Here is a 139,415-nt window from a genome sequence, read left to right on the forward strand (position 1 = left end):
CATCTTCTTCGCTAGCAGCCGCTCCCGGATGTTCAATGGCTTTGAGCAGGAAGACATGGATTTCGATGACGATGATGATCCTTTCAGTGCCTTCGGCCGGTTTGGCTTCAACGGCATTAACGGGGTTCACCGGCGGCACCAAGAGTCCCTGCATACACGGAGGAAGGTCCAAGACCCACCCGTCATCCATGAGCTCAAGGTGTCCCTGGAAGAGATCTACCACGGCTCCACCAAGAGGATGAAGATCACCCGCAGAAGGCTCAACGCTGATGGCCGGACCATGCGGACTGAGGACAAGATCCTAAACATTGTCATCAAACGGGGTTGGAAGGAGGGAACCAAAATCACGTTCCCCAAAGAAGGGGACGCCACGCCAGACAACATCCCTGCCGACATCGTCTTCATCCTCAAGGACAAGCCTCACTCGCACTTCAAGAGGGATGGGACGAACGTGGTCTACACGGCAAACATCAGTCTTAAAGAGGTGGGTATGGGTGGGAAATTCCATGGGGTGGGAGGTGGCACTGGGTCGTGGCACGTGGGGCCAAGACAGGAGCCAGTCCTTGTCCTGTGCCGATGAGGAAGGACCAGGTAGGTTACGAGAGACACGAGCAAAGACCTCTGCTGAGAGGAGCACAGAGGCCAGCTCGTGCTTGGTTTTGGAGATGCTCAACCTCCGTGCTGCGTGTAGGACGTGGGTGCTGTGGTCCCTGCTGAACGCGCCTTGCTTCTTGAGCCAATACAGGTGGTATTTACCCATTTTCTCCCTTCCCCATATGTCTTGTCCTTCTATTTTAGCATAGGGTGTTCACATCTGGAAGAGAGCCCAGATCCTCCGCAGGAACAAGGGAAAACCCCAGTTTTCTGGCATGAGTCTGGTCCCTGCTTGTTCTCGTAGCCGAGCCTGCTGTGGCTTAGTTACTGTCCAGGATAGCGCCGGGTGCCTCTCCCCACAGACAGAGCGCAGGGTCACATGGAGAAAGGTGGTACCTCGCCCTCAATGAGCAATGCTTTAGCTGTTTTCCTTGGTTCTGGCTTTCCTAGATAAAGAACCAAATAAACCAAGTATTCAGGCAGTGAGCAAAGCCCAGCGCATCCAGGCTGCCAGTCCTGGAGGTCACGGCAGGGCTGGATGCATCAGAGCCAGCAAGCTGCACGAAGGTGGGAGAGGAAGGGGAAATTGCCCCAGTACAAGATGTGCCGTTCGCCACCACTGCTATATAACTACCTTTTAATAAATCCCAGCTGGCAGCTGCATTTAACATTGACGTTTTTGGCAGCTGCCATTTGCTGTTCCTTTCAGACTGTAGACGCTGTCTGTCTTCTTAATGAGCTGATTTTTTTTTTTTTTTTTTTCCCCCTGAAGACAGATTTATGTTCTCAAATGCGTTTAATAGGAATAAGCTCAATGGGCCAGACCTGAGGTAGGGAAACGTGAGCTCGTTAGTGTGCCGGTGAGTCGGGAGAGCTTTGTGATGGCTCTGCGTCCCAGCTGGGGCCGTGACCGGCTCTACTGGGGGCGAGGAGCAGCCACGTGGGTCAGGCAGAGCTGGGTGCTCGTGGAGCGAACTCGGCTCAAGTTAACCTGCAGACTCAGGCGCTGGATTCCCTCCGCAGTGCAAAGTGAAGAGGTTTATTCCTGTGGTGGTTGGCTACCCTGGCCGCTCCAGAAATACTGGGGAGAGGCTGCCTTATTTATGGAGCCATGCATGCCATATCTCAGATGTTTCCTTCTGTGCATTCCCCTATCTGTAAAATTAACCCCAAGCTGGCTGTGCTGACGTCCAGACCGCATTAGCCCGAGTTCGTGTGCTGCTCAGGCTGGAGGGACTCTCTCCTGGAGTTGCCCTTTGAGCAGCGAGCGGAGAAACCTGCTCCGGCCCCACGTGCTATTGCACCAGAAGTGCTGGGTGCCTGTGGTCTCTGTGAGCGAGGCGCGTGTGCTGGCATTTGGTTTGCACGATGCGGTCACAAAGTGGAAAATTGCTGGTTCGGGCAAATTCCTCATCTCTTTGAGCTGGAATTTCTGGTCTCTGTCCTCTCCCACCGCAAACCCAGCATGCTGGGCATCCTCGGCGAGCTGCTGGCCTGGCTGCCATCCCCAGCCTGCTGCTTGTCAGGGCAGGGTGGTACTTTGCTGCTTTTATCTTCCATGAGAAGAAGCGCCTTGAGTGCTCTGGAGCACGAGCAGATGCCAAGAGCTCCCTGACTCCATATGCCACCACCTCGGTATGTGAGGGAGCACAACCTCTTCATCACCTGAGCCTCCAGCGCTAGCGTTGGGCGCTCTCTGTGCACCCTTCCTCCTTGCGAGGCTGCCTTTTATAGCCTGGGCTTTGCTCTTTTCTGCTGCCACGAGAGCAGCACAGCGCAGTGCCAGCAGGCAAAGCTGGCAGGCGGTGGGTGCCGTGCCGGAGACCCCTTGCCAGCACCCTGCTGCCACGGGGAGCAAGGCACATGGTGCTCGGGCTGGGGGCACTCAGGAGAGCGTGCTCCTCCTCTTCCTCCTCCTCTTCCTCCTCCTCCTCCTTCATCCTGTGGATCCCTCCACAGAGCAACCCAGGGAGGTGATGCCCTCCCAGCCCTCATGTCCCAGCCCCGCTGGGTGCCACGTCCCCCAAATTGGGGCAGCATGAGGCGTTTGCCACCCGGCTGCTGCAGAAGCCGGAGGTGTATGAGGGCTTCCCCAGGGACTCGTGGGCTGCGGGGAAGTGTCCCTTCCTAAAATTACAGGTGCGCGTCGCAGTGGGAGGCCAAGGGAGGGAGGAGTGATGCTGCTCCGCCGGCGGCTGCCTCTCCTTGGATGCAGATCTTCAGGCAGCGCTGCAGGCAGGGGCTCGCACCCGCCCGGCTGCCTGCTCACGCCTGCCCTCGGCAGCCGCCCGCTTTGCATCCTTTACCTGGCGTCACCTTCCTCGAAGCATCCACGCGTCAGCGCCCAGCTGAGACGCGACCGGTGCCGATGTTCCCCCGGCGGCTCCGCTGCGAGCGGTGGAGGACCCGACGCTGACCTAGATAAAGCTCTGCTCTCACAGCACAGCACTCAGCTATCAAACCCAGGGTGATTTCATCCCTGGGGGTAAACTGAGCCTCTTTCTAGGATGCAGGGCAGCTCCCACGGTTACTGGTGTTACTTCAGCAACCGGTTTCCCAAATGCTACTGAAGTTGTGCGAGAATGAAAAACAGGGACATACGGCGGAGGAGCCATCGCCTCGGATTCTTGCATCTTGGTTCTAGGAAGGAAACATTAAGATCCCATCTGCCTTCACTGTTACCGCCCGCCCCTGCCCACATCCCTCTGCTTGCCCCATCCGTGCGCCCCCGTACTCCTTCCCATTTTGTGGCTGGAGATGTCCTTTCGCAGGCACATGTGGACCTGTGCAGCCCTCCACGGTGCATGATGGTGGGCACCGGTGAGCAGGAGAGCTCCGGCATCCTTGGACGAGCATGGGGCAGAAGCGATTGATGGGGCAGATCTTCCTTTGCTTCCCCCCAATCTGCTGGAGATCCAGCCAAGCACCCGCCGCTCGCAGAGCGATGGGCATTCATTCTCCTGCAGCCAGAAAAGCTCATCCCTGGAGGAGACCCTGTGCAAGTGAGCTGTGCAAGGAGACGGACCCAGGTCTCTCTTCACCGGAGCCCCCCAGCCAGCTCCGGCATGGGTCCCTCCGTGGTGACGCTGGTGCAAAGCGCTGGCTCAGCCGCAGAAGCTGCAGCCATCGGCGCCGAGCCAGCGGCCAGCGTGAGAAGTGTTTTCTTCTGGTGTCTGTTGCTGCTCTGCCACCGGAGGCTTTTCCTGGGGAGGGGGATGCAGGACATCCCCCCATCGACCCCAGAAACAGCAAATTGCATCCTCCTCCCCTCCTTTTACAGGGTGTTTTGGGAGGGCTGGGACCCCCAGGACCCAGCTCGGAGGGGCAAACCCTCACCAGCCCCCCACCTGTAAGCTTGAGGCTGTACCCCCAGCAAACCCCCGCCCCTTCCAGAAGCATCGCTCCGCAGTCCTCTCCCTCAGCCCTTGCTGAAAGCCTGGAGACGATCCTGCCCACGTGTACGCCAGAGATGTCTGAGTTATTTAAGGACACAAGGATTTTCTTGCTGCATTCCCGCGTCACGTGGCTCGCTAATGCAGGCCGGCTTGCGGCTGCCGCGACACCCACCGCCCCAGCTGCTGCCGGGGGCTGGGGTGCAACAGGACGGCACCCACCAAACCGGCTCTTGGCTTTGCAACGGGGACTGGCGACGGGGACCAGCCCCTCCGGGACACCGGCTTCTAGGAAAGCTCGGTGCTGTCCCACACCGGTGTAACCTTTTGGGGGCTGTTGGTGGCGGGGGACAGGAGGTGGGCTGTGCTATAGATAACGCCCAGCGCTGGGCAGAGTTGCCGGGCTGCAGGGGGTGACAGCTGATGAACCGCGGCGGCATCCGATGATCTCAGCTGGATTTTTGGCTGCCGGAGGCCAGGCAGTGAGGCTGGGAAGGGGCTAAATTTAGCCTCTCCTGTTGCTGTGAGTGGCCGGGCGCTTGCTGGTGGTGCCTTCTGGGGAGCCCAGGAGGTGGAGAGGGGGGTCCTTCCCCCCATGAGGCTGGGGCACCCCTCTCCTGGGGCACCCCTCTCCTGCACGGCTCCTGCAGCCCAGTTCATGGTGGTTGGACGGGGCTGGCACCAGCAGAGACCCAGGCTTGCGCTGGTGAGCATCAGCCGGTGTTCTTGGGCATCATCCGAATGGAGCTGGGCGGTTTAACCTGGGGAGCAGCCGGTGGGGGTCGGGATGTGGCGGTTGGGATTCTTTTGGGTGTCTGCCCCGCTCTGACGGCGCGTCTCCTCTTCTCCCCCCAGGCCTTGTGTGGCTGCACCGTGAACATTCCCACCATCGACGGGCGGGTGATCCCGCTGCCCTGCAACGATATCATCAAGCCGGGGACCGTGAAGAGACTGCGCGGGGAGGGGCTGCCCTTCCCCAAGGCCCCCAGCCAGCGAGGAGACTTGATCGTGGAATTCAAAATCCGCTTCCCGGACAGAATAGCTCCGCAGACGAGACAGATCCTCAAGCAGCACCTCCCGTGCTCCTAGAGCCCGGGGACTCTCCTCCAAGCAGCAATACTCCAAACGCACGTGCCGCAGCACTCGGCCCCCATGGAGCAGAGGTGCCACAGCACTTTCAAATGCAAAAAAAAAAAAAAAAAAAAAAACAAAACCTCACACCACTCTCCTTCCCCAAAAATCCCACCTGGTCTATCCCCCATCCATCCCTCTCCCCTTCCATCCCTCTTGGCCCGTTTTCTACCCTGGCAGCAGGGAGGCTCCTGCCCATCACGGCTTTCCCAGCTGCCAAAATTTTTATTTTTCCCCAGAGGTCCAGCTTTTCCACCTCGCACAAGTGACCGGCATGGGCCCCTTGCCTGGGGAGGTGCATCACTTCGTGGGTTTTTTTTTTTTATGTCACCTGCTTTTGAGGCCGCTTTTCCCACAAGAGGCTGGACTTGTTGGGGTCCGGCGCAGTGTAAATAGGACTCCGCAGGATCTCACGTCCCCACTGTTAGTTTTTCTCTCCCCCTCTTTGATACTTGCTGCTGTTTGGGGTCCCGGCTGTACCACGGTGCCGATCGCTCCCGCCCGTGGTGCCCCCTGCCCCGTAGCCGGACTGTTTCTTACCTGGGACCACGGTACCAAGTCTGACCGCGGTCCGCTCTCCTGTGCCAAGCCTACAACCAAGCCTCGGCTGTGCCAAACGACGGAGCGCCTGGGGATGGCCCCGTCCAGCCTCCTGCCCCTGCCCGGGGCTGTCCTGGTGCCCGTGGGCAGCTCCTGCCTGCACCCGCTGCCCGCAGAGCCCCAGCCAGCAGGAGAAGAGGGGAAAGCCCAGGCCGGAGCTTTCTTTTTCAGATGTGTTGAGTTTGCATTGCTGCTTTTTTTTTTTTTTTTAAAAAATACATATATATAGAGAGCTCGTTAGAAAAACTCCATAAGGGTTTTTTCTCTGCCCATTTTGGGGTTCCTGGCGTGGTGCACCCTGACTTTTTTTTTGGGGGGGTGGGAGAGGGTGGTTCAGCCACACGAATATCAAGCCCATCATGCTGGGGGGGGTGTGTGTGTAGCACAAGTCTGGGTGCAAAAGCAGAGCCAAGCGTGAGCAGAGCTGTGGGTTTCACTAGCATTTGAGTTCAAACTTAGGGGATTTAATAAGAAGAGAAAGGCGCGTGTATATATTTTTCTACAGGGACAATTCATTCAGGAGGTATTTCTGGGCGTTAGGGTAGAGCTGAGAGGCGCATGAGGCAGTCTGCTTGGTGGCTTCATTTTCAAATGCTGTATTTTTTTAAAACCTTTGGATTTCCATCAGGAGACTTTTTATATTTCTTACCTTTCTCGGACCAGTCTGCCTCGTGCCAGGTTTTTTGTTTTTTTTTTTTCCCGGGAAAGGGGCTCCTATGGAGTGGGAGACCTTTGTAAGGCTCCTCTTCCACTGCAGCACCGCAGAGAAAACCCCTGCCAAAATACTTCCCCCGCCCTGGAAGTCTTTTTTTTAAAAGAGAAGTCACTGACTTGAAATGGGGATCTTCTGGGGCAGGGGGGGGCGAGCGTGGGGTGTCTGTCGGGGCTGGGTGTACAGCTGTACAGTGTATCATATGGCGTGAGGAGAACCATTAGGCACTGCTTAATTAATCGCCCGGTTTAGCCGGCAAGGGGATGCTGCCGGTTCCCTCCGCTGATCCCTGTGGAGTTTGATGTAGAGAAACCTGATGGACACCGCAAGCGAGAAGACAGGCCAGCGTGCAGATGCAAGCTGCTTTGTTTTTCTCGGTTTCAATGAGACCTGAATGTTTTCTAGTGGGTTTTTTTTGTAATTTTTCTTTTTCTTTTTCTTTTTTTTTTTTTTTTTTTGTAATGTCAGTATTGAGAGAAAAATAAATAAATAAAGTATTTTAAAAACTATACTTCCTGGGGGTGCGTTGTGGTGTGAGAAGCTGGGCCGTGCTCGCGCAGGCAGCGGGGATGGGGCTCTGCCAGGGTCATCTCCACCGCCGGGTGTCTGGGGCCTTCAAGGCTGCTAAGGAAGGGGGAACTGGCCTGGTGCCCGGGAGCCTTGAGGCTGGTAGGGAGGGGAACAAGAAATCTGTTTGGTTTGCCTACTTGTTGCACGGGACCTTCAAGGCCTGATACCTTCAAGGCCTGATAACTAGAGGAAGGGAACAAGTAAGTGACCCGTTGGGTCACAGAGAACGGCTGCTCCCCTCATAAAGTGGCGTTCGTTACGCTGACCACATTGCCAGGGGTCGGGGGCAGGGGCTCTGTGCCCCCCCTGGGCTCCCAGGACGTGGCTGACACGGCCGAGGAGGGGCTGCGGGCGGTGGGGTGCTGCAGCTGGGGATGGGGTGGCGAAGGGGGGGGGTCCTTGGTGGGTGGCTGGAGAGGTGCTGGTGCCCAGCTCTTCCCAGAGGGGCCCCGGGGCGGGGGGAGAGGCAGCGGCACCCAGGGAAAATCCCGCTGATAACCCAGAAAGTTTGCCCAAAAGCTCGCAGCTGGAGCAGCCCACAAAGGCAGGCGATGCGAGCAAAAGCCACGGCCATCGTTCCTCGGGAGGGGACCGGGCAGAGGCTGCCAAGCCCCAAATGGGGGCCGTGGCTCACTGCCCCCTCCCAAGCTGACCCTGAGGCGCCCACAGCAGCCAGGGCCGGGGGCGGCCACCGGGCCGAGCGGGGCTGGGGGGGGGGGGCAGAGCCAGCACCGCCCCCCGGCCGCGGGGGCTGACAGCGCTGCCGGGGGTGCCCGTGGGGCAGGGGATGCCCCGGGGAGGGGACGCCCTTGGAGCAGGAACACCCGCGGGGAAGGGACGCGGTGGGGCAGGGGATGCCAGCCGGGAGGGCACGTCCGTGGGACAGGGGGTACCCGCGGAGGACGGGTGCCTGCGGCGGGGGGGATGCCCCGGGGGCGGGGGTAGCCACGGGGAGGGGACGCTCATGGGGCGGGGGGTGGCCAAGGTGGGCTCCCGTGGGGCGGGGGTGGCCACTGGGCCCCCGTGCCCGGCCCGGGGTGGGACGGGGCCCCGCGGAGCGCGGCCGCCGCCTGCCCTCTGCTGGCAGCAGCGCCTGCGGGGCCCGCAGCGTTTTGGGGTGCTGCAGGAGGGCCCCCATCCCCCGGGTCCGGGACCAGCCTCGCACCCCAGCGCCTTGGCCGGGGAGGGGTCCCCCGTCCCGCACCCAGCGTGGCTGGGCTGCGGTCCCTATCAGTGCCCCGTGGGACCCGGCTGTCGGGCTGGGGGGGGATGTGGGTCTGGGGCGACGCGGGGCACCCCGGGGGCTCAGAAGGAGATGCCGACCGCGGTGGCGATGAGAGGGCTGCCCTCAGCCGCCCCCCTCGCCAATCCCGCATCATGCAGGGTGAGCCCCAGTCGCCAGCACCTCCCTCCCCCCAGCAACTTTGGGGGTCCCCAGTCCCTGCAGCGAGGTGCTGGGCGGGGGCCTCCCTGGGTCTCTGCCCCTGGGAAGGGGCACAGCCCGGGGCCAAACCCAGACCCCGGTGCCAACTGCTCTCCTGGGGCTGCTGGGGGGTTCATGGGGGTGGGGGGCCCACCCAAGCTCCCCAGCTGCTGCAAGTGCTGATTCAGGGGACAGCCTCGGCCCCCCCAGCAGGCTTACACTGCCCGGGGCAGGGGCAGGTGCTCTCGGAGCTCCCGTGGGTGCTGTCCCCACCAGGAGCCATGTCCTAGAGGTAGCAAGGAAGAAAGATGATGTTTTGCAGCCCTTCTGCTGGATTTAATTAGCATTTGCAATTAGGAGAGGCAGCAGGGAAGACAGGCTGCCGGGAGCCGGGACATGCACCCCACCACCCCATGCCCCGCTTGCCCCGGCCTCCACAGCAGAGATGCCAAAAGGGATCTTCCCCCAGCGCTGGCTGGGTGGTGGCAGTCCCAAACCGGCGGGGAGGGAGAAACCCACCCGCTGCCAGAGCTGGGGAAGGCTTTTGGGAGAGTCCTGGAGGGCTCCTGGGGCAGGTGCAGGGCAGCCCTTTCCCCAATCCAGGGTGGCCAAAAGCGGCTGGTTCCCGGTTCCCCCCCTGGCTGGAGCTGCCTCTCTGGGCTTGTGCAGGTGAAGCAGCGGGACACGGAAGCAAAGCCAGCTTGTCTCCCTGCAGCGCGGCGGGGAGAAGCGCAGGCAGGGAAGCAGCCCAGGAGTAGAAGTTTCCAGGTGCCAGTTAACCCAAAAAAAAAGGCAGGCGAGGGGCAGGGGAAGCACCAGCCCTCCCATCCTCAACCCTGCTGCCATAGGACGGCCAAGCGTCCCCACCGGAGCGAGTTCTCGGAGAGGGGTGGCACGAGGACAGGGCGCGAGCGCGCAGAAGTAGGACAGAGCACCTGAGCTGCCCACCCTCCCCGGGGGCCTGCGCGGCCTCCTACCCCAGCAGGAGGTTGTGCTATTTAAACACAGCGTTCCCAATTTCTGCGCGTTTCTCCCCACTGCTACGCATGGTCCCGTCCTTCCACCATTTTGAGACTCCCCTCTCCCCTTCAGTCTAGCTGGATGGATGGAGACCTCCAAGACCCACCTGAAACTCGGCTCCGCCCAAGGCCTGGGGCACCCTTCTGCCACACAATCCGCATTTAACCCTCAGTTGCTGCACCCCCCCCAAAAGCTGACAGCACGTGGCCACTCTGTGTGTCCTACAGCTATCCCCTCAAACGGGCTCCCCCCTTGGGCTCAGGGCTGGGCCGTATCGAGCCCCCTGCCCGGCTCCCGTGTGCATGACAGGACCAGACCCAGGGCTTCTCTCACGTAAAACACAAAGAAGTACAGCAGTAACACATTTTTCAGTGTGGAGAAGGGAAAATAAACCCAGGAGCAAGGCAGCGAGCTAGAAGAAGTGGAAAGGAAGAACGGTGACCAGAACCTGGCTACGAAGCACGGGGCACAACACGGGGCAGGCTGGCACCAGGGAGCCACGACTGTCGGCAGAAACACAAGGGGACGCATGAAATGTTGTGCTGAAGCTTCCCTCCTCCCAAACCACAGCGGTGTCACACCGCACCACAAAGCCCAGACAGCCCAAGAGCCCCCTCACGCCTGCCTTCCGGCGGGGCTGACCAGAGCGGGGTGGCCAGAGAAGCCCCTTGCTGCTGAGGAGCCAAAGCAGTGGGAGAGCCGACAGCTCACGGCCAGCACAGGAGAAGCAACACCAGCGACCTGCTGCCAGGCGCTCCAGCTTGGTGCTGCCAGCCAAGCCAGGGCAGTGGAGAGATGCTGCCAAACCAATTTATTCTGTTAACGTGAGCTAAGAGGTGCTAAGAACGAAGGGCAACCCCATGTGCAGCACGGAAACGGACATCCGGAGGGACTGCACCAGAGCGAGGAATGCTCGGACAGCACCTGAGACGCAGCTTTACAGAGCGTGCCAGCACCACACAAAGGAACTGCCAGGGCCTGGCTAGAGTTTTGTGGGATTTTTATTATTTTTTTTTTATTATTTTTTGTGTTTTTTTTTTTTTTTAATACAGGCTAGCGTTGTACCCTTTACTAAAGCTGCTGATTCTGCCACATAAACTAGAACAGAAATTTCTCAGAAATTAAGTTGGTTCCCCTCCTTGTTAACTCACTGTCTGCCTCCCAGCTGAACAACAGTCTGGATTTGTGTTTGCAGAAAACATTCCCTGTACAAAGTCTGACGTGCAGCTACACCGTCCTAACTGAGGAATGAAGAAGCCGAGAGTCCACTGAACATTGGATTTTTCCCGGTACAACGTGGCCTGATTCGGAGTTTGGTCCACCGAGGACAGCGAGTTAACCATAGAGATCATCGTCGTTGTCTTCACTGTACACGTTGCCCCCGCTGCCACCTCCTGTGCCTTGGCTCGGACCAGCGCCACCCTGGTTGCCCGACGGGAACCTGCGTGCAGCGGCGCAGAAGGGGAGAGAAGGAAGAAAATGCTGTTCAAAAGCCTCCTCGCAGCTCAGTGCCATCCCCTCCCTCCATGCCAACACCATGGTGCCAAGGGGGACAGGCAGGAGGAATGGGATGAAGCCTTACGGCAGGTCACGCAAAAGGCTCACGTGGCTGCCGCCTGTCGCTTGTGTTAAATGTAAAAGGGTTGATGGACTTCAGGAGCACTAACAGAGCAGCTACAACCAACCTGCAGCACAGCCTACACCCACCACATTGTGTACTGGCTGCTGTACACGCTGGGGAGAATGGGAAAGCGCGGTGGAAGAGGGGTTTGTTACCCGGAATCCAGCAGGAAGCTGCCTCAGTGCCCTGCTCTGGGGCCGGCTGAGCCACGCTGCCCTCCCCCCACTCCCCCAGGGTTACCTGAAGCTGCCAAAGCCACGGCTCTGCTGTAGGGTCTGTGCAAACATCTCGTATTTCCTGATGTCGTTGTCGCTGACAGAGCGGCGAGCAAAGCGCATGGCCTCCTCAAAGTGATCCCTGCGTATCTCGGGAACCGGGTCATCCTCCTCCACTTCCTGCAGCAGGACAGAGGGCCCAGGTGAGCTGCGTGCCTGAGCTCCGCAGCCCGACAGCTGCCCACAGCCCCCCTCCAGGCCAGGGTGCCCCAACACCCGCCAATGCAGGAGAGGGATGCTGCGTGAGCCCGGGCTGCAGCAGGGGCCTTCCGAGCAGCGCTGACAGTGAGGCACCCCAGGAGGGCCTGACCCTCCCGCAAGACGAGAACGAAGTGCTCCAGCTCCGCGCTCTGCGCCGAGAGCCCACTCGTCCCCGTCCGAGGATTACAGAGAGGAAGACGTCGCGCCTCACCCAGGGGCAGAGGCGGGCTGCCCGTCGCGTGGGCGGGGGAAGCTCAGAGTGCCCCACTCACCATGGCGGAAGGGTTGGTCTGCCTCTCGCGTTCTCGCCTGATCTCACTCTCGATGGACTCACGGATGGCCAGTTTGCAGGCACGCTGGCAAATTTCTGTCAGGTCGGCCCCCGAAAAGCCATTGGTCATCTTAGCTAGGAAATCCAGGTCGACATCCTAGTGGAAAAAAAAAAAAAAAAAAAAAAAAGAGGCAGGCCTCTCCTTAATGCCTTACGGTCTCAGGTGACAGAGAGGTGTCTTCAGATCCCATGGTACCAAGGTGCTGCCTTAACTTTGTCCAATTTTGAAAAGATCAGCTGTTAAGGTTCTTGTTTCTGGGAAAAGTTAACCACACATGAAGGCAGGCCACGCTCCCCACACACCCACCATGAATCCACAAAGCAGTGCTCTGCACTTGTGGATTTAGGATTGTGTGATTTGCTCAGGTCTCAGCATTAGGAGTCAAACAAAACACTGTCAGGCTGCAAATGGAGATGGGGCACAGGCAGACCAAGACAACCGACCTCCTCCTCCTTCCCCTCAACTGAGGAGGCAGTCCTGCAACCTCCTTTGAAGCTTTCCTTCCCAACAGAGCCTAACAAGGTCAGCTTGACATAAAAAAGCTTGAGCTCTCACTTGACATCTGCTTTTCTCTGATTAACTATCAGTTGCATTATTGCCTGCTCCCCAGGCAAGGGATGTAGCTCTTGCCTGTGATAGAGTTCAGCAACAATTAACTGCAAAGCTTCCTCTTCAATTTCCACTTCCCACCCCCGTGTTCTACATTTACTTTTCTTTCAGGGTACAAGAATCTCTTCCATCTTGCCATAACAGGCTTTCCTGTTCCCGCACCGTGGGCAGAACTCCTCTATGTGACAAAGACCTGCTGTGCTTACACACCGACACCTAGTTTCGTTGACACCTAGCCTCAGAGCTCAAGCCCCCCACCTCTTCATTTCCATCCTTCAGGGACTGAAGGTTTCCCAGCTCTGCACTGCGTGGAGCAGTCACCAGCCCTCTGCTCTGTCCCCAGCTCATAAGGAGCATGTGCAGCACACAGCAAACCCAAGTCGGACGCAAGTCAGGGCACAGACCCTACCTTGGCAACTGGTGATTTCCTCAGGTTGGCCTTAAGAATAGCGACCCGGGACTTCTCGTCAGGCAGGGGGATGTAGATGAGCTGATCCAGGCGGCCGGGGCGCAAGATGGCTGGGTCAATGATGTCTGGCCTGTTGGTGGCACCGATGATGAAGACGTTCTTCTTGGTGGACATGCCGTCCATCTCTGTCAGGATCTGGTTGATGACGCGGTCTGCAGCACCACCACCATCGCCGATATTCCCACCTCGAGCCTTTGCGATGGAGTCCAGCTCATCAAAGAAGAGCACACAAGGGGCTGCTTGGCGGGCCTACGAAAACACGAACAGGAACAATTAGTCCATGTTAATAGCATCCGGTGAGGAGCACACTGATTTCACACTAAGCCTACGCTACCATTAAAGCAGCTCAGAGGAGCACCAGAGTACTGCTGCTGCAGGAGACCTTGGAGGAGCTGCTCCAGAACAACTTCCTGCCACACAAATCCTCACTTAAATTCTCCTGAACAAGCAGCTGAATTTCCTCAAAGCTGTGAGCATTGTGAACCAGGCAGGAGGCTGGTAACTCCAATGGCTAGAGGGAAAGCTGGAGCCAATTTGCCTGGACTAGAACTCTCCCTGCAAGACCGGGGGACATCAACTGGTCATTTAGGCACTCAAGTATCAGTAGGGGAGATACACCCAATGGAAGGGGGAAATCCAATCGTTCTCTTCAGCTACCTAATGGTTAGTTATATGGAAAAGGGAGCCAGATCTTTCTTCAGGGTGTGGAGTGAAAGGATGAAAGACCACAGGCACAAATGGCTGTGAAGAAAATTCCAGTTAGAAATAAAGGAAAAAATAATTTATTCACAATGAGAGAGCTCAAATACCAGCACACAGGCACAGAGAGGTCAGGGATTCTCCACCCTTAGCATGTATTCAGGACACAAGGCCCCAAGCAACCTGATCACATTTCCAAGTTATCTCCCTGCTCTGGACAAACAGCCGGACTAGATGGCCTCTGAGGTTCCCTCCCAACCTCAATTTTTCTCTCTCACTCTCCTTCCAACTTCGTGCTGTCCACCTTCCCTGACCACAAGAGCGAGGATTCCCAGGATAATCCATGCAGATACCTTCTGGGACAGGAGGTGACACTATCTACGGGGCAAGTGAGCAGTAGGCATGAGCTCCTTTCTAAGCCATGTATACTGCAGGACAAGAACCCACAGGATATTTTGAAAATCTGTAGATGGTGAGGGCTAATGAGGTGTCAAGGTAAATTTTCAGGGATGTGGAGGTTATCTGTGCCATCCTAATGCCAGCCTCACTGCTAAGGCACTGGGGCATTTATCATCCTGTAACAACAGATGCAAACCGCAGCCAGAGAGAACAGTTTAAATCACTATGTTGCTGAAGAGGATTAATTCCCTAACATCAGGAAAGCAGCCCCAGCTCTCAGTGCAAGTGGGGAAAACACAAAAGACACAAACAAGAATCAAGCCAGTAAGACAGACGCAGTGGAGACAAAGTTCTGGGGGTACCTCAGCACAAATACTGCCCAGGGAGCAGAAGAAACACTTACCTTGTCAAAGATCTCACGCACGTTGGCTTCAGACTCACCAAACCACATGGTGAGCAATTCTGGCCCCTTGATGGAAATGAAGTTTGCCTGGCATTCGTTGGCAATGGCTTTGGCCAGCAGTGTCTTACCACAACCAGGTGGTCCGTAGAACAGAACCCCTTTCGATGGGGTCATACCAAATTTGAGGAACTTGTCTGGGTGCTCCACAGGATACTGAAGGAGAAGAAAACAAACAAAAACCTCTCATGATGAGCCAGAACAGGCCTGTACCTCAGAACCACGGAATGGCTTGGGTAGGAAGGCACCTTCAAAGATCATCTAAGCCAACCCCTCTGCCATTGGAAGGGACATCTTTTTCTAGGTCAGTTTTGGTTTTCCTCCTACCAGAAACACTACCTGAGCTTTCTGATGGGTTAAACACAAGATCCTGCCTGTTCAGGGCCACTGGAGTTTTTAATTGACACTGGTTTGAAAAGCACCGCAGCTGGATTGGAAAGCTGCCTTAAACAACCAATTTACCTCTAAGAACTAAGTACAACTTCAGGTAGTTTTCCAGCACACTTAACCCCAACTTCACTCTGCCCTGCAGAAGCAAAAGGGAACAGCTCATTATCTCATCTATTCACTCTGCTCTCCAGAGAGAGGCAAGGTGTCCAATGCGAGCATTTATCCTCAGCAACGAGGTCAGAGATAGGTGATGATTTTAACATCAGAAAATGAGATTGAAAATTACATTCTTTTATTGACAGACAGGATGTTTCTACAGTGACAACTGAAAGCAGGAACGTATCAAGCCCAAATCATCCCAAGGCAGCAACCAGGAGTTTCCACAGACCATTCATGACTTTTTGTCGCAGTCTTTCCCTTCGTAGAAGGTTTCCCAATTACTTGGGGGACGCCCTTTGGAGGCTCTCTGTATGAGAATCTTCACTCACTTTCTGGCATATAAAGCCACCACGTACGAGGATTCTCAGCAGTGGTTCCACTGCTGGTCTCCACTTAAGAGAAGCAGAACTGCTGCTGTTTCTGCGTGTAGCACAGCGCCCACCCAAGACTACACTGTAGATTCAACTAAGGAAAGCCTGATGCTGCTTCCCAGCACCTCCCTCTCCAAGCTTCACTAAGATGGAACAGCATGGTATTTTTAGTCCATTACAAGCAAATACCATAAAAACCTTTGTGCTTACCCTGTTCACAGCCCAAACAGCAATCTGAAGTAGTTCTGGATTTTATTATTAGAACTATTTTTCAAGCTGACTAGGCAAAAATCTGTTGGAAACCCTTACCTGCACAAGCTCCTGGAGTTCTCTCTTTACATCTTCTAGACCACCAATATCTTCCCAAGTAACTTGTGGCACCTCCACTACAGTCTCCCGAAGAGCAGAAGGGTTGCTCTGGCTCAGAGCCCACTATCATTAGAAGAAAGCATTAAATGAGTTCTAACACATCATATTCACTTGCTTCAGATAAGCTATCAGACTTTGCACCCAAAAGAAAGAGGGGCACTCCTGCATTACCCTGAAGTCATCCATGGTCACAGCCAGCGAGTTCATCACTTCAGCATCAATGGTTTCATCTTCTAGGTCTATGAGATCCATCTTCTTTCTGATAGCCTGAAGAGCAGCTTCTGAGCAAAGAGCAGCCAAGTCAGCACCAACATGGCCATGGGTCTCGTTTGCCACCTGAAAGCAGAGCACTGACTATGACTCACAGGGATACAAGCAAACGCTCTGCGAGGGCAATGCATGCTCTGGTCACTCACTGGGAAATGCAACAAAGCTCTCAAGGACAGGAACATGAGTGTTTTGCTGTGAATTCAAGACAAGTGCCACCACGTATTTAAAGGCAAAGACACTGCTGTTCCACCTCCTACTTGAAGTCAAAGCTGCAATCTGGAATTCAGGTGGTGTGCACAAAGATAACCCTGATGAATGCAGGACAGAGATTACAGGAACCATCCCGTTTACACATGGTGTCCAGTGTCACCACAATGCTCACCCAGCTCTGCGTGAGCTGTTTCAGGTTTGCTTTCCTTTTCAAGAGAACGCCACAGCAAACAAACCCAGGGGGACAGTGGCAAGGCACTTCCAGACTGGACTGATACACATTTGCTTCACTTAGCCATGCCATTATTAACTAGTGAGTATTTTTGGTCACTGATAAACTAGTTAGAAGGAAGCCCAGAGATCACACATTCACCCAGTTTCATGCTGTCCTAAATGAGCAACTACATTTATGCAATCAAGCCTTAACAACTCTTGCACTACAAAACAGAGCATTGGGAACATCTGCCTGCAGAGATAAGCTCTCCTAATAGCACGCTACTCACCTGTTCCAGATCCACATCATCAGCCAGTTTCATATTTTTTGTGTGGATCTGCAGGATCTCCAGGCGCCCGGTAGCATCTGGGATACCGATATCTACCTCTCTGTCAAAACGACCTAGGGAGTACAAAACATATGTTGAGCTGCTGATTCTGTGAACTAGAGGAGCTGCAGTTGCTGCCTTCCTCTGACTGAACAACATGATGACAAACCACAAAAACATACAAACTCAGAAAATGCCAGAGCGTTGGGTTTCTCTGCAGCATCTATCAGCACAGTAGCAGAGTCAGATCAGAAAAGAAGGAAAGGCTTTAGCCTTTTAGGGGAGGTGAGAATACTGTATTAACGAGAGTTCAAGATTATAGGACAGAGAGGATTGCTGGTTTAGTACTTTTTCTGAGCCTCATTTTTAGGAAAATGTGCTTCCCTGAATCAACATACCATGACACTTTTTTGTTTATTTCTACCTTTGTGTCCTCATCCCAAGAGTCGCAAATACTGAGAGATTTCGTTTTTCAGAACTTTCACAGCAGTACCCAAGTGGTGAAAAACATGAACTGCCCCAATATCTGGAGAGGCAGGAAACCTAGGTATTACTGCAATATCAACTAAGGTACATACACCTGTCATTTTCCTCTAGCCATAGCTGTGCATTCAAGTGGCTCGCTACACATTTAAGAGGCCATTTTCCCCTGCACACTTGACTGGTTTGCTATTACAGACTTTTCCAACTGGTCATACACCAGACGTTCATTCACAATGCAAAGTTTTGAAAACCTGAGTCTCAGGAACTACCGCACCTCTCATCAATAAAAGAAAGAAATCAGACAATTGAGAGCCTTCTGAAACCTAAAGCACGAACATCGCCTTAAGCATTTACTCCTTCAGTGTGTCCTGAAATAGCTTCACCTAATAGAGGCTAGCACACTTTTCCACTTCAAAGTATTTTTTCACTTCTACAAGTTCCAACCTAGTATGGCACAGAAAATGATACCAAAGGCTGGAAGCCTAGAAATGCATTTCAAATAAGAAACTATTGACTTGTCTCCAGCTGATGTCACACACAGAAGACGTTTAGTATTAATTTCTGCTCAACCATTCCAAGGCCACTGAAGCACAGCCTGTAACAAAGTATGTGATACACAAGAAAGTGACTGCAATTGTGGTTACCAAATCGCCTGAGTGCTGGGTCGATGCTGTTAGGTCTGTTGGTAGCTGCCATAACGATCACGTGCGCTCTCTGTTTCAGTCCGTCCATAAGAGTCAACAGCTGAGACACTATGCGACGTTCCACCTCTCCATGTGTCTATGGAGAGAGAAACCAGTGGTTAGACCAAAAGCTCTACAACAAAGCACAGGAGCTAGTACTGCACCAGAGCGGACAGATATGACAGCCACAAGCTGTTAAGAAACATCATGAACTACATCTGATTCTTTCCACATCCAGCTGAAGTCAGGTGTTAAGTTAAATACTGCTTTACCCTGTAGTCAAATGCAGAGATTCACGCCAGCTCCTACCAAAAAGGATGTACTACTTTACCTTCTCTCTCTTAGGAGCAATGGCATCCAGTTCGTCAATGAAGATGATGGCAGGAGCGTTCTTCTCTGCTTCTTCAAAGGCTTTCCTCAGGTTGCTCTCAGACTCACCAGCCAGCTTGCTCATGATCTCAGGACCTGAAAAATAGTGGCACTGTGGCACCCAGAAGAGAGGCAGCTAGCCCCAAGACAGGCAGCTGAATTTTTTTTAGTACACCGTTCACATGGAATAATCTATACGTCAAGCCAAAGCAAATACTATCAACTGAATTCAATACATTTGCAGCTGAACAGGCAAGAACAGCATGCAGAATGACTTTCTATTCTATTTCATTATTCTGGTGTTCTCAGTTTACTCTAACAGAATGCGGTGCTAGTCAATGAGCTACCTTTAGGTGCCTCTTTCCTTACCCTATTTCACACTTGGTGAGCTTCTCTGTAATGTGCCACCACACACTGTTAATGCCAGTCTAGCTTGCAAGAGAACCAATCAAATTATACGGTGATGAATTATCAGGGTAGGGAAGGAAAAAGCTCTAAGATACTGAAGCTGCCTTTAGCTTACGTTACACAGGTATACATTTACCTCTATAAGATCCTATAAATGAGTATTAAAAAAACCCCAACAAAACAAAACCAAAAAACCAAAACCCCAAGCCCCATCTCCTCTCAAAGACTAAAACGGAAAAAAAAAAAAACAATGTAAGCACATCAATCCCAGGAGGGACAGCATTCCCCTGAGATCTCCCTCAACTGCCGAACACTCGTGCAGGCTTACAGATTTATTCTGTTTTTCCAGATTTTTCTATCATGCTGATGGGAGTGGTGATGAAGAGAAAGTATGCTTCTAAAAGATCCAATAAAAAGAAACCTGACCCTCAGGAGTGCAAAGCCGCTAGCTGACTGAAGCCTGCCAGCTGCAGAGCCACTGGTGAGGCCAGGTACTAAGAGTGTTTCATTACAGGTAACTCTCCAGTTCACACCAGCTCTGTCTACAACACTGCCTGCAGATCCAGGCTTGGGACCAGCAGACAGAATGCATCACTAACTCTGACAGTGTTATTTTTATTATGCAATAGAAGTACAAGTGTCTAAAGAAACGGATGGCTCATTAGCATTCAGTGACAGCTTCCACACACTTTAGGAAGTATATGACAAGGGTGACATATGGTTAAAAACCAGCCTATTTACATCTGATATCTTAAGACACAAAGCAAGTCACTTCCCTACTGCTGCTCTCTGCTATGCCTTTGCTATCACCTTCATGGGTCTATGTGATTGCTATCAGAAAAGAAAAGCAGCACTCCTTAAGTAAAAATGTTCAGTTATTCCAGCACTGACTGTAAAATGGGACAGCAAAGCAGTGAGAAAAATTCAGAATTTGGTTCTTACTGGATATAAACCAGTAACCATCTCAACTGCTACAGGTGAGAGTTACCAATAGGAGGTTCTGTCACTTGTAGCTAAGTCCCAAGGTACTCATTATAGCTTTCAGGAAAGTTCCTCACAATTAATGCTATGTGAAACAAAACAGGTCTTTGTGCTTTACTTGAGGGGAAAGAGAAATCCACAGCAGATCAGCTTCTTTTCTGAATGGAACATGGTGGCAGCAATGGAAGCAAGCGTCCTGCACCCATACACTTAGAATAATCTCAGCACTTCACTCCCAGCTGTGCCCTCAGCAACACAAATGAACACCCAGACGGACAGACTCCAAGTGCCCATGCTGCAAAGCTGCCTTCCAACCACCCTGCTACAACACAATCAAGCGTAAGGGAAGTGCCGCTACATATGCTTCCACACAAATGGCCTCCAAGTGTCCCCAGAGGCTCACTTGAAAGAGGTAAGGAGGGATGTTGGGGAGACAATGCCACTCTACAAGCCCTGTTAATGCCATTCATTACCATAAGACAGATGAATGAGCACACAGCAGGTCCGGGGACAAAGCAGCCACAAAACTTACCGTTGATCAGGAAGAAGAAAGCCCCCGTTTCGTTGGCCACTGCTCGGGCAATCAGCGTTTTACCAGTGCCAGGAGGACCGTACAGCAGGATCCCACGTGGAGGCTGAGGACAAAGGCAAAGGACTTAAGTGGTGAGCTACCACCTGAATGCCTAAGTAGCTTCACAGTGAAATTGTAAGCCTTTGATAAAGCCAGTCCGAAATTGTGATGCAAACTCATGCAACAGCTGTCATCCCAGCATTGCTATCAACACCCTTACTACTTTGCATGACACACAAATAAAAATCTTGCCAGTAACTGACAGCGCTGATTCAAAGCATCACTCTGCTTTACAAGTTGCTAGTACTTTCATCTGTGTCCAGAACATGTAAGGAAATACTTTCCTAACATCAGCATTAAACAAAAGCCCACAAATTACTTATTCCAAATGCTTCGTAAACCTCTGACATCAAGAGTCATCTGCAAGGACACACCCATTCATCCACCTGGTGCACACAGGGACTTACCTTCACCCCTATGGCCTTGAAGAGCGCAGGGTGTCGGAGGGGAAGTTCCACCATCTCTTTGATTTGAGCCAGCTGCTTCCGGCAGCCACCAATGTCATCATAGCCCACTTCATTCAGTGACTCCTCTTCATCCTATCCAGGAGATACATTCAATGTCTGAGTGAAAACAATAGTTCAACAATCCCTCCCAGTCTACAGAAGCCAGGTGTTGTGGTTTAGCCCCAGCCAGCAGCTCAGCACCACGCAGCCGCTCGCTCACTCCCCCTGCCCTGATGGGATGGGGAAGAGAATCAGAAGAGTAAGAGTGAGAAACACTCCTGGGTTGAGATAAGAAGTTTAATAATTGAAATAAAATAAAGTAAAATAGTAATAATAACAATATAATAATAACATAATTATAATAATATACAAAGCAAGTGATGCACAATGCAATTGCTCACCACCCACCAACCGATACCCAGCCAGTTCCCGAGCAGCGACTGTTAACCCCAGCCAATCCCCCCCAGTTTCTATACTGAGCATGACACCATATGGTATGGAATGGCCCTTTGGTCAGTTTGGATCAACTATTCTGGCTGTGCCCCCTCCCAGTTTCTTGTGCACCTGGCAGAGCATGGGAAGCTGAAAAGTCCTTGACTAGCATAAGCAGTACTTAGCCACAACTAAAATATCAGTGTGTTATCAGCATTCTTCTCACACTAAATCCAAAACACAAGCCTGCCACTAGGAGGAAACTTAACTCTATCCCAGCCGAAACCAGGACACCAGGAAACCAGGTTTCTGCTTGTAGCCATTTCTTTGCTGTCTTGAGATTCTCACTTTCAGTCTTCCTTGTTTCTTCTCTGATTGTTTCTTAGTTCTGTTTTTCCAAACATACAAAAGGAACGGCCTGCACATACCTGGACCTCACTGAAGCCCACCCTCTTGAATGACAGCCTCTGCTGCCAGGTTCCCTACAGACTCCAGTGCAAAACAAGCTCTGCGACCCTCTGACGTGGCTAACAAAGACAGCAATAGACAATGAAGCTCAGTATAAAATATACTTATTCCTTAAATTGTAAGTGATATCTCTAACTACTTGATATATTCTAGCTATAATACAGTTCTCAGATGGTAGTGTTGTCTTTCGGGATTGACTCAAATTAACAGAGAATATTAAGATCCAGACACACAGATAAGATCAACTGTAACCAGCTCTTCCAGCATAGCTCTAGAGCACCCATTCATTTGGCTGTCCAAATCTCTGCTGGCCTTCATTATCTGTACCATTAGGCCACATTAAAATAATAAAATAACACAGCCTGGAATCTTAGAGAGGCTCAGCCCAAGCACCACTAACAGAAACTACTACCTCACTCGGGGTCTGGCCCTATCAAGTGCTGAAGGTCTCCAGGTCTGGAGATTCCTGCCCTCTCTGGACCGTGCTCCAGGGTTGGGGAAACCTTTTTCCTAGTATCCACTGGGAATTTCCCTTGATCCAGCTTATGCCGCTGCCTCTAGTCCCGTCCCTGGGCACAGCTCTCAGAAGAGGCTGATCATCTGCCCCTTCCCATCAGGCAGTTGCCATTAAGCCTGGCCCTTTGCTTTCCGCTCTCCAGGCTGCACCATCCCACTCTCCCAGCCCCTCCTCACTCATTCTGACCTCCAGCTCCTCATCATTTTGGTGGCCTTGGCTGGACTTGCTCCTATCTGTCTCTGCTGTGTCCTGAAGAGCCCAAACTGGGCCCATGGGGGGCCCAGATGCAGTCTCACAAGTGTCACATAGAGGTGAATTTTTCAGAAGGCAGCTAACTACAAACCAGCACTCACCCCGATTTGCAGGTAGAAAAAAGGCACTTATTTTATGAAGTACACAACCACCTTAGCTCATTTCTCTGAGATTTCCTACTCAGTAAGGTGGCCAAGACCTGATGATGAGACACTCAGGGTGCCTCAAGCTTGGGATGCTCAAGGCTAGACACCTTAAGGGACAGGGGAAATTTTTTTCGAGTCAACCATTTTGGGATTTCAAATTTCTCACTAAAAAAGCACTAATTGTTTTCTTTTGACATAGCATGAAATTTAGCAACATTGTAAGCTCTCCCTGCTATGGATCAAGGGAACTTTGGACTTAAAAGATGCATCTAGGTCCAGCATGAGATATCTGGAAGCAGATGCAAAACCAGCTGCTGCCAAAGTACAGCATCTCGTCAGGAAACCTACACACTAGTGCTATCTCAGCATATGAGGAAGGACACTGGAAGTACCTTTCTCTGACCACCTTCAGCAGCAGCTCATCTCCTGAAGCCAGAGTTTCTAACCATTACATCCAATACACAAAATGCCAAAACAGGAACTGCAAACACAGCTGCTCCCAAGCACTGACACAGAAACAGATTTTGGACAGAGGGGATTCGGTAGGAGAACCATGTGGCAGGATTCTGCTCACCTCTCGTTTGATGGGCTCTCCTTCACAATGGATCACCGTGTCCGGAGCCACTATGCAGTATGGACTCGGATCTGTCTCCACCACTTTGAACTCCACTGCACGCATCCCTCCACGCACCAAGAAGATGTCACCTGTAAAACCCCACACTTTAGTAGCCTGCTGCAACAGAGGACTGCAAAATGTCGACCCTTGTACTACCAGCAGCCTGAGAGGACAAGGAAGTGGGTTACACAGGCAAACACTGCTGGCATTTGTAATGCTGCTCTGCATTTTAAACTCAGCTGCATGTACTGTGACTACCCGAGCACCGTTTAGATCCGCAGCAGTTAAAAGTTCTCAAATTTCATCCAGTAACAAACAGCAAACAAAACCAGCAAACAAAAGAAAAGAATACTCTCCCTAAATACAAAACACAAAGGCAAGGAATCACATTTCTTTTCCATTCAGTTTCAATTTAACATTTCTAAAACAGGCAGAGAGCCCTAACTTAATAAAAATTCATTTTCAAGTTATAACCAGTTGTTACTTGTTACAACTGGTCATTTCCAGAAGCAGAATAATATATAATACTGCACTACGAACTCCTGGCTAAACTGGGCTACAGAAGCTGGATAACTTCAGCTGGTGTTTATAGTGTATTAGGACCTATTTGTTCCAGCAGAAGTGCTACTAGCACAACTCCAGAAGTGCATTTGGTTTTTCAATGCACTCTCCCAGTTACTCAATTACTTTGAAGAAGTGAATTTAGTCAGGGTGCCAGCTGGTATACCCAACCAGTTGATCAATATGCGGGCAATTCCCCAATTCCATCAAGTGGTAGCAATTTAGTTTAACAAGATTTTCTCCTGAGTTCCACCTGAGCCTTTTCAGATGCTCTCCCATCTCATGTAGCAAAAAACCACAGAAGAACTATCAAGCTGCTCTGCCAGCCAGCAGCAGCAATCACCCTTTCTTCTGAAGATTGGGAAAAAGTGAAATCAGCACCAGCAAAATCTCACGCTACAGATGCCAGTCTAACGCTTCACAGAGATCTGTGCAAGCTTCTAGAAATTCTCTTTACTCAGTCTCAGGACTAGCTTACACTTGCTGCCATCAGGACCTCAGTAACAGGCACTGTTACCTTTCCTGATGGGTCTGTATGCTTCCAGGAAATACGGCTTGAGATAGACCTCAAATAGGTTCCCTGTGATCCCTTCTACCGTGTCATCAATGGGCAGCACGTGGATACGTTTGCCGTATTTCACATCTGGGCAAGGTTGGATGCTGCAACAGAAGAAAACTCCAGTTAGCCACATCATGCTGGACTTGCACCCGAGCCTGGAGAAGGCAGTGGTGCCCCTTCCCAGGCCAGTACAAGTGCCGGAAAGGACCCTCCAAAGCCCTGGTGAGACTTCTCACCTGCATAAGAACATTTCAATGCTGAGAAGGCAAAAATCATGCCCATCGAGAGCTAGTCTTCACAACACACACTGTCCTTCACTCCTCTCAGCCCTGTCCAAGGCCGCTGGGGAGTTTCATACTTCCTTCCTACCACCCTGCTCTTCTGTAGCCCCCCCTTGCCATCCCCAAGGAACATTCACAGGTAACTAATGCAACCTAAAGACCTATGAGAGTAACGAGCTAACTTTTGTTTCAACAACAAGCTACTGCTGAACCAGCTGCAAGGGAGAGGGAGCTGGGCGAAGCTCTTTCTTCCTTCCTCTCTCTAACTTACTACAGAGACCAGAGCTCCTATTGCTGACAACCCTGATTCTGAGCAGAGGCTCTCTCAGTACCAACCAGGAGTAACTAGCTTGCAGTCTGCCAGTCCTGCTTTGTGGAGGCTGACATTCAGGTTAAAGTCTGAAGGCCCCTTCCCCTTTTTTAAATAAACACTACAGTTACTATTTTGCAGTATAGGACAACAGCCTACTGTAGCAATAGCTCAGAGTATCAAGGTATGGCAGAAAGCTCAAACTGGCTTTGCCACCTAAGAAAAGCCTACATGGAACTGCAGCTGAGCATGCAACTTTTCATATGTGACTTTTGTTAGAGACTCTTAATAGATTCTTTTATCATGTGCTTTACAAGAGGAATCAGCAGAAAGGGTAAAGGAAAAGACAAACTGCCCCAGAAGGAAAACCGTTGCCAGACCGCAAGCAGGAAGCAATTAGTGCATGAATCTGGGTTTTGGCAGAAAACAGGCCACAGAAAGTAACACGATAAGCAGTTAAGGATCAGCAAGAAAACTTTGAATGCAAGAGGTTTGAAAATTCTCTGACCCTTGCAACAAAGCATTTGGAAGGCTGACAACCACTACAGACACAGTCCTAGCAGAGAAGAGGAGAGCACAAGCTGAACTGTCACACTAGGAACAACTCCAACAGTAACCTTGCATCAGGTTAAAGTAAGGATCATCTTTATTTTGAATCCACAGACTGGCACAAAGTACTGTTCAGTTCCAACTACAGCGGTGTGTATAACTTGCATTTTCTAGTGGTAGAGAAATGGGTGGAACAGCCTCATTCCTCTCCTCTACAAAGTTTGTATGAAACACATTTTGCATTTAAGATTATTCCAGGTATCACCCCAGGAAGTCTAGTGTCAGAAACCAGGCTCCAATTTTCCCACAACATGCAGGATATTCCAGATTATGAAGATGCTCAGGAGGAAGAGCTGTCAGCCCTCCCATATTTAAGCCTGCAAAGTAGCACTTTTACGCTTAAGAAATGCTCACGCATTCCCCCCCCCCACTCCCATCACAGAATGGAACCTGTCTCCCATAAGCCGAGATGTGTACTTCAGTGCCTTCCCAATACTTTCTGCAAGTGCTGCACAACAAAACCCCTGCAGTACTTTTTAAGCATTCCTAATTTTAAAGTTGTTTTTATAACAAAAATCGGAATATAAACACCCTTTGGTGATTTTTAATCTTGCTATTTGACTGCTTCATGTTTTTGTCACTCATGTCTAGCAAATTTTAACTTCTGTTTGCCATAGGTCAGCTCAGCTTAATGCCTTCCACAGTTAACACTGTAGACATTAAAAATTTAGACAAGAAAAATTTGCGAGTTCACCTGACAATGTAAATTTGGGAAGATGACTGTGACAACAGTGGGATGACTGAACCACTCAATTTAATGACAGGACCTGGGCTCTTAAAGGTCCTCAAGAGACTTCAAGAATCTTTAGCATCATTTTCTAGTGTTAATCTGAATATGCACAAAGGCAGAAACACATGCAGAAGTAAACGGAGATCCCTGATGTGAGCCATGCACTTGAAAACATTTCTGTGATCTCCTCTGGAAGACCTAAGAATACCTCTCCTGCAGATCCTGTCTCTGCTCTGACTCGATCAATTCAGAGCCATTACACAAATTATTTAGGCAACCCAGGGATACGCAACAGTTAGCAAACAAGTCCTCACCTGATCACGTCACCCAGACGCACTCTCAGGTTGTTACGAACAACCCTATTCATGCGAATCTTCTCATCTGAGCAGGTATCATCTGACAGAACAATGCAAACTGCTTCTCTCCTCTTCTTTCCTTTTAGCAGAACAGTGTCTCCTCTGAACAGCTGCAACTCATCCATTTTTGCCTGTGAACAGTATCAGCATTAGAACAAGCTCTTGACAAAACATGAATTCAAGCATTTGAAGGAGAGTTACTTGACTTTGGAGAATTACATCTTGGAAGCAATATACTAAATCCTCAAGGACAGAGGCTCCCACTACACTGGTCAAGAGCTAATCCTGAAGCCAGACTAAGGACACAAACTCAACTGGATCCTACAAACTGAGAATCCAAACACATTTTATCATGGAAGAGTGTTAGGAAACAAGACAAGATGACCTTCCCTCACTCATAACAGCTGCAGCTTCTGACACAAATATTTGGATTCATATTGCAAAGTTACATTTCAAGTTAACACACAGCAACAGCTTGCAAATTACCAGATTAAATGCTTTGTTTTTATAGATTACGCACCTGGGACAGTGACACAACACTGTTATCTTCATTGATGGCTTCATCAACAATTAACCGATTGGGCCTGTTTTTCTGCTTCAGAATAGCAGTTGATAGGTCATCCGCTTTAGAACTGGCCAAGAAAACAGAAATTATGAGGCTGAGTGATACTGCTCCTCCCTGTCCAGCCACCCCCCTGTTTTCATCTCCGTTTTCTACAGGTTTCTTTGTTGTCTTGTCTTTTAGAAGCGATACTTGTTTGTAAGACAAAGGAGAACATTTTTCCCAGGCACCAGTTCCAGGAGCTCAAAGCACAGTATTTTCTGTCAATAAATATAGCTACTTCACTGGCCTCAAATGGAAATAGCTGTGAAGCTACCTATGAAAAGAAGTGGTCTGTGAGATGTTGCTGACTGTAAGATGTTTTGCCTAACAGAATTAGTCAGACTCATCAGAAATCACATGTAACCACTGCCACGGAAACAAAAGTTCAAGTCTATTTGGTGTCAAATCCCAGATAAATAGGGGAATTAAAGGACAATGCTGCAGCTCCCCTGACAGGAAGAGTTTTAAGAGTTTAGGCTGTTGAGGCCTATTAGTTAAACCTATCAAGCCAGTAGAAATAGTCAACTGCTCATGAAAAATGGAGTTTTCTTTTTAGGATATAAGCACTTTTTTAGGATATAAGCACCTTTCCACAACACCTTCACAGGAGTCACTGCAGCTCTAGCCCACTACACCACAAGAAATATGACATAATTCATTAGCCTTGACAAAATGAGGCAAATCAAACAGCAAAGAAATGGAAGGAAGGCAGATTAAGTAATTTCCTTCAGAATCTAACACAGCAAATAATTCACTCTATGAAAGAAATATGAATTTGAACCAACTGATTCCTGAGGAGCTCTTGGAAGCTGTACCTCAGCCTGCCACAATCCCAGCTGACTGCTGTAACTTCCTTGGTGAGCACATGACTACTTTCTCAAAGTATTCCAGATGTGCCAGTGTCTAAGGTAAGAACAGAAAACTTTGCACAGTTTGGTTTGATTCTGACAAACGAAAGAAAATAAAGTCTTCTTTTGTCCTAAACAAGCAGCAAGCACCGGCACAGAGTAGGAAGCTTTGTGGACAACGGTGTTGGCCGTACACTTTGGCTCCATTCTGCTCTTTTAGGGACAGAATAACCAGAAGAAATCAAACCTCGAGTGGAAGTGGCAGAGCAAGCAGCTATACAGCATGAACGCAGACCGTGGCAGCGGTGCGTCACTTGGCACGCTCACTGCATTTTTAAAAGTACATCAGAGAGGGATGACATACCTACAGCATGATGTGACCCAAGGTGCCCCCGCCCCTCAAGACAGAGGTTTTTCCAAGACAGACTATGCTGTATTGGCTCCTTTCTCGGACACTTAAAAGAATACCAAGCAAGCCTATGAGGGCAGATGACTTGTTTCCAAGAGGTTTTCAAGCTTTGCATAAGCCCTGGTAGAGACAACATTATTTTAAGTCAACAAAAGGAGGAGTTATAAAACATGTCTTTCCAGGACTGCCAGCACTGGGAAAGTCGTGTTTTCCTCTCTTCATTGAAGAGTGCAAGAGGTAAGACATTGAAAGGGGTGGATATCAATGACCATATTACAGATCCATTCTCTGAACCCAAAAAGACACAAGAAAGGCTGCTGGATACACGCTGGAAGGAGCTCATGAATTCCATCTTCAACCTAAAATGCGGTCTCGGTAGAGTCCTAAAAGATCTGGGATTTCCAGGAAAACTGAGAGAGCAGTAAGAAAACTGAACCAATACATTGCCAGGTCAGACAGGATCTTGTGGTTAAAAGAGTGGATAAAACCAACAACCTACTTGTAAGGACCTTGCATTAGCTCAGCATTAGCTCCCGGACACTGGAAATTAATTTAGGAGGCAGATTTTAAAACTTGAGCCAAGGGACACCAGAAAGAAACAATACTCCTATTTAGCCTGTTCAAAGTGTGAACATAAATTGTACCCCTCTGCACACGAGATGTGGATCCAAAGGCCTTTGATAAGAAACCGCTGCCAGACTTTGGCTACATGACCTGTCACTGAAACTGAGTGGCTGTTCCTCAGGATGCAGAGACTGCCATGCAGCCTAAAAGCCAATCTGGGACACAAGATTAAAAAAAAATGGAAGAGGAACTGGGCAGCAAGTGGAAGCTTTTGGACCAAAATTGTCAATAAACCGACAGCCGTATAAATCTGGAAGGGAAGTTCAGATCCCTCCTGACACATAGCAGTGCTGCAGGGCACAGCAAGAGGTCCGCTTGGTTCTGCTGAATGCAAGAAAAAAGTTTTAGTACTGAAGAACCAAATCTACAGTTTCCTAAGTAAGAAGGGAGGGCTGGATCAATGTTGTCAGTACATTACTGCACTTAAAGCAATCTGAAAGCTTGGAGGCATTAAAAATGGAATAAAGGTCTCCAAGAAACAGCATGCAGGCATCTACGTGCATGTGGTCAGCTTCAGTTATCTGACCTGGCAGTTCTGCAGACAAAGAAACAAAGGTGCTACGAAATTACATGTCGGCTGCACAGGAGAGTGATGTTAATTCTCCTACAGACATGGGTAAGGACTTTGAGAGATAAGCACTACCCATCTTCCAGTAGCAGTTTAGATTATTATTATCATCACCACTTGCCCTCATTGCATCTCTCCTGGGGGTTCCTCACGCTGTAACCGAGATGATGGAGCAAAATATGCCTCAACCACGCTCAGACAATCCCTGTCATCTGTGCATCAGAGAGCCTGAACTGAAAATACCAAGCAGGAAAGTCCAAGGCATGGGCTGGGACTTCTCCTGCCAACTTTCCTAAGCATGCTGGTGAACTTCAGCGAAGGGCAGGACAGACAGCTAGGCCAGGTAATTTTTAAAGCTCCTCAATGAGTTTCCTGACAGAGAGAGCCTGGTGCAAATCCTCCAGATCATCTCCCCTACTCATCCCTTTTGTCAGCTCCCTCACACACCTTCCCTCTCACTCCTTTCTTTCACTGACTCAACAAAGAGATAAACTGAACACAAAACGCAGCTTTAGAGCTGTTTTGGAATTAAAAGGAAATTCAAAGCCTGCATCAAGCCTGCCCCTAGACAGAGGCCTGAAGTGAGGACACAAACCCCAGCACAGCTAATGGCCAAACTTGCATACAAAGCGCAAGACATCAATAAAATTGAAGCAAGTATGTACTAGCCCTAAAGACCAAAATAACAGGTTCCCGGTTCCCATCCTCAGCCCCTTTTCTCTCTCAGTAAAGCAGTCCAACAGCCCCATTTGACACAGGGAAGGGGCTGGGGGGAGACTTTTTAGAACTTACATCACTGCACTGTTTTTCTGCATCAGAGCTCCCCTCGTTCAGCATGTGATAATGCCCAGAGGCTACACATTATGGTGGATGGTATGAAGAGCAACAGCAAAAAAGTAATTACCAATTAGTGATTCTTCTGGAAATAAGTACCAACCTCCAAAGTTCCTGCAAGTCTGTGCTAAAAATATAGTGGAAAGGCACTGACTCAAACTGATTCCAGCTGCAGTAATGAAAGTGAAAACAGTCATGCCTTCTGTATGCTGTAAGGTGTGCCTTTTTATCAACATCCTCATGAACTCGCTTCTGAGATAAAACCTGTCAGTGGTTTCTTACCATCCTGAACATCCATGTTACAGACTGAACCGGTAGGTCTTTTGAAAAAAAAAAAAAAATCCATAAAACATTTTATGCCTTGAAGCAAACAAGTGAGGTATCTGATGACTGCAGCCTAGAACAGCCCATTACAACCAAGCGGTGAGTTCATACCCATGCTCAAGATGCCAAGGTCCCAAACACTATTTCAAACAGGCAGGCACATGAAAATAAGAATGCCTTCAGAAACCACACTCTCTTAGCTCTTGCAATGCTCTTTAGCACTGAACTAAAGCTAAATTTGGCAAGATGGCGGCCAGCAGCATTGATCCAAAAATGGCAACTAAAAAGCAACTGTTTTCCAGTTGCAGAGTAACTTTTGTTGATTCCTATGTGGTGAGAAGAACTTTGTCAAAGTAGCAATTTCTTCTTAAAGACACTGTTCACCTCGCTCAGCTGCAAAATACGCCTCTGAGACCATCACTTCCACCACAAGCTCTACCACGGACACTGAAATCTTGGCACGCCTTGCTGGAACTGACTCAGTGAGACCGAGCAGGTCTGAATTCCAGGAGTTGCAAAAGGAAAGGAGAACATAAACAAGAAGACAGCAAAGGGATCGAAAGTGCCTCCGGCAACACCAGAAAGTCACTTCAAGTATTCTTGGATTTGGGAAATTTATCTTCAGGTTCTGTTTTTACTCCTCCCAAGGGGCAACGAAGTGGCTTGTGCACGTGGGCGGGGAGCCGAGAGACCACTATTACCCAACTCATTTTTGAGAAGCATGAAAGATGATCCCCAGCTTGGAACTGAACACAGAGTGAGGCAAGACACCAGAGACGAAAATATAGCCGATTGCCTCAGCTGCCACAGAGGCCAGCCCGGCACAACATGTCTGCCTCTGCTAATGCCAAGTCACTTGCTAGCCCCGGCCCGAGGGCTGCTGCGGGGAGGAGGCCGGGGCATGCCTCTCTCCCCGCTCGGTGCCCCGCCAGCCGCTCCGGGGCCTGGAAGACAAAGCCCTCCCTGGCTGAGGCCTAGCCTAGGCGGGACAGCCCGGGCCACACCGGGGCACGGCAGGAAGGCGGCCCAGGGCCCCGGGCGGGGGCACGGGCAGGGCCCAGCGGGAGGCCCGGGCCGGCCAGGCCTCACCCCCCCCCCCATGACTCGACACTTCCCGGGGAGGCCCGGCCGGGGCGGGAGGGGGGGGGGGGGGGGGGAAGGCGGCGCGCCGGGAGCGGCCCATCCCCCTCCCAGCACCGCCTCCGCCGCCTCCGGGCCTACATGACACAGCGGGATCGGGTGACGGATCGGGCCCGCCGCCGGGCCCGGCCCAGGCCGCGCCGCAACCGCGCTGAGGCGAGGTACGGCGGGCTAGGCCGGGCCGGGCCCAGCGCCGCCGCGGCAGGGCCTAGGCCGCGGCCTGCCGGCGGGCGGCCCGCACTTACTCGGATCCCGAGGCCATGGCGCTGCGGGGGGAAGGGGCGAGGGGAGGCGGGCGGCGGCGGCTCCTCAGGGCGGGCAGCGGCGGCGGGCGGCGGGCCTCGGGCGGGCGGCGGCAGCGGGTCGCGGCGCTTCGCGCTGACTGAACCTCAGAGCCGACTCATCGGAAGGGGGAGCTCCGCCCCGCTCCGCCTCGCCTGCCTAGCAACAGCGTGCGCTAACCAATCGGAAAATTCGCCCGGCCAGCGCCTCAGCCAATGGGAGGGGCGGAAGCGGGGAGGGCGAGGAAAGAAAAAGAACGGGCGCTCTCGCTGCTCCGCCCCGCCCCGCTCCTCTTCCCGTCCCAATCGTCACGAGCCAGGCGCAGCACCCGCCAGCCAATCGCAGCGCAGCCCCTGCCGCGGCTGTTCTACCGGGCAACACGGGCCGAGCGGCCAATGGCAAAAATTCACCAATGGGAAAATCCGAGAGGGAAGTCCCGGGCGGACGGCCATCCGGGTGAGCCTCGCCTCGCGATTGGCTAGTGCCCGAGGGAAGGGAAACGGACGGCAGGGTTGCAGCCAATCAGAAGGGGCGGGAGGCGGGTGCTCGGGGAGCGGCGCCGTGCGCCGGGGCTCAGCCGGCGGGGAGGCGCCGAGGGGGCTTCACGCCCCCGGCTGCCGGGGTGTGCGGGGGCCCGGCCCTTCCCTACGCCCGGAGCCACCCGCATCCCTTTTTTCCCCCTAGTTTATGTTTTTGGCCTTTTTTTCTTTTCCCTGCTTCATTTTTTTGGCAGGACCGGGGCTCGGGGGGGGAGGGGGGGGGGGGGGGTCGTCCGGTCGGGTCCCCGACCGGACGACCCCCCCCCCCCTCCCCCCCCGAGCCCCGGTCCCGGTGGGCACTCGCATCCCCACGTCCCCACCCGGGCGGCGGTTCCTCGGTGCCAGAGCCGCGCCCGCCGCCCTGGCCCCGCTCACGCCGGGAGAACGGGATAATTTTCCCGAGGGAAGGGGAAGCCCCCCCGCCCCGAGGGCCTCGGGGCGGGGGGGGGGGGGGGGGCACAGCAGCTCCCGCCTCACGCTGCTCCCCATGTTTGTTGTCCTCTTTCCTCTCTCCCACCTCGGCCTTTGCCTGGCCGCTCCCAACCGCTTCTTCCCCCGCATGAGACCATCCAAGCCCAAAATCAGCGGCACCAAACGCCGGGCAGGAGCAGGCGCCCCTTCACCCCCGCTCACCGTCGTAGAGGGGCCCAGAGCCCCGCCACGCATTTGGCACCGACCCCACTGCTAGCCCAGTGCGGTGGAAGTCAGCCCCCACAGCTGCGTGCTTCAGCCAAAACCGCTTCTCTGGGCTCCAAACTACATCAACCGAGTAAAAATGCAGGATACAAAGCATGGGTAAGAGGGACCATCTGACAGCCCTTTGCTTTATGAGACCCTCTGGCTCCGCCGCAGAGCTGTCCCCGCTGCGTACAGCGGCACAGACAGTGAGGACGCCTCTGCCCTTGATGTCCCACACACCCAGGGCACGGCCCACGGGCTCACAGCAGCTCCAAGACCATGACTGCAAAGGATTGCTCTGGAAAAAGGGTGTAGTAAAACTTAAAACTAAATAGAGCCAAGGCTTTTATTAGAAAAGGAGATCTATTCTGTTTCAGTCCCTCAGGAACCCAGCTTTATCCAAGAGTAATTCTGAGTCTTGGAGGAATCCTTAAAGGCCTCGTGCTAGCCTGGTGTGGGGAGACGTCGGTGAGTGGGGATGGGGAGACTGACCGGGTTAGCTTGAGGGGTCCCGGCTTGTGGTCCTGAGGTAATCCTGTATGCTTCTGGCAAGAGGTTCGCTGTGTGGGAACATCGCCTGCTTCAGACACGAAACCAGGTACAAAGGGAAGGGCCTGGAAGAGAAGGGAGGGTTGCAGCAGCAAGGACTGTGGCATTCTATGATTCTATGATATTACAGCCATTCCCAGCGTCATGTTTAGCACCCCTGCCTTTTGCAGGATCATTCAGCTGCACGCTCATGAATGAGGTGAATATTAGTTTCTACCCCCCGAGTGGTAATCATAAATACAAATCCTACTTGTACCTCTCCCTGTAGGGAAGTCAGGTTTGAAAGATGAGCACATCAGTGGCCGAAAATATATTCAGAGTCACACAATAGTTCTGCCGAGGTCAACCACTGATGAGATTTTATTTTCTGTCACCAATGAGAAGATACAGTCAGTTGTTCTAAAGAATCATTTAATGAACTGATCAAATACCTCATGGCCAAAGATGTTGTGCTCTTGTTTTCACTGAAAATAGGATCGGTGAAATTAACTGTAGTATATAACTTCAATTTAGGAGTTTTTGGGTTTGTTTTTAAATTTTCCCTCTAATGATAGTTTTAAAGTGATACTAAGAGAAATGAAAGATGCATGTACACACATATGTAGGTAGGTACGTCTGTATGAGTATATAGATAAATATGTCGGCCTGCAATAAAAAAAAAGTTTTCCACAGGTTCCTAGAAATAATTTTAATCACTATTTGTTAGCTATGGATCTGGGGGTGTTGGTTGACAGCCGGCTGAACATGAGCCAGCAGTGTGGTCAGGTGTCTAAGAAGGCCAATTATTACTCTACCCTTAATTGATTTAGTGGACTTGGTAGTGTAGGTTAATGGTTGGACTTGATGATCTTAAAGGTCTTTTCCAACCTAAACGATTCTATGATTCCCTTGCCATGGTCTGACTGGGAAGTTCACTCCCCATGTGCTGCGTGGAGCCCCCGGCTCTGCCCCCAGCCTCTGCCCTCCCATTTGGCTCCGTGTCAGCTCTTTTGTGCCCTGGGGGGTCCCTGCAGAGCCACAGCCCGTGGTCTCTCAGAGCGGCCGTGCAGGGAAGCTCCTCAGACACACCTGAGGTGCGGGCACAGGCTAGCGGGAGCTGAACTAAACTGTCCATGCAGCTTGAAACACGGACCATGCTGCTGGAGCTCTCGTGCGGCCAGCCGAGATCCCACCCATCCCTCTACGCACCTTTGCTGCCCTTCCTCTTGCCCATCCTCCCCAGGGGCACTCTGGGAGAACTTCTGCCAGTGAGCTGCCGCCTCCTGCTTTCGGTTCAGTTTCCACAAGGCCTGCGCCAAGTAGGAGGCAGCAGCTGGATCACCTGCAAGACACAAAGGGGGATTCAGCCCTTAGCAGGGGAGGAGCAGGTCCCCAGTGCTGCTGTGGGTTGCAGGGTGTTGCAAAAGAAGGGTAGAAACCAGATATGGGAGGTGAGTGTGAGGAGAGGTGGTGTAATGGGGAGGAGACCGTCCCGGATGTGTCACGGGCTCTCATTAACCCCGGGGCTGGCAGCCAAGGCAGATGGCATCAGCCCCGCGGCACAGCCGGCCACACCTGTTTGGACACACATTGGGGTTTTCCTTGCAGACAGAGCTGCACCCCCGAAGAGAGGGAGCCTTGGTCAGGACTGGGACCGGCAGGTTTGACCGATCCTGCAGCTCGCACCCCTGCAGCGTGTCAGCGCAGCTGGAGCACTGAACAGGGTCATCCCTGGGAGCAGCACTAGCCAAGCCTCGGCTCTGCTCGGCACACGTACGGCTCACGGCTCCGCCACCCTCTCCCCTGACCAGCCTCTGTACTCGGCTTCTGGGCTGCCAGGCATGGACGTGCGCCTTCCAGGGATGAAGCGAGAGTCCAGCTGCTGTTCTGGGAAAGCAGAGCCTCTCTGGAAGAAAGCCAGCTGTACCAGGCTGGGGTTTGGGCAGGAAGAAGAGAAATTTCCAAGCAGTCTCAAGGCACAGGTTGTGGGCAGGTTGTGATACACTCTGATTATAGTTTTGGTCTGCTTCTCCAGGGCAGTGAGCTGACCAGGCCCCAGAGAAGCACCTCAAGTACGTAACATTGCTAGTCCTTGATACCTGAATAAGCGTGGTCTAAAGCATAAGACCTTTCTGCTGAAGACAGCAAAGCAGCCCAGGACAAATTTGTGGAAATACCGTCTGCTCCTCACCAAAATGAGCCTCTTACCTGGCGAGATCTGCAAACCGTGCTGGAAATCCAACAAGGCTTCCTTGTGCTTCCCCAGCTCCAGGAACTGTGCACCTCTCCCGATGAGAGAGAGCAACCTGATCTTCTGGAGCACCTCCACTTCTGGCAGGAGACTCTCTGGCATGGAAAGACACACAGACCTGAAGACAGCATCCTCCAGACCTTCCCTCCCTCGTCCCAGCAGGCTGAACCAGGTTAGCAGTCAGGACAGGCTAAACATTTACTCGGGTTGCTCATCTTCCAGCTCCCAAATGCCCTGTGGCAGAGCTCAGCCTCTCTGCCGGGCTGGGAGAGGCCAGGAGGCAGCAAAGGGGGAAAGCGAAGAACGCCCAGAGCTTGGTACATTACGTGGCTCTGGTGAACAGTGACCTCGCCAGCAGCCTGGCCTGTGGCTGCCCATCTGCACAAATGGTACAGATCTCTTCCCTGAAATCTGGATTTGAGAAGCCTCCCGGTTCACAACCCATTTAACTGCCACATAGACAGCAGGGAAGGAGGCAGAGATGAGGCCAAACCCAGCTCCAACCAAACCAGCCGGTCCTTTCCGTGGCTCCAGTGTGGCACAGAGCTCAGCGTGCAGGGACAAGTGCCTCCTGCCAGAGGTGACGCTGGGCCCGGCACCTTGCTTCTGTACCCACCGCTGCCAAGCATGCAGATCCCAACCCAGCCAGGCCCCGCACAGGTCCCAGCTGTGCAGCGTCCTACCCGCCGGTTCAGCGCTGGACCCATAAAGCTGGACTCGCAAGAGATCGCCGAGGCACCTGCAGGTAGGAGGACAGAGGAGCTTCAGTACCAGTACCTGAGGCTGGGAAATCAGCTGCATGTTGTCAGGCCAGCCCCCGCCGCCACGCTGCGCCCTGCTCCGGCCCCTGCCAGCCACCGCTGGCTGCTAGGGAGGCCCCTTCTCCCAGCGAGGCTCCGTCACCTGCTGAATTGCGTCACGGCCTCCTTGCTCTCGCCCAGCTTGGCCCATGCCCAGCCCTGGTGCAGGTATCCAGCTGCTCTCCAGGCGAGGCAGCACAGGCTCTCCTTCTTCTGGGACAGGAGTCTATCTGCCAGCCCTGCCCCTGGCGACGGGCACTCCAGCTGCTCCAGCCTCTCCTCCACTCGTAACGTCCGTGGGATCAGGTCAGTCGTCCGGCTGATGACCTCCTCGCACACGGTTATGGCATCCTGGTGCCTCCCGGCCTGCTCCAAGGCGGATGCTGCTTCCAGGAACACCTCGGGGATCCTGGGCAGAGCTGAGCCACTGTCTAGGGGCACCTGGGGAGCAAGAGCAGTGGCAGTGCTCAGATGCAGAACAGCAAGGCACCCAGCCAAGCAGAATGACCCTGTGCTTACTGGGAACCCAGGGCCGCTGCCCAGCAAAGCTCAGACCCACTCCCACAGACACTGGAGCCTGTCAGGAGGCAGAAGCTGTGAAGCACTAACAGCTCAGCAGAGGCAAGGTGGCAAATCCCTGCTCTTAAAGTGAAGGACATCCAAAACCAGGCCGACAGCTGGGGAAGGGGAAGCTGTTTCTCGAAATAGCAGTGGCAAGTGGTCTCTGGTGTGAATCCAAAGGCAGACATGCCACAGGTCAGAGGTGCCAGCCCCCACCTCGTTTCCTTCATATCTCAAACTCGACACTGAAATCTGGAGTCCAGGGGTGACCCCTAGACCCAAGCCTTGGGATGGGGATGCAAACCTCATCTACCAAGTCACCAAGGGAGCTTTTCACCAAGATACCCACCTGCTGCTGCAGCCCCTCCTGAAGCAGAGCCAGAAAATCCAGGTAGTGTTCCACTGCATCAGCCACCCTGCAAGAGGGACAGGACATGTGGTAGAAGGAGCAGGGGAACCCCACAAAGTGCCAGCAGCCAGGTGGAACCTGGGTTGCCAGCCCACAGGCTCTCCCTGCACCGCACTTGCTCTGTTCGTGATGCCCGTGACTTGAGCAGACATACAACAGCAGTACAGAACTGGGCTATTTCCAGGAGCACAGAGAAAACCACAGGGCCCAGACAAGCAGCGTGTTGCAAGCAGACCAAAGGCGCTGTTACCTCCCATCCTGGAGACACCGCTGTGCCAGCAGGTACTTCACTTCAGAGGGATGGCGGTGGCGGAGGAGAGAAGCCAGTATTGGCGTGTGGACAAGGAGCTCTGTTTGGATTAGGAAGTATGGACTAGAGGAAACAGCTGCTGGAGGGTTTTTTTCCAGAGCCTGTGAAACAGGAACAGAAAATATGGTCAACACAACGCTGGTCAAGTCCCGAGCTGCTGCAATCACTTCCCACTTCTGGCATCTGGGGATGCACCCCGACAAGCAGAAGCACTGCACTTCATAAGCACAGCTCTGCTGTTCTCACTCGGTACAGCACAGCCACTTCCTGGAAGAGCAACCAGGATCACACAGGGACAGGCAGACTTCTGCTCTCCAGGAAGCATCAGAAGTTGTGCAAGATCACCCAGATCACTTCAGGTTTTCAGTTCAAGCTGCCTAAAACACCACCTCCCATTGCAGCTGCAAACCTAGTTAGACCCAATCTTAGGCCATTTGTAATGAGAGATCTCTGTCCACAGCTGTGTTTGTATCTTACAGATTTCAAACAGCTGAAGAGCTAGCTCTGTGTCTACTGCTATGACCTGCTCCTCCCAGGGAGACCAGGGTTGCTACAGCTAATGCACACACACCCCAGCCACAATCTGCCTTTTAAAGGCCTCTTTACTATCAGAGACTTTATTAAGAGACTCAGACTTTCTGACACAAGAGTGTAACCTCTTCTCCCAAGCCACCAAGAACATGAACTGGGACCCAAAGGTCCTGACACATCTAACAGCCAGGTGCCGAGCAGGAATTTCAGACCTCAACGGGCTCCTCCCTGCCCACTGCCAAAGGCAGTACCATGGCTGGATTGCTGTAGTCTACTTTGGAGACCCCTGGTCGTGGTTTCATCCCACCCAGCAGCTAAGCACCACGCAGCTGCTCACTCACTCCCCCTGCCCCGGTGTGATGGCAGGGAGAACTGGAAGAGTAAAAGTGAGAAAACTCCTGGATTGAGATAAGAACAGTTTAATAATTGAAATAAAGTAAAATAGTAGCAGTAATAATAACAACAACATAATAACAGTAATACTAATATATAAAGCAAGTGATGCACAATGCAATTGCTCACCACCCGCTGACCGATACCCAGACAGTTCCCAAGCAGCGATCGCTGCTCCCCAGCCAACCCCCCCCAGTTTCTATACTGAGCATGACACTGTATGGTATGGAATAGCCCTTCGGCCAGTTTGGATCAACTATTCTGGCTGTGCCCCCTCCCAGCTTCTTGTGCACCTGGCAGAGCATGGGAAGCTGAAAAGTCCTTGACTAGCATAAGCAGTACTTAGCCACAACTAAAATATCAGTGTGTTATCAGCATTATTCTCACGCTAAATCCAAAACACAGCACTATGCCAGCTACAAGGACGAAAAATAACTCTATCCCAGCTGAAACCAGAACACCCCTCCAGGGTCAAACAGCCCCCCAGAAGTCAGAGGCCCACTTGAAGCTCTGTGCAGGGCTCTGCCAGGCAAAAATCAACCCAGAACTACAGGAAGCAGACAAACCTCATAGAGCAGAGCCAGGGCCTGCAGCTCCGCCTCGGTCTCCCCCAGCTCGTGGTACACTGCTGCCGTGTGGGACAGGGCAGGAAGGCACTGGAAGTCTACCTGGAGGGCCCGTTTCAGGTGCTGAAGGGCTGTCTGAGGCTTGCCCTAGTTAGGTGGGAAGAGGTGCATGTTGCAAGGACATCTTGCTGACATCTTTACTGTTTGGTGGGATCCAGATCCCTGCCCTGCTTCCCCAGTGATCCCCACTAAGCAAAGGCAGCACTTTAGCCAAAGGCAGCCCTCCTCAGGCTGGTTTTTGAGTTTCTCTCTCTGTGGCAAGCCTTTGCGCTCAGACAAAATCCCTGCCTGGATTTTGCAGCTCTACAAGGAGGCTGGGGCCACAAGGACAACTTCTGCTCAAGACCTTGCCCTCCTGCAGCAGCCTAGGACCGCGCAGCAGCAGCGTAGATATCAGCCTGCGCCATCCCACCCTGCTTTTGGCTGTGTTTTGCCTCTCCCCACCGACAGGGAAGAGGCCCAGCTATTACCATTCGCTGAGCACAGCAGCCGAGGCAGGTGTAGATCTGGGCCAGGACCCTCTTGGAGCAGAATCCTCCCGCAGCCTCCTGAAGGAGGGAGAGGGCAGTGGGGAAGTTCCCAGCTTCCAGCTCCTGCAGCCCTAGGACAGACCCAACATCTCAGCTCTGCGGCTCCCGTTCCCACCCCACCTGGTCCCCAAATAAGCATACATGCCCTTTTCTTCCCAGCACCATAGGGACCTCCCTGATCCCCTCCGCAGCCAGCAATGCACAGCAGGATGGTGCCAAGCTGCCATCTTTGGTTTGATGGCGTTGCAAGAGAACAAGCCGCTCGATAGAAACGTCTAGCAGAAATAATAGCAGCTTCCAAGCCCAGACACCAAGATGCCTGCCTTAGCCCAGAACAAGGACAGAGGTAGGTGCAGGGCAGGCCCACCCGCGTATTCATCCACAGCAACGGCAGTGTGGATGGGGAAGCACACGCAGAATCTCAGAAAGACTTTTTCCAGAACATCTGGGCCATTTCCCAGCAGGACGCTTTGGGATATTAATTTGTGAACGTTTGTTGCACATGGTATTTGCTTTTCTTTCAGTCCTCATTTCAAGTTTCCCTGAGGCTGCTGTCACATGCCTACATTACATTAACTTCTGCCACCTCCCTGCTGGAATTGCTATCGCCACCCTAAAGGCTTTTGAGACGTCTGTGGGCAGGAGCTCCTGCCCCCCCCTCACAGGGAGGCCCCATGCCAGCCTGAGCACAGTGAGGCAGCGCTGGCTGCCCCCGGAGCTGCTGGGGTTGTCAAGACCGTGAGTGAGTGAAAAGTGCGAGTGGGACAGAATGCAGCAATCAATCACCTGCTGTGACACCGGGCTACAAAGCTGCACAACAGCTTTGCATGGCTCCTGCAGCACTGTAGTAGGACAGGAACAATGTGCTTGCAATAAGGCAAGTGCCAGAAGACAGACAGAAGAAAGGAAAATCCTCATAAGGCCCCTGCCAGCCTTCCACTTTATACAAGATCACTGTGGGGTCCAGACACCTACCTAAAGCCACAGACAGGCAGAGGAACCCTGTGACAGTGCAGAGAAAGGCTTAGCTGGGCAAAAAGCAGAGAAGCTCTTTGGACACTGAATGGCAAAGTTGAGACCCAGAAGCTCAGCCCAGGCCCTATTCCAAAGGAACAGCCCAGAAAACCACAAGGGCCGGTTTGCTTGGGAAGAGAAACCAGGATAAGGGCAGGGAGAGGGGCCCCTGGGACAGGAGAGCAGTGGGAGGCTGTGCTGGCATGAGTACCTCCTGCACACAAACCTTGCAGGAAGGCTGCTGCGGTGCAGAGGATCTCTTTCAAGTCCTCAGTGCTCTGTACGAGGGGCAGGGAGGCCTCCTCAGCAGGTACTCGCCATGCCTTGAGCAGGGAGAGGAGTTCGTTCTCCCCCTTGCTGCAGAGAGCTCTTCCCGGGTCCTGTGAATACACAGAGGAGAGAGAGCAGGAAACGCTGAAGGGAAGCAGGAAACACCGATCCCAGGGTATGGGGGAACAGAGATCCCACCAAACCCTTTGACAGTGCTCTCTGTGCTGGGGAGCAATGCCCTACCACCCCCTCACTTCAACCACAACCCACTCGCTGCAGTGATTCCCACCTGGCCCAGGGCAGCACCTCCCCACCTCAGAGCGGGCTCCCGGCAAGGCAGATCCAAGTGCTGTTGGAGGGCGTTCAAAAAGGTGGGACCCCTCAGTGGCCTCACAATCAGCAGGGAAGGTTCCTCTGCATCCCACTGCTCGCAGCTTGCTCCCTACAGACGCTGCAAGTCCACCTCCAGCCCCTTTCCAACCTGCCCAAGTCTCCTGTCTCGCACCTTGAGGTCCAGGGCCCGGACAGGCAGGAGATGTTCTGGGACCCATTAACGCACTTGGGGCCATTAGGCTATGCTGGGACACCAGGGAGAGAACTACTCATGCTGACTGAGCGGCGCTGATGGGTTCAGGTCTCCAGATGCCACAGCAACATTTTGCAGAGTGGGGTTTATGACAAACACAGTATTTATACCAGCTCTGCCTCCTTTAGCAAACCCGCGGGTATTTATATCTGCGCAGATACTCCAGCGCAGGTAACCGGGAGCTGTGCAGCATCCGCCCGTGGCCGGTTACCTCAGCGTTGCTCAGGAGCCGTAAGAGGCCGGCAGTGCTTCCCAGGCGGCTGGCTGCCAGCCACCACGCTGCTTGCAGGGCCCCCAGTCGGTGCAGAGGTGCCTGCAGCTCCTCCACAGTTACCTCCTGCAGCACCTTCTGCCACAGCTCTTCGGTGCTAAGATCCTGCCCGCAGGCCCCACAAGCCTCCAGAACTGAAAAAACAAACAAAAAAGTCCCAGCCGTGAGACAACAGGTTGGTGCCCTGTAACAGACACCCTCCCAAGAGGGAGAGAAAGCATCAAGCAAGCATGGGCTCCTCATAGCAAGGGAAGGAATGGGGTTAACAGGGCTGGCCTGGCCTCAGCAGCATGGAAACCAAGCTCCTGGACAGCGGAGTTAACACACTCAGGAGACAGCACACGGTTCGGAGCTATGACTCCAGCTCTGCTGAGTCCTCCTGAGGTTGCTTGCCCCTGGGCAAGCATGTGCCAACACTGCAGATCCCCCTCTGACCTGCAGCCTATTTCAGTGAGTTTTCTTTGAAGCCAGCACACCATAATTAAAGAAAACTCATTTTCTACCATCATCGAAACTTTGCTAGAGACTTGGCACCTTATGCCTTGAAAACTCTTGTTTCTCTGAAAACCTCTGGCCCATCCCTGCAGACAGGCAGCTGCACACCGTCCCTGGCTGCAAGCCGCCCCACCTCCTGCCCTTCCCGGCACAGCCAGGCATCCCTGCTCACAGAACCCCTGCCTCTGGCCAGCCACCGCACATCTCCAAAGCACAGAGAGCAATCTCCTCGTCCCAAGGAGCCCCCGTACAGAGAACAGTCTCCTTACCCCTGAGGAGCCCCTGGCGTATTCCTTCTGCTTCTCCTTCCATGGCAGAGTCAGATGCTCCCACAGTAAAAAGCAGGGAGTTGTAAAGGACGGTAAGCTCCAGAGGCAGAGCGGGTAGGGCAGCTGGCAGCCCTGTGATCACAGCCAATCCAACAAGAAATTGAGCTGGTTAGGAAAAACCCAACAGCCATCCACACTAAGGTCTCATCACCTGGCTTTGTGACAACTTGTCCCAGCAAGTATTTTTTTTGTTGCTGTGATGAGATTTAACAGCTTGGGAACTGCAATACTAGAGAGACAGCAGGTGTCACCTCCCCAGGTGCCGACACTACTTTAGACATCCATTTCCCAGCTACCCAGCTGCTGCAGTCCTCCAGGACTGAGATCTTCCAGCAATCCCAAAAGAGCATCAATAGCCCACCCTCTTCCAATACACATCCACCCTTTTGCACTGGTTTCCCACGCTGTGTCTCTCCTCCCTTGCATCAGGCTTCCTCTATGCCAGAGTTGCGGCAGGGAGCCCCTTCCCAAGCTTCCCAGGACAAAGGTTGCCTCATTTCTTTCAGAAACCCCAAAGCTCTGCTCACATCCCCCAGTAACGTTAGGCAGAGGTTGGGGCTGGGCCTTAATCTTTTTGCAGGCCCAGCTCAGCTTAGGGCAGTGGGGCACATTTCACCCCGCTCCCTTCAGAAGTTTATTTCCAGCACTAGGACACCGGAGCTGCAGCCCGGTAAACACCAGTGCCTGGGAACCGGTGCTTGCACGCCCGCACGTCCGGGACCGGGACAGCAGCGGGAGGGAGGGTGAAGGCAAGGCACGGGGCCCCAGCCGACCGGGCCGCCACTCACCCCGCATCCTCAGGAGCAGCTCCCCGAAACCGCCTCGCTGCTGTCGCACCTCCCGCGCCGCCGCTCCGCCGGGCGCCGAGCACCGCGCTGCCTGCAAGGGAGACACTCACCCACCGGCCCGACGACGGGGCCGGCCCGAGCCGCCGCACCCCTTCCCCTCCCGCCCGGCGGCCGACGGGCAGCCTGCGGCCTAGCCCCAGGCGGCGGCGTTCCCATGGCAACCGGCACCGGAGGCAGCGCGGTCCCGGGAAGGACAGCCCCGGGGCTCAGGGAACGGGGAGGAGGGGGAGAGGGGACCCGCCGCACCCGCCAGCGGCCGGCCAGGGCCTGGGTCTCGGCGGCCCAGGTCCGCAGGCAGCCCGGCTCCGGGACCGCCCGGCGCCGCCGCTTCATGGCCGCTGCCGCTTCACGGCCGCCGCCGCCGCTCTCCTCCCGCCTTCCCGCTGATTGGCCGGCGCCCGCCGCGCCGCCGCCGCCATTGGCGGGCGGGACAGAGCGGAAGCGACGCTCGCCGCAGCAACAGCCAAACGGGGAGAGAGGGGGCGGGACCGCCCGCCGTCCCGCCAGGAAGACGGTGGCCGAGGAGGGCCAAACCTTTGCGCCGCGCGAAGCCGCCACCGCCTGCGGAGAAGACCCGGGGCAGGGACGGGGGGTCCCGGGGCAGGGACCGGGGGTCCCGCCTGCCCGCGGCCCGCACCGGCGGCGGGAAGGAGGAGACGACCACTGCCGGCCTTGGATCCCACGGCTTTATTTGCACACATCTCTTTTGCAGCCACCCAGAGCCCCGTGCCACCCTTGGACAGCCAATCTCCCCCCTCCCCATTAATTAATGAGTCATTTAATAACGGAGCGACCCCTCCCCGGCTGCCCAGTGCCCGCCAGGCATGGCGCAGCCCCGGCGAGGTTGGCTGGCGGTAGCCCGGCGCTGCAAGCGGAGGCACAGCGGGAAGCGGTCCCGAGGACCGCAGTGGTCCAGAGCTAAAGCTAATTTGCCTGCTTTGGGGTGGTTTTTTTGAAGGAAAAAAGCTCTACTTCCTAGCAGAGACTCGAGCATCCCTTCCACCTTCCCAGCGTAGCTGCTGAATGGGAACAAAAGCGTTAACAGCCAGATACATAGAGATACCCAGGAAAGCGTAGCACCACACTGCATGCAGAGCTCCCAAATTGCTTTCCAGAACTGGGTCCATCCCCTTTTTCTTTTTTCCCCCCAAAATGGGGTACTGAGGCACAGAGAGGTTAATAACAAAACGTAAAACAACAATCTCGCTCCAAGCCACATGGCGAGTCGAGCCAGAGCTCCCCAGCCCTGCTCCCCGCACGCCAGCACTGCTGCTTCCAGAGGGGAAGGGAGACAGGCACACCGAGTACCTGACAAAACAAGTGGCCTGAAGCATTGAGGGAAGAACAGACAGAGGTGGGATGGAGAAAAGGGCATCAGAACTGAGATACACCGAGCCCTGGCCTCCCCGCAGCAGTGCCATCCTTTGGGACAGCCCTGTGGGCAGCACCAGCCCCAGGGATCAGGGCAGGGAGATGCTCCCAACAGCCACAACCTTTTGCCAGCGGTGGCAGCTTTTGGTCACCATTTTCGAGGTGGCACAAATGAGACACAATTCCACCCCCGCCTCATGCCAGGACCATGGGACGCAGCATCCCGCTGCTGGCCTGAGCCAGGGAAGTTTCCCAGCAGAGCTCTCCGCTGCCCGGAGAGACAGGGCGCTGGGCAGGAGCCCTGCCAAGGAGCACAGATGCAATGCTTGCAAAAGCCCAAAGCACAGCAGCTTTGCAGAGTGCAGGATGGAAACCGCTCTGCCGAGCACACTGAGCGTCCCCTGTCGCACTCAGCCAAGAGACACAGGGACCAGGAACTGAACTGCTGGGAGTAACTGTTCCAGGAGAGACCCAGCAGCCTCCAGTGACAACCTCAGCAGGGGGACGCCAGGCAGAGCCGGCCAGGTTTCCCAAAGAGCCTTGGTTTGGACCAGAGGGCACCTTCCTCCGGACACCACTTGGGGTTTTAAATCAGCAAACACAGCCACGTCTGCTCTAGCATCAGCAGCATGTCCCGCTTCCACAGTCCAAGCCTTCCAAGCCTTGGACCAGCATTGACTCTGACATCCCCGGCACACTCAGGAGAACGGTAGTCAAAACAATCAGCTTGAGGGCAGCTGAGGACGGCTGGCAAAGACTAAAGAAAGTCAATGAAAGAAAGCAAAAGCATCCCCAGCCCTCGGAAAACTCGTCATCTTCAATCTGAATTCTTTGGTGTAGTAGCCAGTCTGTTACGGCCAAGCGGCTAGCACTCCTTGGCACCTCCGCAGTGACAAGAATGTACTTGCAGCTTTGTTACCGCAGGTGTTGTTTTGTCTCCGGCGAGATAAGCGTGCGTATTCCCATGGCGCCGCAGCTCTGCTGTCCCCTCTGCTCTGCCCCGGCCTCCCGGGACCATGAGGCTACAGCCCCAGCAGGAAGGCAGAGGGGTGGTATCTGACCATGAACAACGGGCACAGGAAGGCTCAGCAGCATTATGGTGACTGTTTAAGAGGAACTAGTCCCAGAGATGGGAGAGAAGGAAGCCTGGGGGCCTGGGTGGCAGCTGCGGGGATGTCAGGGGCCAGTTATACAGCATTAGTGACCGTAAGGATTTCTGCCAGCACAAATCTATTCCGGCAGCAAGCTCCTGACCAGGTTATGAGGTTACAAGACCTATTTGGGCTCCAGCCTTGGGGTTTAGCAACATGTTATCTAGACTAACCTTGCATTAAATGAAAATTCACTGGGTAGCTGCTACTTCCATCCCTCTCCTCCTCTCCACACTGATGCACCCCTCATCCATCAGCATGGCCCCCTCAGCACTGAGAACCATATGGCCACCAAGGAGTCACAGTATACAGCAAATAACCTATTTTTAAGGGTGGGACTGGCTTAAGCCCATCTAACTGGGGGCTGATGCGTTCCTGCCCCCTCCGGCTTCCCCACTGCATGCCTTGCCCTTGCCTTGCACTAGCACTGGTGTGTGTGCATCCAGGCAGTGAGGCAGCCCAGGGACTCACGCCAGCTACAAACCAGTCCCTGGTTGCGTCGGGTGAAATTAAGCAGGACAGACCCACAGGGCAGGGGAGATGTGAGGCTGAGGTGGGAGAGCACGGCCAGCAGGTCAGGAGGAGGCCAGACAATGGAAACCCAAAATTAGAGCAGTTTAAGCCTCCCTGGAATTGCACCCTAACACCTGAGCAAGCATTTTGCAGGGGTAAAATACAAAACTAAACCTGCCCTCGGGAGCCATTTTCCACAGCAAATGGGCACTTGGGCATAACAGCAGAAACTGAAATGATGAGAGAGGTGACGAGACACTTTCACAGAATCATAGAATAGTTTAGGTTGGAAAAGACCTTTAAGATCATCCAGTCCAACCATTAACCTAACATTACCAACTCCACCACTAAAACAATTAAGGGTCGAGTAGCAACCCCACACCTCCTGGCTTGGTGGCTGGATTATTTATAATGAAAGTAAAAACTAGGAATCATTAAGATTGGAAAGGACCTCTAAGATCATCATTCCAACCATCAACCCAACACCACCATGCCCAATAAACCATGTCCCCAAGTGCCACGTCTACCTGTTTTTTGAACTCTTCTGGGGACGGTGACTCCACCACCTCTCTGGGCAGCCTGTTCCAATGCTTGACTACCCTTTCCGTAAAGAAATTTTTCCTAATATCCAATCTAAACCTCCCTTGGCGCAGCTTGAGCCCATTTCCTCTCGTCCTATTGTTCTCTACTTGGGAGAAGAGCCCAACACCCACCTCGCTACAACCTCCTTTCAGGTAGTTGTAGAGAGCAGCAAGGTCTCCCCTCAGACTCCCCTTTCCCCGGGACTCTCCAGGGCCGAAGAGAGGAAGAGCCTGGAGTTATGCTAGCAGTCTGCAGTGAGGAACTCAAACAGGGGCAATCATGGTGCATGACTTAAAAACCAAATGGGATCAGAACAAAAATCAACACAGGAATCTCAGGCAAGCAGTCCTCAGCTCTTTGCAGAGGGGAAAGAAACAAAAGGTTTCATAGCACCAAGTAATGCCACACAGTAGTTCAGGGCAGTAAGGAATCCCAGCTCCCATCAAAACTGCAGGTGGAATGTAGCTGAGATGTGGCCAGGCACCATGGTCACTGTCCTCCACCTCTGCCCACAAAGAACAAAATACAATATCTCCCGACTGCGAGCAGTCAAGGGCAGGTTTGGGGTAGCTCACTTGCAGCATGAAGTCCCACACAGAACACCAAGGTCAAGAGGGAGGTAAGCACCAAACGTGGGATCACAGATGCCATCAGCTGCAGTGCCTGGGAACCCTTCAAGGTGACATAACCCCCAGCACAAACACAGGCACCAGTGAGTTAAGCCACCTCCCAGAAGAGTTTGTTGCCTGAGAAGGGTTTCAGGCAGCTCTTCCCAGGCACCAGAGCTCACACCAAGGCCACTCCTGCAGTTGGGACAGCTACTCCAGGCTCCCCTTTCCTCCTGACCAGATCCAATACAGGGATGAGCCAATGCTCTGTCACGACATCCTGCTGCACCTCATCCTGCTGCACCTCAACCGTTCACAATCAACAGCCAGCATCTGGCAGCACAAGCTCAGAAGAGATCAGGAGCCTCAGCTCCTACAGCCCAGCCCAAGGGGACACCGACAGGATGAGACCCTGAGTGCAGAGTTTCTTGATCATGGACACAACTCTCCCTGTGCCCACCCCCCCAACAAGCTAAGCCTGCTTCAGGCTGTACAAGGCAGCCCAGAGTGCTCCCCGCTGCCCTTCGCAGGCCTGAGAAAGACCAGGAAAATGGAAGCGTAGGGCAAGAGGGGCCCCACTGCAGAGCAACCAACTGACTTGATAGAGGAGCAGCTGCCACCGAGACCCCAGAAACCACCTTATGCATAACCATATGCACTTTGATTCCAGCGTGAAAACTGAGCACACAAAGAGAAGTGGTGACTGCAGGACCTTCCCTCGCCTCTCTCCCCACCCTCCCCTCCTCAACAGGTCCCTTCCCGTGAGTCACTGTCTCTGCACAGGCAAGGTGACACCTTGCCAGCCACGGAGGCCAACCAGCTGCACAGTGGGGACAGTTGTCAGGAAAGTAGCAGCAAGACCCCCGGCCGGTGTTTCGGGAGGGGCACTTCAGGACTTTTGCTTCTTGGGCTCCTGCAGCAGACTCCTCCCGCTGCCAACAGACGCCCAGCGAGAGCTCGGACCTCCGCTGCTGAGAAACACAGTCGCAATGAGTGGGGAACAGTTGGCTCCGGTCCTTTTGTGCAGCACTGAGGCAGGGAGCTGGGGATAATCCCTGACTGCTGTCGGCAGGCACTCGCTGCTGGCGGCTCGTGTAACCCTCCCAGCACCGGGGGGCCAGGGAGACAACCACAGCCTCGGCCGACGAGCAGGTTGGGTTCCCCACATCTCCGACGCTACCTGAGCTGAAGCTGGCCGAACCAGGTGCTGACGGCACAGTCCACGCGCATCACCAGGGAGATCCCTAGCAGAAGGCAGATGCTGCTCACCACAAAGCCCAGCGACTCAAAGAGGAACCTGCAGGCACAACAGACACAGTAAGGATATCACAGCCAGCATGCCTGCAAAGACAGGCTGCTGCCCTCTCTCCCAGGAGACTGATTTTCCTGACAGTGAGAGGCTGGTAGCACCCCAGATCCTAAAACCTGAATCACATTCACTCCTCAGCAGTTGCCACCTGCAACCCGGAAGCCGAGCATGCCTGTCGTTTAGAGGCTGTTCAGGACAACACCCAGGTGGGATTTTAAATCCCTCAGAGGCCAAGGCCACCCCACACTCCTACTAACCCAAAGGTTTGATAGTTTACCATTTCTGGATTGTCGTGGTTTAGCCCCAGCCAGCAACTAAGCACCACGCAGCCGCTCGCTCACTCCCCCTACCCCGATGGGATGGGGGAGAGAATTGGAGGAGTAAGAGTGAGAAACACTCCTGGGCTGAGATAAGAACAGTTTAATAATTGAAATAAAGTAAAATAGTAATGTTAATAGTAACAGTATAATAATGATAATAATAATAATGATACACGAAGCAAGTGATGCACAATGCAATTGCTCACCACCCGCCGACCGATACCCAGACAGTTCCCGAGCAGCGATCGCTGCTCCCCGGCCAACCCCCCCCAGTTTATATACTGAGCATGACGTCATATGGTATGGAATAGCCCTTTGGTCAGTTTGGATCAACTATTCTGGCTGTGCCCCCTCCCAGTTTCTTGTGCGCCTGGCAGAGCATGGGAAGCTGAAAAAGTCCTTGACTAGCATAAGCAGTACTCAGCAACAACTACAAACATCAGCCTGTTATCAACATTCTTCTCCTACTAAATCCAAAACACAGCACTATGCCTGCTGTTAGGAAGAAAATTAACTCTATCCCAGCCGAAACCAGGACAGGATTTACCATTTCTGGTCTGGTATCCCTGCCTTTGACTCTCTGCCCTGAATATTCTTAGCTTCCAGGTGGGCTCTGTATGTTCTTGGAAATCAAGATAAGGAGAAATTTCTAGGCTCTATCTCAAGTCCAGCTTCTGAACTTAAGGAAGAATTAGTTAAGGACAGTCCTACAGCCTCTGCTAGGTCAGAAGTCAGAAGATCAATCACAGGATCTCTTCCAACATTACTGTCTACAAACTCTAGTCAAGACGTCAGGGATATGAGCCCTACACCAGCATCAGAGCAACTCCTGAGACTTACTTTGGGGCAAAGACCTTCCAGACCATGAGGTGCCTCCTGAGGATCATAGCTGCACAAACACAGGCCAGAAGCTGTGGAGGAGATCAGGAAAAACAAGTTACAAGCGACTCTGGAGAGACCTCCTGGGCATTCGGTTCACATCTGAAGGTGGTACTGAACTGCACACACCTGAGAGGCTGGTACAGCGCACACCAGCAATAAGCATCCCAAAAAGGACTCCCTTCCATTGTATCCTCAAGATAGGAAACACAAGCAGCTCGAGGTACATGCAGGCCCTCCTGGGGCCAGGCTGGGACAGCACAGAGGAGGGCTCAAACTATGGCTAACCAGATCTAATACTTCACTGAGAGGGGCACTCCTGCTCTCCTGCTGCAGGGCCTGCCCCCTCCCTTGCACTGTCTCTGGTCTGACCACACAGGAGAATGATTTGAAGGGCTAAACCCCAGAAAGCTATCTGCTTCTATCATGGGACTAAATTTCTGGTATTTCGCTCCCTGTATCACCACAGCACAGGATCAGATGAAAACCAGAGCTGGTGCAGAACAGGTAGGCATGGTCAGGAAGAGGGCAAGCAGGATTACAACCCTGTAGTTTCTGAACAGACGTTGCCACTCTGGGCAGACGGGTATGAAAAGCAGCCTAATCCATACTGCAGCTTCTGTGCTGGAGCCCTTCCCAAAGCACAGAGCAAACGGCATGGCTGAGAAGAGGACCTGTGCAGCTGCTCTTCCACCTGCAACCAGACATATCACCCCTGGGCCTGTCTGTGCCCTGGCTGACTCCTTTCTCTCATCAGAGTGCTCCACGGTTCTCACAGCACACCAACTTCCTTTTGGACAGGCTTCCCCACAGCCCTCCCGCCTCTGTCCGTACCTGTGTCCCAAGAACAAAGAGGTACTTCAGCCCCAGCTGCAGCAGAGCAGCGGAGAACTTCTCTGGGGACTCCCGCAGCCTCATCTCCATCATGTGCTCCTCCACCTCAGGCAGCTCCTCCCGGGGCTCCTTCTTGGGCTTCCTCTTCTGTGAGCTGGGCATCTCACACACAAAGGGCCAAAGCAGGAGCAGAGGGCAGCCGACTACCTCAAGGACAAAGGCACATGAAGTTACTGGAGCCCAGGAGGTGAGGAGCAGTCTAGGCTCTGCCATGAAGCCCTGGACATGCAGGATGTGTATACCCCAGCTCCAGTTTGCTGGTCAGGCACAACTGCATGGAGGCTGCAGGCCACAGGCAGCTCTGTGGCCCCAGAACAGCGAGGATGATGCTGTTCAGCTGGTGCCAGAGCCTTCATCACCTCGTGATTAGCATGCAGGCCTCCAGACGAGGCAAAGCAGTAAGCCATGTCTACTCAGGCACAACAGCCCAGAAGAAATTGATTTACCTGCAAAGAGGATATGGGAGGCAAAGGTGTTGGCGCCCACCAGGACAGCAGGCAGGAGGTTCGTGCTGTGGTCAAGGTGGAAGCCCACAAAGGCTGCGTTCCAGTGGATGGCCGGGAAGATGGGCTGGTGGCCTGTGGAATAGAAGAACTGGGAAGCAGCAAGGAGCCAGGAGATGACTGCGTACCAGGGCACTGAAAAAGGCTCTGAGAGATTTTGACATAGAGAGAGAGAGGGAGAAAGATCAGCATCACAGAACAAGACAGATCCACAGTCAAAAAAAGCCTGTTGGGTTTTCTTCCAGGTTCCCTTTCCACGCTCTCTCTTCTGACAGACAGAAACCAGTCAGGCTCCCACCAGAGGACAGGGCAAGGGGCCAGGCATATTCCCTCTGCTGCCCACCCTGCTACGGGGCTGTCAGCAGCAGTGGGGTTCAGTGGCTGCTGGCACCCTGGGGAGAAGGGATGGGTGTAGAGCCCCCTTCCCTGACACAAGAGACTCCTCCTCCTCTCATGTTGCATCCCTGCTGCATGCATCTCTCTTCTGTTAGAGGATGTGAGCAGCATTAAAAAAGCTAGGAGGATCCTTGGAGGATCAGTGCACCACCATTCCCAAGAGCAGAGACCAGGCTCTGCTTCTCCCACTGGAAATAAGACAAGGTCGCTGCAGATAAGGCCCAGGTCACACATCCAGAGGATGCTCTACTAAGCCCTGACTCACCAGCATCTCCAGCAAGGCCTCTGGCACGTGTGTGGATGTGCAGCAGCATGAAGGCCTCCAGGAAGAGGAGAAGGAAGGCAAGGCTCAGCCGTTCACTGTGCAGAAGCATCAAGAGGAAGCCCAGCAGGGTGAGTGCTATGACCAGGGCTGCCGAATACACGCTGCCCAGCCCGTACGCTGCAACAGTGGCCTTGCAGCTGCCCTGCTCCAGGCGGCTCTTCTGAGATTCCTGCATCCTCTTGTAGATCTGAGGGATGACGTGGAGGAAGTTGACTTCAGAACTGGGAGCCCCCAGGTAGGGAGTGACAATGGATCCTGCCGGCTCCCGTGTGTCCTTTGCGAACACTGTCATGGGATTGCACAGCAGGAGCAGCAGCCCCACGAACGCTAGTCCATAGACAGCCCAAGGAAAGGCAACAACTGCCACCTCCACCAGCTCCTGCAGCTTGCCGAGAGAGTCATCAGCGCTGGAGGCGACGGCCCAGTAGCAGGCAATGCAGAGGACCACCAGTGGGAAACCCCAGCGCACAAAGAGCACGAGGGGGTCCGAGCTGTTCAGGTTGCCGTAGTGTCGCAGCCAGCTCCGCACTGCATAGACCAGCCCAGCCAGCAAGGCCACGCACAGGAGGTAGAAGAGGTTCTTGGCCCGTGTGTTTCTCAGGCTGGCAAGTGGGGAGAGGAAAAGAGAGGGCCGGCACTGAGGGATTTCTTCACGGCACTGGTGGAAGAAACTGGAGACGCGCACACAGACCAGGAGCATGGCCACGAGGCACAGCAGGTACCAGATCTCCCTCCGGTAAGAAGAAAAGCCAAGGAGCTGCTGCCTGGGGCCTTCTGGCACAGTCAGGCGACCGTCCCAGTGGAGCTTCCCTACTAGCAACATCACCAGCGAGGCCAGCAGGAATGGGGCCACCCGGGCCTCGGCCACCACAAAACTATCGGAGAACATAGCTCCGCAGCGGAAGAGGAGAATACCCATGGGGAAGGCCAGCCCCAGCCACGCTCGCAGCCTCTGCCTCAGGCCAACGCTGGCCAAGGGTGGCTGATTGCCTGCCAAACGAGCTCGCTTGGGATGCCCGCCCCACCAGTGCCAGAAAAAACCCAGTTGAGAAGCTGCAGCTGCCCATGACAGCACCAGGAGGAGATCCAGCCCCTCCTGGGTGAATGCACGGGCCAGCCCAAGCAGAACAGCCACCACCAAGCCCCAAAGCAGTGGGTACAGGAGGCAGCTGCGATAGAAAGAGTCCGATGCTGCGGCCAGCTCTGAGGCCACGTAGCAGAGCAAGCAGGAAGCAGCGATGAGGGTGCAGCCCCCCACCATACGCAGGGGATGGAAGCGGGCCCAGGACCGGGTGCACACAGCCCGTGCCTCCCGCAGGTAGAGCTGGAAGCGACCAATGAGGCTTCCCAGCCTGGACTCCAGCTCCGGAGGCACCAGCGTCGCTCCCTGCACCTGGGCCAAGAGCTGAGTGTGCTCCTCCACAGCGCTGGAGAAGAGCTCCTGCAGGTGCTGGAGCTGCTCTGCTGGCAGGTCCTGAGCCACCAGCGAGTAGGAGTGCAGGAAGCGGTCCACCTGTGGGAGAGGGGACACAGGGTCAGACAGTGGCACTGGGACCACTGGGAACGGGATTCACTGCCATCTTCCTCATTCAGCCCCTTCAGAACAGAAACAGCCCCAATCTGTCAACCTCTGCCAGGACAGATCTGTCCCCAGCAACATCATCCAGGGCTGGTCACCCAAATTCAGGATGTGCCTGGCAGGAAACACAATCCTTCTGCCAAAGTGGCATCCCTTTCAAGTGACATATCTGTCCCAACAGCCACACTGGCTCCTCTCAGTTCTTCACCTGCAGGTGCACCTCTGGTAGCACTGTGCATGGCTAAGGGCTTTTTTGCAGAGTCTTTGGTAACAATGAGGCAAACTTCCCCCAGAACTTCAAGTCATTACTAGCTATTAATCTGCACCTGGTGTTGACTTTTACATTGTTTGTCTGAGGACAGACATCAAATTAAAAAGCTTACAGAGGATCGAACTAAACTGCTCCCTCTTCTTCAATACAGGCACATTAACTCACTGTACCATACGCTAAGGAGAACTCATGCTACTTCCCACTTGTGGTGGTACATCTCCCCCCGCTGCCTCTGTTTTTCTGTTCTGTTTTTCCCCTTCACTTCAGCCGCTTTACAATCTCAGGAATTCCAGGCCGCTGCTTTTGTGTAGCAAGTTGGTCAGTTAAGCACCCCTTAATTGTACCAGAAACTCCTACATGGCTGGAGCAGAGCGCGGCTCTGTTCTTATCAAGATTCATATTATGGCTAACGAGGGGAACGAGAACAAACAGCTACCCCTGACAGCCTTGAAACAGAGTGGTATCATCGCTGCTGGAATTCCAACAACAAGCCGACCCAAATTGTGGCTCGGATGGAAATTTACTGGTGATTAAAGTCAATCATCTCACAATCCTATAAACGGCAGTCCTAAGCGAGGTCCTTAGAGCTCTCCTGGACTGCCGCGGGCTGCACCAGCGTCTCCCTCTGATCGAAACGTCTCTCAGAGTCAGCGAACACTAGCAGACTCCGAAAGTCTGCTGCCACCAGAACTCCATTGCCGGAGATCGACAACGGAGCCTGGGCTGCTGATATTCTTCACTCCTCGAGACTCTACTCTCGCCTGTTGAGAAATGCCAAGGCATTAGACGTGAGTATTTCACTAAACTCGAGGGGAATTTTTAACAGGTATACTATTTTCATATATGCATTTATATTTGTGAGTGTGCATGCATGAATCAATTTAAGTAGTTTGTAGATGTATGATTTAATTTTAAAGGGAGTTTTACACTGCTGTATTATTCTTATAGCTTTACTCTCATAAACCGTTGACCAAGTCTGAGACTAAGAGTGGGCCCAGCCGCACCTAGGCTCCTCTCTGAGAAGGAGTTTAGAAAGCAAGGGGGTCCATTCTGAACCTCGTGACTCAACGGGAGGATTTCCGTATCCCCTACATACGATTTCTCTCTCTCTCTCTCTCTCTCTCTCATATAACGCAATTTGCTTTATACACTTTTCCTATGTACTAGATATACATGTGATGATATAGATATGGTGATGACAAGGTCGAGTGCTTCTGGGTGAGGATGAGGGGGGAAGGCCAGCAAGGCGGACGTCCTGTGCGAGTCTGCTATAGACCACCCAACCAGGATGTAGAGATAGATGAAGTGTTCTATAAGCGGCTGGCAGAAGTCTCGCAATCACTAGCCCTTATTCTCGTGGGGGACTTCAACTTGCCGGACATCTGCTGGAAATACAACACAGCAGAGAGGCAACAGACTCAAAAGTTCCTAGAGTGTGTGAAGGATAACTTTCTTTCTACCAGGGGAGGTGCCTTGCTTTGACCTGCTGTTTACTAACAGAGAAGGACTTGTGGGAGATGTTGTGGTCGGAGGCTGTCTTGGGCTTAGCGACTGCGATATGATAGAGTTCTCAATTCCGGGCGATGTAAAGAGCAGGGGCAGCAAAACTGTTAGCATGGACTTCCGGAGGGCAGACTTTGGCCTCTTCAGGACGCTGGTTGGGAAAGTCCCTTGGGAGGCAGTCCTGAAAGGCCAAGGGGTCCAGGAAGGCTGGGCCTTCTTCAAGAAGGAAGTCTTAAAGGCGCAGGAGCAGGCTGTTCCCGTGTGCCGTAAGACAAACCGGCGGGGAAAACGACCGGCCTGGCTGAATAGGGAGCTTTTGCGGGGACTCAGGGAAAAAAGGAGAGTCTACTGCCTTTGGAAGAAGGGGCAGGCAACTCAGGAGGAGTACAGGGATCTTGTTAGGTCCTGCAGGGAGGAAATTAGAAAGGCAAAAGCCCAGCAAGAACTCAATCTGGCCAATGCTGTAAAAGATAATAAAAAATGCTTTTATAAGTACATCAGCAATAAAAGGAGAGCCAAGGAGGATCTCCATCCTTTCCTGGATGTGGGGGGGAACATTGTCACCGAGGACAAGGAAAAGGCTGAGGTACTTAACGCCTTCTTTGCCTCTGTGTTTAACAGCCAGACCAGTCATCCCCAGGGTACTCAGCCCCCTGAACTGGAAGATAGGGATGGGGACCAGAATGGAGCCCTCATAGTCCAGGAGGAAGCAGTTAATGACCTGCTATGCCACCTGGACACTCACAAGTCTATGGGGCCAGATGGGATCCACCCAAGAGTACTGAGGGAGCTGGCAGAGGAGCTTGCTAAGCCACTCTCCATCATCTACCAGCAGTCCTGGTTAACAGGGGAGGTCCCTGATGACTGGAGGCTTGCCAATGTGATGCCCATCTACAAGAAGGGCCGGAAGGAGGACCCAGGGAACTACAGGCCTGTCAGCCTGACCTCAGTGCCGGGAAAGATTATGGAGCAGTTCATATTGAGTGAACTCAACAGGCAAGTGCAGATCAACCAGGGGATCAGGCCCAGCCAGCATGGGTTCATGAAAGGCAGGTCCTGCTTGACCAACCTGATCTCTTTTTATGACCTGGTGACCCGCCTGGTGGATGAAGGAAAGGCTGTGGACGTCATCTACCTGGACTTTAGCAGAGCCTTTGACACAGTCTCCCATAATATTCTCCTTGGGAAGCTGGCAGCTCATGGCTTGGACGCGCGTAGTCTTCGCTGGGTAAAAAACTGGTTGGCTGGCCGAGCCCAGAGAGTTGTGGTGAATGGAGTTAACTCCAGTTGGCGGCCAGTCACGAGCGGTGTTCCCCAGGGCTCTGTTTTGGGGCCAGTCTTGTTTAATATCTTTATCAACGATCTGGATGAGGGGATTGAGTGCACCCTCAGTAAGTTTGCAGATGACACCAAACTGGGTGGGAGTGTTGATCTGCTCGAGGGTAGGATGGCCCTGCAGAGGGACCTGGACAGGCTGGAGCGATGGGCCAAGGCCAACTGTATGAGGTTTAACAAGGTCAAGTGCCAGGTCCTGCACTTCGGTCACAACAACCCCATGCAACGCTACAGGCTTGGGGAAGAGTGGCTGGAAAGCTGCTTGGCCAAAAAGGACCTGGGGGTGTTGGTCGACAGCCGGCTGAACATGAGCCAGCAGTGTGCCCTGGTGGCCAAGAAGGCCAACAGCATCCTGGCTTGTATCAGCAATAGTGTGGCCAGCAGGAGCAGGGAGGTGATTGTCCCCCTGTACTCAGCACTGGTGAGGCCGCACCTGGAATACTGTGTCCAGTTTTGGGCCCCTCAGTACAAGAAGGACATTGAGGTGCTGGAGCGTGTTCAGAGAAGGGCAACAAGGCTGGTGAAGGGTCTGGAGCACAGGTCTTATGAGGAGCAGCTGAGGGAACTGGGATTGTTTAGCCTAGAGAAGAGGAGGCTGAGGGGAGACCTTATTGCTCTCTACAACTACCTGAAAGGAGGTTGTAGTGAGGTGGGTGTTGGGCTCTTCTCCCAAGTACTTAGCGATAGGACGAGAGGAAATGGGCTCAAGCTGCGCCAGGGGAGGTTTAGGTTGGATATTAGGAAAAATTTCTTCACAGAAAGGGTAGTCAAGCATTGGAACAGGCTGCCCAGAGAGGTGGTGGAGTCCCCATCCCTGGAAGTGTTCAAAAAACAGGTAGATGTGGCACTTTGGGACATGGTTTAGTCTAGTCTACCCTTGATTGGTTTAGTGTGGACTTGGTAGTGTAGGTTAATGATTGGACTGGGTGATCTTAAAGGTCTTTTCCAAGCTAAATGATTCTATTCTATGATTCTACATATATTATCCTTATCCATATAAACCTGTCCTCGTTTCAGCTGGGATAGAGTTAATTTTCTTCCTAGTAGCAGGCACAGTACTGTGTTTTGGATTTAGTAGGAGAAGAATGTTGATAACACGCTGATGTTTTTAGTTGTTGCTAAGTACTACTTATGCTAGTCAAGGACTTTTCAGCTTCCCATGCTCTGCCAGGTGCACAAGAAACTGGGAGGGGGCACAGCCAGAATAGTTGATCCAAACTGACCAAAGGGCTATTCCATACCATATGATGTCATGCTCAGTATAGAAACTGGGGGGGGTTGGCCGGGGAGCAGCAATTGCTGCTCAGGAACTGTCTGGGTATCGGTCAGCAGGTGGTGAGCAATTGCATTGTGCATCACTTGCTTTGTATATTAGTATTATTATTATTACTATTATATTGTTATTATTATCATTACTATTTTACTTTATTTCAATTACTAAACTGTTCTTCTCTCAACCCAGGAGTGTTTCTCACTCTTACTCCTCCAATTTTCTCTCCCATCCCATCGGGGTAGGCGGAGTGAGCGAGCAGCTGCGTGGTGCTGAGCTGCTGGCTGGGGCTAAACCACGACAAAACTATTGACCAAGCCTGAGACTAAGACTGGACCTAGCCGCACCTAGGCTCCTCTCTGAGAAGGAGTTTAGAAAACAAGGGGGTCTAGTCTAAACCTCGTGACTCAACGGGAGGGTCCCCCTTATTCCATATATACGCAATCCCTTTATGAATCATTCTAACTCAGTGTGATTTAAGTCTCTTTTATGCGCTTCTATGTAGTAATAGAGTGAACATTGCCACCTTCAAATCTGTAACTATATCACTGTTTTGATCAATTTTGTCTAATCACTTTATTAATCACTGATGACTGAGTGCTATTAAAAATATTATAATCAAATTCTGCGATTTGCTACAAGTAATTTCTATTACTAAATCAAACTGTGTAAAGTCACTCATTCATAGTGAATTGACATAATCAGCAGGATTCACAAACCTGCATTCGTGACAATGTGGCGTAGTTGGCAAGATGGCAAGCAGTGTCACTGCTTACTTAAAAGGTGCATGAAATAAATCCAAGTCCTAAATTCTCAGACGAATGGGCTTTTGATAACTGGGATAACTGGGGAGCAGTAGAAAAACAGCTAAAGGTGGCCAGAGGGAATATTAAAAACGGTAAAGGAAAAGGAATCATCTGTAAAATGCTAGCCACTTGCCTAGAAGCTGCCTGCAAAGACAAAAAAAGATCTAAGAGAAGGGAGCAGGATCTAAAGGACGAAATAGAAGGCAGGAAAGCAGCTGAATTAATACTGTCCCAATGAATTGAAGAACTACAGAAACAGTTGCAGAAAGAAAAGGAGGAAAAACAAAAATTGGCAGAAAAGGTTGAGATGATGGTCATGCAAGCTCCCAATTCCCTTGACATTGCACAAATTAGGAAACTAATTGTATCCCCTGAACAATGGGATGGAAACATCTGGGGTGACCCTGATGATAACGAAACGGGGAAAGATGATTCCTTATCTCCTCCAAATCCCCCTACATATGTAGCTAGGCCCATTATAAAATCAGAAGAAACTACTGGGCCTCGGGGTGGAGTAGGAAATTGTACCCGAAAAATAACACCATTTGATCCAATCCAAATGCCTGACCTACAAGAACGCTATGGCTTTAAGCCAGGTGAAACTGAAACTGAATATTTATGGAGAGTATGTTTAACTGGACAAGACAGAATTTTACTAAACGGCGATGAAGCCAGTGTATATTGGGGCCCTGGTGTCTTCTTAAATGCTGGCCCTGTGCCTCTGAATGATCCCCATTTGATAACTAGTAGACTGGCATACTGGGCTGGTGGAATTGATGTACGGAAGAGAGGAGAACCTCTAGTAATACCTATTAAATCCCTAAATGAACTTTCCGCAGCTATTACAAAAGCTGCCTGTATCCAGGCCATGTATGATTGCAGCATTTTTGACAGTCCCATATTAGCAATCGTGCATCATGAGATGCTAAAGCCATTAATTAAGAGAGCCCCTGCTATGCTCCAATCCTACCTTATTGCAAAATGAGATGAAATAAGGGGGAATGCAGAGTTCAATTCCCTATTAGACATGAGGGAGGTTGTCAATGGACAAGAAGGGGCCCTAGTGCGCAGAGATCTCTCCACCTGGGCAACACTGATGCATGACATTATAAAACATGGGCGAGAAGTGGGATGGAGTAATCAATCTGTTGAAACGGAAAATCCTAATCATAACATCAGACAAATTAAACAAACACCCCAAAATAGTTCCCAGGAACTGAAACATAAATTTTCGACCTAAGGTTTCAGAGGTGGAGAGCAACCAGGAAAACCGATTACGGTTAATTTACCACAAATTGGAAATGTGCCTGTGACTGACTACACCTCGTGGCACACTTGCTTGGAAAGCTATTGATAACAGCGGTACAAAACACAGAATTACTACTAGGTAGATTTATCCCGTATCATAAAAGGGGTAACCTGTTCGGACTCTCCCCGCCGAAACAGTTTTTTTCTCTTTTCTCTCTCTTTTGCAGCACCCTGCAGGATGGCGTATGGAAATGCTGTGTTCATGTTACTATTCCAAATCCTAATAACATTGCTCCTCTTAGCCTGTGATCAAAGATCTATCACCTACCCCCACTGCAACTGTTGAAGGCTAACTCTGAAACTTAGCTAACATCATAGCAGGAGCTGGCAAGTAAAAGACAGTTAATCATCCTTAATCAGAAGAACAAACATTCAGCATCCTTTAACCAAAGACATCCCAGAGCAACTAGACCTTGAAGAATTGCTAAGAAACTGATAAAAGGGAACATCCTACCCCAGCAGGTGCTGGAAAAACTGCACGATTGCTGAACAACAGTAATGGGAAAAGGTAATTCCGGCCAGGGGGATCACAACCACTGACTCAATTTAGGACCAAAAAGATTTGTGCCCCCCCGCATAAGGATCATGCATGCTAATTTACATAGCAAGCAAGGCTAATTAGAATATAGTTGACCAATAGCAGATAGCATGGTAATTACTAATCCTGTAAGTTTTGTGTATAAATAAGGCACAGAGAGAAAAAAATTTGATATCTCGAGTGAATGTGCGGATTGGATTGTTGCACACGGGATAACGAACTCCTTTGTGAAACAGCAGAATGAATCTCACATTGGTGAGAAAACTGTTGCAACATAGTGACCTGAATCAACTGCTGAAAAGAATTCAGATCAAGGGACAAAAAACCATCACTGGGAACATCTCTGGTGGGATACCTTATTCAGATGGTCACCAACTGCAACAGGAATTCTGAATCAACTATTGCATCCTATTGTAATCCTACTCATTTTTACTGTATTGTGTTTGCTATTGAATGTAGTCTTATAAATTAAAGTGTGGAAAATAGATAGACAACTAACATTGTTACCAACACCTCCTCGCATACATGAAACTGTTTAATCAAATTTAATAATTTAGTAGACCAACCAAAAATTTCCCTCAAAAATGATAATTGGAACATGGCATTGATCTGTTTATAGGCACAGAGGCAAGAGGCGACCACACCGCCACTCTGTGGGTGAGATGGATTGACTTCAGTCACGGGGTGGATTGTGGTGGTGCATCCCCCCCGCCGCCTCTGTTTTTCTGTTCTGTTTTTCCCCTTCACTTCAGCCGCTTTACAATCTCAGGAATTCCAGGCCGCTGCTTTTGTGTAGCGAGTTGGTCAGTTAAGCGCCCCTTAATTGTACCAGAAACTCCTACATGGCTGGAGCAGAGCGCGGCTCTGTTCTTATCAAGATTCATACTATGGCTAACGAGGGGAACGAGAACAAACAGCTACCCCTGACAGCCTTGAAACAGAGTGGTATCATCGCTGCTGGAATTCCAGCAACTACCGACCCAAATTGTGGCTCGGATGGAAATTTACTGGTGATTAAAGTCAATCATCTCACAATCCTATAAACGGCAGTCCTAAGCGAGGCCCTTTGAGCTCTCCTGGACTGCCGCGGGCTGCACCAGCGTCTCCCTCTGATCGAAACGTCTCTCAGAGTCAGCGAACGCTAGCAGATTCCCAAAGTCTGCTGCCACCAGAACTCCATTGCCGGAGATCGACAACGGAGCCTGGGGCTGCTGATATTCTTCACTCCTCGAGACTCTACTCTCGCCTGTTGAGAAATGCCAAGGCATTAGACGTGAGTATTTCACTAAACTCGAGGGGAATTTTTAACAGGTATACTATTTTCATATATGCATTTATATTTGTGAGTGTGCATGCATGAATCAATTTAAGTAGTTTGTAGATGTATGATTTAATTTTAAAGGGAGTTTTATACTGCTGTATTATTCTTATAGCTTTACTCTCATAAACCGTTGACCAAGTCTGAGACTAAGACTAGACCTAGCTGCACCTAGGCTCCTCTCTGAGAAGGAGTTTAGAAAGCAAGGGGGTCCATTCTGAACCTTGTGACTCAACAGGAGGGTCCCCCTTATTCCATATATACGCAATCCCTTTATGAATCATTCTAACTCAGTGTGATTTAAGTCTCTTTTATGCGCTTCTATGTAGTAATAGAGTGAACATTGCCACCTTCAAATCTGTAACTATATCACTGTTTTGATCAATTTTGTCTAATCACTTTATTAATCACTGATGACTGAGTGCTATTAAAAATATTATAATCAAATTCTGCGATTTGCTACAAGTAATTTCTATTACTAAATCAAACTGTGTAAAGTCACTCATTCATAGTGAATTGACATAATCAGCAGGATTCACAAACCTGTATTCGTGACACCACTTCAAGAGGACAGTAACAGAGGCAGCTATGATCCCGAAGTCATTAAAAAAGTCTTAGAGGGGCATTACCAGGGCAGGGCACCCGTGCAAATATCCAGCTGCTCAGCAGCACAGATGTGCTCAAGCCCTAAAACACACCAATACCTCCACATGCCTTCCAGTTGTCTCAGCGCAGGCAGAATCGGCCTGCCCCTGCCCATGAATGGCAAACATAGGCACCAACTCTCTCCCAGGCCTGCATGCCCTCCCTGGTATGCAAAAGCTTCTTCAACACCAACATGACTGAGCCAGAAACCTCCTCAGACAAATGAGTGCAAATATTTAAACAGGCAGGACTGGATAATGTTAATTCCTACTATATGATGATCGATATCCTCAGTAACTAATGGACAGTAACGTACACTATCATCTTTAAATGTCAAAGCACTCTGCTGCTCTTATAAATACACAGCAGAGAGGCTGAACATTGCCTTCCCATCAGCAGTTGTATCCTCTCCAGCTGCTCACTGACTTGCACCAATGGTCTCCAACTGGCACATCACAGGTTGCTTCCAGGCAACTGGGCCCAAAACAGAATCTGGTCTGGTTTGGATTCCTCCTTGAGAACCCCAGGGGTACAGCAGGGAGCTGGCTGGGGGCCGGAAGAGTTATTCTTGTGCTCCTAGCAATCCAGGGGTCCCTCAAAGGCAGGCCAGCATTTAGCTAGGACACATACTTTATAAAACGTGCGGCAAATCCAGTTCTGCAGCATGCCAAGAGCCACAACAGAGAGCCCTCACGTCCTCCCGAGGCTCTGGCTTGTGCTGGCACGTGGCCTGCTCCATTGCCTGGGCTTCTTTTATGCTTGGTGTAGTCACTTTCATTCAAACTTTGTCACTCAGCTGTTGGGGTTCTGTATTTCATTGCACTTGGTGTAAACTGTTCCTTCTCTATCCCACTTCACTGTCACCTGTTACACAGTGTTTCTTTTATTTAGTCCTTCATTACTGTTTTCCTTCTGTCACTGATCTAGAATAGCTTTTTAGCTAACATTGTTTCTCCTCCAAACCTGAAGCAGCACAAAAACATCCATTTGTACTCTTGAAACTCCATTAAAAAAACTTGCCCCTAGTCATTATCAGCCTTGAGGAACCAGCCTGCCCACCAGCTTCCCCAATAACCAAATCCACCTCTGACCATCTGGGACCACCCCTCATCCTGAAGCAAAGGCCACCTTCCTGGCCAGTACTTTCCACACCACAGCACTCACCACCGAGCGCTAAACAGGCATCTCTCATTTCTCTGTTGGGAAAATGATGCCACCTTTTACTGCAGCAAACACTGCAAGGAGGTAACTCTTCAAAATAACTTCCCCACGAAGATAACACCACGTCACTGCCCCACCTCCATCAAACAGAAGACGTATGCGTTTAAAAAGCCATTCCCCCTCCCCTCTGGTTCAATGGAGGGACCTATGGTAGGCCGTACCTGCTTGGCGTTGATGTGATAGACTGAGAGCTGCTGCAAGGCTGCGGACACAGCGTCGCCGTCCCTGGAGAACAGCTCCGCCATCACCTCCCCGATGTTACTGTAGGGTATGGGCACACCCAGCAGCAGGGCCACAGTGGGTACCAGGTTCACCTGGGGAACGGCCTCAGGCTCCTGGAGAGACAGGGGAGCAATCAGAAATTCAGAAAGAACACAGCAATGTGGCTTTTCAGTCGGGCTAGAGGATGGTGGGGAAGACATCCCTGTTCACAGGGGAATCTGGGGAAGCCAGGAGAGGGAAAAACACAGGGGAAGGCAGAGGCAGAGCTCTGCCCTCCCTGAGTGCCCTGCCGAGGGGAAGATGCCTGCTGGGAGCTGCAGTCCTTAGGTCTGGCCCTGGCTGTCTAACAGCTCACCTGTCCCCACTCAGACACCCCTTGCAGCTGGAGGGGCCCAAACATTGGTCCCAAACGTTTCAGTTACCTGCATCCTGTATCAGCCTTTCCATTCGTCTCTTGGGAAAGGTGACAGATTCCCCACCCCTCTCTGTCTAAACAATCCCAATCAAATCGTTACTCTCTGTAACCCCAGGATGCAGTTTTTGCCCCTGGATGCCACCTCAGGCAGTGGCAGCTAAGGATCAGCTTCTTCTCACCTCAGGAGGGCCAGTGCTGAATAGGGGTGTTTTGCTGTACACAAATAGTGCTGCGTTCACTTCCTTCTCGCTGTCGCCGCCATGGTCTCCGGTCTCTGTCATGCCGTGGTCCCCAGCCACCAGAAGAAGGGTGTCATTCCCCAGGTGATCCACCAAGGACCTGTCACCAGGATAAGGAAAGTCAACCCCTACCTGGGTGGGGTCCCAGGTAGCCCAGGTGGGAGAGGACATGTCCCCACCAAGCCTGCCAACATGACAGAGGTGAAGCCCACAAAAGGATCTGAACAAAACTACGTGCGGATGCAGAGCTGTAACAGCTGAGCCAGGGACCAGGGCAATGGATGCTTTAAAACCAAACTGAAAAATCAGAGCCCTGAGACAGAGAGGAGTGATCTCACTTAGGTCCTCAGTGAACAGTGGCTGGTTCCTCAGTGCCTTTAGGGTTCTTGACAAAATGCAATTCAGAAGAAAGGTTCCCAACAGGAACAAATTTTAGGCTGCTTCTGTTTGGGTCTTGTACATTGCATCATGTTGTGTGAACAATCTCTTACTTTTAAGGAAAAAAGAAGGGATTTGTCCCTGAGGGATGCAGTAGGTATCACACAATATATACTGTATTCTCAGGTGCAGGAGAGCAAGTTATCCACTCCTTCCAGCAACAAAAATTAAAGCAGTCCTAAGTCAAAAGCCGCAGCGTTTTGGGCTGAGGCAGGGATGCATGATCAGGATTTCTGGATCCTATTCTGCCATCTAACACAAAGGCACAACTCATGGGCCTGTGCAGTAAATGTAACATTCCCTAGCAATGGTTATCCAACTGCTTCTCAAACGTTAGCCAAACCTCAGTGTGACAATCTCCATTTTAAAGACAGGGAGAGTGAGGCTCAGCCGTACTCCAGCTGCATCATCACCTGTCTGAGAACCCAGGCTCCAAGACCTGAAGACAGCCTTACCTCTGAAACCAAACCTCTCGTCAACATGTGTCTACACAACCAAGACTGCCCCATAGCTGCTGCTGCTGGCCAAAGCCATTCTCTGTGTTAACAGGCACAGTAAGCGTTCCTTGTTGCCCTCTGCATCTGTAAATTCCCTGGGAAGACCCCACCAGCCTGGCTGAAGGAAGACGCCAGCTGGAAACCCCCACATCGCCGCGCTAGTCACCTGAGCATCTCATTCATCTGGGTGAGCTTCTTAGCCATTTCGGGATGGTCAGGTCCGTGTTTGTGCCCACAGTGGTCCACACCGAGGAAGTGAGCAATCAGCATGTCCCATTCACCACTGTCCACTGCAGAACAAGAGTAGCCTTGTCACATACTAGCCTGGGATTCAGGCACAGGCTCAAGATCCTCCTGCCAGAGCTTTCTGGTTGCCTCTGGAAACTGCTGTTTCTTCCCCTCCTGCCACTGTCACTCCCAGCTCTCAAGTGGATTGATGCAGGTTTTAACAGAGGCACACTTGGTCTGCAGGTGCCTGGGTGCAACACTGCAGAGAGCTCAATGCCCGCAAGCGCCCCAGTATCCATGGTTTTTGTACACCACTCCTCAGGAGAGGAATGGCCCAATGTCACCCAACTCACTTTGAAATATGCTTAACTCAAATTGCCATAAATGGAGCTAAAGTATGGGGATGCTCAGGAAAAGAACCCAGAACTCCAGTCCTTCCCTGGAGATATTTTAGGTCAGACTCACCAATGTGCCCCTCTGCATCCCACCCAGGACGTGGGCACGGCACACCAATGCTATCCCTAGCTAGAAAGTTACCCCAGCCTCTCCCCTCTGCTTCAGGGTCTCAACACATGAAAACCAATGTATTTGGAATTAAATGATAAACTGTGGCTCTCCCACAAGGCACAAGAACTTACCTGTGAAAGGCCACTACACCCTTGATTTACTTAAGATTCATACACAGATAAAGCATTCCCCTGAGCATTCCCCTCAGTGTTAGGACCTCAGGGAGGAGTCTGAAATCACCTAAAACTCACAAATCCATCTCCCACTTCACCTTCTTCCCAAGACTGAGAGCCACTGATACTCTGCTGAGAGCAGTGCTGTGCCCCAGCCTCCTGGCTGCACTGCTGGGTATTTCCTAGGGCACTGTGTGCCTGCCCAGGCAGCCATATGTCCGAAGTTAAGCTGCTCCTCCTGCTCCATCCCGGCAGTGTATTTCTAGGACAGATGTAGAAGTCTAACCTTGACCCATCAAGCTACACTCTTTTTTTTTTTATATAGAAACAGTTTACAGGCCCCAAAAGCTGGCTTATCTGAGGAAATCCAGCTAAAGCACTGTAATTCCCAAGCAGCAGTGTGTGACCACACAGTGCCACTCCTTAATAGAAAAAACCCTTCAGTCCCACCCCAAACTTGCAGTAGGACCCCCATATAACGTAAAGGGTTATACAGGCCCTGGGGGAAGAGCTGCTTACCAGCCGGGTAGAGATGCTGCAGGATCCCATCATCCACAGTGTGAAGATCCTTCACGTTAAAAGAAGGGAAGAAATACGAGCGGAAAAACTTCTTCGGGAAGAGTCCTTCCCAGGTATCATCCCCCATGAAGACCACTCTCCTTCCTGAGTCAGCAAGAAATAAATTAATGAGAGCAGGGAGGCCATGCAAGTCACGCTGTTACCTACACTGCTGCAAAGAGCCTGGGCAGATGCAGATCAGGGTCTGGGGCGCTGGCTCCTCTCCAACCCACACTCAAAAGCGACCTACAGTTAAAACGACCATCTGGCTGTAAATGAGTCTGAATATGGGGAATGACCAGCCCTGTTTCTAAGCCTCCAAGTGGCCTCCCCCACCAAATCCACGTGCACAACCTCACAACTTATTGTTGACCTCTGACACATCATCCCAGCAGAAAAAGCCGTGGGTTGAACAGGCCAGGAAGCAGGCAGGTACCCACCCATACTACCGCAGCACTTAGAAAGGTGCAACATGAAGCAGACAAACCCTCGCCCAAGACCTGCGACCCCACTGTAAAACACAAGGCAGTAGATGGCTGCTGATGGGGGTCAAGTAGAAGCTGCTCTGGCCGGGCTCTGGCTTCAAACACAATGGTGGCAGGTTTTCATATGCAGAAAAGAGAAGGCAAAAGCACTGACGTTTCCCACTGCCCTCGCTCTGCTTGCCCTGCCTGCCACCAGCCAGCCCTCCATGTTTCCGCAGAGCCTCTCCAGCCTGGGAGCAAGAACTGTTTCCTCTGAGGCTGCTACTTTGGTGCAGGGTCTGCCAGTGTTTTTCGTCTCAGATGATTTACCCGGTGTTTGCCCGCCTTGTTCGCATACAGGGGAGCGGACAACCCAGTCACACTGCCTCATCCCAGGTACTGGTATTTGTGCCACTCTGAGCCCTGGAAGGAAATCTTTCTGGGTAACACAAGTCTGTGTCCCGTTCCCCTTTCTCTGCTCCATCATCCCAACCTAACAGGCCCTTTACAGCTGCACTGAGCACACCCCAGCAGCACCAAACTACACAGAAAATGTGATAAGGTCGCTGCCTAACAGCCGCAGGCAGCTGGCCAGGCAGGCTTGCTGCCCGTGTGACACCCCCACAGCACACCTGGCACAGCTCCTCCCTTGTCGTGCGTCTCACCTGAACGCAAACACGACACGACTGACTGCCCTTGGCTTCACACAGCCAGTCCTGGTGGTGACCTTGTGACAGTCACCATCAGTACAGCCACTTTCACCTGCCTTCTCATCATCTTTGAAGATGATGAAGATGAAGCCATGGTCCCAGCCGCTTCTTACTCCCAGCACGAGATGGAGAGACCCTGCCTGCACGACAGCTCTGCCTGAGACAACTGTCATTTGAGTAGGGCAAAAGAATTAGCTGACAGGGTGGAGGTGTTGTAAGCAGTTCCCTTGCCAGGGAGAGAATAAAGGTCCCGTGTGAACGCTGGCCAGCCGTCTGCATGTGCCCCATCCCAGTGGGACGCCCCTGCCCACCTACCATTCTGCACCAGCTGCGCCAGCAAGTTGTCCTCCTGGATCGCGTAGGTGGCAAAGTTGCTGCCCACGTCGATGAAAGTGGGCAGCGAGCCGGTGGTGAGGCCCTTGATGCGCTGCATGGTGGCGGTGGGGGGATCGGCTCGGAAGCGGTAGAGGCGGGCATGGTGGGGCTGGGAGGTTGCGAGGTGGTGCAGGAAACTCAGCTTGTTCTCGTAGGGCAGCGGGCTGGCCTTGGCTGGGTTAAAGCGGGCAAACTCGAAACGGAGGGCATCGATGATGACAAGCACGGCCTTGGAGAAGCGCTGGGGCGCCCAGCAGGAGCCCGGCGGGAGGCTCTGCCTCTCCCAGGGCGGCGGCACAAGCGGGTCGGAGCAGGAACTGCTGCGGGCCAGCTCAATCCGGGTGAGCAGGAAGCCGCTCATGAAGAGCCCGATGCCAGCGAAAAAGAGAAGGCAGACCCAGGCCAGGAAGAGCAGCACCGGCCACCGCCGCATCCTAGCGGGAAGGGCAGGCAGGGTCAGACCCCGCGGCTCCGCCCGGGCCCGCCGGCAGCCAGCCCGGCCGCTGCCCCGGCACCCCTCCGGCCGCCTTCACCCGCTCCCCACCGCGCCGCTGCCGCCTTCACCCGCTCCCGGCCCCGCCAGCCGCCCCCCGCCGCTGCCCGGCCGCTCCCCGCCGCCCCCCCGGAGCCCGCAGCCCCTCTGACCTGCGGCCGCCGCGGCCGCCGCCGCCGTCCCGTCCCCCCCCGCCCCTTCCCGCCCGGAAGCGCCGGCAGTGACGTCAGCCGCCCAAGAGCGGCGGCGCGGGGAGCGGCGAGGGGCGACAGCGCCCCCTGGCGCCCGGGAGGTGCCGACCTCCCCCTGGCTGAGCGAGAACGCCGAACACCTCCAGCTCCACCGAGACACGGCTTTAATTAACTCATTCATTAATCTCCAGAAGCCTTCCCCTCCCTGCGGCCTACGAGGAGCACGCTATAGAGAACGCGCTGTCGCGCATCGCAGGGGCAGCTACCAGGAGAGCGAGGGGACGACAGGAGCTCACGTCCCTGGAGAGGCATCCCCAACCTTGGAGAGGGGTCCCCAGCCCGGGAGAGGGGTCCACTGGCTCCTCTTGCAGGTCACTGCGTGTCCGTGGGAGCTCCTGGCAGGAAACTGCTCAGGAGGGATGGTCTCCCCTCGGCAGCAGACAGTGGGTCACGCGTTGGGCTCCCAAGCGCCACGGGACATGCTGCAGCAGCACCGATACCATTTATTACATGATTTAAATCCAAATACAAAATAAGGACCAAGGGAAGAAGAAGAGCGTCTGAGTGGGGAGGGCGGCAGGACAGGACTGCTGGCAGGCCCCAGGCGAGGGTGCAGAGTCCTCCCGGCCCCGCTAGCTGGAGCCGTCCTGTTCTGCCTTCAGCACCTCCGCGGCGGGAGGCCGGGGGTCCTCGCGGGCCGGGGGCATCTCCTCCTGCGTCTTCATAGCCTGGGGCTTGGTTAGCGTGGCATAGATGCCCAGGGCCTGGGGGGAACGAGAGCTGTTGGGGAGGGGAGGAGAGGGCAGGCCCCGCCAGGCTGCCACCTTTGCCCCCCTGCCCCCGCCAGGTAAGAGACGGGGTCCCTCCGACCACACTGACCTGTGCGACCATGTTGGTGACATCGCCGGTGTTGGCGGGCAGCAGGAGGGTGTTGGAGTCTTTGGCAAGCTTGGAGAAGGCGCTCACGTACTGCTCTGCCACAGAGAGAGAGGCAGCGGCGCTGCCGTGCTGGGGAGAGAGGGATGAGGCTCAGCAGCGAGTCGAGTCACGGACCACCATGAGCCCATCCCTGCCCCTATCCGCCCCGGCCGGCCACGGTCCCCAGGACAGCAAAACTCGCTCACTGCTGCCAGAGATGCCAGGGAGTGTCCAAGAAAAATCCCGGTGCCAGCCCGGCCGTGGTTTCACCTCCCCCAGTGCCAGCGCCAAAGCGGCAGCCGCCCCGAGGAGCCGTCACTCACCTGCTGCGCCAGAGCAGCTGCCAGGAGCTGAATCGCCTCCGCCTTGGCCCTGGCCTTGACCAGCATGGCATTGGCTTCTCCTGCAACAAACCATGGCAGAACATCAGAGCTGCGACAAAGCGCTTGAAAGGAGACAATCAAGGCAATTTCAAGGAGCAAATCAAGGCAATTTCACGCATGCAAAGCCTCCTCTTCCCCAACAGCAGTACGGCGATGCTCCTGCCATGCACCTCCTGCTGCCCCAGGCTGTGGGGCAGCCAACACCAGCTGGAGCTCAGCCCGAGGGCCCCAGGAGGGAAGGACCAGCATGGCCGAGGAAGCCTGTCCTATAGACACTGATGTGGCCTCTCCCCGGGAGCATCACCCCTCAGGGCAGAGGGCTGCAGATCCCCCTGGCCCCACATGTTCTAGCCCAAGGCACTACCAGCAGCCTTGTTGATTCGTTCGGCCTTCTCAGCTTCCGACGCCAGGATCTGGGCCTGCTTCTGCCCCTCAGCCACATTGATAGCCGATTCCCGCGTCCCCTCCGACTCCAGCACCGTCGCCCGCTTCCGTCGCTCTGCCTCCACCTGCAAACACAGGTCAGACACCAGCCTGCCGTGGCCACGCAATCCCATCCGTGGGGCCAGCACAGCGAGGACACGCTCCTATGTCCCGCTCGGGCAAGCATAGCTTAGCAAAGGATGAGAACACAGCTACAAAACACTGCGTGACCCCTGGTGAGGGCTGGTTCTGCTCCTCACACTGCACAGCGCTCCGCAGCTCGGTCCACACCTAACCAGACAGCTGCTTCCCTCTCCTCCCCTTCCAGCTCGGAGTTCTGGCACCTGGCTTTTCTCAAGGGGAGTCCTTCAGCTCTGGGATTTGCTTCCTACAGAGCCCAGTAGGGATTTTAAAGGTAGCTGGCAGGATGTACGTGTACCAGACAGAGGCCACCACCACCCAAATAAGGACAGGAATTATTTATTCAACAGCTGTACGTTTGCAGCCAAAGTGCCAGCGGGCTTCCCTCCCCACAGGAGGGGCCAGCGCTGCCAGCTCTGGACAGATAACCATGGTGCGGCGTGGAAGGGGAGACTTCCCTCTTGTTCCAGACCGCCCTCCCAGAGAACCAAACCTGCATCTGCATGGACTCCTTCACGCGTGGGGGTACGTGGATGTCCTTGATCTCGTAGCGCAGGCACCGGATGCCCCAGCAGTCTGAAGCCTGGTTGATGGCATCCACAATGCTGGCATTGAGGGACTCCCGCTCCTGGGAGGCACAAAAGAAATGGCAGAGAGCAAAGAGGCGTTAGCACAAGACAGGGGTCAGGAGACACCTCCCCACCATGGGCCAAGGTCAGCCAAAACCCAAAATAACCGAATCAAGACCCATCTCCAAGGATTTGCTAATGCTTTCTAATTCACTAATCCAATTCACAACTGACACAGAAGCCAAAAGCCCTCTAAGCAGAGGGTGTTCTGCTGTTAAGTGTATCAGCTTGGCCATGCAGACTGCCCCGGAGTTTCGAGAGATGCTGGCAGCTCCATGGTCCACCTCCCCAGCTCACCCGGAAGACTCTGTCGAGGGAGAGTTTGCCAAGTTCAGATCTCATGGTGGTCTGGGCCAGCTGGGTCACTGCATACTCAGGATCTTCCACCCCATAGCTGGCCTGGAGAGCAGAAGCAAAAAACAGAGTTGGTGGCAGTGCCAAGAGGAACCCTGAATGAGGCAGGGTGGGCAAACATAGAGATGAGAAACCTGCCACAGATGCCCCTGCCAAAGAAAAGCGCAATCCAGAGCCTTGGGAGGGATCAGGGCGCTCAGCCCGCCCGCCTCGCAGGGCGCAGCAAGCCGGGCAGCGGCTGAAGCGCATGCCGTGGGGAGACAGGAGCCAGCAGCGCCAGGCGAGTGGTGCCCGAGGGGCTGCCACGGTGGCCAGCTGAGCAATACAGCACATGCTGGGCGCACCCACGGAGGCTACAGGTTTGACTCAGGCCAAGTGTCGGTGCAGCAGGGACGGTACCTTGTAGGGGTCCATAACCCGCAGATAGAGCACACCATCAATCTGCAGGGTGACGTTATCTGCCGGGAAAGAACACCATGTCCTGTTTACTGAAGCAGCAAAGACAAAACATGGCAACCCCCTCTCCCCCGGCAGAACTAGCAGAGCTGGGCAGGGCCATCGCTTTCCTTCCTGATGTCAGCAGCATGGCACAGAAGAGGGACTGGCTGAAACTGATCTCCTTATCTAAAAGGCTTTGTAAAAAGGACCTTGACACTCCCTAGAAAACACTACATTTTGACATTTTAATACACAAGAAGTCTCGGGTCTCCAGATCAAAACATTTCATACTGTAGTTATCTTCATAAATAAAGACTCAAAGGGGAAAAAAAACAAAACAAAAAGCCTAACACTAGAGTTGTAACAGAGCTGTCCATTAACCTGATCTGAAATCCTTTTTACAGAAACACAAGTGATTTTTTGTAGTTCAACACAGCAAAACATCTGAAAAACAGATTCTGGCCCAGGCACGTTCCACCCAGCAAGAAGGGGCAGCCACAGCCCCAAGAGGGCAGATGGGACCTCCTGGGGTGCCCCTGCTCATGGCACCAGTTTGGCCAAGCGCGTGTCCCCAGGGACAAGGCTGATGCAGGAGCCTGGAACATTTCCACTCCTCCCCACGCCATCCCTTGCTCACCCTGGACACAGGGGAAGGGCCAGGACGCAGCAGCTGTTCCTTACCTAAGGTGACAGCTGACTGCTCTGGGACGTTAATGACGATTTCTTTGAGACTCTGCACGTACCGAATCCGATCCAGCAGAGGGATAAGGAAGTTCAGACCCTGGGAAAAGGGTGGGATTAGATGGCTGAGCCCTCTAATCTGGGGGTTTTCCCTCAGAGAGTTCAACCAGACTAGAGAGTGCTGTGCAAACAAAGCCAAAGTATGCTACACACTGCAGGCAGAGCAAACGTGCTTTACACCTGCAGGATGTTTAGATTTCTCAGTGCTTTTAACACCCCACCAAGGGAAAGGAGCCTATAGGCAGGCAAAAGGATTGCAGTCTGGAAGAATAAGCGCACTGCTCCCTGAATCCTCCTGCAAAGGATGCGCCTCACTACAGCTTTAGGAATCTGCTGAATCTAAAAGGGGAGAAAAGCAGCTCCTTACAGGCTCAAGGATTCGGTGGAACTTGCCCATCCTCTCCACCACCCAAGCCTCCTGCTGCGGCACAAAGAGCACCCCGATGTTCATGGGCAGGCTAGAGTTCAAGCGGCACGCTGCTGGGGCCAGCCATGCTGAATGCTTCGGCTGCTGGGAGCGCTGGAGAAAGGAAAAGGAACGGGATGGAGACCAGCTACCAGCAGCTCAGAGCCCAGCGCCACCCCTGCTCTCCCATCTGGGATCACTGCTCACGGCCCCGATACACCAGGGCAAGAAACAGCACTGACGCCCCGAACAAGCCCATGCCGTGAGGGGACAGGGGCTGTCCCCACAGCAATGCAATCTGGGCCCCAGGGCCGGTGTAAGGGTCAGGGCCGTCCCCGCGAGTGCAGGGTTGTTCACCCCTGTGCTGGAGTTTTCTCTGCGTCTCCCCTTCCCTCCCATCTCCACTGTGGGGAAGGAATAAAGCCTCCCCGACACTGTAAGGGAAAGGAAGGGGTGTGTGGGGGGCCTCTTCTGACCAACTCAGCCCCCTGTGACCTGGTCAGACCCCCTCCTCCCACCCCTCTTCCTCACCTCAGTCCCAGCCCTGACGCCCTTCAACAGCCTGTCCCTCCCCAGCTGTGGCAGCCTCCTGGGCCCCCCCGAGGGCCTGCTCCCCCCGGGTACTCCCTCACCCTCCTCCCCACCGCCCCTCACTCCCCCAGCCCCCTCCCTAACCCCCATGCCGGGGACCGCCCAGCCCCTTCCCTAACCCCCATGCCCTCCTGCACCTCCACCCCAAACCCAGCCCCACCCCCCCTTCACCTCAGTGCTCCCCACGCCCGGTTGTCTCCGGCCCCCCAACACCACCTGGGGTGCCCCCAGACCCGCTCTGCACCCCCCAAACCCCCAGACCCCAACCCCCGCCCAGCCGAGCCCCCACGACCCCCGCACCAGCACCCCCAGCCCGGCCCCAGGAGGCCTCCCCCGGCCCCACCTGCAGCAGGCCGAGGCCGGGCCCGGCCCGGCGCCCCACCCGCGCCAGCATCGCTCCGCCGCCCGCCCCGCTCGGCGCCGCCGCCGCCGCTCCCCCGCCGCCCCGGAAGAACCCGCGGGAGGCCCCGCCCCTTCCGGGTGCGCCGCCCAGGAGGGCCCGTCCCGCCGCGGCGGCCGCTGCCCCTGGTTCCGCCTGCGCCGGGAGCGGCGAGGGCCAGGCTCGGTCTCCAAACGGGCGTTTATTAAATGAGAAACGAACACGGGAAGCGCCGGGACCGCGGGCCCGGCCCCGCCGGGGGAACCCCGGTGTCCTGGGGGTGTGGGGCCCGCTGCCGGGAGCAGGCCCCCGGTGCGCGGCGGTGGGCGGGACCCCGGCCCGGCAGGGGAGAGCGGGGCCTCACCTCCCCGCTACCCCGCTGTGGCGGAGGCCCGGGGCCCCGGCCCGTCCCCGCCGGCCGGGGAGAGCGACGTGAAGACGGGGTGGGCCCTGGTTAAAATGGAGGCCACCCCGGGGAGCCCCCAGCCCCGTGCCCAGCCCGGTCGCAGCCCCGGCTGCTGTGGGGGGGCCTGGGGAGCCGTCCCTGCCCCGCCCGGGGGGCTGGGGCTCCCCGCAGCCTGAGCTGGCACCGAGCACCCAGCAGAGCCCCCAGGGCCTGGGGGACGCTGGCGGGGCACAGCCGAGCTCGTTCTTCCCTTGCCCCTCTCTGAGCCGCCCTGGGCTCGGCCCGCAGCTCCCGAGGCTGCCGCAGGGACGGGCACTGCGCCAGGTCACCCCCAAACCCCCTGGGGAATGTCCAGCCCCACTCCCGCTTGATGTTCTCTGCTGCTTCCCCCTCTTCCCAGGGACAGAGCTAGGGCTGCCGCCCTTCCTCCCGCACCCGATGGCACTGCCAGCAGGCCCCTGCCCGAAGCTGCCTCCTGATGGGGATTCACCCCACACGTGCAGAGCATTCGAGACTCTTGGTTTTTCGGCAATCTGCATCTTCTCTCAGGTGCACAGCACACGTGGGCTCTGGAGGCTCCTGCCGGGAGGGCTGGCCCCGTGCTCCTGCAGAGCGCCCCAGGTCCCCGCCCCTGTGACAGCCATGTCTCAGCCCCAGGACCCACGGCAATGGCCATTTCCCTGCCACCCACAGACTTCTTGGGGTCGGAGGACAAGTCCAGTCCTCCCCAAGCTGCCTGATGCAGGGCTGGCCCTGCAGAGCCGATCCCCATCAAACCTCAGCCTCTCCCAGGGCTTTTAACGCAGCCCTGGCCGGGGAGCTGCACCCTGGCCAAGAGGTGGGTCACCCTCTCTTCCACAGGTTTGTTGTCCCCATCCCCAGTCACTCTCGCAGTCCCCACAGCCCTGCCCCAACCCGGGCAGCCCTGGGCTGCCAGGGGTCTCATCCAGCACTGACAGGGTTGGGGGAAGAACAGCGCAGCACCTCCAGTCCTCTGCACAAGCCTCCTCTGCGCTCCCAGCAACAATAAATACCAATAAATACAAACTCTTTTGCACTTTCTGCTCCCAACCAGCCTCACCCACAGCCCCCAGCCCAACTCTTCACTCCCACCCCGCCAGCTACCACCAAGTCTCCCAGCTGAGAGCAGCACCAGCAGAAGGCTTGGGCTCATCCCTGGAGCTGCTCACTGGCCCCTGCCCCTCCTGCTGAAACCCCTCGGTGATCCCAGTCCCGCTGCAGGCCACGGGCACGGTGTCCGTGCTGCTCAGGAGGACAGGGGCGCATAGGGAGGGCGATAGTTCAAGGCAGTGCTTGCTTGCTGGCCCTTTACTCATCTCTCCCCAAAGTGCTGGGCTGGAGGCTCCCTGGTGGCTCTGAGGGATGGAGAGGGTCAGGCCCGGGGAGAGTAGCAGGGGTTCCTCGGCATCTCCGTGAAGGATTTTAGTTCATAGGGGATCCCAGAGTCAACCTCGATCGACTTGCGGGAGAAAAGCAGCCGGATGTCATCGTGAAGGTAGATCTTCCCCGACTTGGAGCTGTGAAACCTGAGAGAAGACAAGAGCAGGGTGGAGGGGCCTCAGGCTCCCAGGCAAGGGCATGGCCCCCTCGCCAAAGTGTCCAGGCTCCGGTTGCCTTCAGAGGCACAGAGACTGCTGCTCTTGGGCAGGATGACAGCTCCAACCTCCCCAAAAGAGGAGCCTGTCCCTGCTCCTCCCCAAGGCGAGAGGGTCAGGCTGCCATTAGTGCTCTGCCCTGCAGGTTTGGGGACACAGGGATACATGGGAGAGGAGCCCAGGGGTGACCCTGGGGCAGGCATCCATCCCACCCTACCTTAGGTGCATCAGGTAGCAGAGGACCCTGCGGGGTGGGCCAGAGCCTGGTGGGTCGCTGGGGGCCACGGTGGCCCCTTCCTCCTCCCCCACGGGCACCAGGAAGATGCGATGGCGTAGGAAGGTCATGTGGTTGGCCGGCATGTCCTGGAAGTCGTACGTCACCAAGAACATCTTCACCACAGTCTTGTTGGGGTTAAATAAGGTCTGGGGGCAGAGCGGTAGGGGGTGAGACTGTGAAGGGCACAGGAATGGATCCATAGGGCAGGGCTGGGGCAGCTGGGGGCAGCACCAGCAGGTCCAAGTGTCCAGAAAGCCCCACACCACCCCAAAGGGCTTAGCCTGAGGCCCACAGGTCAGTCCCTTCCACCCACCTCCACTCCTGCGCTCCTATCCCATCCCCACTGCATGTACATGCTCTGCTGCCGAGACCCCGTGCCTCCCCACCAATCTCTTCCTTCCCTGCGTCCCCCATCACCTTGTCTCCCTGCCAGCACCCCAGGGACCCCGTGCTCCCCTCCGCTGTGCTGTCTCGGTGGCCACATACCCCCTCTGCACAAGCTTTCTGGCTGCTGCCCTGCCAAACAATGTAATGGAGCGTATCCACACCGGAGGACAACCGGAGCCCACCCAGCACCCTCCCCATGGCGTTGCCAGAGGCCAGGGGACGACTCACCACTTGGATGGTTCCAGCTTTGGGGACACTGTAACCCTTCTTTCCCAAGGCCTCCAAGTCAATCACTCCCTGGGGCAAAAGAGCGAGCACATGAGAGAGGGAGAAAGCCCATGGGGAGCCCAGCTGGGAGCCGGCACAGAGCCGAGAGCCCCCCTCGCCAGGAAAGCCTGGAACAAGGCAGCAAGAAGACGCCCAGCTCCGTCCCTCTCCAGACCCGGTGACGAACGAGCAGCAACGCAGAGGTGACAGCAAAGCACCAGCCATGAGACGGCTGGGCAGCAGCCTGCCTGTTTATATGCCTGCAAGGGTTCCCTCTTTGCTTTTTGGGTTAAAATGCTCCTGGCACAGCTAGTGGTCTCCTCAGGTAGGTGGTTGCTCGAGCTGCGCTCTCTGGAGAGGGGCAGCCCCCCAGGTTGCATGGTGCCTGGGTACAGCCCCCACTCACCTCCCCGACGGTCCCAGCCCTCCCTCATCCGCGTACCAGGAAAGGCGAGGGTGCGCTGTGTTCAGAGATGTCGAAGTAGGTGACGTCAACAGGCAGGGTGGCATGCTGCGGGCAGTAGGAGCCGCTGGCACCGATCTCTGCCGTGAACCCCTCGATCCTCCCCGACGGTGCAAAGCGCCCTTTCAGGATGGACTCCTGGGAGAGGAGGGAAGCGTTAGGGACCTTCAAACACCAATGCTGCCCCTACCTCGAAGCTGCAGGTGAGGTCACCCCCACCTCCACCACAATCACATGTCTGCTTGCCCTCATGTGTCTCCTGGCTTTCTGGAGACCACCTGTGAGGGACCCTGGTTGCTTGCTCCAAGACAGACCCATCCTGAATTGGTGGGCTAAAACCAACCATCTAACACAGAGAAGCTGTGAGACTGCCTCAGCTCAGCCCCACAGGGTACAGGTATCTCAGCAGGGTCCAGGGTCCTGGCACATCACCCAAGGATCTGCTGGCTGAGACATCGTGCTGGTGGATGGTGGCTGTGTGAGACGGACACTGCACGCATGGCCCTTGGGGACAATCAGCCCAGCCCCATGCCAGGGATCCGGTCAGGTTCAGCCTCTCACATCCATCGCCAGCCCATCCTGGAGCCCTCAGGACCCACTTCCCTCCCTGGCAGGTGGACACCGTTACCTCAAAGTTGCCCAGCAGAGCATGGCTGACGGTGGTAGTGGCCCAGGGCGCTGCGGAGGACCTGGTACCCCTGCGGAGGCTGCTCCGGAGATGTCGCCTTTGAGAGAGGAGACAAGATTGCTCTTGGACTGGAGAGCATGCAGCCCTGGGCTGCCCTCTCCAAGTCCCCGTCCCTTTTTTTGGTGGAGGTTGAACCTACTTTCCTACCCACCAGGGGCAGAAATAACCTCCCTCCGCTGCACAGCCTGGGGTCTTGCGGAGGGGAGACACCTGAGACAGGGAAGGGACCCAACCTGACCCTCCCACAGGGCTGTGGGGTGCTGGGGTGGCTGGGCACCCCAAGCCCCCACCTCCATCCCGCCAGGCTGCCGGGACACTCACGATTTGAGGCGCAGCCCGCTCTTCAACCTCCTCCCAACCGCAGTGCAATCTGCAGAGCTCTGGAGAGGACACGAAAAAGAGAGCTGTGTTAAGGGCAGCACCCAGGGACTGCTCACCCCCAGGAGGTGCCATTGCCCCTTACCCTGCCCCACAATGGTCCCAGAAGATCGGAGAGGCTCCCATCCATGGGTAGCCGTCAGCAGCCCCTGCAGGAGTGGCCAGCAGGGCAGTGTGAGGGCTGCAGTATCTGCTGGAGATGTGGGTCTGCCCAAACCCCAAAGTGGCTCTGCTGGCGATGAGGGTGTTGGTACCTAAGCCAAGGGTGCAGCACACAGATCCCACCTTACAAAGCCGGTCTCAGGACCAGCCCCAGTGACAAGACACCCTGACACAGAGCCATGGACCAACACCCCCCTGCACCTCCCAGGGAAGGGTAACACATACGATGAATTTCCCTGACCAGCCCGGGAAAAGTCCCGTCCCCCGGTGATTCATGCAAAGTCCTCAGTAGTGCTGCCGGGCAGAGGGGCATGCTGCCCGCCCTGCCCACAGCCAGGCTCTTACAGCTGTAGGGTGGGGGCTTAAAGCCAGGGCCACACTGCAGCCTCCTTTTAAAGATGTCCCCTTTTCAGGGGTTTTCCCTTCTGGAAGCCAGACAAAGGACAGCACAACACAAAGGGATGATGGAGCTGGCTGGCATGACCGGGCGGGAAAACCCAGGGAAGCTGCTGGAGGGCTTCACTCTGCAAGGGCAGTGCTGGGGGCAGCTGGGCTGGGGGACAGTCACCAAAAAGGGCACGTGGGCTGGGATGGAGCTGTGCCCCATGGACGGTGCGTCCTGGCTCCAAGCAGCAAGAAGCGAGGGCAGCTCTGCCATCAGTCCCTGTAGGTCCCTGTGCCATGGGATGCCCCAGGGAAAGAGAGGAGCGTGCCAGCTCTGGTGTGAGCCTGCTGCAGCCTCAGCTGGCAGGACATGGTGAAGGCAGGGAGCTGGCCAGGAGGGGCAGGTATCCAGGGAGGAACTGCAGGCAGCTCCTGAGCTGCCACGGTGGTTGCAAACCTCCAGAATCTGCCCCATTTCTGCATTTGTGGCACCCTGGGGACATGCCACAGGCATCCCAGAACTGCAGAAAAGCCAGTGGCATCTCTGCACACAGCACTGGGGCTCCCACTCCCTGGTCAGAGCATGTCCAGTTCGACGCCATGCCACCAAACCCTTGCCCTGATGGATATCATGGCCAGGGACTCAAGCCATCCCAATCCCTCCGCCTTCCTCCTCATCAGGCAGAAGACAGTCACTCTTCCCAAGCCTGCTGCTAAGTCTGGCTTAAAGTGAAATTGTCGGGCACTGAGGGTGGCCCCATGCCACACGTCCAACTCTTGCTGTCACTGGGAGGTCATGTCCTGTCCGAGCCAGGCTCTCCAGGCTGGTTGGAAGCAGAGTGACTAAAAGGTGTCAAAAGTTGGTGACAGCCTATAGACCATGCGTCCCAGGGCTGGCTGTCAGCACCGTCCTGCTCACAGCAGTGCTGTGGCACTGGGACAGGACAGGGTGCTGCGCCACGACGGGCCACGTTGCCCACGAGGACAGCCCTGAGCTCTGGGTGTCCCCAGGCCATGCCCAGCCTTCTCCCATGAGTGATGCTCACCTTGGCCGTGGGAAGCAGATGATTCCAGAACGGGGCCCCCTTGGCATCAGTGCTGCGGCAGGCTGTGGGCACTGGATGGCACGGCAGGACCCTCTTCCTTGCCGGCGGGGACAGGGTCTCATCCTCAGAGCAGGAGTCGGCCACAACCTCACCAGCAGGTAGCAGCTTCCTTTTGGCCGGGCAGCTGCTGCCGCTGAGCTGGCTGCTCCCGCAGGGTGTCTTCTCCAGGGAGCTCAGGTTGCTGGGCTCAGGGCTGAGTGTTGTCTGCGGAGCTGGGGGCTCCTTGCACCCGTTGGCCACCACTGGCCATTCCTCTTCTCCGCTAGCCCTGCTGCTGTGAGCTGGGCTGCTCCCTGGCTTCTCTGTCTTCCCGCCAGAGTCTAGGCGGGCTGTTTGTGCAATACTGTGCAAATCAAGGTGAAGTGAGTTGTGGCCACTTGCCAGCTCCCCATTCTCCCCATAGTCCATAGGCTGATCCCCCGATGAGACAGGGCAACTGTCTCTCATGTGCAAAGTACTGCAAGCAATGTGCTGAGGCCATGAGGAGGAGGAGGAGACGACATCCTGCGACTTGTCCTCTCTGCCGGCCTTGGGGCTGCGGCCAGGGCTGCCCTCACACCGGTGCTCCACCACCCGCAGCCCGCTGTGGGAGAAGTGCTGGGCAGAGCCGCACAGGGATAGCTCCTCCACCAGCAGACCATCCTCAAAGGTATCGTCATCGTCCAGGGAAGCCTGCCCAGGGCCCCCATCGCGCTTGCCGTCCACCCCCCCGCCACCCCAGTGAGTTCGTTTGGGATCTCTCCCCGGCTCTGGAGTTCGCTGCTCGGGGTAACCCCTCTTGACGGCCGGCCGGCTGCCTGCCCGCTGCTCCGTGCTCTCAGAGGAGCTGGAGAGATGGGAGAAGATGGAGACCTGGTAAACCTTCTGGCGCTTGATCTCTGTCTCATTGTAGCCCATGAGGATGCCACGGTGGGTGCAGCGCTGTGAGGAAGGCTCCAAGGGTGCCTCTCCACTGGGCCGGGACAGGCTGGGGTCCGTGCCGCGCTCCGTGGGCAGCAACGTCTCCGTGTGGATGTGCCGCATGGAGCCTTACTTGCCTAGACTCCGAGTGGAGCCAGAGTCAGAACAGCCCATGCAGCGGCAGGAGGGGGACTGTAAAGTGCCACGGGTCAAGGTGCGAGGGCAGGGGTGGGAGCTGGCCCCCACCTCGCTCAGGACATCCAGATGAGCCCTCCACTACGGGGTACACTGCAGCACAGCATCTGAAAAGAGAGAGCAGGAGGACAGAGATCAGCCCAGGATCGCCATCCTTGTCTGGGCTTTTGGCCACAAAGGACCTGCCAGAACATGGGCAGCTCCCTGTACGGCCCCACTCGGAACTCCCTCTCCGGAGACGGGAAGAGGAACCAGGCTGGTGTGGCGCTCTGGGGAACCCTGCAGCGTCACCCACCTGCAGGATCAGCATTTCCTTCCTGGTCTGGGCATGGAGAGGAGTTTCCAGCCAGGCTGGAGGCTACTGGGGGCAAGTCTGGACAAGTGGGGAGAAGGGGGCCTGTCCTCTGCCAGGGACTTGATGTGCTTGCGCTGTTCTGGAGCACAGGAGTCAGGCAGGTCAGACCAGTCCCAGGGGCTCAGGCCTGTAATCACCCCTTTGGGCAACAGCAACAAGATCTCCCAGTGCTCTCCAAGAAGATTTGCCCCAGCCACATGCGCTGAGTGAGGCAAGGCTGGTGCCCTACGCTGCCAGCCCCATGGCAGTGACATAAACCTGGCTGGACAGCCTGGGGAAACCTGACGTAACGTCACAGCTCAGCTGGCTTGGACCAGAGACCTCTTCCACCTCCTCAATCAGCAGCTGGGTGGTACCAGAGGCTGCAGAGCCCACCGTGGGCTTCTGCACCACCCACCCACCACTGCCTGCCCCAGGGACCTGACCTCTGTGCTGCATGGCACCTCATTTTTGATTTTCAGCCCAGTTTCAGAGCTGTGAGAATCCTGGCCATAAGTTTTTCCTGGCATGATAAATACTGATATGGCTGCAAGAGCTGAGGAGATGCAGGAAAAGTCACCAGCAGGCTGAGGAGCTCCAGAGCCTTACAAACTGCCTGTGTCTGGCAGCTCTGCCCTTTGCCTGTCCCCACAGCTCTGCCTGCTCTTGCGGAGCAAAGGCTTAGGGGCAGGCGTGCAATAGGGGAATTGGTTCTCCAAGTGGGTCAAGGGTATCTGGAGAGCGAGGCTGCACATGTTATTTTGACACCTAGCATGATGGGGATGGGAAAGTGGCAGGCCAGGGTAGTTGAGCCCCAAGATTTTGTTTAAAAGGAGTGATGAAAGGTATAACCATGCACCCCCACATGGTGGGGGTTGAGCAGCTGGAAAGCAGCTTTGCAGAAAAGACACTGGGATCCGGGTGGACACCCAAGTTGAACATGAGCCAGCAATGTGCCCATGCCACAGAGAAGGCCAACGGTATCCTGGGCTGCATTAGGCACAGTATTGCCAGCAGGCTGAGGTGATCCTTCCCCTCTGCTCAGCACTGGTGAGGCCATGCCTGAAAGAGTACAGCAACGGGCCACTAAGATAACTAAGGGACTGGAGCATGTCTCCTATGAGGAAAGGTGGGGAGAGCTGGGACTGTTCAGCCTGGAGAAGAGAAGGCTCAAGGGGATCTTATCAATGTATATAAATACCTGAGGGGAGGGTGCAAAGAAGATGGAGCCAGGCTCTTTCCCAGTGGTGTCCAATGACAGGACAAGAGGCAATGGGCAAAAACTGGAACACAGGAGGTTCTGTCTGAACATCAGGAAACACTTCTACTGTGACGGTGACCGAGCACTGGAACAGGTTCCCTAGAGAGGTTGTGAAGTCTCCATCCTTGGAGATACTAAAAAGCTGTCTGGACACAGTCCTGGGCAATGGCTCTAGGTAGCCCTTCTGGAGCAGAGGGGTTGGACCAGATGACCTCCAGAGGTCACTGCCAACCTCAAGCCCTCTGTGTAAGCCACCACGCTGCAACCCATCCAGGCTGCCCTCCACACTCACCCCTCTGCAGCAGAACCCCGCTTTGCTCCGGATTAACTTCCCTGTCCCGCAGCGGGCGGTCGTTGGCACAGCTAGCGGAAGACACCTGCCAGCCAGGCACCCCCCAGAAGCGGCGTGGCTGCCGTGGAATGGCTCCCACCATCACGGTGTGCCTCCGAACCCCTGCACCGTCCTCTCCAGCTCTTCAGTCTGCACAGCAGTTCTGAGGGACAGGAAAAGGCAAGATGCAGGGTTGGAGTGATTCAGATGCTTTCCAGAAGAAGGACATTAGGGTACCGGCTGCCTGCAGGGTCACACAGGCAGAGAAAGCAGCATCAAGGCTCAGCCCCTCCCAACCTCCCAAACATCACATACATCTCGGCCACCTCAGGCAGTGCTATCACCTTGATTTCCATTTAAACCACAAATACTTTAAGCTAAGCTGTGAAATCTCATACCTGGCTTGTATTTTACATCCCTTTTGCATGTCCTCCTATATGAAAACCTGTGCATATGAGCAGATCCCCAATTCTTTCTGGTGACCATTTCATGTCTTGCTTTCCAAGACACTGCAGATCACCATCAGCCTCTGGGGCTCCAGCTAGCTGCTGGTCTCAGTCTCATGTCCACCTCCTGCCCCTTTAACCCACAGCAGAGGACGCTTTCTGGCCCTACAGATAAGGAGAAGGGCTTGCAATTGTTTTCTTGCAATAAGAGATGCCTGGCAGGGAAGGCAGAAACCAGGAGCCTGACAGCTCTGAGCCACGATGGCCCTGCACCAGCTTCCCCCAGTGCAAAGACAGCAGTCCTTTCATGTGCTCAGCACTCACCTGCTCAGATGTGCCCTTGATGCATGACGGAGATTTCCAGATGCAACACGGCTCCCTGCAGTCATAATCCACTGGCACTGCAGCTTTGATGCCTGGAAGAGGGTAAGGAGGAGAGTCAGGCTGGGCAGTGGGTTGTGGTACGACACCTTCAAAGTGGGCAGGAGCCCTCGGGCACCTCCACTTTCGCCCCTCTGTGGCAGGGCAGCCCATAAGCTTTGCTGGCCCACGAACCTCTGAGTGAAGGAGGAAAAGCTGCCCATCCCTGGGGACCATGCCCTCCCCGCCTCCCTCCCCATGCAGCCCTCAAATGGGGGCTCACTACAGTGGCTGTCCTGAGGGAAGCTGCCCTCTGTCCCACTGTGTATCCTGCCCATGAGCACTGTTCTGAATCTGGAAAGAGCAGGGCCAGGCAGATGGACAAAATCCCTGAAGGGATGCTCAGAGGCCCCAAACACACAAGCGCACCCCCTTTCTGGCACACTGGTCCAGCAAGTTCTGCATCCCATCATCTTGCATGTGGGAGGTCAGCTTTGGCAGGTCACTTGCTGTGCTTGCCTGCCCCAGGAAATGGGTTGTTCTTTCATTACGTTTCCAATAAGATTTGTAATTAACAGGCAGTCATGGCCAGTCCCCGAGAGCTGGCCAGCCCAAAAGCCACCACCAGCAGTGCTGGGGAAGAGCACCACCAGCGAGCAGCCAGAACAAAGACACAATACACCAGCTCCCAATGAGCACTTGCAGCAGGGCAAATCAATGCCATAGCGTAACAAACCTCTGATCCAAACCCTCAGCAAAAGCTTTTTGTAAAGATCATCTCCTGGCACCCCTCATGGGGCCGGCACCAAGGCAGGTAGAAAAGCAAGTGAATGCCTGCAGCTGCAGGTGGATGCCAAGGTGGTAACACACGGTGCTCTGCCTGCCTGGAATGTTGCTGCTTCCCTACTCCATCCCTGGGGGAGATTGTACCACGACTTGCGTGGCACAGTCAACCGCTGGGAAGCAAAATCAGCAACTGGCAGCAAGAGTCAGCACGGTGCGGCAGGAGAAAGCCACATCCTTCCTGTGCGTGTCCATGCCGGGACAAAGACATAGTTTTGGCTGCATACTTTCTTTCTTCCCACATCCCTCTCCAGTCACAGCCCTTTGCTGCCCAGCAGCAGCTGCCTTTTGGGGCAATGGGTGCATCAGGAGAGGCTGACATCACAAATCCATCCCAGCCAAGACCGCAGCGTCAGTCACCAGGTGATGCCTGCACTAGCCAGTAGCGCACACACCTAGCACAAGGGGCTACACCATGTTTGGCCAGCTCAGATACTGTTCCCTGAAGCATTACAGCGGGAAATGCCAGGATTCCTCAGCCTGCCACAAAAGTTTCTCCAAGCACACCTTGGGACCTCCTTGAACATCCTCCAGGAGGGCTGCCTGGCAGCCTGGGATGGGAAGCAGCTGGAGCACAGCACTGCTCCGCACCCTCCTGCAAGGCACTGTGGCCAAGGGAGGTTCCTGTCCCCTTTCCCCTATTCTTTGGGGTTTCTCTTGGCCATGTTTAGCTCTGCCTCCCAGGGCAGCTTCTCCCTGCTGAGGGCCCAGCCAGCTCACAGCAGGGCTCAGCCTCTTACAGCACCCGTCGGGACCCCATCGCACCCATAGAGAGCCAGGGAGCAATGCAGGGACCAGGCACTCCTGCACCCTAAACAGGGACGGGGAGACAGCACCCGGTCACCTCTCTCTTCTCCTTCCCTTGAGCCAGGCATCTCCAGAGCCTTACTTCTGGCCATCCAGGTGGGACAAGTCCAGGTCCTCACCAGCTCAGCTGAGCAGCACAGGTACCAGCACTTGGATGCAGCACATGGGGCTCCATGTGCCCAAGCCAAGAGTTTGTCCCCTCCTAAGCCCAAGTGATGGTGATTTTGCTGGTGTTTCAGCCTGTGCTGGTGCTCTGATTCTAAGACAGGACTTAAGACCTGTGGGGGTAAGCCCAGCCAGAGCTCCTCCTGCTCTCTGCCCTGCTCCTGCCAAGCTCCTAAGATCCCTTGATGCTCAGAGGACAGGAGGGAGCCTGTGCTTTTGCCAGGATCTCCCAGCACCTGGGTCCAGAGCTATACCAGGCACAGCTTTCCTCTCTTCTTCCAGCCTGGAGAGGCCTGGCGAAGGGCACTATGCTTCAACAGCCATAAAACACCCGGTGCCAAAGGACCTGCAGGGAGGGAGTGTCTCCCAGGCACTGGGGCAGAGACACTGCATTCCCTGGGGACACCAAGCCACCAGACCCTGACATGGGATGACACAGCCAGGCTGGGGGGGGGTCGGGGACTTGGTTTACCTGCTGGTTTAATTCTTGTTAGCACATCCAGGGAGGACCTGGGATTAACAGACCATGGTCTCAGTCTGGTGGCAACAGAGCAGGATGGCAGGTGAGGAAGAGTCCCTGGCTGGGCGCTGCAGCAGCTGTACTGCATGCCAGGCTGCAGCCTGCAAAAAGATCTGTTGCTGTTTAACTGTACTGTACCAGCCAGAAAGGAAGCAGGACGGGTGCAGGGGCAGCTCTGCCTGCCAGGGAGGCATCTGTCGTAGGGCAGGACCGGCAGAGCCCTGGGAAAGTGGAGCCTGACAGGGCTGACAGCACTGGTGCAAGGAAGAGAGCAAGAGCTGTACCCGAAGGGGCCACGCTCGCCAGTGAGGATCCATGTAGCTTCCCAGAGCAGCACTGCCAGCCAGTCAAGGTGACACACGGCCAGTGGACAAGAGGCTTTGGTCTGGGCATTGCTGCCTGGGGTAGAGCACCATGTCCAGAGGCTGGCAGGACTGAGAGGGGTCCTTGCACCATTTAGACCACAAAACCCCCCAAACTGGCTTTTGCTGCCTTCACCCCTCCTGCTCCCTCTCCTGGGAAGTGCTAAGGAGACCTTCGCAGCCTGACTAGAGGTGAAGCAGGAACCACACAGCCAGGAAAGAGAGGAGCTGTCATTACAAGAGGGTAAATAATCATCCTCGGTACAAGCAGAGCACAAGGCAAGTGAAGAGGCAACAGAAACTGCTGGAAACAGACTGCCTGGAGGATGACTTGCAGCTCCATCGGTCCTATCTGAACCCAAGAAGAAGGAAGGAAATCTAACCAGTGGAAATGCAAACCAGAAGCTCCCTGGCACAGGCTAAGAGCAGAGCGTGAGAAACACCAGGAGGCATAAAGTTTCCATTACAACCCTGAAGGACGGCAGCACCAGCAGCAATGCTGCCACCAAAGAAGGGTTTCTCCACAGCCTGACAGATCAGGCATATCACCATCAGAAGAGAGACAGACTTGTGAGGCTGGGGACCACCTCCTGCCTGTCCATATAAGAGGTGGCAATCCTGGAGAGAAGGTGGTTAGAAAGATGCTAAAGGAGCAAACTGTGCCTGAAGGAAAAGACGACTGGCGTGGATGTGGTTCTGGCACTCCCCTGGGATTCACGTTGGGGAGGAAGGAGCTCATACTTGGTGGAAACAAGAAAGAGGAAGGGAGGGAGGATGGGGAGGGAGGGAGCATCCCTGCCCCTCTGCAAGGGCAAGTGCTGCTCTCAGAGGTCCTCAGGAGGCCTCCTGCTGTGCCAGATTCATGCAGCCGCAGAGCCTTGCTCAGTGCTGGCCCCTGTGCAGATAACAGGGAGGAAGCCCGAACCCAGAGGGGAAGGATGGGGCAAGAGGTAGTGCCCATGTCAGGAGTGCAAGCTCCTAGAAACCACCAGAGACAGCCTCTACAGAGGCAGACCCGACATCTCCCTCTGCCCCGCAGCACCCGTGTTCGTGAGGTGCTGCTGCTGCCCTTCCTCCCATCCCACGGGAGGGGACACTGACGAGGTGCAGAAGCCCCTGGGGACAGAGCAGCCCCCTCCGCAGGGCACCTTGCTGGGGCTGCAGGCTCCTGAGGGGCTGAGGTCTGCCCGGCGATGTGCGGTGCCTCCCCAGCCCCAGCCCCATGCACAGGTGCCGCAGGGACTGAGCCCTTCCGCTCGGCCAAGCCAGGATAACACAATGAAACCTCTCCCGGGAGCTCGGGGAGCAGGAGCAGAGCTCCTGGCTAGGGAGCTTACCCCTGCTCCCTCTGATGCCCCATGTCTTGGCATGGATCGCCTCAGCACACCTTGCCCGGGCGCCTCGCGTGCCGGCAGCAACGCTGACAATAGCCTGCAGCTGGGAATGGGGGGCTTGCAGGGTCTGCAGGCAGATCCTACCACGCAACGGCCACCTGTGTACAGCTTTCCCCCACGTCCAGCCACCCCCACCAGCCGCCCCTCCATGCACGGCTGCCCCTCTCCCCAGGAAAGGGCAGCCAAAGAACGAAAAGCAGCTTAAAATCCGTCAGGACAATCGGGCAGCTCTCCAAAATCAGCAGCATCCCCTGCCCACCCAGCACCAGCAGGCTCAAACCTCAGCGATACAGCCCACGGCCGCCCAGCTCCAGTGTTTCGACCGGGAGCCCAGGAAACCTGCAGCAGGCAGGGCACGGAAATCCCATGCAGCAGCCGCTCACGGGGAGGACAGCCCAGGTTGAGGACAGACCTTTGTCTCTGCCTGCCTGTCTCACTCGCTCACTGCCGGAGGAGGAAGAGGGGGGCGGTGGGGGACAGCGAGCAAAGATAACACCCCTAGGAGGGATGTCACAGCCACGTTAATCACTTGGAATTCCAGCCAGCGCAGACCCGGGTGCCGCAAATATGGGCAGCAAATGGAGATGCTCAAAGCTCTGAAATAATTGGATCCTTTCACAAGAGCCGAGCCCAGAATCCAGCACAGGAATTCAGTCCCCGCTGGAAGTCGAGAGATCAAATACACGGAGAGGCAGGCGCAGCACAAGCAATCCTCAGCCACTGCCGTATCCGGCTCCGCAGCCCCTGGCACCACTCTAATCTCAGGTGCCTTCTCAGCAGGAGCGAGGGAGGACCGCAGCGGAGAGCCCGAGCCCCCAGCGGAGCCGAGCTGAGGACCAGCCCCTTCCCATCCAACTTACTCCACTTGTGGCAAGGTGCAGAAACGCTGCCAATGCGAAAGAGGGTTTCGTGGAGGAAACCAGCAGCCTCGAAGCCCTGCTCGACTGGAGGAACAGCCCACGGAGAGGAGACCCCTGAAGCTGCCAGCCGGCCTCCGCAGCCCCGCGAGGGAGATGCCCGGCCCGGCCGGCTTGCCAGCCCGCATCACGTTCCGGGTGAGAAGCACACACGGCACATGTAGGCTCCTGCTCGGCGCCTCAACGGCAATGAAAAGGCACGGAGGCTTCTGCCAGAAAACAAAGAGGCAGCGGCAGAGCTGGGGGTGGGGAAAACTCTCCGCTGCCCAAGAGGATCCCTGCAGAGGCAGCAGGATGCTGATGGGCTCCACCGCGGCTACTCACCCCCGCGAGCCTGAGGTGGCACCCACTCGCCCGGCGCAGGGAGCCCGGAGGGTGGGCCAGCCCCTGCTCCCCTCCCCGAGGCAGCGCTGGGTGGGAAGTGCTGGAGGATGCAAGCCAGGCCCAGGACAACAGCTGGCCACAAGGGGAAAATTCCTCCGGGCTGGCTCCGCTTCCTAAAAAGCTGCGTATTTGCACCTCGGGGTAGCTGCTGCGTGCCACCGCTCCCAGGGGGAAGGTGCAGCTGGCACGGCGCCTGCAAGCTTTGCCAACAGGGCAATCTGCGGAGCCCAGCGGCGTTGACTTTGCAGTGGCACAGCGGCCTCGGTGGTCACCCTGGGGCAAGAAAGAAAGCGCCTGCAGTGAAAGCAAGCCCCTGGCCACCCAGGCACAGGGACATGTTGGCCAGCTCCCTTCCAGTCCTCCTGTCCCTCTCCAGAGGCAGCAGCCCGAGGGACGGGGACCTCAGACACTGGATGACCACACAGACTGGCTGCTCCACTCCAGACTTTGGTGCCAACTGCAACCGATGGAAAATTTTCCACCGTTGGTGATTACAAAGTCACGTGCCTGTGCAGCCAGTCACAGGATGGCCACGAGAATGCAAACAGGTCCTGGCAGAGGGGCAGAGACCACTCTGCTCTGCGCTTGCATGGTGTCTAGGATCTCCAGCCATGACCAGGGCAGTGATGTGCTGCCACGTTTCAAGTTCAACAAGGACATTTGTCCAAGGGAAGCATCCTCCAGGTCCAAGCAGGACTAGACCCTCACCATACTAAGCGATACTAATTGTTTTTATCTGATGTCCCAAGAGGAAGAACGATGCCCTGGGGTTGGTGTCTGCATCAGGCACCCTGGGAACCCTATCCCAACCCATTTAACTCAACTCCAATGGAAAGGCAATCGCTCACTGGTAACTCCCTTCCCGTCAGCTCCGTCCCGGGCCATGGGAAGTGTGATCTAACCATGCGGTGAACAGCCCAGCCCGCTCTCCATCACTACGAGCAGGGTACAGAAACACGATTCCCTGACAGGGAGCACCGGCCAGGTTGATGCTTTGTGAGCTGGGAGAAGACAGCACAGCAATCAGTCGACGGGATCCCTTTTGCTCCCACCTCTGCTGTCTCCTCTCTTCTCCCTCCGGCCCTCCCCACATAGAGCCACAGCCATCCACAGCCCAATCTTCCCTCCTGACTGAGCCAGCTCCTTCTGTATCCTGATGCCCTGTAGCCACCCACACTGCCTGATCCCAGATGCACAATCCTTCACCTTCCCCATATCCTTCACGTGGCAGCCAGGCTCTGCATCCCCATAACTGTGCTCCTCTTCATTCCCACCCCAGCTCCATCCTCCTCTACCATCAGATGCTGCCCTGTTTACATGCACCCCCATGCATATCACCAATGCCCCCAGCTCTTTACCCGTGCTCTGTTGCCTCCTGATTGCTGCAGCTCGTACCATAACTTAGAATCATACAATCATTTAGGTTGGAAAAGACCTTTAAGATCATCATGTCCAACCATTAATCTAACACTACCAAGTCCACCACTAAACCATGTCCCTAAGCATGACATCTACACGTCTTTTAAATACCTCCAGGGATGGGGACTCCACCACTTCCCTGGGCAGCCTGTTCCAATGTTTGACAAACCTTTCCGAGAAGAAATACTTCCTAATATCCAATCTAAACCTCCCCTGGTGCAACTTGAGCCCATTTCCTCTTGTCCTATTGCTAACTACTTGGGAGAAGAGACCAACACCCACCTCACTACAACCTCCTTTCAGGCAGTTGCAGAGAGCGATAAGGTCTCCCCTCAGCCTCCTCTTCTCCAGACTCAACAACCCCAGTTCCCTCAGCCGCTCCTCATAAGGCCTGTGCTCCAGACCCTTCACCAACTTCATTGCCCTTCTCTGGACATGCTCCAGCACCTCAATGTATTCCTTGGGAGTGAGGGGCCCAAAACTGGACACAGTATTCCAGGTGTGGCCTCACCAGTGCCGAGTACAGGGGGACAATCACCTCCCTGCTCCTGCTGGCCACAGCATTCCTGATACAAGCCAGGATGCTGTTGGCCTTCTTGGCCACCTGGGCACACTTCTGGCTCACGTTCAGCCGGCTCATATTCACCAACACCCCCAGATCCTTTTCAGCCAGGCAGCTTTCCAGCCACTCTTCCCCAAGCCTGTAGTATGGCATGGGGCTGTTGTGACACAAGTGCAGGACCTGGCACTTGGCCTTGTTCAACCTCGTACAGCTGGCCTCAGCTGACCGATCGATCGATCCAGCCTGTCCAGGTCCCTCTGCAGGGCCATCCTACCCTTAAGCAGATTGACACTCCCACCCAACTTGGTGTCATCTGCAAACTTACTGAGGGCGCACTCAATCCCCTCATCCAGATCCTTGATAAAGGTATTAAATGGAACTGGCCCCAATACTTAGCCCTGGAGAACACCACTTGTGACCGGCTGTCAACTGGAGTTAACTCCATTCACCGCAACCCTTTGGGCCCAGCCATCCAGCCTCTTTTTACCCATCCCATCCAAGCCCATGGCCCATCCAAGCCATGAGCAGCCAGTGTCTCTAGGAGAATGCTGTGGGAAACAGTGTCAAAAGCTTTACTAAAGTCTAGGTAGACCAACATCCACAGCCTTTCCCTTGTCCACTGAGCGGGCCACCTTGTTGTGGAAGGAGATCACACCGGTCAAGCAGAATCTGCCTTTCATAAACCCATGCTGACTGGGCCTGATTGTATGGTTGTCCTCTACATGCTGCGTGATGGCACTCAAGATGATCTGCTCTATAACCTTCCCCTGCACCGAGGTCAGGCTGACAGGCCTGTAGTTCCCTGGATATTCCTTCCAGCCCTTCTTGTAGATGAGCATCACATTTGCTAACTGCCAGTCACTGGGGTCCCCCCACCATCGAGCAGGCTGGGGGTGCACAAGAAGTTGGGAGGGGACACAGCTAGGACAGCTGACCCCAGCTGACCAAAGGGATATTCCACACCATATGACACCATGCTCAGCATATAAAGCTGGGGGAAGAAGAAGGAAGGGAGGCTGTTCAGAGTTATGGCGTTTGTCTTCCCAAGTAACCATTACATGTGATGGAGCCCTGCTTTCCCAGAGATAGCTGAACACCTGCCTGCCGATGGCAAGGAGTGAATGAATTCCTTGTTTTGCTTTGCTTGTGCACGCGGCTTTTGCTTTACCTATTGTACTCTCTTTATCTCAACCCATGAGTTTTCTCACTTTTACGCTTCTGATTCTCTCCCCCATCCCACCGGGCAGGGGGTGAGCGAGCGCCTGGGTGGTGCTTAGTTGCCGGCTGGGGTTAAACCACAACAGCAGAGGACAACTGGTCTTACTCTTAAAGACTGAGGCAAAGAAGGCATTAAATACTGCAGCCTTTTCCTCATCCTCTGTCACTATTTTTCCCCCCCGCATCCAATAAAGGATGGACATTCTCCTTAGCCCTCCTTTTGTTGCTAATATATTTATAGAAACTTACACCAGTCCCCCCCACCCCCAGCTGCCGCACACCTACAGCCCAAACCTCCTTGCACACACCCCACTGACGAGTCCCCAGCACCCATCTGGGAGAGCCACAGCAACATCACCTTTCCCTACCTCCCCAAACGGTCACCAGGGCACTGCAGAGCAGCGGAGAAGGTCCCGGGGTTGCTGCGTTACCCTGAGCAGCTCACGACACAGGCATCAAAGCTATGTGTGGGAAGAGGGAGCAGGTGAAGCACCTGTCGTGGGGAGGGCAGCAAGGATTGTGCACGTAGCATTTACCCCGTGGGAACTGCCCGTCCCCACCGCAATCCCTCTTGCAATACACTTCCTTTTACCGTAAGAGCCCTCCAAGGGAGGTGCTTGGGCAGAGGCACTCCAGCCTCCGGCTCGGTGTTAACCAAGCTGCAGCCTGCAGATAAGGCTGCAGCAGCTGTGGGGACATTCTGCATCTTTTCCACTCCCTGTGCTAGACATCTACGTGGCACAGGGGGAGGAGATACCACACACACACATATGGCCATGCACACCCACCCAACTCACCCCTTTACAGCAGCGATTTAGAAAGTCTCAAGTCTAGCACAGGCCAGAGTGGTGACATGGGCTGGGCAGGGACTCAGGCCGTAAGGGTGAGTCTTTGTCCACCTTTCGTTGTAAGGAGCTGGACACATCCAGGGCTACTGCAGGGAAGGAGGATTTCCACCATGAATTCAACGTCCTGTGCCTTGTCAGGGAGAAGGAAAGTCTCTCCTTCCCGTGGGACTGAAAGTGAAAGAGAAACACCCTGCTGGCATTAGGAAACGGGTGTCACAGCTGTCACCTAGACACTCACACTGTTGCCTGTAATGGAGGCAAACACACGAGCGCACAAGCCCCTCTGAAGGGAAACAAGGGTGTAGGAGGGACTGGCATGTCTGACTGCAGGCATACCCTTATGCAGAGCAGTGGTAGGCGCAGCCCAGCTCCTATTTCATCCTGTGGAACTGGCAAACCTCCTGGTCCACGCACCCCAAACCACCCGCGGGGTCCGACCGACAGCAGAGCCCTCTGCCCTGTGCATCTGCCACCCCCTCCACCAGGGCTCGGCTCTTGCAGCCCAGGGCTGCCAGGGCTCCAAGCAATGCCCACGGCCAGGGTTGCCCTCAGGATGGAAGGGGGAATCCACCTGGCACCTGGATGTTGCATGGAGACAGAGGAAGCCAAGGCTCAACTGGTGCTTCATGCCAGGAGAAGGTCAGAGAGGACCTGCCCTTGGGGCTATCTGGCAGGTGCAGCCTGCAGGGACTACACGGCACTGGGGCACCGGCATATCAGCATCCTCCGTCTTCACAGAAGTGATAATGAGCAGGGATGGGCTCGAGACGCAGCTGCGTCCCCAGACAGCCCTCCTGCACAGGACATGAGCCCCCACGTCAGTCCCTGCAAGATGCAAAGGCCCCCGTGCAAACTCTGCTTGCTGCCATTGTTGCAGCCTGTGTTTTGCTGCGCTGCTTCTGTGGGAACACACAAAGCTCAGAGACTTCAGAAACCAGCTTAACTGTGGCAACTGGGTCCAAAACACCTTCAACCCTGGTGGCAGCTGTGCTGCTGGGGACACAGATGTCCCCCCAAGACCAGACCCTCCTAGGGAGACAGAGCCCACAGGAGACCCGGGAGCTCTCCATGGACTACCAGGAACCAGCTCATCCCCGGCCACGCAGCCATTTACCCGTGCAGCTGGGAACAGACCCCAGGGGCCTCTTGGCTCAGACCAGCAGACCCGGCTGCTCTCAATGCACAGGGGTGTTGTAACAGGGATATCCAAGTAATGCAAGAGCACCCAGAGCGGTATTGAGTAACGAGCGGACTGCCGAGGAAGGGAGAGCGCACAGGGCTCTGAGCAAGCCCAAAGGAGCGAGCATCAACGAGCCCCAGGGAAGGGCTGAGAGGACCAACTTGAGAAGGGATCTGGGGACTAGCACAGGCTCGTGGGAATGTCCTAGACCTTGAAAACCCACATAAAAGCATCTGGGGAGCCTGGACATCCTCCCAGCCTCTGCCAGACAGGGACGCAGACATAGCCACCACTGCAGGTCAGCTCTACCCAGATGCCATGGCTACAGGCAGCCCCCTTTGCTCTGGTTCATTACTCTTGCAGACAGGATGGGGCAAACACTAAACACCCTTTGAGCACTTACACACCAGACATGGGCTTCTGCAGCATCAGGCACTGGGGTCAAAGCTCAGAGACACAATAAATCGCAGAGCAAAGTTGTTTCTGAAGACAAGGCCGATAAGGTTGCCAGCAGCCAGCCTTGCAGAAGGACAGGATCAGGAAAAGACCAGCCATGAGAATAAAAGGCTGGCAAAGAAACAGAAAATACTGGGAGCAAGTAATTCTTTCCAGACAGTCCTTTGGGCTCATCACAGCCTCCATCTGCTCCCTATCTGCTCGGGATGGTCAGGCAGCTGGAGCCTTTAAAAAGGCTACTGGTGACTTCCCCCACAGTCGCCACTGTCACTGGGACAGCACCATGGGGAAGATAAACCTGGATCCCTTCCAGCCGGAGGGCTGGGGGCCAGCGTCCTCCCCAGCCTCCTGACAACGCCAGCACCTGGCTACAGATCACAGCTCTGCACTGCCAGTAGAGCAGGGCGGACGGTTTATCGTCCCATGCTTTACTGCTGACCAGCTTTTTGTGCTCATGCAGGGAAGGAATAACGTGGATGTCTGGAAAGGTGGCTAAGACAAGTGGGGGCACAGAAATGAGCTAGGCAATGCTGCTAAGGCAGTGCCTCCACCCCCCGGCACTGCTAATACCACACAGACAAGATGAACCAAGCCAGGAGAAGGGGATGGACAGAACAGCCCCCTGATCCCTCCATTTGCCTACAAGCCAGTCAGTCCAACAGGCCATGAGCTGCTGTATTGCCAAGCATCCCAAGAGCTGCAGAACTGGGGAATGACTTCAGGGGGTTTCGGTCCAATCCTGCTCACAGCAGGGCCAACATCAAGCAGGTTGCTCAGGGTTTGCCCCTTCCAAGGGCTGAAGGTCTCCAAACATAGAGACTACCCCTGCTCCTCTTGGCCCTGCCCCGGTGAAGAAATATTTTTCCTAATATCTAATTGGAATTTCCCTTGTGTGCTATGGCTTCTCATCCTGTCCCTGGGCACTTCCCAGGAGACCCAAGCTTCAGATTCTCTCCAAATCCACAGCTGCTGGCAGCGGTGAGAGCCCCTTTCGCTGCCTTCCCTTTCCCAGGCTGCACAAACCCACCGCTCTCAGCCTCTGCCCGCAAACACGCTGCAGCCCACCAGCAGCCCCTCGGCAGGACCAGAGCCCCAGGGCATCTCCGGAGAGTGCTGGAGCCTGTTAGTCTCCATCCTGCCCAGCCAAGGGTGCCACCAGGGAGGACAAGAGGTACCTGCAGCCAGCCCCGAGCAGCGGACACCTGCACACCTTGGGGGAGTTGAAAAAAAAAGAGACTCACCTCAACATGGAGACCAATGGGGGTTGTTTTTGCTTGAGTATTTGATCCTTGCTTTGGTTGGAAGTGATACCAAGCACCTATGTCAGTGCCTGCTGCAACACAGCTAGGTTATCCTGAGCTGGGAGTCCCAACCACCTGCTCCAAGAAGTTTGGCCATAAATACAGAGAGCTTTGGCTTCACCGCTGTGGCACCGATAGCAGGCCTACCTCCATCACACCCACAGGGGACCTGCCCTCAGGAGCGATGAGCAGGACCACCAAGAGTCAAACTCAGCAGAGACTGGCTGGGCTAGGTGGAGACTCAAAGGCCCAGAGCAAGTCCTTGGATGAGGGACGCAGCCATCCATGACCCCACCAACACCCCACCAGGGTCTGCAGCAGACCCCAGGTCACAAGGGATTTCGGAGCCACCAACCAACCATGCCCCACATCTGCAGTGTATTGTCCCCATCCCAGCTCTCCCGCCATGCTGCATTCACTCAATCCAGAGCTATCTGTTTATCTGTATCTGATCCGTCAGGGATCATGCATTTTTCCATCTCTCCCCACTCTCTCAGAATGGATGGGAAGGTTACTGGGCAGGATCCGACCAGGACAGAGACCTGCTCAGCTTGCCCAGGGCTGCCTACATGAGGACAGGGATCCTCCCCATGCACCGGAGGCCAGGATACCTGGTCACCGCACTGCTCCCTTGCGATGCTCATCTTTGGTCCCTCCTGGGAAAGCCTCAGCACCGAGGATGCCGCAGGTTCCTCCGGGACAGCAACGTGCCCATGTCTGGAGGCGACGGGGGCAGAGTACATATTTGGCACATGGATGAGCCTGATCCCAGCCCATTCCCAAGCCACAGGCACTGCCTCCACCTGCTAAGCCCTGCGGCTTTCCCAGCTCTCCTCTGGCACCTTCACCCCATTGCCTGGGGGACCAGGCATGGGCTGCCAGACCCTTGGGCTCCCTTAAAGCCCAGCCCTGGGAGAGCACCTGCCCTCTGCTTCCCGCTGACTCATTCCCTGTGATTCACCCCCTCTTCCTGCCTGATTCACCCATTTCTGCCACTGCCCTGTGCGCACACGCGCATGTGTGTGAGCGTGTGCAGCCCAGCCGCATTTGTCGGGGCAATGGCACAAATTCTGCAAGGCAGCAAACCGGGCAGGGAGCCTGGCCAGGCTGTGCCAGAGCCCTCTCCTCCTGCAGCACCCAGCAGCAGGAGGGGCAGAGATGACGCCGCTGGCTCAAGTCCACGGCAGGGAGATGGGGCAGAAAGGCAGACCGGGAGTGCTGCCATGTGCCAGCGCTGCTGAGATAAGGAGGGATGATGGGGGAGGGCTTTCTCCAGGCTCCGAGGCTGCCTTCCAGGCAAACCCATTCGCTTTATCAGCCCCCGGGCAACCTGACCGCCACTGCTGGCTGTGGGAGGGTTACCCAGCACTGCCGCAGCTCAGATCCGCAGGCGAGAGGTCTGCCAACTAACCTGCCTTCGGGTACAGCCAAATATGCTCCCCCAGGCTGTGCCTCTTCCCAGTTTGACTCTCCAGGGTGGAGAGCTTTCTGGAAGCCAGAAAGGGATTTCTTCTAAGCATGTCTACAGTCACTCAGCATCAGCCAGTGCCACTGCCCACACAGGGCCCGCAGGCTTGGCCAGCTCCCGAATCTGGATGTACAAGCCACGCACATTGTGCCACATACACATCCTCTGCAGGCTGCTTCTCCGACTAACAATTCCCCTCATTGCTAGGGGCTGAAGCTCAAACAGGCTTTGCCCCACGTCCTTTCCCTTCACCTTTCACTCGGCATCACCCCTTCCACGGGCTCTCCAGCTAACCTCAGCCTCCTTCTCAGAGGGGACCAGAGCAGACAGAGACGACAAGAGGAAGACCGCACACCGCAGCTGTGCCGGAGCCCAGCGAGAGCTGCGGCACACACCTCCCAGCCGGCAAGCGGCTCTGCATATCAGAGCACATCCATCTGCGTCAAGGAGCGCACGAGAGCGCCGGCGCGCGCAGAAGACTCTGGTCCGTGCAGCGCACCCGGTCGCGGACCTGCACCTCTGCCTGTCGTAGCTGGGGGATCCATTTCACATTGACTAGAGGAGAAAATCACTGGGATCAGACACAGGCTCTTCTCTTACCCCTTCCGTTCCACATCCCATGGGTCAGGGTCACATTGACAAGGGGCTCTGGTCCCTTCCACCCAGGAGTGCTTGGCCAACTGCAGCATTTTGCCTACAGCCACATGAAGGTTACTCAGGACAAGCCTTGCTGGTGCTGCAATAGCACAAGTCAGTCGAACATCACGTCCCCAGCAGGGTCACACAGTCCAGCCGGGTCAGGAGGCCCTGCCACCCAGGAATTAAGGCCAGACCAAACCATCCTTTGGCTAGGGAGGGAGGGGCAGTGTTCTGGGCTGGGGTGTCACATATTTAATAGGGACAAAGAACAATTTTCTGCCAAAGCTCAAGACTGTATGTCAGAGCTGCTGGTTCTCCCTGGATTTTTACACTCCTGATCCTTACCATGTATGCACAAAGCCTTTCTCCTTTCTCAGGGCAAAGAAAACCAAGTTTTCTTTGTCACGTGGGGTCCCACGCATGCCAGCAGCTTGCCCTGCACGCTACCCCTCCTCTAATCAGGATTCTCCAGTCCCCAGGGTCCCTTCTAGGGACGCAGGGTGGAAGATCCAGTGCTCAACCCATCTCGTCCATGAGACCAAAGGTAGAGCCAACAGCACAGTCAGAGCACTGGGCAAGCACCTGAACAAAACTCAGCAGCCACCAGCAGGACAGGCCCAGCAATTTAAATGCACATGCATAAACCAGCCTGTCACCACTGAAAAGATGGGCTTATCTACAAGCTCTGGGAGCCCCCAAGAGAGCAGCCATAACCTACACGAGTTCTTAGACAAGAACAGCTCCCTGCCATAGCCCCCAGGCAAAGGGGAAGCCAAGGGATGTGCCCTACGACCAGTTAGAGCAGGCAGGGACTGCTCCAATTTGAGCCAGACAGTAACCATTTCCTGACAGGCCCCCTTTCGTGACTAACAGAGGGCTAACACCCAACTGTAACACCTCCCTCCAGCCAGGCTTGGGGGGAAGAGCAGAGAGGAGGCAGCCAAGCCGCTCTTGCTCATGACGTCTCTCCCACATTGCAACTGCCTTGTGTTCCCCTTCTGCAGCCCAGGTGGCTAAGAGTGGCAGAGCATCCCTCCAAAGTACAGTGACAAGACCTTGCTGCCTTCAAATAGCATGTTTCGTGTCAGCAAGCTGAGAACTGTCAGCAGAGGGGTGCCAGTTTATTCACACACCTTTATATCAGTGGGATGCTACTGCAGCACAGGTGATGCCAGAGGGCAGGCTGAGAAGAAAGGATTTTGGGCAATGGCAGGTGGAGAAGTAAACGATTCTATGATTCTAAGTTCAGGCTTTCTCAATATGGATGCTAAGCAGCAAGAAGTACATGAAGTTTATGCTTCCACTGAAATGGTTCCTGGTTACAAGGACAGACACACAGAGCACGACTGTGAGAAGAGGCCATCTGCCAAGGCGAACAGAGGATGCTAGCATTTCCAGGAGCCCCGAACCAAGCCTTTCATTTCTGGGTTCTCCTTCTTCACAGCAGCTCTGTGCTCCCTACAGTTCTCCCTTTGTGGTGCTTGAAAAAGTAGAGCAGCCTCCAGGCTGCTAACTTAGGTGGTGGCTGCAGTGACCCCCACGGAGTATTCCCTGGGACCAGCCTTCATCTCCTAGACAGTCCAATGAAGCATCAGCCCTGTGTTCCAAAAATCACATCCAAGGTCATCTGATCCAACATAAAGACCAGATGTGGAATTTCTTTAAATGACAGCTTAGATGGGGGAGCACGCCTGTGCCAGGGGATGGAGCTGAACGGCCAAATGCCTGCTAACCCAGACTGAAAGTCTTAAGGACTAAACGCCTTTTCTGGTCAGTAACACAAATCCAAGTTTGCTAAAATTGGAAAGCCCACCGTGTGGTTCACAGCTGGCGCTCACCCTTCCTGCAAGCTGGAAACCCCTATTGTCTCGGCAGCCCTGATCAGCCCCCCGCCCTTGGCAAGGGGATGCTCTTGTTGACTCAGCACATCCTGCAGCCCTCTGTACACGTCCTGGGTGGGCTGGCCGGCTGGCTCATGCTGTCTGAATCTCAGGATGGAAATTAGCTGTATCCTCTTTCCACCTTGCCATGGGAAGAGAAAGAGAGGTGTCTGCCATCCATCCTTTCCCTAGCTTCTTTTGCTGGCCCCGCTGTTGCTCTGCCCTATGGGGCACCCTGAACAGACAACACCAAGCAGAGGGGCTAGCAAGTAGACTTGGGCTTTCTTGCTTAACTATACATGAAAAATCCAGTTTTAGCCTGGGCAGGCATTTAAAAGCCAACTTCCCTCTTCTGTCAAGGCAAAACGTGCCTGCAGGCACACAGGACTCTCCTCTTCTGCATTTTGGAGAGATCCTCCCTTGCAGGCATTGCCTTTTACCCTCTGCAGCCTTCTGCTCAGAGTAGGTTGGAGAGGCCCAAGTGCTGGCTACGCCAGCGATGCTGCAAATTCAGGTGCTATGTGTGGGGGCAGCTACAAATGCAAGGGGGGGGGGGGGGGAGCGGGGGGCAGGGGGAAAAGGGGAACAAAATGAAACCACGCAAAAATCCCAGAGCAGAAGGCCTGCACAAAGCCTACAGTCCTGGCCTCCTGGCTCCCAGCCTTGTGTTCAACACTCATTCATCTCAGGATACAGTTCCAGTTTTCATTCTGGTCTTAAAGCTCCCCATGAAGTTGCTCTCACTGACCTTCACAATTTCTTTTCTCTCTGCCCCACTTCCAGCAGGGACCTCAACTGCTGCTGCCTCCCAGCAAAAGGGTCTCCATGACCTTTGTAATTCAACACACTGGGAAAGGCTCAATCCATCCCCTCTATTCCTAGCCCATCACAGACTTTAAAATCCCTCTTTGTTCCTGCTACAAACCCTACCCCACCACCGTGGCTTAACCCTTAGGGCACTGCCTCAAATAACGAGTGCTTCACAGAAGCAAGGCAAGTTGCAGCAGAAACAGAAAGCTGGACCTACCCTCCACCTACAGAAGAGCTGTGTGCCAATCTGCTGGTGGCTTGCAGGACTCGTTGGATACACACAATGTGGCGGGGGAGGGGTGAGATATCTCTGACCATCCTCATCGTCAGTACAAACTACTACCAAGATGTGCCTGTGGGGACCCTGTGCCCCACGCTGCTGCAGTGACATGGGCATGGGTTGGGCTCGCAACTCTTTATAGGCTCCTGGTTTTGCTCTGCCTGCCCTCAGTTCAGCAGGCTTATTACAAAACATGCTCCATGCAGGCAGATTTGGGGCCGCAAGGAAGGAATAGGGGTGAGGAAGGAAACAGGTGGGACCGGGCACTCCCCTTGTCACTCCTGCAAGGACTCCTCTGCTCCTGCCCCCAGGTACAGCCATTGCTCCATGCCCAGGTACAAAGCAGAGACAGCGAGGGATGCCGTGCCGTTACCTCTGCAGCCTGCACGTAGGCGAGAGTGTAGTGAGAGCACTCCTGATTCTTGCCTTGTCGGAGATAAGCTCAGACTCACATCCCTAGCAGCAGCCCATAAATCACACATTGGAGGAAGCAGTCCCATGGGACTGCCCGTAATCATACGCCCTGCACATGGGAATGCAGAGGGGATGGAAGGTACAGCCAGCCCTCCCTGCCCCAGCATGATCCCTGGCACAGGAGAAGGCAGTATGGACCAAGTGCTGCTTTGCGGCCACCAAAAATGCCAGCTCTGCAGCTGGGATGGAACAGACCAGCATCCTGAAACACCAGCTCCACGGTAGACAGAGCAGGCTTGCACCGCTGCACCCCAAAACACCACCTCTGCAGACAGGATGGGGTAGGGCCACCTTGCAGCACCCCAAAATGCCATTTCCTACCAGCTGCTGTAACTTCCCCTCTGCCCCTTTCCAGTCCTGCTCCACCCCTCCCTGCTCCCCAGGCCACAGGGAAACTGAGTCACAGCATGCTGTCCCTGCCCCGAGGAAGGGGAGCAGGTGGGCAGCCCCCAGCACCAGGCACAGCCTGGGGAGTAGAGCAAGGGTAGTACTGGCACCTCTGAAAACCCCAGCAATGGGGAGAGATACCCACATGTCCTGCACTAAGCAGCTATCCAAACTACAAGGCTCCCCTGTTCCCACCTCTCTCGAAGCAGAAGTTCGCCCTACTCTGCTGTCGGCCACATGGCCTGCACCCAGCTCTGCTGGGCTACCTCTGGCCCTGCAGACTGACCCATGCGCTCTCTGGCACCAGAGGGGACGGGGACATGCAGGGCTCTGCACCAGATGCACGTGACCTCACATGGCCCAGAAAAGAAAGATGATGCCATCTAGGACCAACAGTAACAACAAAAAAAAAAAATATTAAAGACCCAGCTATAGCATTATAAACCAGAAGAGTGCCCTGGCTCCCAAAACGCTAGCAGCGGACATTTCCTTGTGAGCAGATTGCATACTTTACTTTGAAAGATTCACACATCTGAATAAAGACTTGGATTCTCCAGTCCAGCTCTAGGAGTTGATACGTTTCCAGGTACTGCCCTCAGCCTCTCTGTTTTCACCACACCCGTCCAAAAACCCTTTGGGGCCCTGCTCTCACCCCTCAGCCTTCCCAGGACCAGGTCCCATCTGTAGCCCTTGCTCTAGCTGAGCACAGCAGTGCTCACCCACACCAGCATCCTTTAACATCCCTATGTCTGGTGCAGTAGCAAATTACCACCCATCTACCTTGCAGGCAGAGAAGCTAAAGCTAAAGATTTGTTCATTCAGGCTGCAGGTCAGACATCTCGCTAATGTTGTTAAAGTTATGGCTTCTTTACTGCATTTCTCAGAACTCAATGAGGTGACGAGCCCAGGGTTGTCCAGTTCAACTGGGCCACTGAATGGGAAAGCAGAGCTCAAGCTACAGAAAATGCACACCTATTATGCACTGCCCATCTGCAAATCCCCAGGCATCTTTCCACAGGCGCACATCTCTTGGTTGCCTTGCTCCACTTCCCTGGGACTCTCTGAAAACAGACCCTTTCACCCCTTCCTGGGGAAACATGTTCAGGTGATATTTGCTGCTGTTGTCATGCAAAGCATAACGTTATTGCCAATATGCTTGCCCCAGCTCTATCTCCCAGGACAACATAACAGTAGATTAAACTCATTATCCCCTATCACTTTATGGCACAATCTTTTCATTTCTCGGTTAACATACATCTGAGACGTATTGAGTTTCAGGCAGGCTCACTCCAAAGGAAATTCTCTTCTCTTTCCTTACAAGGACTTGCACAAGCAATACCCTTTCTTTTTGGTAGCAAAAAAAGCCCAAACCAAACCAACACCACCAAGGAGAAAAAAAAAACCAAAACACCAAAACAAAAAAACCCCCCACCTGGAGGTTCACTTAAGGGCAGAATTTGACTTTTATTTCCAGACCACCCCCTTAGACAGACCTTTCCCAGGCTCTGGAGGGCAGCATTCTCACTGCTGCTCACAGTGGTGCAGCTCCATTAGCAGCATTCGGAGTGCTGTAGTAAGAAAACTGTCAAGGGTGAGATGCCTTTTCCTTCCCAAAAGTGACCAGCACATGAACACAGGCATTTCCTCGTAAACTGCTCCTCCTTGCTTCCAGCCTCTGATAGCAGCCTTCCTCTGGAAGCACCACTGCGTTTTGCTCAGTTACTCTTAACAGTATGATATTGTAGGGAAACGGAATTAAACTGAGCTGTAATCTGTAATAATAATAATCTATAATCACTCCTACTGAGCTGCCAGGGAGATAGCTGCACAGGAGGAAGAGAGGAGCTGTAAGTATGTTTCCTCAACAAATCTAAGCCATGAAACAGCCTTTTGGTTACAGGGAACAGGCACAGGAGCAAGAGGAGCACTTTCAGGGTGGCAGACTGATGCCATGGATTTCAGTGTTCGCTCTATCCAGATTTATCACATGGCCAGGACAGATCATTGCAAATACCTCACGATCCCAGACTGTCAGCCCAGGGGAGAGGTTGGCAGACCAGACCCAGACAAAAAGCCTGAGACTATTCTAGTTCCTCAAAAACTGCTCATATTTTTAACTGTTGCTGCTCCTAGAAAATGAATTGAAAGCAAAGCTCAGACCCACTCCTTGATACCATAACTGCTTTAGTTTGCTGGCAGCCACAGCAGAGAGGACCTTGAGAATTACCCTCTTTGCCCACCACTGGCCCAGCTATGCTACCCTCATCAGTAATGCAAACGCTGGGATAGAAAGGACTCAAGTGACTGTGCTAATGTGTCTACTATGCTCTCTCTCTGCACAGCTACCGCACTGCTGACCAGCAGTAAGAAAACCCCAGTGCACAGAGTCCAGGCGTTTTCCCCAGGTCTGAGTTAAGCAAAGAGTTGGCTCTTGCCAGCTATTTTTTATGCAACTCCCAGACCGGCAAGCTGTACAGCACTGCTGGACTCAACTATCTTCTCATAGTTTAGGGAATGCAGGTAGAAACACCGAGTCAAAGTTTCCTCGGTCCCACTGATCCATCCTCTCTCTGCTGAAATCCCCAGCACTCTTTCTGAGCAGCAGCATTAAGGTTGCTCCTGATGTCCAAAAGGACACTGGTCATTTTTTCAGAGTGACACTGCTCAGGATGGTGTTCCCATCCGACTACTAGCAGGTATGCATGTCCCGGACTTGCCTAAGGCAATGGTAGCAGCAAAGCGCAGCAGCACGTAACCCACAGAGTACTTTCCGAACTTCAACACTCCAGCTCAGCCAGGAGGAAATCTCTCTTGGCTGCCTCTCCCTAAATGCTTATTCCAGCACTGCCTGTCTTAACTCCTCCCCAAATCAGGAGCTGAGTATGTGACCCCACTGCCTTTGGGCTTTTCTGACCCTTTGTGCTGTGCTTAAAAATGTGTAGTATGAACAGGCAAGACAGAAAAAAAGGGAGCAGCACTTTCAAAGATGACATTGTTATAACTCATTAGGTCACAGTGCCCAGGAGCTCAAGTCTTGGGCAAGGATCTTGGCATGCGAGGTGCTATACAAATGGCAAGAGAGAAAACACCCTCTGCTCTAGAAACTGGCAACTCACACCCCAACACACACGCATAACCCAGAGCTTTACCTGCTGGGCTCTGCGTCCACTCCATGATATTTCATAGCACATCTTGGGGCCTCAGTCCGGAGGAAAGATCAGAAACAACAGGCTGTGAAAGTAGGGTCAGAGGGAACTACAGTTTGGCTCAGTAGATTCTGACCATGCTCTGCCATCACCCGCACCCATAATATATTGTAACGCCAATCCTCACACCAAGAACTGAAGGTCACATACATGAAGAGCAGTGCTGGAGCTGCTGATCTGAAATGGCCCTCACATCATGTACCAGTGTCCCACTTTCCCCCGTGGAAAGGAAGCTCCAGCTGCCAGTGCAGAGAAAGCTGTTCCCCTCTGGAAAGGGAAGGAACCACACCGCTGTCTGGTGCAAGCAGCTTTCCCAGAGGTTCCATGTTCCAGCTTCCACCTCTTTGCTTGCTCTCCCTTGGGACGACTAGGGTCTGGAGTCCAGGGCACATTTACAAACAAGTCTAGCCTATTTGGCAGTTTTAAGATGACTAGAACTGCAGCACTGGACAGCATTGGGCAGTCTATACAGATCTTATAATCACCCTAAATCAGAGATGGAACTATGGCAGATTGGAAATGGTGAAACGGTTTTCAGAGGAATTTCATAGAATCATAGAATCGTTTAGGTTGGAAAAGACCTTTAAGATCACCCAGTCCAACCATTAACCTACACTACCAAGTCCACACTAAACCAATTAAGGGTAGACTAGACTAAACCATGTCCCAAAGTGCCACATCTACCTGTTTTTTGAACACTTCCAGGGATGGGGACTCCACCACCTCTCTGGGCAGCCTGTTCCAATGCCTGACCACCCTTTCCGTAAAGAAATTTTTCCTAATATCCAATCTAAACCTTCCCTGGTGCAACTTGAGGCCATTTCCCCTCGTCCTATCGCTAACTACGTGGGAGAAGAGCCCAACACCCACCTCACTACAACCTCCTGTCAGGTAGTTGTAGAGAGCGATAAGGTCTCCCCTCAGCCTCCTCTTCTCCAGGCTAAACAACCCCAGTTCCCTCAGCCGCTCCTCATAAGGCCTGTGCTCCAGACCCTTCACCAGCCAGGCTTTGTACCCTGTTTCAGAGCTGGAAGGAGTGGCCACAGACCAGGCAAGGACTGTGACATTTGTGTGCGCAGGGACATTTGGGCAGGTCACAGACAGGCATCCTTTCCCCTCCAGTTTTACCTGATCATCCTCGTCCCAGAGGAACTCTGGCCACAGGCACTGCAGCAGTGTGTGCCACCCCATGGCATTGTGCATCACTTGCTTTGTATATTATTATTATCATTATTATATTATTATTATCATTACTATTTTACTTTATGTCAATTATTAAACTGTTCTTATCTCAACCCAGGAGTGTTTCTCACTCTTACTCCTCCGATTCTCTCCCCCATCCCATCGGGGTAGGGGGAGTGAGCGAGCAGCTGCGTGGTGCTGAGCTGCTGGCTGGGGCTAAACCACGACAGTGGGCCAGGCTCCTTCCCCTCTCATTCTGGTCTGGGCACAGAGCTGTGGGCAGGGCGTTGTAGCTCACTGCGAGCACCGACCTTTGAGAGGTGTAATGAGAGAGGTTTACAGCTCACACAGCCATTCACGTTGAGACGGGCAAGCTGTGCTTGCTGCCAGCTGGTCCCTTCCCCCTGGCTCACAGCCAGGGCTTTAGGCACATCATGGATGACAGGGCAGGTCTCAGTCACAGTCACATTATGACCAGGCTGGAGCTGGCTTCCTGACCTGTCCTCTCCGTGCAGCAAGTGGCACCATGCTTTGCTTCCTTCAGCAACAGGAGCCATCTCTCCACCAGCAACTGGGAGGGGTCTGCCCAAAGGCAGCTTCTGAAACATTTAACCCTTCCTTTACCTGCCACAGAGGATGGTCTCAGACTGTATCAGAGGGCTTACTAGAGCGTCTGCTCTCCATCAGAGTACAGATACCCTGGAGCAAGGCAAACTGCCTGTGCAAGGTGGATAGCACCGTACTGAGCCAGGTATCCTTGGAAAATGCAGGCATGGCTGGAGCCATTTACACTGATTAACTGAGAATGAGCAAGGCCAGCAGAATCAAAGAATCATAGAATAATTTTGGTTGGGAGGGACCTTTGAAGGTCATCTGGTCCAACCCCCCTGCAGTGAGCAGGGACATCTTCAACTCCATCAGGTTGCTCAGAGCCCCGTCCAACCTGACCTGGAATGTTTCCAGGGATGGGGCATCGACCACCTCTCTGGGCAACCTGTTCCAGTGCCTCACCACCCGCATGGTAAAAAACTTCTTCGTTATATCTAGTCTAAATCTAACCTCTTTTAGTTTAAAACCATTACCCCTCGTCCTATTGCAACAGGCCCTACTAAAATGTTTGTCCCCATCTTTCTTATAAGCTCTCTCTAAGTATTGAAAGGCCACAACAAGGTCTCCCCGCAGCCTTCTCTTCTCCAGGCTGAACAACCCCAACTCTCTCAGCTTGTCCTCATAGGAGAGGTGTTCCACCCCTCTGATCATTTTTGTGGCCCTCCTCTGGACCCGCTCCAACTTGCTTTCCTCTGTGGTTCAGCAAGAGGACTCAGGAGACTGGTTTCTTTCTGGCTGGGCCTGCTCTGCAACTCAAGGCTTCAAACAGAACAGGTCTGCAAACAGGAGCTGCCTGCCCGCTCCCCAGTGAGGGGTGAAAGAGGGGAGAAGATGGACAAAACACCTCTGGCCACCTACCCTGAGACTGCTGCCCGAGGCGAATTGCTCTGGATGCCAGATTGTCATGCAGGAGCCCAGCGGTGCCGAGCCCACGGCACAGCTGGGACGGGGCTGCATCGAAGGCTGCAGCAGGCTGCACATTTGCACCGTGTGCTGCGGTGCAGCGACGCTGCCAGCAGCGAGTTGCCATAGCAATCCCCCCAAGCATGCCCCCCTGCCTTCCTCCTTTGTCTCTGCTCCCCCAAGCCTTGCTGTCCCCTCCCTGCATAAAACCCACTGCACAACACCCAAAAGCCTCAACGTGCTCCTAAAGGGCTGTTTATCACCCTGACGAAGGAAAGGGGGCAGAGGTGGAAGCTCCGCCATTATCCCCACCCACTTCACAGCCAAGGTGCCTACTCTGGACCCGGGTGTATCACACCCCGCCGTGCTCGGTCCTGAGGCGTGACACAGGAGAGCCAGGCAGCCAGACCTGGGGCGCAGAGGCCTCTCTAGCTGCACCCCACATTGTGCTGAGGCAGGCACGGATGCTTCAACGTCACCGCCTGTCCCATGCCACCTGCTCCATAGTGGTGACATGCACCCCTGCCCAGCCCAGCACAACACGACTGCCTGCAGGTCAGAAAGCCCCCTGAGCTCTTTCTACTGTGTGGCAGCACCAGGTTTGATGGAAATGGGGGTCCCAGACTGTTCTTCCTGCAGCCTGGCAGGCATCTCCTAAGTCTCTGCTCGCCAGTTCCAGCCCATTTCCACTTCAGGCAGTTCTGTTCTGCTGCACCAATCCTCGCTGTGGCTTGAACCAGAGACAGGATCCTGCTTCACTTCCTGTCCTAAAAAATGTTGTCTACCGTTGCTATGTGCTGCTAAATAGTTACCCAACCCAGTATGTAAGCAGAGCTCCTCTCCCTTTCACCTCTCCTACGTGGACACAAGATGCAAGGGGAAGACAAAGGACCCTGCTGAACCACACTCCAGTGTGATACCTGCCAAGATCTTTCAATGAACGAATGTAACCACTTAACAGAATGGATAAAAAAGAACTTCTAAAAGCTCTGCTTCCCTCTCCATTCTGCCCTTCCCCAGATCTAGTAGGGCCCACCACAACCGGTTACATCACTTGAGGGTTGTAGCAGAAACTCATGAAACCTCGGTCCTGATCCAGGATGAGTCACGGAGCTCAGGAGACCGTGCAACTTCCTTCTGATACCATCAACCATGTCTTACACGGGCTAAAAATAAAGATGGGCCAGAACTGCAGAGCCACGTCTTGCCTCAACATGAAACTTAGCAAAGCTCAGCGCTGATGAAAAATCACCTGAGCGGATGGAAACCAAAAAGTCTTGGGTGTACAAACAAGGGAGAGGCCAGGAAGGCTCACCCTGTGCTGGGCTGGAGGATGGCAGTGACAAATGCCAAGCGCCAAGCAGCCATCCAGCCGTACAGAGAGGGCCAGAGCTGGGCTCTCGTCTCACTCGGCTGTGGGCCTTGTGGTATTTCCACACCCAGAGGCTTCGTGGAAGACTGTTTTCTGCACCACATGCACCCACCCAAGACAACAGGAACCGACTGCTGCAAACAGGAGGGATGGCAGGGAAAGGCTAGAAAGCTGCATCCCGCTTCCCACCGCATGCGGGCACTCACAAAGCAAGGTCCAAAGGGTGCTTGGCGCTAGGGCTAAAAAAGGGGTCACACATACATCTGATACAGCTTAGACACTTTAGGTAAGTGAAGAATTCAAAGTTCTTCCTAATCCCTGGGACACTATGCCCCGGCAAAACCCTCGCACATGAGGATACAGGACTTTCACATAGCTCTTAGCAGGGAGCCGCAGGATCACACACAAATAGGAGCTCAGAGGGACACTGGCAATGTTTGGAGACCTAAAATTAGCCCCAGCAGATGATCCTCTGCTCCATTCTTGGGAGCAGTGAGAACCAAACAAGGATCCAGCTGTCCCAACACTCCCATGAACAGGATCTTTGAATGCCCGACCTACTTGCAACAGAGATGGTAGAGCAAAGAGGGGATTCCTCACATAACTCCAGTGCCAATACTCACGAGCAACCCAGGGCCCCATCTCTGAAGGGGGGGACAGCATTTTCTCGGGGTTTCCAGTGGAAGGAAGACCTACCTCTAGATCAGCTGGTCAGACCAAGGGGCAACGGCAGCCCGCACATGCTAAAAGCAGGCTGAAAGACATTAGGCTGACCACTTTCTGTTGAAGATATAACCTCCAGTTTGCCCAGTCTTTGAGTTTTCCAGCAAAGCATTCCATTCCCAACAGAAGCACTGCAAATCTGTCCAAGTGTCTGCAAGCTGTACTGGCTTCCAGATTACTGCCAGCTGCACTAAACTGAACTAACATGGTTAATTCAGCCCAAATAGAAGTTCACTGATATCACCTGGGTTAGGCAACATCCAAACCAGAGAGAAGAGGTTCACACTAAAACCAAGTAACAGAAGAAACTGCTGTGTTACATGTATATGGGAGATTTGCTGTCCCTGGAGGTGTCAAGCTATTTGGTCAGCAAGGGGTGGGGGAAGAAAAGTGGATCTGACACAGTGAGCCTTGTGTTAAAATGTCTCTTGTCAAAAGGCAGGGTAGCCCTGAGAGGATGCTCTGAGCTTGGTGGGCTGGGATCTGCAAGCAGCTCCAGCAGAAATGAGGGCAAACCTTTTCTCTGGTCTTAGCCACATAACATGCTCTTTTCCATCACTAAGAGAGATATAAGATGCCAGAATGGAGCAGGTATTAGTGATTGCCACAACTCAGCTGGATAAAAGGGCTGCTCTCCTGCCACTGCATTGTATGGTTGGGAGTCCACAGCACACAGCACTGACATGAGCAAAGGACTTCGTCCCTCATTCCGTCTAACTTCCCAGGTAAAGCTACCCCTGCCTCACTCGCTGTGGGTACCACTTCAGCATCAGGCTGAAGGATGAGATGGCCCGAGGCCCAGTCTCCAGCTGTCTCTGGACTGGCCCCAAACTTCCCTGGCAGACACTTCAGAGGAAGAGCCACACAGCCTGGGCAGCCACGCGCCCTAAACAGCGGCTTCCCCATATAAACTCTCCTGGCCAAATTTTACCTGAGCTCTGGGGTGAGAGAAGGGCTCGACCTGCCCCCCCAGAGGCAGAGTGCTGAGGGCTCCCTTCCCGGTGAGAGCTCACCATGCAGGTGGGGCGGGCACTACTGGGATCCCAGGCAGGCACACAAGCATCCAGGCACAGGGACAGGGCAGGAAGCCCACAGCCATCTCAGCCTGCTCCAGGCTGGTTACCTCGGAGCAGCGAGGGCCTGACCTTCACATTTCTTGACAACAGCAATGCAAAGGCTACCAGTCCTCCAGAAACACTTCACTGTCACTCTAAGCCTCAGACACCATGGCCAAGGGCCTCCTTGAGCTACAAAATCCTGGAAAAATGCAGGTAGAGCTCAACTGGTTCTGACAGAAAGCAGGATCACACTTGCCATGAGCTCTAGGTTAAGTCTCAGCTGTTTGTTCAGGTGAAGGACAGCAAGCAGCAGAGACCAGCACCTGGGAAGTGCTCCCGTTCAATACTGCTGTTACGCAGGAGGATGAGTGCAGCAAGCAGCACCGGCTGCAAGTTCCCAAGGGCTTAAAACACACTGCCCTTGAGCTCCTGACAACTGTGTGCAGGGTTCAACGGTCTTAACAGCACCAGTCGTGCACATCCAGGCTGCCTTCACCACACTGCCAGCCAGGTAGGAGGCAGGAGCACCCAGCAAACCGGGCTGCAGGAGCACCTCACCTGGGTGACTCCTACTCTACAGAGCTGTCCCTACGGGCCAAGGGGAGGAGAACATGGGGTTCCCCTGTTTCTTCACACAGCCCTGGTGAAGGAAGAGAAACCGGTGATGACTGAACGCGTGATGACCTTGGTGTAGGGCTGAAGCAGATGGGAAAGGCAGCTCTCAGCTGTCAGCACCTGCAGCGTGGTCTTGGGGTTGCTTGTTCCAGCTGTCTTGGGTCACCTGGAAAGACAAGTGCACAGACACACATTCAGCTCAGCTGGGAAACACCCTGCCCACGCAAGACCACCTTCTGAACACTGGGCAGGCAGTAATTGCTCATCCAAGCCAAGCGAGTTAGTGGCCTATGCACAGAAGCGAGAGACCCTAAGCACCCCAGCACCTCAAAGATCCCACCATACCTTTTACCAGTGTGGAGGCCACCCCTCCAGCTGCAGCCCTGACTCGCTCCTGGGGTTCCAGTCATCACCCCAGTTCCCTGCATGACTCCGGGCGGGTGCATGGTTGGTTCCCCAGAGAGGGCTGCTAAGGTTGCTGCCACCATCCCCCCGCCCCAGATTTCAGTGGGAAGTCCCTCCAGCACACAGGCTTTGCCAGTACTCAAGTGGATGCGCTGGCATATGGTTTATCTGCAAGAACAGGCTCTGGCTGTGGTCCCCAAAGGCCACCGCTAAACCACCCCACGGGGATGGTGGGGCAGGGCAGGGTGGGCCAAACTCCGCTGCGGGGAGACACCGCTCCCAACAATCCAAACACACCAAGCCAAATCCAACACTGCAGTGTTTCCCGGGCTACATGGAAGGGGGAAAATGACAACTGCCTAATAGAAATGTCCAAGAGGCCTGCCAACAGCATCCCAAAGATGTTTAAGACTCCCCCCCGGGCTCCCAGTGCTGTTATTACAGACTGCTAGAGATAGCACTGTGTGGGGGCTAGGTCCTCATGCCCAGCAGGAAGCGATGGTGAGGTATCCGGCAGGGACAGGTTGAAAATGCTCCCCAGGAAGAATGCAATTACCCCAAATGGACTGAGGCCAGGAGATCTGGATTATCACCTCAGCTCTTGCATAAAGGGCTTTGCATCTTTGTTCACTTCCAACAAGAAGAATCACAGGGTTGACATCAGCGCTGGCCTGGGACAAAAAGCACTTCCAGCTGAATCACTAACTGCACTTTTTGCAGTACACAGGGCTCCTTTGAAGGCTTCCTATCCAAGTATTGCTCTACCAACACAACACGCTGCTTAGCAGGGGGGTTGTCCAGGCCACAACACAGGCAAGTATGACTGCAAACCACCGGCCAGTCCTGAAAAAGCTCACTGAAACGCAGAGCATGTAAGCTCAGCTGCTCTTCATTGAGGATTCACAACCAGCTGAGGACACTGACAGAAACAGGGGGAAAACATGTTAATTGGCAGCTGGGCATTCATGAGGCCAAGCAAGTGAGACTATGAAAGAGAGGAGCAAAGGCAAAGGGAGGATGAGGATTTGCAAGGACACTTCCCAGTCAAAGAAAATAATTTTTACAGCAAACCTCAAACTTTGTGAGACCAAGTCCTCTAGAGGTTATATTCACCTGGCTCACTTGCTCATGAGCCAAAGCAAAATGGAAAAACAAAGGAAGACAGCTGGTCAGAAAACAGGCTCCAGGGAGCAGAGCTGCCAGGCACTGTACCCAGAAGGAAGGAGCAGAAAGATGTGATGGTGTTACCGGGAGGCAGGGACCCACACAACCCGCCGAAGGAAGGCGGTCCCTGAGAGTGGTGTGCAGTGGAGAGGCATCAGGCAAAACTGCCCCACAGAGGACTCTCACTGCCAAGTAACCCACAACGACACCCTCCACAAGCCATCTCAGCGTACAAATGTTTCCCTTCAGGATTTCTTCCACGCTGCCCTTCACACCTGTCCTGCTTCAAACCTGACTTCTTAATTCCTCCAGCCATGGAAGCCTCCAATAATTCGATAACAACTACAGCGATAGTGTGCTGAGGACACCACTTTTCTAACCAACATGGCTTCACTTTTTCCTTTCACATCCACAGTCACATAACTACAAATGACATGTTTTCTTGTTCTGCATCCAGGAGACATCCTGGCCCCCAGGCACTGTGCATTTCCACACAGCACACGATGGTGCCTACCAAATCTAGCAGGGGACAAGCGTGGGCAGGCCCAGAACAGTAACGGCAGGTAAAAGACTCGGGAAGACTCCAGACCCATTGACGTTCAAGAGTCAGATCAATAACCATCCCCTTGAACCACCCTCAGGCTCAGAAGCAGTGAGGAATGTCCAGGCATCGCTGGCCTCTGCTAGTCAGCACGGCCGTGCAGAAACATGCCAGGGCAAGCAGCTGGTAGCAGACAGCAAGGGGGAAGACCAGTGGCACAGATGTGCTCCTCTGCCCTCAGAGGTCCCTTGAACTCAGGGAGAGAACTTCCTTTCCTGCTCTGCATGCTCAGAAGACTTGAAACTGCCAAGGGAACAGGGGCTGGGAAAGCTCAGCACCACAGCAGAGGGAGGGTGTATGGACTGGGTGCTTCACCTGCCATGGAAGAAGCAACCAGGAGCGAAACAGCAACCCTACCAGTAAAATTAAAATGGTATGTTATTCCCTAAAGTCCACTGCTGCAGAGAGGGCAGACATGAAGAACAGAGCCTCGAGAGATGCTCTGCCCAGCTTGCTGCAAAGGCGGCGCAGTGGGGGAGCCCCTCAGCAAGCTGTGCCTCGAATAGCAGGGTCCCCAAAATCAGTGCAGGGTGACCCCAGCGGCTTTCCTTCCAGCGGTGGGTAAGAAACCTCTCACATAGGGAACAGAAACAAGGTGAGTGGCAGAGCTGAAACGGCCCCAGCCCTGACCCGCTTGCAGGCTGGAGCTGGGTCCAGAAGCCCAGATCCCCAGGGACCGCAGCTCTATGGCTGGGGCAACAGGAGGGCTCTGCTGTCCCCACACGTCCTGGCCACCCCAGGGTCCATGGGAAGGGACGTGTTTGGGCCCCATGAGAGTCAGAAGGAACCCAGCAAAACGTTATGGGAGCAGCTGCTGCAGATGAAGCGAAGGCAGGTGCTGTCTCCTCTGCAAGAGACACCACGGCAGCAGTGTCCCACTCTGCCCCAAACCCTGTACAAACCCCCCTGCCCACCCAGCTCCCACTGCTGCCCTGCCCTCAGCACAGGCAGAGCTGCCAGGAGGCTGCAGATCCCAGCCTGCCGCGATGCCCAAACGCTGGGCTGCGCGGAGGGAGCTGCATGCTGGGACATGTAGTCCCTAGCAGGGCCCCGCTGCTCACTCACGCCAAGACCCACACGATGTGAATCGCTGCTGGGAAACAAGGCGGTGACAAAGCTTTACAGGATGACTTAATTCTCCCCAGTCCTCAACCCCTTTCTAAAGCAGAGCCCGGCCAAAAGTAACTCTGGTACTATCATATTGGGAGTTTCCTCCTGCCAGACCTCATTCACCTTCTGCATGTGTTACCAAGTTTGCCGAGACTCTCCTTGCAGTCAGGGTTCAACCCTGCTACGCCCTCCACAAGGTCCCAACTTCCCCTCTTTGCTAAGGCCGATAGACACAACTCGGGCAGAGGAAGAGAGGGCCGTAAGCAGACCTTTCCTGGTGTGACACTTTTTACAAAGGCACTGAGTGGAAGTGACTTTTAAAATACCCCAAGACACAGCACAGCATTCCTCTACCATACACTTTCCACAGCAGCAGCAAACTCCATGCTCCTTCTTTAAAAAATAAAACAAGGCTGGAAACCCTGGAGAGAAGTCTATCCCCTCTGCACACATCACCAGATGGGTCGTGTTCACAGGTGGTTGTGAGCAAGCCCACAGACCAGCTCCCATCACGCAGCCATCCCCTCTGCCTTCCCTCACGCACAGCAGCTTTCTAAACATAACATCTGGGACTGCCAAGAGTACGCTGTGCACTGCCCGTGTGATTTCGGTAGAAATCAGGTGCCTTGGCTACAGCAAAATGCTTGAAAACCCCACCAGGTCTCCAGCTGCTGATTTTGGGTGGGTACATGTCCCCCACGACGGGTCCTTCCGCCCGTGGCGGCTGTCACCAGAGGGCAGCAGGCCTCTCGCCGCGGATGCTGGGGTTCACATCCGCTCCAGCGCTGTTTTCGCAGCCCCACGCAGAAGGCTATGATTTACCCCCGCGGCAGGTGCCGGCCAAGCAGGCGCTGGATGAGCCGCATCTCCCACTCCCCGCCTCGGCGGGCTGCGTGGCCGGGCCACGGCACGGCAGCTCCGGGCCTCCGGCACGGCCCCACCGCCACGGATCCCGTGGGCACTGGTGTCCACGGGGGACAAGAACAGCCACCGAGTCCCTGCCGGTTTGAGCTGATGCCCTGGAGGAGGAGGAGGAAGAGGCCCCATCCTGTCCGCAGAGCCGTGGACAGGCTGTCCCTGCCCACGCCACGGCGGAGAGGACACGGCCCCGGTGGGCGACAGCAGGGGCAGCACGGCCTCCCTGAGCCGCCGGGGGCTGTGGCGGGGGGCCGGGAGCCAGGAGAGGGCGCCCCCCCAAATGCAGCCTGCACCTCCCCAGCCACGGCGCACCCCTCCCGGGCAGCGGCCCCGCTCACAGCCCCGCTGTGCCCCCCCCAGCCCTGCCAGGCCTCCCTACCACAGCCCCCCGCGGCCACAGCCCCCCCCGCCGGGCACCGTCCCCCCCCGGCAGAGGTGGGGGGACGCAGACAGCGTCCTTGCCACAGCCCCCCCAAAGCCGCTCTGCGGTCCCGCCGCCCGCCGGCTGCCCCCCCGCCCCCCGCCCCTCCTGCCACAGCTTCCCCCGGCCCCAGTCCCCCCGCCGGTCCCAGCGCTCCCGGCTACAGCCCCCCGGTCCCCGCCCCCCAGCGCACAGCCCCCCGCCCCGGTCACTGCCCCCCCGGCACTACCCGGCAGCGGTGTCCGTCGTCGCCCCCCCCCCCGCCCCGGCCGCGTCCCCCCAGCTCTCGCTCGCCCCACACGGTCAGGGCCCCCGGTCCCAGCGTCCCCCCCCCGAACCTTCTGGAACCGGGGAGGGGGTGGGGGGGGGGGGGGGCGGGAACGGGGCGCATTGACCCCTCCCGCGCCGGACAGGCGGCCCGTCCGCCCCCGGTGCCCGGTTCTGCCCCGCGCCCCCCCGGCCCTGCCCGCCGCGGCCCCGCCGGACCCACCAGCGCCCCCTCCTCCTCCGCCGCCGCCGCGGCCCCGACTGCTGCGCGGCTCCCTCCGCTCCTTCCGGGTGCCGGCGGGGACACGCCCCCCGCGCCCGCCTCCCCCGCTCTGATTGGTGTGCTGGGCGGGGCACGGCGCGGGGCGTGGCGAGCGGTGGGGCCGGACGGCCAATGGGCGGGCGGCAAGGTGGTGACGCGAGGCGCCGAGGCCCCGCCCTCTCTCCGCCCCCTCCACGTGCGGGTGTGTGATGACAGCGGGGAAGGGGCGGTCCCAGGCGAGGCGGCTCCTCATTGGCCGCCGGCGGCGGGGGCGGGGCCTGACTCAGCGCGGGGCAGGGGGCTGCCATCGCCCTCACCCTGCCCGCTGCCCCGCGGCCGGGCTGACCTTTAACCTCTGACCCGACCCCGGCCCACCCGGGGGGCGCTGGGCCCGGGCCCGACCACACGGGCGCGACGTGTCCCGGCCCCACGGGCACCCCCAGGCCCCACGGGCACCCCCAGGCCCCACGGGCGTGGCGTGTCCCACCCCACAGACACGGCCCCCCCCCCGCCCCACAAGCAGAGCACGGCCCGGCCCCACGGGCGCGGCATGCCCCCCCCATACACCCACGGGCACGGTATGTCCCGGCCCCACAGACACGGCCCCACGGCCCCCACGGGCTTGGCCTTCCCCAGGCGGGACCCCCGGGGTGTCCCCCGCCCCACCGACATGTCCTGAGTGGGACCACCCGTGTGCCCCCCACCTCGCGGGGGGTGCCGGTGCCCCAGGGGCCCAGCCTGCCAGCCACCCGCCCAGCCCAGCTGTGCCATGGCAGAGCCCGGCGGCGCCGGAGCCGGCCCTGGGTGTGGGACCCGTGGGGGGCAGCTGGCCCCGGCAAATGGCTGCTTGGAAATACCAGAACCCCTAGCAGCCGTGGGGCAGCGGGGCTCTGCCACCCACCGGTGGGGACCCGGGCAGGACCCACTGCCCCGAGGGGCTGCGGCCCAGAGCTCACCAGCCTGTCCGTGGGCTGTTCGGGTCAGGGAAGAGACGCCTTGACTTCAGCAATTTTGGGTGAAACTTGGCAAAAAACAGCCCCCCAGCCGACTCACCTCGCTCCTCAGTGAGCTGCAGCTGCAACAGGGCTCTAAAAATAGCAGGGACCGGTACTGTCAAATGATAAATATAACCAAGATCTCCTCTTCTGACTGTGTTAGCGTGCAGCAAGCTGGATGCGAACGGGCAGCACACCGGCTGCTGAGCCCCAGCACCCCTCTCACCTTGCTGCCCATGCCGGGGCATTATTTTTGGAGGTGCCGTCATAGACAAAGCTGCGCCAGGAGCTCTCCGGGAATAGCCGTGAGCAGGGGGGGCAGCAGGACGGCTGGTCCTTTCACACCCCTGCCCTCCACGCACTTTTCTGCAGGGAGAAATGGCAGCTCAATGTGCTGCTATGCAGCAGTGCAGCAGCTGCCAACACAGAACCTCGTCTCCTGAGGCCTCAGCCTGTTGTTGTAGGAGAATTCTTGTTAAATAACCCCTGGCTGGTCCCAGAGTCGGGTTGAGGGCCGTTAAAGGGTACTTAATGTACAGAGCATTTTAATGTCTGAGCGTGACGATGGGAACACATCATCTTCCAGTGCTCCTGGTTGTTTAGGAGCCGCTGCCTCAAACCATGCGTGTGCAGGTGCTGGTTTCAGGGAGGAAGAGCCCGGGAGGCTCAGCTCCCCCATGCCCCTGCTCGTCCCTCACAGCATAGGTCTCCAGCACACTCCCAGGGCAATATTTAGCTTTTCTGCCCTTTGCCCCTGTGTGTCAGCTCTGCCGAGCTGGCAAGAAGCTCTGGTGTCCAACGGGGACGGGAGCAGAGGCCTTGGAAATCACAGATGCACTGACAACGGCTTGGTCCCCATCGCACAGCCACTTGTACAGGCTGCATTTTCCAGCTAACACTAGCTGAAATGAGTTCAGGGTTAACAAATGGTTAATGAACCATTATTGGCCTGAACGGGAACTGAACTGGAACAACTTCAGTCGCAGCTGAACCCGCTGTGGAGCTGAATCCAAAAGATTTGCTGGTTCAGCTCCTCGGCTGCAGGGAAATATGGGCTCCTTTGTCCTTGACAAGAATAATACATTTCTGTTTATTGTGAGGGCAGCGGAGGATTAATAATATCCCAAGTTATTTACCTCCCGCTTTTGAGTGCTGAGGGTTTGCGAGCAATGTCCCTGCTGAGCACGCTGTCCCTTAGCAACCTCCCCTGATTTTTAAAACACCATCTCTTTCCAGAAACAAGATTAAGGAGCAGGACGTAAAAGCTCCTTTTAAGTGGCTGGGTGGGGTGAGGGTGCTCCTGCTCCGCCCGGGCGCGGGGCAGGACCTCCGCCGTGGCCAACTGATGGGGGACGGTAACGCAGGCAGAAGGCGGCGGCGGTTCGGAGAGCGCCTGGAAAACTTCACAGGCTTGGAGGGGATGAGGGGAAAGTAACTGCAGGAGCCGTACCCCTGCCTTGCAGAGGGACAGCCCACCCGGGTCTGGCCAGGAGTGGGCTTCATCCACTCCCCGCAAACCCTGGGGACCCGCAGAGGACTTCACGAGGGTCTGTGAAGGCAAGCCGGAAGGTTTAAACGCATTAGGCAGGGCCCTGCACCAGGGCTGGCCACCTTCCAGGGGCTCGCCTGCCGGGAGGGCCAGCGGGAGGGTGTTTCCCCAGGAAGATGAGGTGTCCCGGGCAGCGTGCGGTGGAACGACGTCCTTCCATGATGAGCTCTGCTGCCTGCAGGGCTTCCCTTTGAAGGGTGCGCTGGCGAGGTGACTGGGTGCCGGTGAGTTCATCGCTGGGTTAGCTCCCTCCCGCAGCTGCCAGCGCTGCCCCGACCGGCCGGCTCGCGGGCTGGGGCCGCTCGGCCAGTTTGCCAGGCTTCCTGCTCCCGCCGGAGAGGCTGTCGGGTGCTGAGCTCCAGCAGGCTGAGGAGCTGACACCAGCAAGGCTCCTGCCACAGTTTCAATTTAATTTAGTAGTTTTCATCACGGAAGGGTGACATCCCTGTGCACACGCTGGTTTTGCTGGCGTGGGCGGGTTTCACAATCGCAAAAGCGCCTTCAAACAGTACGCATATCATCTCCCAAAGCTGATGGGGCAAGATGTGCCTCCGCAGGGGTGATGCCACCCCTGCATCGCCCGCACGCTGCCCGCGCTGCCAGGCTGGCCCACCCTACGCACGCCCCAATCCAAGTCCGTGCAGGTAAAGCAATAAAGGACCTGAGCGGAGAAACGAGCCCGGAAAGACCTGGAGCCCTGCCAGGGAGAGATTGCAGGGAATTTTAAAAGGCCCTTGGAGGAAGCTGGCGGGAATCAGCTGTCACGTTGCTCGGAGGCCCCCGGTGAGCCGTGCCGGGCCGGCGGGGTGCGGAGCGGCGGCAGGGCTGGACCGGGTGCCCCGCCGTGCGTCATGGCCTCGTCCCAGCTGGCAGAGGAGATGGAGAAAGCCCAAGGGGCAGGCGTGCGAGAGGAGCATTGGGTGTCACTTCCCCTCTTAATGGCGTGCCACGGAGTCATCTCTTCAGCAGGCTGCCGCAAAAAGGTTTCAGCTTTTTTTATCTCTTGCAGCCTCAGCCCTCCACGTGCTGCGGCGAGACCTTGGATCCTGCAGCATTGCCTCCTGGGGTTTTCACACTTATCGCCCTCCCCATGGTTAGCAGTAGAGGAGAGTGAGGCCAAACCCTGCCTCTCTTTCCCCATGGCTGTCTCAAGGAGGGGATGCACCCCGGCGCTCGCCAGTGTCATGCCAGAGCCCAGGGATGTCCCCTGGGCAGCGTGGGCTGGCGCTGCAGGACCTTTTCCCTGCTGGAACCTGTTCCTAGAAACGTGCTTGGTTTACCTGTTCGACCGAAACGGCTGTAAAACTGGAGATATGAATCATGCTCGGAGAGTTCCCTGCTGGAAGAGCCCTTCGCCTCTTGGGGGTAGGGGTGGCATTCCCTCCTGGCACTGCAGGAATCCCTCCCTGCACAGCTCGGAGCAGGGCTTGCAGTCACAACTCAGCCAAAGTCACTGTGGCACCCCGACTGAGCCCCAGTGCCCACTGATGCCTTGTCCCAAACTGGGGGTGCCTGCTGAGATTCAGAGCCCTGCTGGGAAAGGGGGAGGGTGTGTGACAGCACTGCTGAGGAAAGCTGGATCTGATACCACTTTAGCGAGCAGCAGTGGTAGGGTTGGGCTGGGCTGCTGTCTTCCTCCCAAACCCCACACGACCCTCATAGCTCCAGTGTGGCCTCTCTCCCGTCAGCTGTCCCCCAGCACCTTGCAGAGGAGGGCAGCACTGGGACCATGGAGGGACTTAGGCACCAAGAACCAAAGGGATCTTCCAGGCTACGCAGCTGGATACAGGTCATTAATTCAGCGCTTTAGCCACCACACTTCACTGCTGCTTTGTGTCTGAGATGCACATGGGGCTTCCCAGAGCCAAACAGGGGTTTTGGCTGTGGACAACACTCAAGACATCCATCCTGGACCTCCTGGCAGACAGTGTAACGAGGGGTGAGGGCTGCAGATTGCAGCTTGGCAGGCTGAGGATGCTCGGCAGGAAGAGTTTCTGCAAGGGAGATGTGTAGCCCCGGCAGGTACCCAGAGGAGGGAACCTGGGGGTTTGCAGCACAAAGCCACAGCAGATCTGATGTCGTGTTGGCTACGTCCTGCTCTGAGCAGGTCAGGCTGGGGATGTCCCTGCCGGTCCCTGCCAGTAGTGCTCGGGGGTGCCCAGCTGCCACCCCATACCCAGTGCTGGAACAACACCTGGGGACAGTCTGTGCCTGCTCAGTGCCAGGGAAATAATCCCTGATCACCCCTCGCTGTTGGGCACACAAACTTCCCCTGGCTGCCACTTCACCCCTTGGCACCACCCATCGCCACAGCCATTTTGGGTTCACTTAAAAGCCCTCTGCTTTGACCTGCAGCTGCGGGACAGGTTGGGGGTTTAGGATGGCACCAAGGAGGGACTCCAGGGAGGGAGGGTGCCACTGGCCCGGGCAGGCCTGGGGAGAGATGCACCGTGCCCCACCGTTGAGCATGGGAATGGGTCACTGGGCTTCTCCTGCTGCTGCTTCCCTGCGGAATAGTTTCCTTTCCTTTCTGCCTGCCTTGGAAAAAAAAAAAAAAATTGAAAAAAAGGGAGGAACTGATAAACTCCATTTACCCACCCAGATAGCATCGGCCCCAAGCAGCCAGCCTGTGTGGGCTGTGCCAGGGCTGGTGCGTGCCAGCGCTGCCCGGAGCCATGCGGTGACGTCTCAGCCTTGCTGCTGCACCCCTGGCTGTGCCGGCAGCCTTTGCCGATGCCAAGTGTGTGAGCCAGGGCTGATAGCAGAAGGCGAAGGTCCCCTTGGCGTCACCTTGGCGGGGCCACCCAGAAATGCCTCCCACCACTGCAGGCTGCCCCAGGGCCCAAGGCTGCCTGCTCACTGCAGATACCTGCCTGCACCTAAATTTTGGCATTTCTCTCTGACCATGCTCAGCGTTTTGGGCTGAGCCCTTCCACCGAGCTCTGCAACTCAGAGCACTCACAGGGATCCTGCACCCCTTGCAGCACCAGCACCCTGGGGTGCTGCACCGGGCTGCATCCCCTCTTCCAGCACCTGGGATTTCCCGGAGGACATGGCTGCTGGATGGCAGGGCCGAGCTTTGCACAGTCATGGGATTTTTGAACGCCGGGTTGTGGGTGAAGACGGCTCCAGGGCTGTGCTGTGTGGAGGCGCAGCAAAACCCCTTCCCCGCTGCCTGCTTCTGGGCAGGTGCTGAGCTCTGTGGGCTTCACCTGGAAACTGAGGTCCGGGGGTATATCCCCATTTCCATCACTGAAAATTTGGGGTGATGGAAAAATCCCTTCTCATGGCTTGGTCAGTGGATGCTGCCTGTTGGCACAAGGTGGCAGCCCAGCCCAGCTTATTTTCAGCAGGGCCATGACCGGCACCTTTCTGGGGGGAGGTGGGCCCTGCCATGACCTGCCAGGGTGGCCCCTGTCACAGAATCATAGAATGGTCCCTGCAGACTTGGGGTGTGCGTCCTCCGCAGGGCTCTGCCCTTGCCCTGCCTTGGGTCAGTGCTATGGGAGGGACAAGCCCTGCTGCAGGAGACAGCCCCACCGGGCACGGGGAGCAGCAGTGGGGCACCGCTTTGGGTCAGCTGGCCAGAGTGGCTATGGTGGCACAAATCAGAGCCTGTCCCCTGCCAGCACTGGGAAGCCTTGCAGAATGTGTCGCCTGTGAGCGTACACCCAGCAGGTCAGTGCGAGACCCAGGCAAGTGCCTGTCTCGTACCAGATCTGACATGTCCCCAGAGGAGGGCTGCAAGGGCAGCCAGGCAGCAGCCTGGAGGTGGCACCCGTATCACCCACCCTCTGGAGGAAGGAGGGCGGGTGGGCACCGAGCTCTCTCAGCTCAGATGTATGGCAGTGAGGCCATACAAGGGGGCCCATCCATTGCGGGGGCAAGGCATGGGGCAGCCCTGCCCATGGGTACCCATGGGTTGCACCTCGGCTGTGCTGACTCTGCTGCACCTTCCCTCTGCGAGGGGATCTGGGGACAAGGGACATGCTGGTGGGCTCCAGTCCGGCAGCTCCTGGGCTAGAGAGGGCTCAGCGTGAGCCCATACCAGGAACATGGTTGCTACCAAGACCTTCTTTCATGGCCTTTCTGAGCAAGAAGCAGCAACACGGGAATGAGGGAAACAAGCCGGCACACCAATGGGGAATGATGGGCTCTTCTCTGCCCTCATGGGGAGCAGGGACACCCTGGGGTCTGCGATAACCAGCCCAAGGTGCGGGTGTTAGGATGCATTAATGGGCTTCTCACCCTGATGGGGCTGTGCACCTTCAGCAAAGGGATGGAGAGAGGTGTTCTTCCAAACTCATGGTGCTGTGGGGACTCCAGTTCTTTGGTGTCAGGTCTCATTTCTTGGGATTCACCATATTCCCGTGTCCTGTTGTTTCCCTCTGCCTGTTGCAGGTTGGAGGCTGTTTTGTGCCTGAGATTCCCTATGGATTTGTTCAATGAGTCAGCCGTGAGGAGGCATCCATGCATGCTCTGCAGGTGCATTTTTGTAAGAACAAGAAGAGCTGTGAAGCTCTTGCCATGGCACAATTCAGTGGATCTTCCTGATGGTGCCTGGCTCAGGCCTGAGGTTTACCCGTGTCCCCTGAGCAGCCAAAGCTGCTGTGTATGCCTGTGTTGCTGGACCGGCTCCATCTTGATGTGCACCCTTTCCCATCCTCTGTCTGCTCACCTGAAACAGCATCACATGAGCATGCTGCTGATGTGATAGACCTTGTCACAGGTCTGCACCAGCTAGCATTTCCTTTGGAGTTATAGTCGAATCTCATGCCAGACATGTTTACCCCATTGTTGTCCCCATAACCTGAGCCTTGTCTACCTCAGGCTGGGAGCTGGGCACCCCTGACCATTCCTGTCATTGCAGGACCCCACTTTCCAAGCACTGCACCTTTGTCTTAAAACCCATTTTTTGGGGGTAGGGGCTGCTCCCAGCTTCTGTAGGAAATCCTGGCGGAAAGACACCTCACTGAACAGTTGATCTTCCCCTCTGTGCATGTTAAGCACTTCTGCATCTGCATCAGTAGAGGAAACCAGGTCAGAAGGAGCCCATGGAGCAGAGGGGCAGATCTAAAGGAGGGGCTGTGCTAGCTGCCAGCATTATCAGGCAGGGCTGGGCAGCACGACCAAGCTGCTGCATTGCCAATATGCCTGTTGGCATCCAGAAGAACCCTGTCTGAGCATCCACCTGCATGCAACTGCTCTCTGTGCTCAGATGTGCAAACACATCCAGGACCACAGCACAGGCATCTCTGCACTCAGAGGGTAGCAGGTAGCAGAGAGGGCAAACCTTCCTGTCCCAAATCACAGCTGCTCATGGCCTGTCGCCTCTGCTTGCACTGAGCTGGGACCCTCCCTAAGGTTTCAGTGTGCTGCATTCAGGCAGGATGGGAGCTGCCAGGTCTGGCTACAACACTGGTTTGTCAGCCAGAGAAATGCCCACTCTGGCTGTTATTTCTGTCTTAGTTTCTCCTACCCAAAGGGACATTTGGGAAAAAACTGCTCTCGCTGGGCCCTTTCAAGTCCTGGTGTCCAGCTCTGCCCCTCATGCCTGCCCTTCATTTCAGTGAACGCACTCAATCCCTCGCCAGGCTCTTGGGAGGACTGAGAATTAAACAATGCAAAAATCCCTGCCAGCTGCCTGCACGGGGCTCCCCGGATGAGTCTCGCCAGCTCAGCGCAGGCGAGTGTGCAAGCAAACAAGGTCATGGCCATGGGGGAGGCAGAAGCCTCAGCCCCCGGCTCCGAGAACCGCAGCTGCCCCCATCCCAGGGAAGCATCTGTTGGGGTGCAGATCCCCAGCACCACGCTGGAGAGGTGTGAGGCTGGTGGGGGGCTGAGCAAAGCCTTCTCACCTGTGGGCTTTGCGCTATGCTGGTGGAGGATGCTGCAGCAACGCTGGCAGTGAGAGCAATGGATGGGAAGTGTTTTCAGGCTCTCTGCAGCAATTTCCAGCCCAGGGGACCCGCCCCTGCATCTTTCATGCTCAGTTCCGCAAAAAAAAAAAAAAAAAACCCAAACCAGAACCCACCCCATTAGCAAAGCTGGTTTGATTTTAGTTCAGAGGGGAAAAAAATACATTCCAAATGTGACCTAGTGCTGATAAATGCCACCTGCTGATGTGGCTTATGACATTAAGTGCATCCTTTGGCCCCCACATACATGCTGTGGATGCAAAAGGGCACAAACAGGGTAGCTTTCATCAGCAAAGCTCTCTGGTGTGAAAGCCCAAGGGCCAGGTAGGAAGACATTGCAGCGCTCTCGTTCTGGGTGCAACTGGCTGCACTGCAGTGGGAGGCACTTGGCTACTTTTGGGGTATCTGTCCCCAGGCTGTGCTGTCTGAACATGCTCCACAGGGATGAGCTATTTCCAGAGCTGGCTTCTCGCCCCAACAGACCTGGCTCTGGTGTTTTATCTCCACCGGCTGCAGCTGGAATAAGCACACAGGGGAGCACGGGAGTGCGTGTATCTCATAAAACGGCTGCTCTGCAGCCACGCATCCACTTTGCTGCCAAATGGGTGAGGGAAGGAAAGAGGATAATGTTCATGAATTAAAGTTGCAGCCCTTTCTTCCTCCATTACTAATCCCCATTCAGATTTAATCAGGCAAAGAGTGTATTTCAGTCCTTGTGGTCTGAGTTATTGCAGCAACAACCCACTCCAGAGAGGCTGTCCCTCAGCAGCTGTTGTGCAAGCTCACAATAAAAAGACAAACCTGTCTCTGAGAGGTTGCAATCTGAAGCACAGCAGCAGGTAGAGACAACGCCAAGGGGCACCAGGGAAAAACAAAGTCAGCCAACACCACACAGATCTGAGCACGCTAGCTGAGCCAACCAGTCAGCTCACATTTTGGGAGCATTGCAAGAGGAGTGTGGAGGGATGCTGAAGACCTTAGAGATGAAGACAAGCAGACAGTGGAGAACTGGATGACAAATGCAGCAGGTTCATGGGGTTTCTCTCTAGGACTGTGTCAGCCAGATGGGTCCAACATCTGGCTGGGAAAAGGGCCTTTGCTGCACAGTTCAGAATAGCTCTGATGGGAGCTTTGACGAGAGTCCTTCCTGCGAGGGAGTGGGGAAAGATCAGAGATGTTCTGCTGAAAGGTTCTGCAAGACCTTGGTGTGGAGAGAAACCTGGTTTGAAGATGACGTATTGGTTATGGCCTGAAAAACTGTCAGGATAATGATTTTGTACTTCACAATGGAAGGACTTGATGAATGTGGAGAGCTTTGTTCCAGCCAAGTTGAAGTTGAGGTCATAGGATGCATCTGTGAGGAAAAAATCGTGGCAGAGTGAGGTTCATTTTGGACAAAGAAAGCTGGGTCTGGGACAGAGAGGCAGATCTGTGAGTCCCCAGCATGGAGCTGTATGAGCTGGTGCCCATATTCAGAGATAAAGCATCAGTTTGATCTCATCTGACATTTTTCTTCCTCTGAGCTAAGGTTCCCAGGCTCCCTTTACAGTCATTGGAGAAAAATAGGTACTTTTGGGGCACCTAACATATTTTGAATATGTGTTTGAGGGTGAAGGGAACTGTTCCCAAGAAGTCCTTCCATGGATTGTAAAGAGGGACACAGTAGCAAGAGCTCAGAGACAGACACCCAAGCTACGGATGCCTGCATTTGTCCAGCTAAATCCTAATCCAGAGGGAATCTCACAGAAAATCCAGGGGGATGCCTGCTCCGAAGGACACTCTGAGGGAACGACCAGCGACCACACAGGACGCAGAATCTGAAGGAAAATGGGGTCTCCAGGAGAAAAACATCATCAATGACCCAGTGGTGACAAGTCAGGGAGGACAAAGCATCTTCTCGCCCTCTAATACTGCATCAGGACAGTAGAAGGACCAAGAAAATGTCCTTCTGGAGCTTTACAGGGGAGCAGAGCAGTGTACAGGCTTCCACAAACTCAGGGTCAGGAGAAAGCAACCCCTCCTGCTTTTGCTTCATGCTCAAGGCACTGGTACATTCCACCTGCACAAACCAACTAAAGCTCCTCTTGTGGCTGTATGAACACCCAAAAATGTAGAAATGATGAGGCTGAAAGCATTGAGCACCAACGGCCTTGGAGGAAGGTACAACGATGAGTTTTGAGAAACCCCTTTGTGCAAAGCAAAAGTTTCTTTGTCTTGGTTTGCTTCTGCGAGAGAGCTGCCAGCTCCCAGCTGTGCTGGCTGCTTGGCTCTTGGCCGGAGACTCCAGCATGCATTGCAACCCCCTTTTCCCTGCTGTTGGGAAGGGCTCATGGTTTGGCTGATGGTCCAACACACACCTAAAGCACTAGAAAAGCTCTGCTCTTCCATCCAGAAAGCTGAGACAGGGTACAGATGCCAGCTCCTCCATCCCCACATGCAGATGTAATTAGTACTAAAACTTAGTACCTAAGGGGCATTCATGTTTCCTTCACAGCATGTGCAGTCAGATATTTTGGTCTGTAGAAACTCAGTCTGTCAGTGCTAAATTGGTGAGGCCACAGGGAGAAACTTTCCCTAAATAACACCAAAACTGGGCAGTTTTCTGGTAAATCCTCAGATTACAAGCAACTCTGAAGAAACACTTTAGGTTTGACCTTCAAAGCTCCTCAGTACTTCCAGCCTCTGCACTAAAACCTCCAGACCCTGCAGGGAAACATGCACTTCATTGCTGCTGGATGCTGTCTTAGCAGATCTTTGCACACAAAAGCAGGACTTGGGCTGCTTGGTAGTTTCATGGAACACCTCTAGAGAAACTTGGCTGCCTTATGGGAAGATGGATTCAGATAGGGATGCTTTTCTTCTACATTTGTGTTGTAGTAAATTTGTCTGTAGGGGGTCCTGGCGCCAGAATATCTGGCTTTTTGCAGTCAAGCTTGCCATGGATGCTGCAGGCTGTAATCAGCCTGAGGAACTGGGCTTTTCCCTGTAGATGTGTCAGCCAAGGCTTGGCTTTAAGGAGTTCCTGAATGCAGATGACAGCACCAGTCTCACCAGATGGGAACAGGAGGTGATAGTTGGCTGGATAAGAGCTGCAGACTAGAGGGGAATTGCTGGGTAGGGGAAGAGGCAGATGATGGATAAAAGATCCTGTCACAGAAGCAAAAATCTCTTTACCCAGTATGTCAGCCATCAGCAGTTTTGTATGCACGCAAATATCCCATGGGAGAAAAATGGCTAGCAATTAAGGATCAAAGGACAGGGTAAAGTTACGGTTTCTGCCTAAAACTTCCTGCATTTTAGATGCTAACTTTTCTAGATTTGTGCGGTTGCCAGTACTCAACATTTTTCCAAGCAGAATTTTTTATGTTAACGTCTGTAGTTCTGAACATGAAAGCAAACAGCATCTGGAAGCAAACAACTTGTAACGAGTGCCGTTAAGAATTTCAATCTGCAAACCACAAAATGATCCCTAGCACATGTAAATGACTCTGCCAATCTGTTTCTTTCCTACTCACTAAGCATAACAATGACATTGGGTTCATTTTCCCAGTTGGGGGTCTTACTGCTCACACCTCAGCTCTATGAGCAGGCTCACATCAGCATTTCCCCACATGGCAGGAGGACCTCTGACTACCATAGGCAATATCCAAGCCACCCAGGCAATACCCATCCTACAGCCATTCCCCAAGCTCTGCCAGCATTTAGTCTCCCACTGGCAAGGGAAACAGCCTTGCTAATGACTAGAAGTCTTGAAAGCATCAAATAATTTAGAGCCAGGCTCCCTAGGGAAGAGGAATGGCATATGCAAGCAGTTACCTAATCATGGTCTAATTACCTAGCTGGAATTTGGCCAGGATGCTGGGACTAAGAGCAGTACCCTAAGGAAAGGGTTGTAGGGTCTCTGGTGAGTGTGTGCACTCAGGATCTTGGCTTTATACACTTAGAGGAAAGTGTAAAGGGGAGAAGGCATCCCTGGTACTGCCCTAAAATGCTCTAGGCTAAGCAAATGTCATTTCAGGTAGGTTGCTTCTTCATGGCTTCTTATTTCTAGAAATTACACACCCACCTCTGCCTCCTGGCAGGTCTTAGACACCCCAGCTATTCATCGGCAGGGGCAGGCTTTGGTCCAGATGGGTGGGCCCTAACTTAACCTTCTGCTGGGCATCCCTGTTATGATCCTATCAGCTCGTACTGTTGGATGTCACTACAGGCTATGTGGTTTCAGTTCTCAGATGTGAGAAACTGCACAAATGGGAACAGGGAATGGCATCTCAACAGAGCAGGAAAGTTCATTTCCCATAGGTGATGGGAGGCTAGACCTGAGCTGCAGTCACTGCTACACCACCCTGCTTTCCACTGCTGCACCCCACCTGATCTCAGTGGCATCACTCTGTTGCTGCCTTTTTCTCCAGGATTGTTTTGCTTTTCCTCAGTGAGAAATGCCAGTTACTTTCTTAAGACAAGACCTGGCAAATGTGCCAGTGTCAGGCTGTTAAAGGCATTGCCTGCAGCTGTGCTCTGGTTGTAGGCTCTGAGAAATGCTTCAGCTAAGCCCTTCTCAGGCAGATGGGATGGGATGGGATGGGAAAGAAGAAAAGGAGGGGGGGAAATGACAGCCCTGGGGTAATGCAGGCACTATTCAGGGTGGAGATGGGGGCTGGAGGTGTTGGTGGCCCCTGCTCCTTCCCTTTGGGTGGCTTTGGACAAGTCTCCCAGGTGAGCTGAGAGATGGCTGTTGTAGCATGCTGTATGGCAAAGGGTACCAGGCATTATGGCAAGGCTCGGGGCTGCCTGCCCCAGTGACCCCCAGAAGAAATCCCCATGGGGCTGGCAGTTGTAATCCGGTAACCAGGGACTTCTCACTCCTCAGCTTTTGCAGCTTGCTGCTAAGGCAAACCTTGGCCGTGGCAGGATCCTTGCAGACCCCTTATCACAGCCTCAATGTTTAAACAACCATATCTGTGCCAGGCTATTTCTTTCCAACCTTTGCTGATTTTCCTAAGTAATTTTATGTAACCAGCTGGGTTGGATTTCCATTAGTATACAGCAAAGGCTTATTGCCCTTTTTTATTGTTTTATGATAGAAAAGAAAGTTGGAAGAGCAATATTTTCCTCCCTTTTTTAAAAAAAAATTGTTTCTTTTTATCCTTAACTCTTAGGAGAGGCTCAAAGAGCCCCTGAATGGTGTCTGTTCTGGTTGCAACATAAAATTATAAAACCCAGACCAAGAAACAGAGGAAATCTGGGATTGTTAGCTACAGTTTTGAATTTTGCTTCTGTATTTGATTTTCACCAATTTATTTCATTCAAAGATGCAGCAAACAGTATAGAGAAATAGTCCCTAAATGATACTCATCCTGTTCAAACAGATGTTATTCAAGGCATTCCTGGGGAAGATTTCAAGAGGATCCTCTATTTTTGTTATTCTTTCAAAACCCACTTTCTCAGACCTACCACCAGGGATACAAGGTGAAGTTCAGCAATACACATGCATATCAGTAATAAGAGTTACGGTCCATAAAAACAACAGCTTTCAAGCCGCGATGCTGTATCTTCTGAGACTTACATTCACCTGCAGCTTGCTCTGTTATTAAGAAAACTGCCCCACAGCTGCCAGGCAGGCTGTATTGTGGACACAAGTAAGTAAAATCTGGGGAGTCCTTAATTTTTATTTTTGTTGTTTAAAGAAGGGGATTTGAGGGAGGAATGGGAAAAATTACATCTGGACAGTGAGATGCTTCCTAATTATTAGTTACTGCTTGTCTTAATCAGCAGCAGAGTGCTAGACATAGCATGGGCATTTAAAGAAATGGATAAGTTTCTTTTATCTTTGTGTTTTAAATTCTTCGGACAAGGATTTTTCTAAATCCTTTGGAAAAAGGGAACAAAAGGGGAGTCAAAATGTGAACTAGAGACTCCTGGGTAAACCAGGGAGGACAGAGTTGCAAAATGCTTGCTTTCTGCGCACCCCTCTGAGGAGGCTGGTGGCAGAAAGTGTTCACAACAGGGCTTTTATTCTGCTATCGCAGCTCTGGAAGCTTGATGTGTGTGCCCGGGGGAGGCGAGCCTGCCTGCCTGCTTTCCTTGTTCTTCACGTAGCAGGAAGGCATGGTACAGATTCACGCTGCTTGGACTCTGACGCCTACGGAACAACTTAGCTGGAAGGTTAAACAGCCTGTTTGCATAGGAAATGTCAGTCACTTGGCCACTTCTAGAGGGCTGGTGGCTCTAGTAGGCTGTGGGAGGTTGGCCTTTCCCTGCAGTGTACATTATTGCTCTAGAAAGAAATTTTACAAGAGCACTATAAAAATTGTCTGACAAAACCCATGTTGCTCATAAATACAGTTAAATGCCCTCCCATATTCTTCATGGGTGTTACCAAGGCATCTTTTGTTTTCATGCAAAAGCCCCCCTTCTCTCCCTGCTGCTCTCAGATAACAGATACACTATGACACAAAATCACACCTGAGGGGAGAAACTCTGGCCAGCTGCTCCACAGCAAAGGGAGCGGGATCCAGTATCTCCAAGGGGGTAACACAATTTCCCTGAAGCTTGTGATGCTCTTTGCTAGGAGTTGACTGACTCTGTGGCTTCTGACTGTGGTCTTGGGATGGTGAAGCAGGTCAAGCAGACAGAAGAGTCCTTTGCAGTCTCATGGTGCTTCTGCCTCAGAGCCCACAGCTTTGGCTATGTTTGACAACAACTTTAACTTTGACAAATAGCTCCTCTTTTATCTCTGACAAATGTTCCTCTTCAATGAATAAAAACTACAAAAGCAAAAGAAAAGCTATCCCCCTAGGCTTCTCTATTGAAGAATAACCTTCTGCACTCCTCAAATGTCTGTTAATGTGAACAAAACAAAAACTGAAGACTCAGTTGTAAGGCAGGAAACAAGCCTGGATGGGGTGAGGGGTTTTGCACCTTGCCAAGTTAGAAGTGACTCTGCTTGGAAAGGCAAAATATCTGATTTCTTTAAAATAAAATAGTTATTCCCTCCCTTTGTAATAGGGAAGCCATGGCTCAATTTAAATATGAATCATACCAAAGTGGAGTGCGGAATAGCAGAATGGGTGTCACCTGTTCCTATTACATCAGAAGGTGATCATTGCACAGAACCACATGGATCTGTGTAGCTAATCTGAGGCATCAACATCAGGAAATACTGGCCTGATCCTGATGTGGCCTGCTGTGCCCAGTATGTGCCATCCATACTTGAAAATTATTAACTTGAACAGAAAGAGCTACAAAATGGAATCAGACAGTCAGAGCCAGTGATCTCTCGACCACTCAGAAAAGATGCTTTTTTAAGGCTGGCAAAGCAAAATTAGAGAGGGGATGGGGTTGCTGTCTCATGGGTAAATACTAGGAAGCACAAAATACTATTTTAGCTGGAAGGTGAAGCTGGCAGAAGGACGAACAACATGAATATGTTGGAGATGGTGGCTGCGGAGGGGTTTCTGTAAAGTACCAGAGTAAACCCCCGAGCTCTTTGTGAAAGAGACAGGGCTGGGGAAAAGGAGCAGTGTGACTGTAGGGACAGGGCTTCTGACCCCAGAGGTGTCTTTGGTCCTGTGTACCCATGTCCCTAGCTCCTGACTGCCAGACAGCAGGCATGCGTGGAGGAGGAGATAGCTGAGGATAAAACGTAGCCAAGAATAGATATTGCTCAAAGGACAGTATTTCTGCTGATCGGAAAGATCACTTCAGTCTAAGGAAGAGACTTTCAGAGCACCTGAACATCCTTCAGCTCATGGATATGTTACGGCACCTGCTTTTGGGGGAGCAGCAATAGTGGCAGTGCCCGTGCTGGCCAAGTGAGGGATCACTAGCAGAGAGCACCAGTCCTAGCATGCATAATCAGATCCCAGGAAAATATCCCCCATCGGGGTCTGTATTTTACACAGACCCTGTGTTGCTGGCCTTGCTGCTCACTGCTTGGGCAGAGATAGATCCCACGCTGCACATGTGTAGCCCTGGGTGTAGCCTGCACTGCAATCCCCCTGTGTTGCTCAAGGACAAAGTGCCCCAATATGAACAAGAAAAGCTATGTTTGGGATGCTTGGGATAATTGCATGAGTAATGAGTTCAGTTCTGTGGACTCCAGCATGAGTAGCTGAAAGACTTTTCTGCAGAGCAGCTGTAATTGAAAGGTCAGTTCCCATGGAAGCTGCCCTTTTACGCACAGGGTTTTTCCCTGAGATGAAAGGATGCTTCTCACCTCCCCAGCCTTTTGAACATGGATTTGTAACCGAAAACCTGGCAGATCTCTATGTGCTATCTGTCTTAATTATGTGGTGACAGTGTCCAAGCATCTCATCATCGCTGATGTATTTATAATCAGGACACCCCTTAACTTTAATACCTCCTTCCTTAAAGAATTATCACAACCTCCATTTTGTGGATGGTACATCAAGGCACAAAGACTAAATCCTACCCGAGTGCCCATGCTATGGAGGGAGGAAAGCTAAATGGCTGCAGAGAGTTCCTGAGCATGCCGAAAGGAAAGACTCAGTGCAGGGACTTCAGTGGCATGGTGGCAGGTTGAACAGGACAGCTGGAGCGTCTCTGATTCAAGAGGGAACTAAAATGAAGCCACCGGTTGATGCCTTAAATTGCCAGACCACTGTCATTTCCAGATGTCATCAATCTTTAGGAAAAGCCAAGACTGGGACACTGGAAAGAAGGTGCCCCAAGTTGCAGCCTGAAGTTTGGCTGGTTATTTGGTGAGGGGTACTGCCTCTCACTGCTCTGCAGGTGCAGAAGTCCTATCCATTCCAGGACCTTTAAACTTTCACAGGTATCATCCTGTTGGAGCATTTTGGAGTGCTAAAACCAACATTCTGGTTTACATACATCTGAGAGGGATTGCAGGCTGCTTATCTGCAAGTTTCTGTGTATGTATATGGTGTTCTGCAGCTACTGCACCTTATCAGCTGCAATCCACTCCAGAGAAAGTTGTATTTCAAGATGCTATTGAAATGGCTTCTGCACACAGTTAAGACACCATGCAGTGTTGTGAAAAAGATCCTGTGATCCCCTAGACGTTCTGCAAATGTTACATTTTATTAGTAAACAAATAGAGCAGAAATACCAGTGAAAGCCATTTCAGTAGCCTGTTACCTTTACAGTCAAATCTGCAGGCTGCTTCCTGATATCAGAATATCAATCAACTGCTTAGTCTGTATTCAGCACTCAGTTCCTGCCAAATGTCATAGGGTAAATGAAAAGCTTTTTTTCCTTATCTTCAGAGCTTAGCCCCAAAAGCCAGGTCTGAGATGATTTTTTTTTTTTTGTCAGTTGCATAACAGAAAAATGGTTTAACAGATCTAAACCCTTTGATTTAAAATAAAGCCGATGTGTGTTTGCTACATGCCAAGTTTCAGCTTGAGCTGTTCTCCAGCAGCAGAAATACAAAACTCAAAAAAGGCAGAAGAACAAGAAGAGAAGCAGAAAACACAGTTTACTGCAAATATAGCTACAGTATTGCTCTCTCAACAGGGAAACTGTAGCAAATAGGCAGGTATAAAACAGCTGGCAAGCTGCAGTGAGTGGAGGATCACCCATTTATTACTTTCCTATCCAACAGCAGGTGAGCTGAGACCAATGGCTGGGGTCTGAGTAGCCAGCGAAAATTAACTCTTGCTCTGCAGGGAGTGAAAATAGGATATCACTTTGGAGTTGGCAGTAATGCCTCCTTTCTGAGTTTGCTGAGTGCCTCAATTTGCTCAGAAAGGCATATAATTTCAGTGTGTATGAAGGTTACTGTAGAGTGTTCACTGCACTGTATTTTTCCTGTTTAGTTCAGTAAAATTTTCCATTTAAAAAAATACACTGCTGATGGAGTGCACTGCCTGTGCTACCAGAGCACCCTGTCAGCTGCAGAATTTAGATCCACACTGCTACAACAGGATTTGGGGCTTTGCATGTAGTTAAGTATTTGTGAACCTGGCATTCCCCTTTGTAGATTTATAGAAACAGACCTGGAAAGATCATTCATGTTTAAGAGGTTGAGGACAGCACAGGAAGTGATTTTTTTTTTCTTTCTATTGCACTGTTTTTTATCACTAAACTATTTTTGTATTTATGACAACAATGTCCAGAGGAAGAACTACATAAAATAACACAGAAAGATGCATTTGGGGAGTGTCATTTCAGCTGGGAAAACATAAGGAATCAATTTCAAGGAGCAAGCATGATTTAAAAGAGGGTAATTCTACCCTGGCAAAGTTTTGCAGTAGTGGCATGGTCCTTCTTCCAGGCTATCTGAAGTGGAAAGGAGAGGAGGGGTGGCCAGACACGCAAGTAACCACTGTATTTGGGAATCGGGAGTTACACAAATGATCTCTTTTGAATAGATAAAGACTGGTAAAACACTTGCACCTAATTACAGCTCGGAACTGCAGGGAATTCATAACATCTATTATGATCCCAGCCTTCACAGTTACTGCTGGTAGTAAGATATCTCATCCTAGCTATGAGATGCTTACTTGATTGCCATGCTTGCTAATAACACATTACTATGATTTTAAAATGCGTATAACATCATCTGCTCTTGATGAGGTAATTTCTGTATTATGGCAGCATTTACAAGCTCTGGGCAAGATAGGAACTTGCTGTACCAGGTGCTGTGTGACGCAGTAGGGTGACAATCATGGCCTCAAAGGCTTTAATTTTAAAATTAGAGCAGGCAGAGCAATGGGGCCCGGCAAGGGGAGGAGAGCAGTCATGACGGGATTGTGCGGTTATGGCAGAGATTAGCTCTGCACAGTTTAAGAGTTTTCATTTGCAACAGGACTGCAGAAGAAGATGGGAAATGAAAGGCATCAGAACAGCTTGGGGACCCCTGAGCAGATCTTTTGCTGATGAAAAGCTCTGAGGCTCTGAGGAATGCAGAGGAGCAACGAGGATCTGAAAAGGCTGGGGATCTGGCATCCTACCCTAAGACACATGGGAGATAAATGATGGAATTTTTAGAGAAAAACACTAATGTCCCCTGAAGTCAACTGAACAGCCAGTGTTGTGCCCAGCTCACAGGTGGGGCAGGCTTTGATGATGTACAGCCAAAATGCAGAGGTTGGTATGCTGGACCCCTTACAGTCTGCCACTACTACACTTGAATAACGCATAAAGAAGGAAACCAGGGCTTTTAAGTTTAGCAGCATTTCAGCAGCACTGAAGCCATTTCAGGGGCAAGAAGAGGAGATTCCTTCCCCAGCTGGCGCTTGCTGGCGCTGGCAGCTCCCTGCACCGACAGTCTGCATTCACACTGCTAAGTGGAAGTGTTTTCAGTCCCTTGGGACTGCCACCTCTGGTAACACCTTTAGCACACTGTCTGCTTGCTTGTTTGCAGGAACACCATGGCTTGTCCTTTCAAGTACTCCTTCTTGGTATCTCCGAGAAGCTTTACATATATTTTTGACACATTTTTTTCACTGATACGCTTCTGTGCAGCAAATGTAAGGGCAGTAAGACACGCTGTGTTGGATAGGGCAGTAATCAAGTCTCTCCTGTCTAGGTATGAATTTTGGGATGGTTGGTTGTGTCTTTGAAACACCCAGCTAGGACTCTTGTCCTCTACCCTCTGTGTAGACTTTTGAGTTATTCTAAACTTAACGCAGTAGCAAACACATTATACAACACTTTGCTGTTGAGTTTCAATACCAGAAATTACTTGTTTCTTCTTGGATCCTCTGCTTGGAACTAGAAGCACATTCTGCAGTGTTACACTTATTTATAGGTCGGGATGAAGCAGCACTAAAAGCATTAGAGGCCATCAGGGAAAACTACTAGAACCAAGCCCAAGGGAGACCAAGGAGTGGTTCTTCCTGCAACAGGCAGCAGACCTGTGAAAAACCTTGTCAGAAGGCGGGGATGCAAGGACTTTGCAGGGGCCTGAGAAAGACTAGGCAAGCAGAGGGGTGCGTTGAGGGTTACTAACCCCACAAACACATCAGGCTCAGGAAACCCTCAGAGTTGGTCGCACTTTGGAGCTGGGAGGGTACCGAGGGAGAACTTAAGGCACAGCAGTCACACCCGCTTGTCCTGC

At 54.1% G+C, this 139,415-nt stretch overlaps 6 protein-coding genes across 7 annotated transcripts in view; 1 reads left to right on the top strand and 5 right to left on the bottom strand.

Moving 5' to 3' along the window:
* The window catches only part of DNAJB5 (DnaJ heat shock protein family (Hsp40) member B5), a 14,711-nt gene extending 9,636 nt beyond the window's left edge, over positions 1-5,075 (top strand). For both annotated transcript variants that reach the window (XM_075726269.1, XM_075726268.1), the window contains exons 3-4: positions 1-484; positions 4,842-5,075. The exon at positions 1-484 is cut by the window's left edge and continues 115 nt beyond it. In XM_075726269.1, coding sequence (XP_075582384.1) covers positions 1-484; positions 4,842-5,075 — 718 coding nt within the window. The remainder of the gene's footprint in view (positions 485-4,841) is intronic.
* Positions 5,076-10,445: 5,370 nt separating this feature from the next.
* VCP (valosin containing protein) lies at positions 10,446-32,302 on the bottom strand. The gene is made up of 17 exons (XM_075727027.1): positions 32,253-32,302; positions 27,177-27,288; positions 26,615-26,787; positions 24,329-24,471; positions 23,209-23,339; positions 20,781-20,912; positions 20,275-20,377; positions 18,316-18,449; positions 17,946-18,081; positions 16,780-16,892; positions 15,968-16,132; positions 15,737-15,859; positions 14,451-14,663; positions 12,890-13,198; positions 11,812-11,967; positions 11,304-11,458; positions 10,446-10,883 (listed from the first exon to the last, which is right to left on the bottom strand). Exons 1-17 carry the CDS (start codon positions 32,267-32,269, stop codon positions 10,778-10,780), a joined length of 2,421 nt encoding a protein of 806 aa, XP_075583142.1. The 5' UTR covers positions 32,270-32,302; the 3' UTR covers positions 10,446-10,777.
* A 1,700-nt stretch (positions 32,303-34,002) lies between these two features.
* FANCG (FA complementation group G) lies at positions 34,003-44,591 on the bottom strand. The gene is made up of 14 exons (XM_075727028.1): positions 44,505-44,591; positions 44,199-44,289; positions 43,351-43,482; positions 42,527-42,720; positions 41,686-41,839; positions 40,386-40,516; positions 39,856-40,002; positions 38,306-38,466; positions 37,996-38,062; positions 37,189-37,526; positions 36,969-37,024; positions 36,243-36,380; positions 35,244-35,376; positions 34,003-34,120 (listed from the first exon to the last, which is right to left on the bottom strand). The coding sequence occupies exons 1-14, from the start codon at positions 44,589-44,591 to the stop codon at positions 34,003-34,005; spliced, it is 1,947 nt and encodes a 648-aa protein (XP_075583143.1).
* Positions 44,592-47,906: 3,315 nt separating this feature from the next.
* Positions 47,907-70,162, bottom strand: PIGO (phosphatidylinositol glycan anchor biosynthesis class O). The gene is made up of 11 exons (XM_075726794.1): positions 69,670-70,162; positions 68,142-68,285; positions 66,881-67,004; positions 65,720-65,879; positions 65,065-65,238; positions 53,050-54,622; positions 52,332-52,535; positions 51,826-52,028; positions 50,953-51,023; positions 49,664-49,780; positions 47,907-49,454 (listed from the first exon to the last, which is right to left on the bottom strand). Exons 1-11 carry the CDS (start codon positions 70,160-70,162, stop codon positions 49,373-49,375), a joined length of 3,345 nt encoding a protein of 1,114 aa, XP_075582909.1. The 3' UTR covers positions 47,907-49,372.
* Positions 70,163-71,001: 839 nt separating this feature from the next.
* STOML2 (stomatin like 2) lies at positions 71,002-75,831 on the bottom strand. Its single transcript, XM_075726302.1, has 10 exons — positions 75,781-75,831; positions 74,808-74,960; positions 74,381-74,480; positions 73,661-73,719; positions 73,205-73,306; positions 72,772-72,906; positions 72,079-72,223; positions 71,655-71,734; positions 71,293-71,421; positions 71,002-71,177 (listed from the first exon to the last, which is right to left on the bottom strand). The coding sequence occupies exons 1-10, from the start codon at positions 75,829-75,831 to the stop codon at positions 71,046-71,048; spliced, it is 1,086 nt and encodes a 361-aa protein (XP_075582417.1). The 3' UTR covers positions 71,002-71,045.
* Positions 75,832-77,485: 1,654 nt separating this feature from the next.
* ATOSB (atos homolog B) lies at positions 77,486-118,888 on the bottom strand. Its single transcript, XM_075726304.1, has 11 exons — positions 118,869-118,888; positions 113,829-113,925; positions 85,742-85,833; positions 84,933-85,134; positions 81,891-83,152; positions 80,242-80,300; positions 79,861-79,957; positions 79,212-79,370; positions 78,731-78,799; positions 78,056-78,261; positions 77,486-77,769 (listed from the first exon to the last, which is right to left on the bottom strand). The coding sequence occupies exons 5-11, from the start codon at positions 82,971-82,973 to the stop codon at positions 77,616-77,618; spliced, it is 1,827 nt and encodes a 608-aa protein (XP_075582419.1). The 5' UTR covers positions 82,974-83,152; positions 84,933-85,134; positions 85,742-85,833; positions 113,829-113,925; positions 118,869-118,888; the 3' UTR covers positions 77,486-77,615.
* Between the last annotated feature and the right edge of the window lie 20,527 nt (positions 118,889-139,415).

The sequence above is a fragment of the Pelecanus crispus genome, chromosome Z (genome assembly GCF_030463565.1).
Source record: "Pelecanus crispus isolate bPelCri1 chromosome Z, bPelCri1.pri, whole genome shotgun sequence".
Taxonomy (NCBI): Eukaryota; Metazoa; Chordata; class Aves; order Pelecaniformes; family Pelecanidae; genus Pelecanus; species Pelecanus crispus.

Bases quoted from the DNA above. Each gene is read 5' to 3' on its own strand.
- ATOSB (XM_075726304.1), bottom strand. From the start codon at position 82,973: ATGCGGCACATCCACACGGAGACGTTGCTGCCCACGGAGCGCGGCACG. The intron at 80,301-81,890 runs GTGAGCATCACT...TGTCCTCTCCAG, and splicing joins ATCTGCTTCCCACGGCCAAG to AGCTCTGCAGATTGCACTGC. The intron at 79,371-79,860 runs GTAACGGTGTCC...CTCCTCTCCCAG, and splicing joins CTCTGCTGGGCAACTTTGAG to GAGTCCATCCTGAAAGGGCG.
- PIGO (XM_075726794.1), bottom strand. From the start codon at position 70,162: ATGCGGCGGTGGCCGGTGCTGCTCTTCCTGGCCTGGGTCTGCCTTCTC. The intron at 52,536-53,049 runs GTGAGTCAGGGC...AAAATCTCTCAG, and splicing joins AGGCCTTGCTGGAGATGCTG to AGCCTTTTTCAGTGCCCTGG. The intron at 49,455-49,663 runs GTAGCGTCGGAG...TGTGTTTCTCAG, and splicing joins TTCGGCCAGCTTCAGCTCAG to CAGCGGAGGTCCGAGCTCTC.
- STOML2 (XM_075726302.1), bottom strand. From the start codon at position 75,831: ATGCTGGCGCGGGTGGGGCGCCGGGCCGGGCCCGGCCTCGGCCTGCTG. The intron at 74,481-74,807 runs GTAAGGAGCTGC...CCCTTTTCCCAG, and splicing joins TCCACCGAATCCTTGAGCCT to GGTCTGAACTTCCTTATCCC. The intron at 71,178-71,292 runs GTCAGTGTGGTC...CGTTCCCCCCAG, and splicing joins TCACCAACATGGTCGCACAG to GCCCTGGGCATCTATGCCAC.
- FANCG (XM_075727028.1), bottom strand. From the start codon at position 44,591: ATGAAGCGGCGGCGCCGGGCGGTCCCGGAGCCGGGCTGCCTGCGGACC. The intron at 43,483-44,198 runs GTGAGTGGCGGC...CTGTGATCACAG, and splicing joins GCTGCTCCTGAGGATGCGGG to GGCTGCCAGCTGCCCTACCC. The intron at 38,063-38,305 runs GTAACAGCGCCT...TCCCTCTTGCAG, and splicing joins CGGTGTCTCCAGGATGGGAG to GGTGGCTGATGCAGTGGAAC.
- VCP (XM_075727027.1), bottom strand. The intron at 26,788-27,176 runs GTGCGTAATCTA...TACTGTTCACAG, and splicing joins GTGTTGTGTCACTGTCCCAG to GCAAAAATGGATGAGTTGCA. The intron at 11,459-11,811 runs GTGAGTGGGGCA...GTCCTGCTGCAG, and splicing joins AGACCAACCCTTCCGCCATG to GAAGTGGAGGAGGATGACCC.